Here is a 139,730-nt window from a genome sequence, read left to right as displayed (position 1 = left end):
GTGATGTGCTCCGGATAGAGATGCTCCCAGGCTGGCGGTAAGTCCAGATTGTGGGGCAGACACCCCTTTTCTTTTTTAAGTGTTGAGTGAGTCAAGTCTGCACGTGTAAATGTGTGTCTGGGAGCTGGAGTCGGGCCCCTACTGGCCTTCCCTAAGAAAGGGGTGAGTGTTAAAGGGTTTGTGCGGAATTATTTTTTTACATAACAATTAGTTGGACATTTCAGAATGCAAAAAAAAAAGTGATCAAAAGGGAAATCTATTTTCTCTTTTTTCAATAAAATATACAGCCAAAGGAGATGCAGCTGTCATCCAACTACTCAGGCTGCAGCCCAGACTCTGCGGGATGGGTTGGTTGGGGATGGGGGGGTGGGGATAGAGGGGAATTGGAGGGGGGCATTGGGGGGCTGAAGTTGGGGTGATAGCTGCAGAGGTTCCTATTCTACCAAAGACCATCTATCGTGGTCATAAATGTAAGTCCCTGGGGCATGACCCTTATATTTGCCTCCCAGGGATCTTGTGGAAAATTTATAAAATTATTTTGGTTTGATTCACAATGCTAAAGGACAACTTTCTTGTCTACTGAGGAAGTAAATGTATAAGCCAAGTGCAAGTAAAGGTACAAGCCGAATGTATACGCTAAGAGAGTATTGGCGGCTAACGCCTCTGTACAGACAAGTTTGTCGCTTTAGTGAAAGGAAGCCCTGACCCCAGTTCCTAGTTGTTTCTTTAGATCGTAGTTAGAATCCTTGTGCCTCTGCCCCTTTACCCTACAACGTAAATATCATCAAGTCACTTTGCCTGGAGGGTCACGTGGAGATTTTCTTGTGGAATCTAAGATGGAGGGAGGAAGATCTGGGAAATCAGAAGGGCCCAGTGAAGCTTGAAGATGTCAAGGGGAGGGAATGATCAAGTGGGGAGAGAGGGGATCCAGGGGAAGGCTGTGTCTGCTCCCCCCACCCCAGAGCCCCAGCCCCCAGTGTTTGTCATTGGAGATAATTTGTCAACTCCAGCTCCAGAAGCGCAACAGCCAGGTGTGCTTTATCTATGTTCTCCTTTCTTTTTATTTCTTTTAACTGACTTGATATCCACCTGTAGAAGGATCTTGGAAGTTACATTTTTAGAAAGACTGATGGGGAACAAAACAATTCCTCAGTCTCTGAATTATTTCTTGGAGAGGAGACTCCTGTCCAGCAGGGAACCCACTTAGGACTTTACATGAACAAGAAATAAGCGTCTACCAAGGCTGTGCCTTTGTGAAGCTTGGAGCTCGCTTGTTCCACCAGCTGACACTACCCTGCTCTGCTCTGCTTGTGTATGGAGAAAACAGAGATTGTTCCTGTGATGCAGGAGTCAAGCATCAGAGAAAGTGGTTAAATTGATACCCAACGCCGGCCTCAGTTTCCCTCAGCCAGTGAAAGGAAACAGAGTTTGAGGAAAAGGAAAGCGGTTTTATTTGTCGACAGATGAGGAGGGCAGCAGTCTCATGTCTGAAAGACCACCGTCCTGCTCTTTGGCAGAGGGCAGGGGTATTTATACAAAGGAAAAGAAAGGGTAGATGGGCGAGGGTCTGCAACGGGGAGGGGAGATGGGGCGGCAAGGAGATGGGTGGGCGCCATCTTGCTTTTTCAACAACTGCTGTTTAGCTCCCCTTTCCTTGGAATGCAGGAAGACAAAGCTATCAAACCAGAGGGGAATTGCAAGAGATGGTAGGGGACAAACTTGTTAATGGTTGTCTGAGAGACCGGTCATTTGTAATTGCAGCAATATGAGTTGCATGAAGAAGCCAGCAGTCTGAGCAGGGGCTTGCGTTTATAAATTGAAATTAACCATTGAAAGATGCCCCTCTCCCTGATCTCAACTTAAGGGTGCCAGTCAAAGTGCTGGACTGGCCTGGGGAAGAAGCTGCTTCAACAACAAAAAAACTGTCTCCCAGCAAATCAGTAGCTTCAAAGAAAGACAGATTTATGGATCTGCTAAAACTCCCAGTTCCCAGAAGATAAGGCTCTAAGTAGGGTACATTTTAACAACATCTTTGTTTTCTTCTATAGACAACATCAAATAGGTACATTAATGAGACACCTGCATGGACTTTCTCTGTAAAAATCCTAGAAAGTGTAAAATGTTTTCCTTGCAGATTGTGGAAAACTCTCATTGTGAGGCTCAGAATTCAGACAGCTTTCCCAGAACAAACTGTATCTGGACTCAAGTCCTCAGATTTGATTCTTTAATAACTTCACTTAATTTTTCTTGCCTCAATTTATTTAAGCCAATAAGCTGGGCCCACCGGAAACCTGAGAAGTTAGCCACAATTCCAGGGCTCCTCTGGTAAGCAGGGAGGGAAGAAAGCATGAGCTATCACAAAACATGGCTTCCATGCTTGCTGCTGCAGCCACTGCCTCCTTCTGCCACCTCCCATCCTGTAACCCCTCTGTCCTCCACCAGCCACTTAGCAGGACTGGGTCCTCTTTCAGCAGGGTGAATGCTACCTTTATTCTCAGAGGATCTGAGGTTATGGGGCCTTGGCTTTGTTGGGGGGCTGCAGTTTTCATTACCTAGGATTATAAGACATAGGGACGCTAAGGGATGCTCTGGGTTCCGAGTCATGTCCTGGGAGTTTGTCATCATTATGTCACCAAATTTCCCTTCGGTCATGGGGCTCATTCCCTCAAGCCAGTAGTAGCTGTTACTGACCTGCGGTTTCTTTCAGTGGTTTTAACCCTTTGTAAAAGAATTCAACGGGAAGGAAGAGAACACTGCCAGCTTGGCTCTCTGTAGTGGTTCAGAGGAGGGGGTCTTACAGTGTAAGTCTATCAGGGGAGAGGGAGCTGTGTCATGGTGTGTTCAGGCTTGGGCTACACTGGGGTACACACAGTGGGTTACATGCTTCTTCACACTTGTGTGTCTCTTTAGCATCTTAAATCTCCACCCTGGGGTGCTTCCTAGCATGCTAATAAAATTCATTCTCAGCCAGCATTTTACTAACTGTGCATGCAGAACCCTGTGCCTCCCCTCTCCAGGAAATTGTGAAACAATCACTATCAGGACAGAGCTCTTGTGTCTGGGCATGGCACCTCTGCCCAGTTTGGCAGGCCAGGCTGTTAGACAAATGTCAGTCAGTGACCCGGCAGCTCTGGGTCTCGTCCACCTGTTCACCCTACATGCTGGCCAGGGCTAGACCTTGGGCAGCTCTTCTCCTGCTGACTTGCAGTTTTACTCACTGAGGCTATTTTATGACCAACCTTGCTGCCTGGAGTTTTCGTAGCCAGAGGAAACTCGAGTGCCAGAGGGCAGTCTCAGCTCCCCATCTGACAGAATTATAGCTTTATTTCTGACTTGAATTCTTGGTGGAAACATTTCTCTGTTGGGTGAAATGAGTGTAAGATTGCACTTAAGTGGTCTTTAGGCTGTACAGTGAGAGGGATCATGTCCACCTCCCTCCCTCCACCTCCCACCTGTGCATTCTGGCTGTGAGGGATAAGCAGTGCATTCCTCCAACCTGATAGAGGAGTGTCCAGTTGGATCTGAACCTGACCCCCTGGTGGCCATGTCATCTTCCTATCACTACTTCTAGGGAGCAGAACTCTGCAGACATTTATCTATGTCTGCACTCTCAGCACCATAAAATACACTATTTGCTAAGAAATGCTAGCAAAATGGGACATCAAAACGATAAGCATTCTAAAAGACCAAGAATGATGGTTCTGATAAAACATTATGGACAAAGGAGACAAATCCTCCTTGGGAATCAATACATATTTCAGTGAAGTTTAATTTTATTTCTTATGATAGAAATGATCCAGAGCAATCAGGTAGTTGGGTCTCTTGAAACCCTGGGAAATGATGCCTAAGGGGGATTGATCCTTGGCTGTTGACAGGTAAGAATTTAGCAGTGTTAATAACCTCTGATCAGCCTTGGGGAAGAAAAGTGCCTATTGATGAGCCCTAGAAACTTCCACTGGGCCTGTGGGGTTCTTCACCTGCACACTCACCTAACCTGGGGCAGAGACCCACTCACCTTCCATAAAGAGCTTTCCTCCTCCTGAGCATGATATTTCTGACAAAAACTCCTTTTCTTCCTGAAGAGATTCTACTTGAGTGCTTTTATTTCTTGTTCTAATTTGAACTGCTGTTTTCTGGTTCTTCTGCAAAGCCACCATCCTGGTGTCCTGAGATTTCTTTTAATTGCATTTTGGGTTTTATTCCTACCGAATCTTAACTTTGCTGTCTTCATCATTTTGAAGATTACACTGTATTTTGCTAGAGTGTATCTTTTAGTACTTTCTATCCCGCTATATCTGAAATGGTTTCCTTTGTGCTTGATTGATATGTTAGTTAGGTACAGTGACTGAGGCGTAAAACATGCCCCTTAGAGCCTGACGGAAGACCTGATTCCATTGCATTCTCATATCCAGGATTGCTGGTGAGAAGTTGTTGCCAACGTAATTCACATTCTTGTGTAGATGACTTTGTTTTATTTATTTTCTATAGTTTTTAGGATTTTATTTTTATGTTTTTCTGGAAATTTTTGAGAACAGGTAAAAAAATATTTACCTGCTCTTCCTTAACTCCTCCATAGTTCCTGCTTTTTGGTGCATGTTTGTGGTTTTATATTTTTCCAGTTTTTCTCCTGGATTTTTTAAGCAATAGATTTTAACTTCTATGAGCTCTCATTCTTTGTTCGTTTGTTTTCAATTTATCCTTCATCAGTGAATACAATGTGTCCTAAGACGTTCCTGAAAAGAAAAAAGTACTTGTAATCCAACTAAGGTTCTTATCCCTGAATTATTTCTGTTTCTGTTAGCTTGTCTACTGAGGGGCACCCCAGGCCCCCAAATTTGCACGCTCTAAATGGGTTCTGCCATCCACCCATAAAGACAAAGCATGCTCGCAGTGTGAGAGGACGTTACTAGGATGGTGTGCCCACAGAGAGAAGGGTAATAGTTTCCCATTGAAACGTCCAAAGTTACCCACCCTTCGTGGGTAAATGTCCAGCCAAACAACCTTGGCCTGAAGCGGGGCTGCTGGGGCCCAAAAGCTTGGGGGAACCAACCACAGTAGGGGACAGAAGGGGCCAGGAAAGTCTGGAAGGAAAGGAGCGAAATCAAAGTACAAATCAAATTAAAAGCTGCCATTGTCAGCCTCCCCATGTGTCTGTCACCCACATATTTCTTCCATATCCCCCTAGTCCCTGGTACAAGGCCAAGGCCAAGAAGCTCTGTCACATTTCTGCTCCTGTTTCCTCTTCCAAGTCTTCTCTGTGTCTTCTCTGAGCTCCCCTCCCACTCAGCTCCTCCCTTCCTCAGGTGGGGCAGGGAACCTGGAACCTCCCCTTTCTATGGAGATTGCACTGTTACCTCCCTCTGGAGCCAACATTCTGTGTCATCACCTTGGTTTTCCCCTTAGATGCTGCTGCATCGAGAGCAACTAATGGCCTGTTAGAACACAACCCCCAAGTTTTTAGTTCTGAACTCAATAGAAGCTGTTTCGGCCTGTTTTTCCTCTCCCAAAGACCAGCATGCAAGCTCCCGCAGCAGCTCTCCTGTGAGTGGTGACTCAGAGACACAGAATGTAGCTACTCATCCTCCCCATTTTTGCTACAAAAGGTGTGAGAGGCCAATCAGGTGTGGAGATTGGGTGTTTTTGGCTGAGCCTGGAGATGACCTGGTTCTGCTCACATCCAACTCTTCACAGCTAGTGCTCTGGCCCCACCTCCATGCACAGGGGCTGCACCTCTCCTGTGCCCCACCTCCATGCACAGGGACTGCACAGCTCCTGTACCCTCCCCAGAGAACCAGTAAAAGGATTCACTAGTTCTACAGCGCTGCTGTTGCCCCAGCTGTTTATCTTGGACCAAGTATTTGCTCACTTGTCCCATCATGTTTATGAATGAATAAGCTATTGATGATTACCTGTAACTGACAGCCTTTCCTCTGATAGTCGTGCGTGGCCTCTTGCCATAGGAAAAGACTGCTCTCTCTCCAGCATACTCTCTCTGGGTGTGGGGGGGATGAACAGGTTTTACGCTAAGATAAGCAAACTGGCAGCCCCTTCTCTGGAAGTCACTGCCCTCTTAGGTTATCAGTTTAATTCACTTGGACAGCGTCTCTCCGACGTTGTGTTACAGGCATTTTTCTACATGTGCTGGTCACAAAGCGGCTGACTAGGCAGCCAAAGAACATGGAGTATTTTGTGCAATCATCTTAATTTCCTCCTCTCGCCAGCACATCCTGTGGACTTGAGGGCCTGTAAGAACGACCCTCCTCTCCCTGCTCTGAGCTGCCCTCACTCTGATTTGTACGTAGTGCAGAGCTTCAGAAACGTATCAAGACTTGGCTTCCTGATAATTCCCTCACAGGATCTGGCAATCATTAACTGCCACTCTTTTTATGTTTCTTTACCAAATTTATATTTCAATAATTCATTGCTTTTTTGGGGGGGGAGAGGGGAGCTAAGTGATTTCCTTTCATCTTGCGCTGAAAGCTGTTGTTTTACTTAGCAGTAAGTGATTTCCCATACCAGCACAACTATTTTCTAGATCATTAATAATCACCTAAAGCAAATGTTGCAATATAAAAAAAAATTCCATTTTATAGTCTATTGTAATTTACCAACTTTCTTGGTCGAATGTTTAGCTTATGTCAGTATTGGTTTTGACAATTATAACTAACTCTGCGATGCAGAGTCTTGTACCTGGCATGTTTGGTGTCTGATGATTTTCTTAGATCAAATTCCTTGAAGTGGAATTGCTGACTTGAAATTATTTGCAGTTTTATGACTTTATATGTGCATAGAAAAATACCATACTATCTTTGAATCCATCAGCAGTAAATATTATCATTAAAAACACGCCCTTAATACTAGATGCTCTGTCTCCTCAACTATAAAATAGGGTCTAGATATTGGTGTCTCAAAGTTGAAATACATACTTCATACATGCCAGTCACGAATTAGATATGTAGTAAATTTTGTCTTCAATTTGATAGATTATATATAAAGGAAAGTCAGCTTGCTGTCTCAGAGTTTTTGTGAGAATTAAATGAGAGAATATATGTCAAAATACACTGATGTGGGGTGTGTGTGGTATATAAGGCTTAAATATGATTGTTCTCGCTCCTAATTTGATACTCTGCAAGAGTAATGTAAATTCCAAAGCTGGGACACAGGGAGAGCAAGTAAATCATGAGGACAGCACGGCTTCTGAGCTCCAGGGCAGGTGATGCTTAGACTGACCTATTACTGAGGAAGATCAAAGGCCCCAACAAACGGTTGGCCTGGCCTCGGGGAATCTACTTCCCCTGTGCAGAGCATTCAGATTTCCTTTTGATTACAGATTCATCTGAGCATCTGTATATGAACAATTTATGCTCAAGACTGCGTCATCCCCTACTCGACACCATCCCTGCAGCTAAGTGATTTTCTGCTCCCCCCTCACTGAGTCTTCATGTGAACATGATCTTCAAGAACAGAGAGGACACATTTCTCATTCAGGCTGGAGCTCTGCGGGGGGTGGGGTGGGGCTTGAAAACTGGTTGGTGGCAAAGAAGGGATAGAATTTTGGAAAGAATAAAGAGGAAAGAACTAGGGTAGCAAATATTGTAGGTAGTTTAAGGGATCATCTTGGAAATGGAAAAGTCAATGTAAAAGGTAGGAAACATTAAGTCCAGAAATTATGGATGAGGAGAACCTGCGCTGAACAGGTGGGATGACACTTGAAAGACAGTGTTGTGGGTGAGAGCCCCGTGGGAGGCTGGCAATGGCAGCCTTAATCTTGACTTGGGTTTTGATTTTGCTCTTCCCTTCCAGACTTATCTGGCCCCTTCTGCCCCTTTCCTATGGTCCCCACCAGAAGGCGCCTTAGACATGTGGCAGGCTTTTGGGTCTCAGAGGCCCTGCTTTGGGCCAACCCTGTTTGGTTGGGCCTTCACCCACGAGGCGATGGGTAACTTGATTTGGAAACTGTTTTCTCTCTCTCTCTCTCTTCTAGCTATTGCACACTAATTGTATTAAAGTTATTTTCTATTGAAGTTATTTTCTATGCACTAGAGTATGTTTTGGCTTGATGCAGCAGATGGCAGAATCTATTTTGAGCAGGCAGCTTTGGGGGTTCTGGGGTGCCCCTCACCTTGCCCTGAAACAGTTTTAGCAAATGGGAATTTATTTCTTTCATATAAAAGTAGTTCAGGCCAGTCTAGAAGCTGTACAATTACCCACAGCCTGGGACAACTTTGCGCTCCCTGGCATACTTACATGCTGAGCTTCAGTGAAAGCAACCCGCTCATATTTGCAAGAACAGAACAGAGGGAAGAGGAAGAATGGATGCACCAACCACCTCTTAGGGCTTTTAGGGGAAGCTGCACACAGTCCTGGGGTATATGGCCAGACTAAGTCATGGGACCATGCTCCACAGAGGCACATCTGGATGCTGGGATTTTTTATAATTCAAAATTTCCCTCTACCCAACTCAACTTAATTTTGGCTTACTAGAGTTGAAGAAATGGAGAACAGATTTTGGGGGACAATTAGCAGTTCTGCCATAATAGAACATTTTACTTGGCAGAAAGCGTGGAAAAATAAATCGAGGCTCTGACAAAGTCCACTGCTTTAAGGAAAGGAGTTTCAACTCCAGGAAAATCAATAAACATTTACAAGAGAGTAACTTGAGTTATACCTGTATGACTTTCTAGTAAGCAATTATTTATGAAGCCATAACAACATAAATACACTTGACTATTTTAACCTTTACATTCCACTCATACATGGCACAAAACACTTGATTGTCCTACAGAATGGAATGTAAATGATGTTAGTCTTGGCAATGTGAAGTCAAATTACAGTTAACAAGCTTAATGCATGGAAAGTAGGGAAAGAAACAAAGGTGAAATTAGGATACCAGCGTCATCATATTGTGAATGAGGAGTCAAGAAATAGTGTGTGTGATAAGCTAACCAAGAAACTGAAATCTCCCTGAGCTGGAAAGGAAAAAAAGCATTTATTTGGGGTTCCCTTGGGTTTGAACCCCTGAAGGCAAAATGCTTGGAATCCTGCTCTTATTTGCCTAGGCCCAAGCAGGGCTTGTATACATAAAGAAAAGCTGGGATTGTCCTCACTCAGTATCCATGCAAATTAGATGCAAATGATGGTTGACATGTTGATATGCAAATGAGGCAATAAGTCAGTTGAATAGTGATGGGTTGAAGCTGGCGGTCTGTGGTCTGTGGTTGCCTTTGTTTCAGCTTCTTGTGGAGGTGAAGTGTCTGGGCCAGACTTTCAGCCTTCTCCCTACTCTGTGTTAGGTCTCCAGATTCGAATGACTCTACTTTGGTGTTTTTGTTTTGTTTTGTTTTTAAAGATTTATTTATTTATGCATACAAGAACTGGGGTACAGGCCAAAGTGTGGAGGGTGAGAGGATTCACCAGAGACAGAGTGGGGAGCAGAACAGGCAGGTCTACTGAAATGCACTGCTGAGTGGAGCAGCGGGAGAGGCAGGAGAGGTCTGCTGTGCCATGTGGGTCAGCTCCCTGGCCGGGGATCGAACTGCTTATACTGCAGTGGCTGCAGATTGATTCACAGTGCTGCGTCTTAACCCCTTGCGCCACCAGGGAGGCCCCTCGAAAGACTCTACTTTGTTTTTTTAATTTCCATCCAGTTCTAATAAACTATTTGTACCACTTGTACTCACCAAGCGACCTCCTGATTGTCATTGGCTTTTCAATGCACTGTCTCAAGGAAGTCTGTGCTGGCGAAAGAACGGTCCCCAGAGCTGAAACAGTTTTAGCAAATGGGAATTTATTTGCTAAAAATAAAAAAATGACAATATAAATTGGCGATGTAGCTTAAAGAACAGTCTTTTTTTAATTTTAGTTCGACTAGATTGTGAACGACTCATTCACATCTTCTGTGATGGTACAAATTTTTGAGTCTGGAAACCCAAGGACAGTAGCTTAGAGCATGATGCCCTGATTGAGGAATGTGGTGCCACACAGGAGATAATCTCTCGGGATGGCTTCACCTTATTACTCACCCTCCTTTCATCTCCATCCTGCTCTTAAGGAGGGAGAGTAAACCTTACTCTCCTAGAACCGGCAAAGTTGGGCTTCACTGACGTCTCCTGCCGGTGATCAGCTGGTCCCACTGGTATCTTGTGATGCCCTCGTGTTCCCCTTGGATCCAGATTCTTCTGGAAGTGAGTGTTTCCCTTTACAGTCACCCCTCCTGCTCCAGCTATTCTCATCTTAGTTTCTCGTACCCATTTTCATGGACACTTGGTTTTGAAGCTTGTGTCTTCCCCTCCCAGTGGGTGTCAAGTGAGCAAAATTACTCAACACCTTTAGAACTCATTATTTTCATCCATAAATGCAACAAACTACAAGAATCCTCCACTGGGAGGGTGAATGAGATTGGTCTGCTGGGTGGGTTGGACAGGTTTACCTAGACCACCAGTTCCCAATAGAAACAAAGAGATGCTTTTATTTTTTACATAAATTTATTTACTTATTTTTAAAGATTATTCATGCATACAAGAACTGGGGTACAGGCCAGAGGTACAGGGGATGAGAGGATTCACCAGAGACAGAGCGGGGAACAGAACAGGCAGACTGACTGAAATACACTGCTGAGGGGAGCAGCGGGGAGACAGGAGAGGTCTGCTGCGCTATGTGGGTAGCTCTCTTGCCAGGGATCAAACTCATGCTGCAGAGGCTGCAGATAGCTTCATAGGGTTGTGCTTAACACCTTGTGCCACCAGGGAGGCCCCACTTTGAAATTTTGAAGTTTAAACCAGTTGTCCTGTGCCGACCTCTTTCTTTAATCCTTGTATTCCCATCCTTTGCTTGCCTTGCACTTGGGACTTTGTTAGGAGAAAAATGGGAGTTCACCTGACCTCAACCAGCTTCTGTTATTAGTGAAAATGACACAACAGGGTCTTCTTGATGTTTTTTTCTTTCCTAATTATGGCTTCATTAAGCCTAGAGGTGATGGCCACACCTAGGGTTTAATGAAACTGCAGGAGCCACCTCTCTCTGTTGGGTGTGTGTGTTCCACATGGTGCCACAGTCTTGTACTGCACAGCATGCCTCAGCTACTTCCCCAAGAACCTGAGGGGTGGTTCAGAGAGCTAAAGGAGGGAGACTGTATCACTGATACCTGATGGATTACCTTACCCACCACGAGGGGGTGCTAATTCTGGCTGCCTTTTAAAATCCCAAGGAAAGGGTGGAGTATCACTCTTCAAGGACCACACCCTAGATATGCTGAAACTCCTAGGTTACTAGTTGTTCTTCCTTTGGCTTCCATTAAGCATTGGGTCATGTTAAATGTAATATTTATGTCTACATGGATAGACAGGTAGCATATTTAAATATGCTTCAGATTAAATATATCTTTAATGAGTGAAGCTTCACAGACATATTTAGACACTGCACTCATTGTTTTTGTAACCACTGTGATCAAATGAAGTAATGATATCTTTAGGATACATCTGGCTTAAGAAATCAAGGTGGAGGGAGGTTCTTTATCAAAGCACATTCCCTGTTACCTATTTGGGGCCCTAAGTATGTCTTTTATTGGCTTCTGGCTGCATCTTGTGCTTCATCAAACAGCTGTGTGCTTTGGACCATGTTCCTAGAAATCATCTTTTCTCTCCTTGGTATAAACCTGATGGGATGCTTTTTCCTAGCTCCTAGATTCCACATAAACACATCCCATATCTCTTTTATCTAGGTGTGTGTGTGTTTGTCTTTTATTATAATCAACTCTTTGATCAATATGTTTCTCTGGTTGGGTTCTTAGAATCTTGTTTTACTTCTAGAATTATAGGATCTCAGAGTTCAAGCAGTAAGTCCTAATTTTCTTTACAATATTTTTAAATGTATTGAATTTAAAGAGATCCTATTGGTCAATTAATCTAGTCTTTCGTCCACTGCTACTGAGTCCACTCTGGAGGTGGTTCTTGGTGCACTGATGAATCATTCCAGCCCAGGGAGCTCCGTCCATGCAGCACCTGCCCCCAGTAAACAATAAGCATTTATTACTATTATTAATAATATTGTTTTGCTCTTTGATTCAACTTCACTTGGCTCTTTTCTTTTTTTTTTAATATTTGCATAGAAGAACTGGGGTATAGGCCAGTCGTGGGGGGGTGAGAAGATTCACTAGAGACAGTCGTGGGGGGTGAGAAGATTCACTAGAGACAGAGTGGGGAGCAGAACAGGTGAATCTACTGAAATACACTGCTGAGGGGAGCAGCGGGGAGACAGGAAAGGTCTGCTGCACTATGTGGGTAGCTCCCTGGCCGGGGATGGAACTCAGGCCACAGTGGTGATAGCGTGAGACGTAACCCCTTAGGGAGTCTCTGCTTGGCTCTTCCTATCTCTTTATCACTCACCCTGATCTTCTCACAACTTTCCCCCTGAGCATTATTTGGTTTCATTAGAGACCTTCATGCATGCTCATTTCAGTATGCCGAAATTCTCAGTTTCTATGAAATTGCCATTGTTTTTCAACTATTTGAAATTCTTAAGCTGCAAATATAAACCTAACAGAGAATCCAATTTTGTTGTTATTTTGTCTGTTCAACACTTTTGTGAAGAGGAAATGAAAAAAATATTTCATCTCTTGCTGCTGATTTGAGCTTTTGCGTGTTTTTCTATCTGGAGGGGAAACGAACCAAGCATTTACCCTGATAAGCCACAGCTCCCACATTAAGAAAGGGGAGTCTGCCTGCCTGGCTGGGTCTCTCGACTCCACGATTCACTAATCTTGTGACCTTGGACAGAATGATCCCACCCATCCGTGCCTGCTCCCTGTGCTGTGGAGTGGGGGTGGTAACCAAAGCAGCTGCAAACTGGGTCTCTGTCAGGATAAAGTTGTTAAACATGTCAGCACTGAGAACAGCGCCTGGGGAAGAAGCAGCCCCGTGGGGCTTGGGGGAAAGGCAGGTTGTGCACAGCAGCCGGGGGACTCGCTGCTGCTGTCCCTCATCCATGAGACATGAAGTCATGTGGTAGGCCAAGCCCACGAGCTTCCTAGCGACAAACCCAGCGGGGGCCAGTGTGGTGTCGTCTTGAGTAAGTGACTCAGTCTTTCCAGTGCCCTCGCTGTGAAGTGGGGCAAATACCACCTCCCTGGGATTCTGGAGCTTGGCTTTAAGGGTGATAATACAAGGCTTTAAGCGACTGGATTGCTCAGGGACCCAGCAAATGCTCAAAAATACTTCCACTCACTTTTAAACTTATTCTGGGAATGTCTTTGCCATTAATTTTCAGTCTGCCTTAAAGTTTACCGGTCTTTCCTAAGACACTTTCTTGAGCCTCTCTCGACTTTCCTGAAGCTTTTTCAAACTGCTGTCTCAACGTCCCCGGCGCGAGGGAGCTCAATTATAATCAAGCGCCTACCTTCTAACACACAACTTTTCACACAGAGCACAGCAAGATTTTGAAAGGAGATATGCACCAAGCTTCTCACATTCTCAGTCTTAGTGACATAGCAAGAATAAACATACCTGACAGGTCTAATAATTATTGCTATTGATATGAGTCATGACAAGTGCTCCATTTGGAGTCCCTGGGCGTGTATATGAGAGAAAGTGCGTGTGTGTGAGTGTGTGAGTGTGTACATTGGCCTCTCCCCTCTTGAACTTGACCTCCCCACTTCCAGGCTTCTTGCCTCCGGCGTGAAAGCCACTGGATTGCTGGTCCTCATCCTGATTTTCCTCGGAAATGACTCCCCTTTCTGTTGTCTGCCCAGTGGGTCCATTATCCCAATTAACCACACCCAGAGCTCAGCACCCGCTCCACCCTTCCACCCAGACTGTTTTGATTGGCTTCTGATTAGCCAGGCCGCTGCTAGCGCCCAGGTCTCGCTTTCCTCACAGCGTCTGCTCTGTTGAACACGCGGTTTTGTCTTATCCTCCACATCCTTGCCCTGCCTACATGTCCCTTCAATGTCCTTCCTCTTACTTTCCTCTCCCTTTGAGAGCTCTCCAAAACCAGCACCGTAGGGAGGGCCGAGGTGGGCGGCCGCGGGACTGACCACCCTTTGGGTCCTTTCTGACAACCCCCCTCTGCGAGTCGTTGTTTAAAGACTTTGCCCTTTCTCTCCAGAGGAGATCTTGGAAAGTCTAATCTAGCTCAGCACCACCCATCTGCTGTCCCATTTCACCTCCAAAGATGACTCAGTCAACGACTCATGCATTGGTTGAGGAGCTCAGTCCATCGCGTGACCCTTCAAGGTCATGGACTATTCCCATTCAGTCAAATCCCAGTGCCTTCCTCTCTCACAGTGGTCCTTTCTCTAGGCCTTAGCTTTCCCTCATGGCTTCTGTCTCTTTTGCTGACTCATCCCTTGCTGGACATCCTGGCTTTCTGTTTGCTGCTGTTCTCAACACTGTTTACTCTGGGTGGGAGCGAGGAAGATGGAGTGGTGTCTCCTGGACACCTTGTCCACTTGGTTCCCTGCTCTAAGGAAGTGAGTGGGATGGGACTCGTCTCATCAGTGGTCCTCAATACACATTGTACAACTATGTCTACCACGGAACACAAACACTGAGATCCAAACTAAGGCCCTCTTGGAACTTTCTTCTGCTTTGTATTGCCCAGAAAATATCGTCAATTTTGTGTACATTTTTCTACTTTTCTACCTTTTACTCCCCCAACTCACTCTCTCTGTCTCTCTTTTTTTTAAAGATTTATTTTATTTATACAAGAGCCAGGGTACAGTCCAGATGCGCGGGAGGGTGAGAGGATTCACCAGAGCCAGAGCAGGGAACAGAACAGGCAGGCCGCTGAAATACACTGCTGAGGGGAGCAGCGGGCAAGACAGGAGAGGTCTGCGCGCCATGTGGGTTGCTCTGGGGCTGGCGGGGATCGAATCGGCACTGCAGAGGCTGCAGACAGCTTCACAGCGCTGCACTCAACCACCTGCACCACCAGAGAGGCCCCCTCTGTCTCTTTCTCTCTGTTCAATCACTGTTGGTTGAATGAATGAGTGCTTACATATATAAAATGAGTTGCATGTTTTTATGAGTATGCTTTGATATAAATCTTATTGTTTATACATATTATTTGGCAACTTGCTGTTTGTTTTAGTTAACAGTATATCTTGGGAATATTTCCATCATACCACTTATTGCTTATTTCATGCAGCAACACTGCTACATAGTATGAATATTTACTTAGCCATTTCTTTACCGATAGAGATTTACATATTTCTTCTATTTTGTCATCTATAAAGAATGCTATCACGCAAATCCTGGCAATGTTTTCTGTCTACATGTACTTTCCTGGAATTTTTCTTTGAAGTGAAATGTTGACTAAAATGGTGTATGCATTTTTTTTAAAAAAAGATTTATTTATTTATTTATGCAGGCACTGGGTACAGTCAGAAGCGCGGGAGGGTGAGAGAATTCACCAGAGCCAGAGCGGGGAGCAGAGCAGGCAGAAGGACCGAAGTACACTGCTGAGGGGAGCAGCGGGCGGCAGGAGAGATCTGCGCACCGTGTGGGGGACCCTCCCCCGGCGGGGAGCAGCCAGGGATGGAACCGGCGCTGCAGAGGCTGCGGGCAGCTTAGCAACCCAGGGCTCAACTGCTGCGCCACCAGGGAGGCCCGGTGTATGCATTTTTAATAAACATCGCCGATTGCCTTTCACAAACTGGTGCAGTCAGCATTCCTGCTGTGTGCCAGGGTATTTCCCCACATGCTCACAACATCAGATATTACTGATTTTTTAATTTTGCCAATCTGATGGCAAAAAGATCATTGCTGATCTTTCTATATGTTTATTGACCTTCTTCATTGCAAGTCTGTCCTTTCCTTACACATCATGTATTCTTTTTCCTCTATTTCAAAAGAAGAAATTTCTTGTGCCTAAGAATTTCTTTCCTCTTGCTTCCCTTGTTTCTCAATTATCTACTTCCTTAAGCATCTTCGATTTTCCTGTCTTCACAGATATAAGACAGGAAACATAGTCAGATTGTAATTATCTGGGGATAAAAGACTTTATCAAAACACTTTACCCTTTAATTCCTCCCTATTCTCTTTCCCCCATATTTGTCCAAATACTGCTGTGTTGGCTTCTCTCACCAACCCTAAGCTATGCTGGTGGCTTTACCCTGTCCTGGTTTTACTGGCCTTTTTATGTCCTTTCAAATACTGCCGCCATTCCTTTTAGTCAATGGCTTCACTAACTCCAAGGCGACATCCTCTTGCTCTTCTTACCTCTGGAATTACTTCTTAAACTCATTTTTCTCTTCCCTTGCCAAAAATGTGGATCAGTGATTCCTGTTTTGGAACCTTTGTTCTTTTCCTTTGCTTGTTACTTTGAAGATCTCATCCATCCCCAACATCGCAACTATTAGCTCGATGCAAATGACTCCCAAATCAGTGCTAGTCCTGGTGCCTTCTTAAAATTTCAGTCTTTAGTTTGTACTTTTTTCCCCCACTGAATTGGACCATTACAACATTAAGATCAGAACTCTAAATTGCACTTGGCTCCCTCTCTCCCTAACCAATCCTTGTCATGTTACCGATTTTTTGTGGGTAACAAGTGGGAGAAAATCTTGCTTAGTAGAAGAATTCTCCCTAGACAGAAGCTTATTTCTTCTGCTACATACTTAGATGAGACACTTTCACTGAAGGGGGGCTGGTGAGAGGTAACATCAGAAAGGATTCAACTTATATAAAAGGATGGCATCTGAATTGCTTCTGAAGTGGGTCTGACCCACTACTACATTTTAGTTTTGCTGGGTATATTCTTCAAGAGCTGATTTGTCACTGAAGTTTTCTCCCATGTTTTCTTCTGGAAGATTTATGGTTTTGGTATATCCAAATAGACCTATGAACCATTTTGAGTGACTTTTTATAGGAAGTCCAAGGTAAAATTTGATATTTATATATCTTTATTAATTGCTCTAGAACCACTTAATGCAAAACTATTATTTGTTCACTGAACTAGTGTTGCAGCTTTGGTGAAGTATAGTTATCTAAATATACATGGATCTATTTTTGAATTCTCTTTTCTATTCCAGCTTATTGGCATGAAATTGTTCATCATATTCCTTTAACATTCTTTTAAGATTTATTTTTATTTATACAAGAGCTGGGGTACAGGCCAGAGTCGTGGGAGGGTGAGAGGATTCACCAGAGACAGAGTGGGGAGCAGAACAGGCAGACAGACTGAAAGCACCGCTGAGAGGAGCAGTGGGCAAGACAGGAGAGGTCTACCGCGCCATGTGGGATTCTCCCTGGCTGGCCGGGAATCGAACCGGCGCTGCAGAGGCTGCTGACAGCTTCACAGCACTACACCCAACCCGCTGCGCCACTGGGGAGGTTCACACTCCTTTAACATTCTTTAATATTTGGAAAATTGCAGTAAAACCTTCACTTGCAATTTGTGTATTCTCTCTTATTTTCCTGATTAATCTGCCTAGAAGTTTTATTGACCTTCTCAATCTATCAGCTTTTGGTTTCATTAACTTTTATCTATTGGTTTTCTCTTTTCTCTTTTTTTTTTGTATTTTGGCCATGATATTTTTTACTTCCTTCAGTTTATTTTAGTTTCAATTTGTGTGTTTTTTTCCCAGTTTCTTGAGATAAAATCAGGGATCACTGATTTGTGACTTGTCTAGTTGCAAGTTCAGATCTCCCAAGACCAACCTCTTGTTCAGTGATCCACTGGAAGGACTTAAGGAATTTTAAAAGTGACTATATTCAGGGTTACAGTTAATTGCAGTGCAGTGATACCAATGGACATGAGCAGAAAGAAGACGCACAGGGCAGGATCCAGGAGAGCACAAGTGTAGGTTCCAGTTGTTCTTATTTCTTCCAGCAGTGAGTGGGATAATGTGCATGAAGTATTGACAACTAAGGAAGTTCACCTGAACCTGGTGTCCAGAGTTTTTACTGGGGATCAGACACATGTCTGGCCCCACTGTCGATTTTTGTTGGCAGAGTCCAAGGTCTCCATGTTAACAGGGTCACTATAACCGGATAAAACACTCCAAGGACTTACGGGTTACCTCCCTGGAATGTAGGGGGGAGAGAGAGCCAACACTTTCTTTAGCAAGCTCAGTATTTCACTATCTAGTAACATTGGCATTTTAGTGCTCCAAGTTTCCTTGTCACTACTGCCTTCACTACACCCCACATATTTTGATATAGCGTGCTTTCATGCTCATTTACTTCCACATAGTTTCTAATGTCTCCTTCGATTTATTTGTTGACCCGGGGTAATTCATATTGTGTATTTAGTTTCCAAATATTTGGAGATTTTCCAGATTTTTCTGTGACTGATTTTGAATTTAATTCCAGTATGGGGAAAGAACTTGTACTACTTGTACTACTGGAATCTTTTAAAATATATTGAGACTAGTTTTATGACTTAAATGTGGCCTATCCTTTGTTTAGGTGTATTTGGTTATTAAGTGAAATATTTTAATTGGGTCAAGGTCTTATAAATTTTCTATCTATTTTTTTAAAAGATTTATTTATTCATGCATACAAGAACCAGGATACAGGCCAGATGCATGGGAGGATGAAAGGATTCACCAGAGACAGAGTGGGGAGCAGAACAGGGAGATGTACTGAAATACACTGCTGAGGGGAGCAGTGGGCGAGACAGGAGAGGTCTGCCATGCCGTGTGGGATTCTCGCTGGCCAGCTGGGATCCAACCCATGCTGCAGAGGCTGCAGACAGCTTCACAGCACTGCGCTCAACCGCCTGCACCACCAGAGGAGGCCCCAATTTTCTATCTATTTATAAAGCAATTATTGAGAGAGAGAGCGAGGTATTGAAATTTCCTACCATGATTGTGGGGATGTCTATATTTCCTTGCAGTTCTATTGGTTTTCACCTCATTCATTTTGAAGGTCTGTTATTAGGTGCACCATCACGAATGCCCACTTTGCTTCTGCCTCTCTGTTAGGACACTTAGACTGTCTCTTTTCAGAAGGATTCACGTTAAACTCCACATGTCCAAACCAAACTGAATAATTGTCTTGAAAATGAACCATTTCTGGGGCCTCCCTGGTGGAGCAAGGGGTTAAGTCTCAGCACTATGAAGCTATCCGCAGCCACTGCAGCATGAGTTCAAATCTGGGCAGGGAGGTACCCACATGGTGCAGCAGACCTCTCCTCCTGACTCGCCTGCTGCTCCCCTTAGCAGTGTATTTCAGTCAATCTGTCTGTTCTGTTCTCCACTCTGTCTCTGCTAAATCCTGTCACTTCCCACACCTCTGGCCTGTGCCCCAGTTCTTGTATGCATAAATAAATACATCTTTAAAAAAAAAGAAGAAAATGAGCCATTTTTGATGACAGACCATGAAAGAAGCAGAGATAAGGGGAGATTCCCAAGGACAGGCTGGCTGTATTCCAGGCATCTTGGGGTCCGGTGACTCCTTTCAGAAGAATGAGGTTATACCAGCTGCCTGGCAGATTCTCCTCCTAAGCTGTCAGGGATTGATGGCTTGGCAATACTTCCCAAGTCTCTGCCATCCCCTCAGGCCCACCCTCCACCCCATGCCTCTGCAAAGCTTCCACTCTTCATTACAGGCACAAGCTTTGCCTGGAGCCCAAAAGCCAGCCAACACATGTGAGAATTTCAGCAATGCCCCAGGCAAAGTGCATCTAGCAACCATTTGTTGGTGTTACAGTCATTCATGGTTTAATTTTTTATTCTGATTTTAAAGTGTCAAATGAGAAAATCAAGGGGCTCATTTTCTGGGGCTTCCTATATTAGCAAGGAGTAGAGCTGCGGTGAGAACCCAGGTCTGTCTGTTTCAAGGCTGCATGATTTAGCATCCACCTCATGCTCCACCGAGAGGGAGGTCTGGCATCAGAGGCGCGTGGGACACAGAGGCCAGGGCTGGTCAGTTCAGTGGCCGGCTCTGCCTGTGCAGGTCGGGCATCCTGACTGCCAGGAATGAAGGGACTGTGATATCTGGCATGAGTGCCAGGCAGCTTCCTTCCCTCAGAACTGAGTTTCTTTGCAGTGAATCCTCTGAAGACTTAAATCTTTGAGCCTTGGTCAGCTTTTCTCTCCTTTCCAGCGACCCAGGTGACAAATGCTATGGTCAGTTTCCAGCATGGGAGAGACTAGACTCTTCATCACCCTGCCCTGATCACAGGGCCTGGGCTGGCTGCAGTCCCTCTCCATGGTCTCCAGGGGGAGCCAGAGAGCCACCCGGGGTGCCTGTGACTAGTGAGTCAGGAATCGCATTTCCATAGCAGGACTGAGCAGGGTTCAGTAAAGATAAGTAGCTCAGGGAACAGCTGGTTCCCAGGGAGGGTGGGGATGATTCATCTCTCACTTGAGAAGACCAGCCTCACTTCCTCCCCAGCTCAGGGAAGCGATAGGTCTCTTCTGCAGCAGCCTGTCCCTCTGAGGGTGGGGTCTGGCCACGTCTGGCCCAGATCTGGAGGTGCGGTCAGGCCAGGAGCGGGAGGCCTGGCTGCCTGGACCATGCTCCGCTGTCCTCTGGTCCTTCTGCTGGGCACGATCTTAGGTGGGTGCTCTCCTCTTAGATAGGTGGCGAGACTCTCCTCAAGTCCTCACCCTCGCCCAGCCCTGCCAATCCAGAGCCTCAGCTGTCTGCACGACTCTCTGGTACCTTCTGGCAATTGTCTGGGATGAATGTGGACTTTACCCTTAGTGGCGGGCTGCTGAGTGCTCCCTACCTCTTGGGAAGGAGTTTGCTCTCTTGGCCCCCCTCCCCAGGGACACCTGCATCCTGACCCTCCCGTCTGCTCCCCGTGATGATCCTCCAGGTCCGCGCCATGCAAGGCCTTGAGCCGCCCCCTGTCAGGATGGAGAGCAGGCCGGGCTGGTCTTCCTCTCTGAACAGCTCTTGACCCTCCCACAGGTGTCAGAGCCCAGACCATCCGTCAATGGCCGCCTAGCAAGGTGCAGCTGGTGGACAGGCCCATGTCCCTGGAGTGCACCGTGGAGGGGACCTCAAGCCCCTACCTGTACTGGTACCGCCAGACTGCAGGGGGGCCCCTCCAGCTGCTCTTCACCTCCATCAGGGTTAACAATGTTGAACCTGAAGCACTCGAGCACCTGACGGGCAAACGACCTGAAGATGGCAAGTTCACCCTGAGTTCTCAGAAGGTCCTCCTTAAAGACTCTGGCTTCTACCTCTGCGCCTGGAGTATCACACTGAGCCGGGCGGGACGGACAGCTGTGCAAAAACCCACCCTCCCCGCCCGCGGCCGGGTGGAGGGTGCCTGCCGCGGGGTTCTGACTGCCAGCTGGAGTGAGCCACGGCCCCGCCAGCTCCTCCCGAAGGCCTCCCTCAGTTCCCCAGACGGGCACGGGTGCCATGCGTGTGGGATGGTGACTGGCCTCCGCGTGGACAAATCCCTTGCGGGGTCTCTAAGTCCCGGCTGGCGCACCCCGGTGCCCGGCACCCAGTCTCCCAAAGGCTTGCGGGGCCACATGTCATGCCCCACATGTCATGCCTGGCCTTTGGCCCAGGGCTCGCACATGCACGCACCCTGTCTCGGGGCGTGGGGTGGAGGGTGTGCGCCCACGAGGGTGCCCCCTCAGGCTGCCTAGTGGGTTCATTATCATCACCTGAGAGTCTCCTTGGACTGGTTTTTCGGGGAGACTCGGTATCTCCGGGAGGCCCAGGCAGCCTCTGGGCAGGAAAGGGGCCAGGGGCTCCATCGTCGGCTGGGGTGGGCTGGAGGTGACGTTTTACTGGTAGCAGAAACAGGCACTTAGGAATTTTGATAATTATTTGGGGTTGTAGGTTGCTTGATTCCTTTTCGACGGTCTCTCCTCCCCTCCCTGGCGGCAAGAGAGGGAGAGAGAAGCAGACGGATGCAGAGGGAGACAAGAGGCAGGCGTGCGTCAGGGCAAACCCTAACAAGAGGGTGTACCTGGATGGGCGTGAAGGAGGGGACGAGGCTGACGGGGATGGCTGGTTAGAGATGCCACGGTTGCCTTGGCAACAGAGCTTCAGTCCTCACTCCCCCACCCCCCCAGTCCCTCATCCCTCCACCTCCAGGTTCTTATTGAAGGTTTCCTTGTCTAACGCTCCCTCTTCTCCACTTGGGGGCACAAGAAGCCTTAAGATGCTCTCCTGCCCGTCCCTTCAGCTCTTCAGGCGTGTTTATTTTCAGCCTTTTTTCACCTGCAGAGGGAAATCTGAGACCGAAAGTGATCAAGGGTCCCCACTGGACCTCCAGGACAAATATGTTGGTCTTCTGGACGCTCAGAGCTATTTTGGGACTAAAAAAGAAACACGAAATGCACTCAAGAGCCCGCTCGGGCCGACTGGCGGAAGTCCCGGGTGGGTGAATCCAATTGGGTTTTGCTTTTTGCTTTACGTGTGACATCTACGCCTGTGGAGTCGGTGTGCTAGGACCACGGAAGTTAAGAAGTACTTACAGCTCAGGTTTGGCTCACGTTTCCTAGCTAATGTTTGGCGGTGAGCTGACTGCTGGACATGAGTGGAAACAGCTCTCTCCCTGAAACAGATTATTTTTAATCAATAGACTTTTTTGCCTCAAATTTTAGTGATTTGTCAATTATTCCAATACCTACCTAATTTGGGGAGTTAGGTGCACAGGCTTCACTCACCCCCACCAGAGCTCTGTCCCCTCTGGTAACCAACATGTTTTTCCCAGACTCCAAGAATATTTTTGTTGTGCTTCGCCAGTTTGTTTTCTTTGGTTATTTATATTCTGCAATTGAGTGACACCATCTGGCGACTGTCTTTCACTTTCTGTCGTATTACACTGAGCACAACCACAGCTAGAGCCTCCGCTTTGTCCCCAAAGGCACTGTTTCATCTTTTTTAATAGCCGAGTAGTACTCCATTGGGCACAGATGCCACCATGTCTTCACCCAGCTGTCTGGCGAGGGGCAGTTAGGCTGGTTCCATGACTTGGTTTTCACATTGGCGTTTTCATGCCCTTTGAGTAAATTCCCAGCAGTAGGATCAGGATCACTGGGTCAAATGGGATTTCCTTTGTGATGGATTTTTTAAAGATTTATTTATGCATGCAGGAGCTGGGATGCAGGCAAGATGCAGGGGGGTGGTGCGTGAGAGGATTCACCAGAGACAGAGTGGGGAGCAGAAGAGGCAGATCTACTGAAATACACTGCTGAGGGGAGCAGCAGGCACAGCAGGAGAGGTCTGCTGCGCCATGTGTGGGTCACCTCCCTGGCCAGGGATTGAACCCAGGCCATAGAGGCGATAGCGCTGAGACTTAACCACTAGGTCACAAGGGAGACTTTCCATTTTGATGTTTTTGAGGACTCATATCTTTTTTCATAGAGCCTGCACCAAATTACATTCCCAATAGTTTAGTATTCAAAACAGTTTAGAGAAACATAAAACTGAGCAGTTAATAAAGTTCTCATAGTCTCTTTCCTTCCCCGATCTCCCCTGTTATCAGCGTCTTACATTGGTGTGGAACATTTGTTTCCAGGGACTGGGTAGTGAGCCAATGTGAGATGTTATTATTAACCAAAGGCCATGGTTTCCGAAGGTCTGTGATGGTTGATTTCCATGGTTTTGGCAAATACCTGATGTCTTGTATTTCCGTGACAGCATCATGCAGCCCTTTTCATGGCCCTACAAATCCCCTGTGTTTACTAATCCTGTTCATCCCTCTTCTCTTTGCTTGGAAAAGCTGGTGACCATGGATCTTATTGTCTCTATATTTTTAAGGTGCTGATTTTTTTTGCTCTAGACTTACTAGTTGTTATGACCTAAGGCTAGTTATCTCATCTTCCTCACCTCTAGAAGATTCTTTGCTAGGTTAGGGTGTTAAATGAGATGGGGTTTCTGTTATAAATCCTATCATAGGGTATAGCTCTCAACATAATTATTTTCTTCTCTTTATGTTGATATTTTAATTACAACTTGCCCAGGGAAGATTTATTTTTTAAATGAAATTTTTATCTAGTAAATACTTTAAAAAGCCAACACGGTGGAAGGTAAATAATGAAATTGTACCCTGTGTTGTCTCCATTCAGACTGACCATCAGTCTTTCTGCACCTACCAGTGCAGCTGGTAGGTGAATTAAAACAGTTTTTTCATTCCTGTAAGATATGCAGGAAAATTCTGAAAAGCTTCACGCAGAAGAGAATTTTAGCAAGGTCTGCCTCTTTAGGAGGCTGCTATGTAGATAAGCAAAGTGACATTCTCAGCACTGAGTGGAAATGAGGTCTCAGTGAATACTGAAAGTTCTAGAAACGCACCAGGGAAAGAGTGCTGGCCACTCATTGACAGGGTGGTGGCGAGGCAGGGAGGGGGTGATGGGAAGAGCGTGAAGGAGAGCCAGGAGGCATCGATAGTCAAGGTGCGTCTCCTTGGGGAGAGGCTTGAAAGTCAGCCAAAGCCACCAAAGCCGCTTTCCGCCCTCCATGTTGCCTGTTTATGAAGGGAGAGCTGTTCTCATCACTGTCCCCACGGCTTCCCACAATTCAGGGGACACAGGGCATCCTCTATTCAGGGGACAGAGGTAACCAGCTTGGGGTGGAGGTAACCTGCTCAGGTCTGCCACCACCTCCTGCCAGGAGCGCGCCAGCCCTCTGGGCCGAGGAGGCTGTCTTCCTGTTAGGAGGGCTTCCAGACTGCTCCTGCTCTGACTGGGGGGGCAACCCCTGTGTGTCATGCCTGGCCTTTGGCCCAGGGGAGATTCAGAGCCGCACGCCAGCAGCTTGGGTTTCAGCCACTTGTGGGATTTAGGGGCGAGTCTGAGACCCCCAAATTGCTCGAGGAAGACGGACTGCCCAGGCTTGGGGAGCCAGTGGCATTTAATCAGGCTACTTCATAGTCCTGCGGGGCTGGGGTCGAGGGCACCGCAGTCCTTGGAGCCGCAGCAGAGCAGGCCTGGCTCTGCACACATCTCCCACGCCCTCTTTGGGGGTGTTCTGCCTCCCTGATTTTCCACTTTCTCCTGCATATGCCTTCCCTCCTCCTACCCAGATGGGGGAGAAAGTACCCATGGCAGGCCTCCAGACCTTGGCCAGAGGGGAGGGCGCTTGCAGAACCCCAGTTAGTAAACAGACACCCGCTCAGACACCCCGGGGGGCTGTTTTTCAGTCTGTTGATTATCTAGGGCTCCCCGTCCTGTGACTCATCAGCACGCCCTCATTAGATGAGTGGAAGGAAATGGGAGGGGAAAGCAGAGGGAGGTGGGGGCAAATGGGGACAGGTGGAGGAGGGAGTCGCCTGAGTGATGTGGGGCCAGCGGGGACCCCAATTGGGTCAGAGCCGTTACTGCATGAGTTTTCACTCTGACTCCTTCTAGGGTGCCCGCGGCAGCCTCTGATCTCCGAGGAAACCTCCAGCAGGTGTTGGGTTATGTTGGAGAGGGGTGGCTGCGCCTGGAGCTGACTCCCCAAGACCCCCTTCTGGGGACCCTCTCCTCTCCCCTCTGTATTCCTGTTCCCCTGCAGGGGGCTCACTAGAGGCGCAGGTAGGCTGGGGGGCCAGTATAAGAAGGCAGGGCAGGATGTGGGGAGTGTGGTTCCAGGGTGCTCGGAAGGTGGGCGGGGAGGGGCATTCACAGGCGCCCCAGATGTGCGACCTGGTAAATGTCAAACCACATCCTGTTGTGAGGCCCGAGGTGGTGCTGGCAGGTGGAGGCTGTTGTTACTCATGCTGATGTTACTCAGAGATAAACGGCCCCAGCCCTGGGCTCACACGCCCGCCCCCCACCCCCACTGGCTCCTCCAGGACCCCAACCTGCCTGTCTCTTCTTCCGGGCCTTCTTTCCAGGCCACTCTTTCAACACCATCTCCTTCTTCTCATTCATGACCTGCATCTCTTTCCGGGAGGAGGGCCTGGAAGCAGGTGTCAGGGGCCAGGTGTGAACTGTGGGACTCCAGTCCCAGCACCACCCCCCTTAAGCCCGGGACACCCTCTGAGGCCGGGTCACAAGTGTGAGTGACTCTCGACTGGGGAGAGCTCAGACCCCCTGTTACTGCAGACCATGAACCCCTGAGCGTGAAGAGCAGAGTGTGAAGATTTCTTTAAAAAATAAAACAACAAAACACCCTCCGGCATCCATGACACCCCCTCCACCCTGACCCCACCCCTCAGGCGCTTCCCGTCTGGAGCCCTCATTTCAGTTTTCCCGAGCACTTGTCTGATTTTATTTTGTTTTGTTTGTTTATTTCCTTAGTTTCCTTATATTGCACACACAAGGAAGTCTTCCAAGATCTGTCTCTATCTTTCTGACTAACTCTGCTTTGCATGACCCCCGGGAGCGCCTTCCCTTTGCTCCAGAGGTAACACTGCATCTTCCCTGCGGCTGAGGAGTCTTCCCGTGTGCATAGATGCCATGTCTTCCCCAGCCCTCTGCAGGGGGCACGGACGCATCCCCGGAGATGACTTGCCCCAGTCTCCTCACTGCACAGAGGAGGGAGGAGAAAATGGGAAAGAGAAGGGCCAAGCAGCTGTGAGAGGAGAACCAGAGTGAATTCTCTGTGGAGCCGAGACGAGGTTTAGGGGAGCAGGGCCGTGACCTTGCTGTGAATCCGAGGACCTGCTTGTGTGAGAATAAAGGAGGCTTAATGGCAGACCCGAGTTGGCTGAGGACGGGGGTGCCAAGACAGTGGGCCCCAGAAGCTAGAGAGGCTGGAGAGATGAGCTGAAGAAATATGAGAAAACTAAACAAGCTCTCCCTGCACCCACTCACACCCCAAAAAAGAGAGAAAACCAAGACAGGAAGGGGAGTATGTGCCTCACCAGCAGAACATGTGGAAAAAGCCCCAGGTTTGAGTCAAAAGTGAGCTGTGTGAGTCAACGGGGCAGCGGGGTGCAGAGAGAAGTCATGGAGAATAAAGTCCCCGACGAGGGCCAGGACCCTGGTGCCGAGCACTGATGTCAGCCCTACGCTGTGGCACATAGAAGGATAAACACAAGCGTAAACGTTTCCAGGAGACAGTGGCTGGGCTGTGGAGGGCAGAAGGTGCTTACAACTGTGCCACTTGAGGAAAAAGTTGAGAACTCGAGCTGATTAGCTTTTAAACATCCTTCAGGGGCCTCCCTGGTGGCGAAAGGGGTTAAGTGTCAGCACTATGAAGCTGTCCGCAGCCTCTACAGCACGAGTTCCATCCCTGGCCAGGGAGATACCCACATGGCACGGCAGACCTCTCCTGTCACGCCCGCTGCTCCCCTCAGCAGGGTATTTTGTCAGTCTGCCTGTTCTGTTCCCTGCTCTATCTCTGGCGAATCCTCCCACGCCCTGCATCTCCAGCCTGTACCCCAGCTCTTGTATGCATAAATAAATCAATCTTAAAAAAAAATCCTTCAGGCTAATAATATTATTATAGCAGCTGATACTCATTGATGCTTTAGTGCCAGGCGGGGAGCATCTCGCAACGGGGACATGGCGGCTGAGCAGCTGGACGGGAAGGGAAGCTGAGTCTCGGAGGTGGGCGCTTGCCCCGGCTCTCATAGCTGGTGAGCGGCCCTGCTGTGGTTTGAACCGAGGTCTCTGGTTTTGAAGGCCATAGTCCTCATCCTCACCATCTGGTCATCTGTTCACTGCCTGCCTTTTCTAGTCTGCAAACTCAAGCTTTCAAACTCCGGTTTAGTCTGCCTCTGGTATCTTTGTGGATGCGTGGCTGAGGCAGGCATGGCTGTGTGGTGAAGGACACTCACAGGAGGATGAGGAGGCCGGGAGTGTGCACGATGAGGTGGACGGGGACTTATATAGGACAACATGCCATGTAGAGCCGCCCGTGATGGCCTGGCCTGCCCAGCCAGGCGAGAGATCTGCCCCAGGAGAGGTCAAGAGTAATGGATGAGGAGGGAGAGGTTCAAGACTTCACAAATTATGCTTCTTTATGAACGAGAATGTTTGTAAGTCCAAGATCTAGTCAAGGTTGAGTCCCAAGGTGGGAGAGAGAGCTCAGAGGCTGAGCTATAGTAGCTGGAGCGGCCTAGGCTGCTGGGATCATGCTCAGAATCACCACTGAGCTTCTATTTCAAAACCCACTTCATTCTGTCAGTGAGTCTGGTCGGGATGTGGGCTGGGGCTGGGGCCATGGAAAGTTCTGGAACACAGTCAAGACCTCCTCTCGGGCTCACAGAGGACAAGCTGAAATAAGTGAAAGAGCAGCCTGAGGAAATGTCTGTGGAAGTTGCAATTTTGGGCTCATTGTCAGGCCCTTCTCGCTGACACACTGGTCTGTTCACTCTTCCCTGGGATGCAGTCTTCCGCGGGGAGGCCTGCTAGAGGCCCAGTGCCTCTGAGGGGAAGACAATGGGTGGAGGTGGGGGCTGAGGGCACACAGGCAGCTGAGGAGGAGTGTGCGGCACAGCATCTATGCTGTGTGTAGTGGAGACGGGCCACAGCACCGTCGTAATCAGTCTTGAGGAGAGCAGAGAGGCAGGGCGGGCTCAGGAACCCGGGATTCCAGATCCACAAACAGCCCAAAATGGTCTCACTCATAGCAGGAGTTTAGAAAACCTGAATAAGGGACCAGGAAAAAGACTAATTATAATAAAGTAGAAGTCAAAATCAACAAGCAGCTATAAACCAGAGACACACTATTGGGTAGGGGGAAAAGGGAGTAGGATCAAAACAAGGGGGGTGGGAATTGTATGGGGGTGATAACCAAGATGAAAATGCATACATTGTGCAAAAATGAAAAATGATGTAAAAAAAAAATAAATAAAAAATAAAACAGTCCAAGACTTCAAGAATCAGGGGAGGCCACCCAGACTTCAGCTGTGCAGGGAAATCTCTGCATTGGGGTGCCAAGGCCCAAAGTCACCCTTCTGGAAACTAGGGGATCTGCTGTAAGTAACAGCGATGAACAATTGTTGCCCAGGCCTGAAGAAGTTCTGTAGGGCCCTCAGGGAATCCACAGAACTGGAAAAGGTGAGCTTGTGATGAATATTGCAGAGGCCAGAGTGGGCGCAGGAGACCGATGCCCCCGCAGGCCAGAGGCAACGCTGGAAGACTTGACTTGGGTGCTCTAGCTATAGCTGCCGTCTCCAGCAGCATCCGTGAGCCCCCCAAGGACACGCATCTGGGCAGGCGTGCTTTGTTGTCTGCAGAGGTCTCGAGTCCTAGTGGTTCATCCCCAAGCACAGCGACCCCATGAAGCCTCTAGAGGCCATTTAGGGCTGGGGGCCACTCAGACTGTCCGGGCCTCAGCTCGGCCAGGCTGCCCCTCCCTGTCACTATGGAAGAAGAAAAATGATGAAATGATTTGAGGCAGGAAACAGACACATGAGTGTTGCTCAGGACCCGTTGCTCTTTTCCTGGTCTCTCTTGCTCTAACACCCCTTGCCGTCCCTCTCGCCATACTCTCCCCCAAGCATTATTTAAGAGAGCAAACATCTCTGTCTCTTGGATGGTTCTGGACCCTGTGCCCCCCCACCTCCTCCACCCTCCCCCACGAGCCACAGCTGGCTGTGAGCTCTGCGCTAGAAGATGGCGACTCATGGGAAACTTCTCCTTCTGGGCAAATGACAGTGATGTGAGCAGCCCCTCCCCCACGTCCCCCCAACAAGAAGTTGCCATTATTGCATGGCCAGTGGGATGCTCTCCTCCCGCTGCCCCAATTTCCAAATAAATCTGTAAGGTCACAGGTTCTGGACCCTCTCCTGGAGCGCTACCCAAGGTGAGCCCCACGGTACCCCATGGATCAGTGAGAACTTGGGGTTCCAGCATTCTCTTGAGATGCCTGGCTTCTAAGTCTCCGTCACAAGCATGCTTCTCCTGCTCTGGTCTCGCTGAGGAATTTGCCCCTGCCCCCAGGACTCCCCCTCTCTAGGAGTAACTCTGGACCCAGACCCACCCTGAGGGATCCTTTCATTGGGGTGACCACATGTCCTGGCTGGCCAAGATAGTCCTGCTCCCAACCCAGCACCCCATTTTCTCACCCAATAGTATCCCCATTCATACAATCAACCACGTGATTGCCCGACATCCAACCCATCTTTGTTCAGCGTCACCGGAAGCGGAATGGGTGGGGTGCCCAGAAGTGGTCTAGAAGAATCCACTTGGATTCTAGGGAAAGAGGCAGCAGCAGAAGAAATGAAGGTCCAGGCCCTGTGAGCTGAGTGCTGGGGTGTGTTGCTTGAGGAAGACGAGGAAATGGCTATGATGTGGGGAGAGGAGCTCTCCCTGATGCAAGTGGGGTGTTGGGCGGGGACAGTTGGAAAGTGTAGCTCTCATCATCACTCTTCTGTCTCAGAGTTGAGAGGGTGAAATGCACTGAGTCTTCCTCCCCAGAGGACACCCCATGGTTTGATAGCTGGCTCACCCCAGATGCCACCAGCACCTCCTCCCACATCCTCCCACATGCTAATGCTCTGCTTTCAGCACCCCCAAGGCGACACTCACCAGCCCCCACTTCTTTTCTCTAAGGGTGACCCCCTTCTTCTGCCCCACCAGTGAGCTTTGCCCTTGAGATCTGCTCAGCTCCCGCTGCTGCATCATTTGCACAACCCCACCCCCAGCACCCCAGTCCTGTCCTAGTTACCTCCCTTGACCAGCACAACACCGTGTTCTCTTGGGGGTCCTTTTCTTGTCCCTTCAGCTGTTGTCTCCACACCCCACCCTGTGAGGACCACCCACTCATGTCCAGAGAAGGGGCAGTAGTGTTCTTGCGGGTGCTGGTCGGGCCTAAACACGGTCCCCTCTATTTCTGTGCTCTTTCAGCCGCGGCAGAAACACAGCGGCAGCAGCTAATGGAAAATGACTACACTTCGAGAAACCTAGAGCTCACTACAGTAGCAGGGCACAGCCTGTGATGTTTCCTTGGCCAGCCCTGGCCTCGCCACCCCCTGCCCAGCCTGTGTGAGCTGGGCTCTCTACCCCTCTTCTTCAGCTCCCGGACACTCAGGACAGTGAAATGACTTGTGTCCCCCAAATTCATGTCCACCAGGCCCTCAGAATGTGACCTAACTTGGAAAGCAGTTATTTGCAGATGAATTTATTAAGGATCCTGGGAGGAAATCCCAAGTGCTGGTTGGGGGGGGGGGTGTCTCTTTTCTTTATCTGTTCTCATCATGCTCCTGGCCCTTCAGATGAACCCTACACATGGGGGACCCCAAATGCCTGGGTGTGGACCATGGTGTGCATCCTCCATTGGATGGAGAGGAGGAAGCAGCATTGGCCGAGAAAGAGGAGTGATTCCCTGAGCCAGAGGTGGGGGGTAGAGGGGTGGAGGTGGGGGTGGACATCCCCCCAATCAGAAGGGAGGTCGGCAAGGGAGAGAACACCACAGACACAACCACACCAGGACGACCATTTTTATTGCTTTTGTCTATTTCAGATTCAGGGTTGAGGTGCTCGGCCCGCAGGAAGGCAGAGGCAGGGACAGACTCCTTGTAGGGGGAGAGAGGAGGTGAAGGGAAGGAGTCTCCAGGGAGAGAGACTGGAAGCAGGTTCAGGGGAATCCAGGGCGAGGATGGAGAACGACTCAGCAGGCCCTACTGGGGCTGGCATCAGGAATCCTTTCTCTTGACCTGAGGAAGAGAGGACACGGTCAGGACCGCAGGGAGGGCGGGTTAGTAGGAGGGGTCAGCACAGACTGACTGTGGCCCGAATAGGGGAGGGCTGGCTGATCCCCCCGACTCCGAGGCTGCTTTCTGCAGTGATCCCTGCCCTGTCTCCCCAGTCCAGCTGGGCCTCTGTGTTTCACTGAGAAGACAAGCAACGTCAGGGCTGAGGTCAGGCTCCAGCACCCTCCATCCCATGGGGGGCATTTCACATTCTCCCTCTGACCACTGCCCTGCCCCTCCTTACCGTGGTCATCAGCACCAGGACGCCAACCAGCAGGGCGTACACGGCGGCCTTCCCCAGCAGGATCTCATAGAGGAGGGTGGCAGACAGGAGCCCCTGCCGGTAGGATGCTGGGGGGGAGCGCAGGTAGGTACCTCGAGCAAATACCTGTGCCCCCGCCCCACCCCCAGGGCCCACGGTTGTCAGGCCTCTGCTTCCAGAGACATGGGGGAAGGACAGAAGGAGGGCCACTTACCTGAGTTGAGGCCACAGTCTGAAAGAAAAAAGGGGCACACGGGTGAGGAGGAACACGCCACAGCGCAAGGGCCTGAGCCTCACCCAGAGCCTCGAAGTCAGAGGCTGAGCGGCCCGGACACGTGCAGGCCACGTGCGGGCAGCCTCCACACAGCCCTGTCTGGCCTCCTGCCCGGCGTCTGGCTTCACATTAGGACCTTAGGAACTGGGGCCAGTGCGGGGGCACCCCATCAGGTGCTGAGCCTGCAGGCCAGTCTAGGGAGACCCAGCTGCCAGGCTCTGGGGGTGGAGGCTCTGGGAGGACATGGCCCCAGGGCACCGCTCCCTGTCATGGTCCCCAAGCCCCCGGGGCCAGTCCTTGTGGGCTCTGCCTGGGCCTCCAGGTCTCTGGTCCACTCCCTGGGTGCCTCCCCCTGCAGCCCGCTCACCTGCTCTGCCCAAGACATGGACGCTGATGTTCTGGGAGAGGGCTTGGGTTTTGTTCACTAATGTCATGTTCTTAACTAACTCGTCCGCGTCTTCCTCTGTGAGGCCATGGAACTGGACTTGGCAGGTGAATTGGTTGCGTGGGTTGTGCCAGAAGCTGGCAGAGACCCTGAGCCGGCTGCTCAGGTAGTAGGTGGAGTTTTTGTTGTTAGGCTGATTCTGGTAGGGCTCGGGGTCCGTGCTGACCCCACTGCTGACCTCCTTCCCGTTCACCAGCCAGCTCAGCTCCACGTGGTTGGGGAAGAATTCGGTGGCCAGGCACACGAGCGTGGCCTTCTGGGTGCGACTGATCTCTGCTTCAGATGGCTCGAACAAGGTGACCTTGGGGGGACTGATCAGGTTCGGGTACTCTGGAGGGAAGAGGGGAGGGGAGCGGGGCTGGTGTGAGGGCGGCGGGGTTTAGGGGTGTGTGTGTGTGTGTGTGTCTGCTGGAAGGGTGATTATAAGACAATATCATGGAGTAGTACAGCCTGGTGCTTGGAGGTCACCCCTGTTCCTATGCTTGGTCTCCCCACAGGCAGCTCCAGCCACTGTCTCTCCACCCCTCAGACGTCTCTATGAGTGGAGTGCCCGCCATTCGGTGCCTCTTCCTGGCCCACTTGGTTTCTCCCCCACCAGTGCAGCCTGCTGCAGCTTCTCCCCGGGCTGCCCAGAGTGATTTGCAGGGAGCCCTGGGTTGAACAGGATCCAAACCTTAGACGGACTTTGTCCAAACGTGCTGTTAGTCTCTTCATTTCTCTGCCTGTGGAGGGAGAATTGCAGACTTCCCAGAGTGGCTGTGCAGCTTAGGGTTCAGACAGAACGCCCCGTCCTAGGGTGTGCCTTGCTATCTGAACCTAAGGGGCTGAGGTGTGAGGGGAGTCGGGGAAAGTGGCCCTTTGGGAGCTGGGGTTCTGCCGGTGACAGAAGTCAGTGGTGTATTGGGGCACTCAGGTGAGAACACCTTTTGGTGCCACGTCTGCCCCTGCAGATGTGAACTTTCTGAGTTTCTGGGGTCACCTGAGCCATCCCTCCACCTCCGGATGCCCCCTGAGTTTCCTCAGCTCAGCCGACTAACAATCTCTCCCTTTTGTCCAGTTTAGGGACTCTTCCACCTGCTCGGTCCCTTTGCTTCCGGAGAGCAAGCTTTCTGCTCCCACTGAGCTTCCGAACCAAGCACCCCAGCTCACCAGAGCCACTGTCTGTGCAATTTCTGCCCAGAGCCTCTGCTTCCTAGAGGGTCTGAGGGGAAGCTGTTCAAGGCCCGGGGCCTGTTTGCCCGCAGCACTTTCTGCTGCTCTCTGCTTTCCCTTGATGTTTTGGTTTCTTTCTGAGCAATTCTGTTACCAGAAAGAAATCTCCTTCTTATGAGAATCTAGTTGGCCTGGAAGATGGAGAGAATGTTCTTCTAGCTGACACCTCACATGTCTCTGGGGGAGCCTGACCTCAGGGCTGTCTGCATGGCTGGCCCTGCTGTCTTCATGGGGGATCAGTGGACCCCTGCTGAGAAGCACCCCACCCTGTACCCTAGGTTTGTTTAATGCTGCTGTCACCATTTTGAAATTCTGAATGATTTTTAAAACAAGAATCCCTACATTTTCACCCTAAGCTGGCCCTGACTGGCACCAGGCCAGTCCCTCCCAGCCCATCTTCCCGTCTACCCTGCTCAAGGCCATCGCTGCTGAGCCAGCCTGAAGTGGTGATATCTGGACTCGCGTCTGCACCGCTGGCCCCGCTGTCTCTGCTCTGACTAGTTCACTCTCCCCTAAAGACCCTGCCTCTCGGATTCCGGATTCCGCCAGCTCTCCGGGGCCACAGAGTGTTCTCCGCTGCCCCTCCCCAGTCCTTATTGTAAAGACCAGAGATGTCCTTTGACCATTGAGTCCACTGCTCCCCAAGATGGTCCCTGACGCGCTGGGCAGGACTAGCAGCAGCAGGACTGCACGCTGGACCACCCCACAGCGCGTGGCGAGGACAGTCCTTCTCCCTGAGTGTGAGAGTCTCTGTGGGTGCGGGTGGACTTGCTTTTGGGGTGTAAATGAGCTTCTGTTTGTATTCGCTCTGCTTGTGGGTTGGACGAGGCTCAGGCGGAATGGTGAACTTCATCTTCCTGGTCCCGACCCTCCACTAGCCACTACCCAGCCTTTCACTCCCATATCCTCATGCCAAGGCCTGACCCCCCATTGGCACAGGCCTCCCCTCCCCCCATCTCAGTGGCAAAAGGAAACACAGATTACAAGAACCTGCCCTTTACTGGGCTACAAGCAGTCCTCTGGCAGCCTCTCAGCAAATCAAGCGGTAGGTAGAGCTGATGGTATTCTGCAGTAGAGGGAACTGCGGGTCACCCTGATTCATTGCCAAGGCCACCAGGCCATTCTGGAGCCAGGGGCTGGGACAGGTTGACCTGGTTCTAGAATCTCACCTTTCTCCATCCCAGCTGGTCCCAGAAGTCCTGGGCAAAGCTTAGCCGAGCCCACAGTCTCCAGCTCCAAGTCAGTCTAACAACAGAGGGTGCTTGTTACAAAGCCCCAGGTAGGACACCTGCCTGGAGAGTTACTTCCCTTCTCTGGCCTCCATGTGCTCATCCCCTGGGGACCTTTAACAACCCCTTCCAGCTCCCAGAGCCTCAGACCCTCCAGGGAATTTTCTTCACCTCAGCGTAGCTGCATTTTAAGGTATATGTGTGACCACGAACTTCCTGCGCCCCCTCACCTACAATACTTAGTGGGAGAAGGGCGATTCCCTGGGGAGGCTGGGGGAGGGGCACACATCTGGGGCGAATGCACCTCAAGGGGCTCAGGCTACTGCTCCCAGCCCAGGGGCAGGAGTGGCTGCTGGACCCTCAGCCCTGGTGTCTGAGACTCAGGACAGGCCGGCAGGGGGTCCACGTCTAATTTTAAACCCACACAGCAAATCCACCAGCCCGCTTGGTTCCGACTCTTTCCCCTGGCTTGTTTGTACCTGCCTCTCTTTCTGGTCTCTGGATTCCCCTCCCGCAGGTCGTCTCTGCTCCTTCTCTGCTCAGCGGCACCCCCACCCCATCTAGCACCTTCCAGGAGCCAACCCTGCAGGTGCCCCGACCCCTGCGCCTTCCAGTCCCTCCAGCCGGGATTCTCCCCTGAGGCAGCGTCCAGCCCCCCTCCCCGGCCCAGCCCAGCTTCCCCCTTCTCGGTGCCGTCCAGGACCTCGCGAATCTCTCCTTTCCTGCTCGCCCAGCCCCCAAACGCTTCGGATAAAAGAACAAAAGCCCCCTAGCCGCACCCCCAACCCCACTCACGGTCCGGAGCCAGAGCACCCTGCCCTGCCGCCCCCTCGCAGAGCAGACCCCAGGGCCGGACTGTCTGCGCGCCGGCCCCCCCGCCCCCCCCCCGAGGGTGCGGGGCGCAGGGTCTCTCACCTATGACCGTGAGGCTGGTGCCGGGCCCGAAGTGCTGCTCATAGGAGCACAGAGGCCCAGCCCCGCGCGCAAACCCCCGCCCCGGCCGCCCCAGGGCGCGGCGGCTCCCAGCCCGGTTCCCGGGGGTCGTGGGCTCCCCGCAGAGCACCCGAGCGGCCCTGGACCCCACCACGGCCGCCGGCCCCCACCGCGGGCCCCGGATCACTCACCCACCACCGCGAGCCGGCTGCCCGCCCCGAAAGTGAGCGCCGAGGCCGTCAGGCACAGCCCCCGGCGCCCCCTCAAGAACCGGACCCCCCGCTCCGCGCGCGCCCCGGACCCGGCCGCCAGCCCCGCCGCCCGCCCGCGCGCTCACCTAGCACGGCCAGCCGCGTGCCGGCGCCGAAGTACTGGGTGTCCGAGGTCACGGCCCCCCAGCCCCGCACAAAAACCAGCCGCGCGCCCCCGGCTGCCCCCCGCTTACCCAGCACGGTCAGGCGGGTGCCGGCGCCGAAGTACTGGGTGTTTTGGCCCACAGCCCCGGGGCGCAGCACAAAAACGGCCCCGCCGCCCCGCAGGCGCCCCGGGTCCCTCCCTGGGGCTCCCTCCCGGCCCCCCAGCCCCCCGCTGCTTACCCAGCACGGTCAGCCAGGTGCCGGGGCCGAAATACTGGGTTTCTCCGCTCACAGCCCCGAGACCCAGGACAAAAACCCGGCGCTGCTGGCTCCTGCTGCCGGGGCTCAGCCCTGGTCCCCACGAACCCGGCGCTCGGCGCAGCACCCAGCACCCCGAGTCCCAGTCCCTGGCCCAGCCCCGCACGGAGCCGCGCAGCTGCCAGTGCCTCCCCGGAGACCCCCGGGAGCGCACCCCATCAGCCTTCCTTACCCAGCACGGTCAGCCAGGAGCCGGCCCCGAAGTGCAGCTGCCCGGTGTTGGCACAGCCCTGGGCACCCAGGCGCAAACTAGCCTCCCCCACCGGGGTCGGGAAGATCCGGCCCCCACTGCTCCAGGGTAGGGGTTCAGGGGGTCGCGCACACTGGGCAGCCCATCCTCCCTCTCCCCCACGGGGGGCGCCTTACCTAACACGGTGAGCTGGGTCCCCTGCCCGAAGTACTGCTCAGCATAGGAGCACAGTGGGACGGGGCTGCCAAGAACTGCCCTCCCGGCCCACCTCCCTGGGCACCGCTGAGCGCACAGCCCCTCTCCTTCCCAGGCATGGAGTCCCACCCCTACAATTAGCTGGACATAGTAAGTACTCTAGGCAATGCATGAGGTCACCCCAGTTTGCAGACAACAACCAACTTGGCATGGGGGCTGCACAGGGGACTCGGGGTCTGAAGGGGTGTTGGCCACGGCATTTGGGCTGGAATTGGGGAGCGTCCCCTGCTAGCCTTGCCTTGCTCTGTGTTTGTGACTTGCACCCTCCGTGACCTTGGAGTTTTCTTCTGCAGAGCTGGGAGGTGACCTCCCAACCGTCATGTGTGCAATGGACAGCACAGATGCAAGAACTTTGTCAAAGGCGGGTTTTCCGAAAAGTGCTGCTACTGATCCCACTTTAGCGCCAGGGTGCTTCAGGGAGCTGGGTGCAGGGCCAGGAGGTGCAGGGGGCTTTGCAGGGTCCAGTTCCCTGCTCCCGCATGCCAGGGCCTGCTCCAGAGACCGCCCCCAGCCGCGGTCCCCGTCGGAGCTGCCTTCCCAGCGCTGGGGGGCCGTGTTCGGAGGCAGGGCTTTTTGTAAAGGCATCTCCTTTGCCTGAATCATTGTGCCCCCCCCCAGTCCCCACAATGTTACACCACGATACAAAAATATTTGCTCCTTTTTTGCCCCCTCCCCCAACCACTGGGCAGCGGCAGGAAGCACAGGTGGCAGAGGTTGGTCTGATTGAGTGGGGCTGGGAAATGCCAACTCAGACTGCACTGGAAGTGGGGAGGGGCTTGGGAAGGTCTCAGTGCTTGTGCTGGGGGCAGGGGTGGGGAGGTGGATGACACTCCGCCCTGGAACATCCACCTCCCTGAGGAGGTCTGTCATCAGGCTCCCTCAGGACTCACTGTACCCACCTGCACACACTGGCATTTATAGAGGCAGGTGGGAGGAGCATGGGCGATGAAGCAGCAGGTTACGGCACCTTGCAAGGCGGGGAGGGGCGTTGTGAGGGGTGCGGGGGGAGGGGTTGAGGACAAACAACTCAAACCACTGTGATTCCCCATCACCCCCTGAACAAAATCCAAGCTCCCTACCCTTCTCTTATCCACACACATTTCATGAACACCTCCCCGGTGCCCACCCCACACTGGTCCACGGACGCCTGCCCTTCCTGGGGGTGGCACCCGCTGACCGGCCTCTCCGCTTCACCTTGGTCACGCCTGTCTCTGCGCTTGGCACCTGGAGGCACTGGGGCCTGTTGCTCAGACTTCTGTTCATGCCCCCCCATGACGACCTCTTGCCCACATGGACATTGGGACCACACCTCCTGCCAAGGGGTTGCCTCCTCCTCAGATTTCTTCCTGGGGACCCCACTCGGAGATGGAGGGCTGGCCTCTGACTGCATCTCCAGACACGCCGCCACTTCAGCCTTTCTGGATAGTTCAGCTGTGTCTATTTGTGAACTTTCCCTCATGAGCCATCATTTGCGTGGGGACGTGGAGCGCTTTACTTTCTTGAAGGTTAACAAAGCATTGCAAGGCTCTGGGCTCAACGAGCGGGTGACTAGACATGCTTTATGCCCCCACGCAGACATGCATGTGTGTGTGTGTGTGCGCGCACATGCATATTTGAGTTCACTCTTGTGCTGCAGTCGGACAAGTAAGCAGGAGGGCAGGTGGTGCTTTCAGGCAGATCTGAGATCAAATCTGCCCCTGAATCGGGTCACTTTGGGTTCATTCATTCCTTCAAAGAAAATGTGTGCTGTGCCTACACTGAACCAAGGGCTGTGCCGTGTCCTGGGAACCTGTAATGAGCACATCCTGTCATCTAGGTGCTGACCGTCAGATGGGGAGCTGGGCAGGTCGGAGGTGGTCTCCATCAAGTGTGATGGAGGTGGGCATGAGTCCCAGGAGAGCAAAATAGCGGGTGTGTTTAATGCAGCCAGGGCAGTCAGGGACAAGGGAAACGTCATAGAGGGGAAGAGAGTTGTGCTGACTCTTTAAGGGTGAGTGGGTGTTGGGAGCTATGCCATTCCAGGAAGAGGGGTGCAGAGGGCTGGGGGAGCAAGGAGCTGAGGGTTAGGGGAGAGAGGATCCAGGTAGTGTGGAATAAGGAGGTGGAGGAGGGTCTTAGGTGACGTCTGAAGGACTTTGGGCTCCATCATTGTGGTTACAATGAGACCATGAAGCGCTTTGGAAGGAGTTCTAGAAAGAGCACGAGGGTGCACCTTGATCTTAAAGAACATGGCTTCTGTCCTTCCAGGAGTGATCAAGTCTCATTTACACACCCATTTCATTCACTAGCGAAAAATTTATAAGCAGTTTTGTAACTGCAACAGGAAGACTCATCTGCTACTAAGAGTAAAATCGAGTCTGTGCGTTCTCACCTCAGCTGGGAAACCTATTTGGTGAATGGCGGGAAACAAGCGGTGTGCCGGGGAGACACAGGACAGGGTGAGATATATGAGACCAAGCTTGTTAATCAGGGGCAGGGTCAAAGGTCAGGTGGACACACCCACGGGTTGGTTCTTGCTGAGAGCGCTGCTGTTGTCCAAGCAGAGCAGATAATTCCAGCGCTCAGCACCTCCGTTTCTCGGGGGGGCTGTTCTGCAGGAAGCCTCTTCACATCCTATCACCACCTTCCACATTTATTTAAGCCTCCCTGGCAAGGAGCAATGTCCGCCTCAGGCAGTGTCCCCCATTCCGGAGGGGACAGCATGTTCTTGTTCTAGTCTGATGGGACAGGGAGCCACACGGATGTCAGAGACCAACAGGAGCGACACGTAGACACTCGCAAGGCAGAGTCAAGCCAGAACAAGTGACCTTTATTGGTTCAGTTGACCAGGCACGCTAGGGTCCCCAGGGTGGGAGTGTCGGCCATGCGTGTCCAGGCATGCACGCACAGAGGAAGCGGGCGATGGGGTGGGGAGGCAGGAGAACAGCTCTCCGAAAGCGCTGGCGGGAGGGTGAAGGGCACCCATGTCAGCAGTACCAGTGGGGACGCTCTGAGCGGCTCAGGAGTCCTTTCTCTTGACCTGAAGAAGAGGAAGTTTGGGAGTTACGAGGAGCCAGGAGCAGTGGGATTGAGAAGCAGCAGGAAGCACCCTGATGAGGACAGCAGGGCTCCTCATGAGGTCACGTCAGGGCCTTGCAGCGCCTCAGCTTCTCTGCTGGGGCCCGAGTGTCTCCTGAGGCGCGTGGGTGAACCCCTCTCCCTGAGCTGCCCACTCTGGTCCTGCCTTGTCTCTAAACGCCTGGCTGAACCCCTGTTTCGAGGGTCACCTCCAGTCACTGCCCTGCCTCTCCTTACCGTGGTCATCAGCACCAGGGCGCTGACCAGCAGGGCGTACACGGCGGCCTTCCCCAGCAGGATCTCATAGAGGAGGGTGGCAGACAGGAGCCCCTGCCGGTAGGATGCTGGGGGGGAGCGCAGGTAGGTACCTCGAGCAAATACCTGTGCCCCCGCCCCACCCCCAGGGCCCACGGTTGTCAGGCCTCTGCTTCCAGAGACCAGGGGGATGGACAGAAGGAGGGTCACTTACCTGAGTTGAGGCCACAGTCTGAAAGAAAAAAGGGGCACACGGGTGAGGAGGAACACGCCACAGCGCAAGGGCCTGAGCCTCACCCAGAGCCTCGAAGTCAGAGGCTGAGCGGCCCGGACACGTGCAGGCCACGTGCAGCAGCCTCCACACGGCCCTGTCTGGCCTCCTGCCCGGCGTCTGGCTTCACATTAGGACCTTAGGAACTGGGGCCAGTGCGGGGGCACCCCATCAGGTGCTGAGCCTGCAGGCCAGTCTAGGGAGACCCAGCTGCCAGGCTCTGGGGGTGGAGGCTCTGGGAGGACATGGCCCCAGGGGGCCGCTCCCTGTCATGGTCCCCAAGCCCCTGGGCCCAGTCCTTGTGGGCTCCACCTGGGCCTCCAGGTCTCTGGTCCACTCCCTGGGCTCCTCCCCCTGCAGCCTGCTCACCTGCTCTGCCCCAGACTTGGGCGCTGACTTTCTGGGTGAGGGCTCGGGTTTTGTTCTCTAACCCCTTCGCGTCTTCCTCCGTGAAGCCATGGAACTGGACTTGGCAGACGAATTGGTTGCGTGGGTTGTGCCAGAAGCTGGCAGAGACCCTGAGCCGGCTGCTCAGGTAGTAGGTGGTGTTGTCAGTCGGATCCTCGTAGGGCTCGGGGTCCGTGCTGACCCCACTGCTGACCTCCTTCTCGTTCACCAGCCAGATCAGCTCCACGTGGTTGGGGTAGAAGTCAGTGGCCAGGCACACGAGCGTGGCCTTCTGGGTGCGATTGACCTCTGCCTCAGATGGCTCGAACACGGTGACCGTGGGCGCCCTGACCTTGTTTGGGTCCACTGGAGGGAAGAGGGGAGGGGAGCGGCGGGGTTTGTGTGTGTGTGAGTGAGTGTGTGAGTGAGTGAGTGTGTGTGTGAGTGAGTGTGTGTGTGTGAGTGTGTGTGCTGGCAAAGGTGATAACGACACAACAGAACGGAGTAGTAGAGCCCTTTTGGACTCAGTATCTCACTCCTTAGATGTTGTCTCCAACTTGGCTGCTGCCGTCTTGGCTTCCCACGGACGCCCGCTGCCCACTAGCCCCCACTTTCCCACAGTGACGTTACGTCCTCATTTCTGGGTGTTTTTGGAAATGTCTCCTCTCAGATCCTTGTTTGACTATGTACCAAAAGAGCATTTTTCTCCCTCATCCAGAGTCCCCTGGTGCGGGGCTCTCTCCTCTTGCACACTCAGATATGACTGCAATAGACTTGAACAAGCCTGGATGTGGAGACAGGACATTCTCACTAACAGGATCCCGGGACCTAGATTGATTTTTCCTGGTTGGAGGTTCCTGTTTCGGCAAAGTGCACAGCACCAGCCAGTCAGGCACAGAGAGGCACTTTTCTGACGGCTCCTTCTACCTGCCATGCTCAGCTCACATCCTTTCTTCCTCCCATGTCACCTCCTTGGAGCAGCCCTGGCACCCTGGCTATGGTCATCTCAGATGTTCCTCCAGCTTTGGGGGTGCCCAGCCTGGGCTGTGTGTACCATCACGCCACATCCCCAGAATCCCATGAAAGGCTCCGCCTGTGCATCGAGCTTTCTTCCTTGCGTGCCCAGCTCTTCCCTGCAGCTCTGCAGCCCTCATGGATGGCCGAGCTTTGCATTCTTAAAAGCAGCACAAGGTTGGTTAGTGAGTGTGATGAAACCCCAAATCCAGCGCCATTTCCTCAGAGAGCTCACATGTGAGCTCCTGGAGCCTGTCACCTGCCTGGCAGAGGGGAGGGTGTCCGGGAGTGTCGGAGCATGCGGGTGGGAGGGAGCCATGGCCATCTTTCAAGGTTACTGCTTTTTGCTAGATTTTCCTGATCTATTTGCTTCTGTTTTAACCAGGGGAGTGAATGTTTGGCGTGGAGATGTGGCAAGCCCAGGTCTCCACTTTGTCTAAATCCAGGAAAGGTTTTGGATGGAAAAATCGAGCCACAGTTTTGGGTGAAGGTCAGCTGTGACCCGGCCACGACAAAGGCATTGCTCTCCCTGAGTCCAAATTGCATCAGCCCCTTCCCCCCCAACCCAGCCATTTTGAATCCCAGGGACTAGAAATTTCCAATTTTTCACTCCCAACAGGGGCTCCCTCTGCAGCACCGAGCCCCCAGTCAGCAGGACCTGGGCCTGCCATGGCCCTGGAAGTCCTCAGCCCAGACCCCACCCCCCTTGCCCCACTCCTCAGCCAGCCCTGCCCTTCCCTGCTGACCCAGCACAGGTCTGGCTTTGAGAAAACGGAGCCTCCGACTGTTCATCTCCTGTACACCTCCTCTGTGGCTGAGGCGGTTCAAGTTTACAGTTGTAACGGTTCCTTCAGACTTTCTCCTCTGACCCCCCTAAGCAGTGTCCCCCAGGGGCCTCCTACAGCTCCGTGGAGGTGTAACAGGGCTCTGCCCTCGGGGCTCAGCAGCACCCCTCAAACCACCCCCTTACTAGCCTCACTCTGGAGCCCTCAAACCACCTCAGGAAGGCACACCTGGATCTCTGCGGGCAGTTGAGACAGAGGAAGGGGTGATGGGGGCGAGAGCTGAGAGCCACGCTGGAGGGAGACGTGGGGAAGGATTTTAGCAGAGAAGGCACAGCGGCTCCCCCAAACAGGGGAGGGAAACAACCCTGAAAGCACACAGCCCTGTACGGCGGGGATGAGAGATGGAGTTCGGAGAGCAGAATAGACCAGGAGCGCACCAAGGCGGGGCAGGAGGGGGTGAGGCGGATGAACCCCAGGAGGGAGGATGGCTCCCACCGCCTCCTTGTCCCTGCTGCCCCCCAGGAACTGGCCACTGGCCAAGCACAGCCCCAACAGTCAGGAGGAGCCCCGGTACCTGTCACGGTGAGCCTGGTGCCCGAGCCGAAGGAGAGCGGTGAATTGTAGGAACACAGCCGCAGAGGGCTGTGGCGAAACCGCCCCGAGCCCCGCCAGGGCTGAGGTCCTAGTGCACCCCCACCGGGAGAGCCAGCTCCCTCTCCCAGCCCACTCCGGCTCTGCACCCAAGGGTTCCATCACCAGCGCGGGCCAGGGTACACCGGAGAGAGACAGGGTGCGCTGGGGGCCAGGCCCCCTCTGAGGAGGCAGGATGAACATGGAGACAAGCGGGAGGAGATGGGGTGGCCTGGAGACATGCGGGATGCAGGGGTCAGCCAGGGCCCTGGAAGTCCCGCGAGGCCAGGCTTGGCAGGAGAGAGAGAGCCTCTGTGTCCGGGGGACGGGCCCTCCACGGGCCCTGCGCTTACCTGGGACAGTGAGGCGAGTCCCGTCCCCAAAGTGCAGCGGCTGGTTGGTCCACAGTGTGGCAACGGCGCGCAAACCCCAGGGCGCCCAGCGGCCCTTCCAGAAGCAGCTTCCACCCCAGCCCCGCTCTGGCACCTGCCGCCTCACCCACACGCCTCTCAAGGAGTCCTCCCCAAACTGGTCTTGGTGATAACACAGCGTCCCCGGGGCGCCCTTCGCTTACCCGAGACAGTGAGCTTGGTGCCGGTGCCGAAAACCAGGGGATCGTAGTTACACACCATGAAAGCCTGGTAGAAAATGGCCGCAGCCCGCGCCCCTACCCACAGCCCACCCGCCAGCGCTCCCTTCCCTGTCTTAGCGGGTTTTAGCTCCAAGTAGTGGAGGGGTGGGTGACCCCATCCCCGCCGTGTCCCTCGCCTTTCTGTGCCAGGAAGGGCCTTCCGGGACAGCGCCCCGAGGCCAGAGGCCCGGCCATCTCAATGGCCGCCCTGGAGGCTCCTCCACGGGGGGATGGACCCTGGCTGAGCTGGCCGCCCCTGGACTCAGGGCTCTGCACCAAGGGGATTCCATCATGAACGAGGTTTAGGGTACAGCAGAGAGAGAACCAGGCAGCTGCTGGTGGCGGAGGCTGTCCCGGCGGTCTGTACCCAGACAAGAGTTCAGACCACCCTGAGAAACAATGGAGTGTGTCAGCACCCAAGTCAGAGGCTCTGTCTGGATCCTGGCCTCTCCCGGTGGGCTCCCAGACCCCCACCCACTCACTGGCCTGCAGCCAGCCAGCGCCCCTCCCCCAGATTGGAGGCTGTCTCCAAGCACAGCCTCCAGGCGCCACTCCAAAATCTCCCCTGTCCCCTGAGAACAGCTGGGAATCTGGGAGAGGTTGGGGGGTCCCTCACCGAGCCACCAACCCCACCTCAAGCACCCCACAACACAGAGCTGGCCCAGGCCCCCAGCCGGGGAGCACACACAGTGTTGCCAGCTATGAAATCCAGAGCAAGGAAGATTGGAAGCTCCAGGCAGAGAGAATGTCAGGGCCTGAGAGTTACCTTGACTCCTCTTTCTCGGTCACCACCCTGGGGGGTCACCTCATCTCTGTTCCCTTCCTACCCTACCCAGCGGAGCTCCAGGCTGACATCTCAGAGGACCGGGGTCTGGGTGGATCTGCCCTCACAGGGACCCTCCTCAGATAAGGAGGCGACGTTTCCAAAGCCAGTACCTGAGCTGGACCATCCCACCCTCCCCAGTTTCCCAAGGTTGAGTCCTCCCATGTGGACCCCCAAGGAGACCCCAGGCCTCACCTACGACCGTCAGCTTGGTCCCTGAGCCGAAGGTGTAGTCATAGGAAGCACATCAGGAACGAGCCTCTCCAAAAGGGACCCTGCTCGCCTGCCCCCCTCCGCGCCCCGGAGGCCTGAGAGTGATTACCTACGACGGTGAGCCTGGTGCCTTCTCCAAAGAAGACTTGGGTGTTCGCACAGTGGCCTGGGGTGGGAGGAAAAGAGCGGGGTGTGTGCAGAGGGGCCCCGGCTGGTGTCCGGGGCCTGCAGATAAGCAAGCCGTCCTGGGCGACACGGATACTGTGCAGACAAGCCCGACTCCTGTCTCTTGAGGGTCAAATCCAGATCCTTCCAGAGGGCACCATGCCCCTTCTCGAGTCCTTCTGAAGGTCCATCAGAATGTCGTGGGCTGGGGAGGAGAGCAGCACCCCGGAACCTGTGGCTGCGTCCATGGAGGGGAGAGCTGGGCCTTCTTCCTTCTAGAAGGGGTCGCCCCACACGCCTGCTGCTGGGCTCGTCTTGGGCTTGGTGGGGTTGACGTGAAGGGGGCCCCCTGCGTCCTTCTCCCTGGAGGCCACACATTCCTCTGGCAGCTGGTGCTCTCCTCGAAGCTCCGTTGCCTTCAGGGCCTGCCCTTGTCCAGGCCTGGCTTGGCTGGGGGCCTGGGAGGGAGCAGAGGTCCTGGCCCAGTCCACCCTCCGGCCTGTGGCTGGGGAGAGGCGGCGGGCCCGTGGCCTGGGCAGGTGGGAAGGTTTTTGTAAAGGCGCCCCGTGAAGTTGTATCACCGTGGCCCCCTGTCCCCACAATGTTACAGCTTTCTACAAAAACGGCCCCTCCCATGGGCCCGCCCCTCAGGTCTGGGAAAAACCACGGGAACAGCTGCTCCTTCAGGGGTATCAGACTAGGGGGATGGTGACATCACTCCCACGGTAGGAGGTGGTGGCAGGGCTGGGGGGCCCTCTCTGCGAGGGACCACGGGGTCCTCTCTTTGGGAGGTCTGTCCCACTCAAGGCCATGTGTGCGTGTGAGGCTGTCTCCCTCGGGGGCTGGTTTTCTCCTATCCACCCCCCTGCACTGTGTCGTCACTGTGGGGGCCGGTGTCACCCTGTCAGAAAGCAGCACCCCTTCACACTGGCCCCGCCCCAGGCTATGTCACTCGAGGTCACACCTGTCATCCTCAAGTGAGACCCCGACTTCCCTGCCCTCTATCCCTCTGCTCCAACTCTGGGCTCTGGGTGGGTGGAGGCTCTGGGATTGGCCGGGAAGGTCTTCCAGACAGTGATGGCCGAACTGCTTCTGAATGGGGTGGGTGAGACTCCCCACAGCTTCTCACTATGGACCCCAGAAACCTGAGCTATCTAGGGAGGGGGGGCAGAGCTGGGTAAACACTGTCCAGAACCCCCAAAGACAGTTCTACAGTCACCTCACCAGGCCCCCACCTCTTTGCCTGAAGGGTAGAACTGCGTTAAGCTGTTGGTAGATGCTTTATTTTCCCTGCACAAGATGACCTTGAGATTTGACCTCCAGCTGAGTGGCCTAGATCCCATTTCACTAGATGATGCTTTCTTTCTTTTTGCCTTTCAAACTATGACTTGAAATCTAGAAGGAAAAGGGGCAACTTTGAGGACATAAGGAGACACACTAGCAGCGGAAAATCAAGATACACAAGACGGTGGGAAGACATTTGCTGGACTCAGCTGGCCATTATCTGAAAATTGATTTCATATTGTAGACAGCATATATAGTATATATGTGTATAGATAGGAAAATGATTTCATATAGTAGACGGTAAATATGGCAAAGAAAATGGGCTAGAGCAAAAAAAAAAAAAAAAAAATCCAAATGGTGTTTAGCTACAGGGAGAAACCTGACAAGGATAAATGTACAGTAGACTCCATGGAAGTGCTGCTTCCCACCCATTTGACTGACAAACGTCGAATTATAAAGACCATTCTGTTGGTTAGTCTGTTGTGAAATGCACACTTTTACCCACAATTGCTGTTAGAAGTACAGGATGATACAATCTTTTGGGAGCAATTTAGAAACATTAAATTTACGAATACATTTATTTTTTCACCCAGAAATCCCACCTCTGGGAATTTATTCTGTGCTTATTCTTGCATGCAAATAAAAACTGCATATAAAATATTTGCATTACTTAGGATAGCAAAAAGATTGGGGAACTAAAGTGCATTTCAGTCAGAGGCTGGATAAATAAGCTGATTTGCACACTGAAGAGTGTATCATACCATGCTGAGAAAGACAGAATGGAAATGTTTCATATTGCTATGAAAATTTCCCTAAGGTATATTGTGACTTGGAAGAAGCAAGCTGTGGAATAGTTTCCCTATATACTCTCTTTTGTTTAACAAAGGAGAAAATGGGGATTGTGCTTTTTTTGCTTGAGTAGACAGAAACAGTGGAAGCGAACTTAACATTTTTTTTTTTAAGATTTATTTATTTATACATACAAGCACTGGGTACAGTCAGAAGCACGGAAGGGTGAGAGAATTCACCAGAGCCAGAGCGGGGAGCAGAGCAGGCAGAAGGACCGAAGGACACTGCTGAGGGGAGCAGCGGGCGGCAGGAGAGGTCTGCGCGCCATGGGGGACCCTCCTCCTGTGGCCGGGGAGCAGCCGGGGATCGAACCCACGCTGCAGAGGCTGTGGGCAGCTTCGCAACCCAGCTCTCAACCGCTGCGCCACCAGGAAGGCCCCCGAACTTAACATTTTTTAGGGTCAATTTTATTGTCTTGTTTCAAATCGTGAAGCACGTGGCCACATGCTTTATGCTACATGTGGCCACATGCTATTATGTATTTACAATAAAAACAATACAATTTAAAAGAAAAGGAAAAGAACAAAATACTCTTTAAATATTTTGAACACTGTTATTTTAAAAAAGCTACGTGTTCCACTGATGAAGCCATTCTTCTTAAGAAGATCACTTGTGTAAGAAGCTGTTTTATGAGCCTGAATTTGCTCAAACCTCCAACCACGTGGGAAACTTGGGAAAAAATGCATGTTTCAGGAATGTTTCCATGATCTCTTGAGTTAAAATTTCCAGAAGTGGGTTTATTAATTCCCACTTAGATGAACAATCAAACACATTACCTGGGTATTTCCATTTCTGTGCCAGGCCCGGACCCTCTACGCGTTCTGGGACGAGGAAAAGGGCAGAAGTCTGCCCTGGAGAACGTCGGAGTGCTATCTGGCGGTGCCATGGCTCAGCTCTTAGAATTTAGGGGCAAAAGAAAAGCAAAAAAAGACAGTTGGATCCACTCATCAAAAGTTACCAGCGGTGCTGAAGCGGCCATTCATCCACCGGAGCAGCAGGTGGCAGCCTTGCCTTATTTTTCAGCTCTGAGTCACCGCAATGCCAGCGTGGCCGCTGGAGGGGGCAAGAGGACTGTGGATGGTGCCCTGTGACCTAGCAGGGCACCAGCTCACCGCGCTTTCCTCAAGGTGTGTTTTGGGGTGGGGTTGGGGGAAGAGATGAAAATTTAAAAATAGCATCTTATGACTGTATAATCTTTGAGCCCTTTGAAGCACGTGGATAGAGTATTTTTAAAGATTAATTTGTGCATAGAAGAACTGGGGTACCGACCAGAGGTGGGGGGCAGTGAGAGGATTCACCAGAGACAGAGTGGGGAGAAGAACAGGCAGATCCACTGAAATCCACTGCTGAGGGGAGCATTGGGGAGACAGGAGAGGTCTGCTGCGCCATGTGGGTAGCTCCCTGGCTGGGGATCGAACTCGTGCTGCAGTGGCTACTGATAGCTTCATAGTGCTGAGACTTAACCCCTTGCACCACCAGGGAGGCCCAATATGCTTATTTTAACATAAAAGTGACCATGTCCGGATATCAGGAGCGAGGGCGGGCTGACATGGACAACTCTGCTGTACCTGTGTCCTTCAGAGCAGGGCGGGGTGTTGGGAAGTGACCCCAGTGGGCTGCAGGGGGTGGGGGATGGGACCAATGGTTTAGGAAGCTCAGGGAGGAGGGGAATCAAGAGGCCAGGATGTTCATGGTCTTCCCGGAGCAGCTGGCCCTGGGGCGAGAGGCTCTCATGGTCCTGAAAAGAGGTACAAGGGCCCAGACCCCCAATATGCACTGACCCTGCCTCACCTATTTGAGGGGATTTTTATGACCCTTGTTTTCATTACAAAACAGCCTCTCAGCCCTCTGCTTCCTATTCCTTGGATTCCACCCGCCCCCTCAAACTGTGAGTCCATATCTGGGGCATCCCCTTTGGGAGCTGGGCTCCCTGCTTATCCCTGAGGTACAGCCAGGCTGAGGCAGAAGCAGGGACGCAGGAAGGCACAGACACGGGCACTGAAGTAGGGTCAGTTTATTTCGGGGGGTGGGGAGGGGGTGTCTAGTAGGCAGCCATGGTCTGCTCGATCCAGTCCACGTAGTTGCAGACCTTGGTGTAGACGCCGGGCTTGCCCTTCTGGGCGCAGCCGTAGCCCCAGGAGACGATGCCCTGTAGTTCTCCGTTGCAGACCACGGGGCCACCGGAGTCACCCTGGGGGAGGGAGGCGGGATGGGTTATCCAGGAGAAGCCAGGTGGGACTGAGCCCCCCTCAGTCAGCCCTGAGACACCCTGGCTGTGGGCATCTCCGTACCCACATCCTGCAGCTGGGGCCGCCTGGAGCCTGTGCCCAGGAGATACCTGCCAGACAAGCTGGCCTGGTGCCGACTTTGGGCACCGACTCAGGGGTGCCATCCGCTCCCCAGGTGAGTGTGTGAGTGGGTGTGCACGCGTGTGCGCAGGGTGTCCGCGCCCACGCCCTCACCTGGCAGGAGTCCTTGCCGCCCTCCAGGAAGCCAGCGCACACCATGTTGGCGGTGATCTGGCCGGGATAGGAGGCCTCGCACTGGGCCTGGCTCAGCAGAGGGGCGTCCAGGCACTGCAGCAGCTCGGGGTAGTTGACTTGGGGGCAGGAAGAGAGATGAGGGGACATGTGGGCGAGGCCGGCACGGGGAGGGTGATCGAGGGCTGAGCCCAGGGCAGTCAGGAGCAACCCCTCCATGCGAGCCCCAGCAGGAGGCGGGAGCTACAGTTCCCCCAGGAGTCCAGGAGGCTCCCCGCCCAGGAGGTGAGAGCAGAGGGTCCTCCCCATGCTCTCTCCCCACCCCAGGGGTCAGCCCTGGAGACCCTCCTCCCTGCCTCACTGCACCCAGCCCAGCAGGGCCCCGGGCTGTGCACGTGGGGGACACGCAGGAAGCAAAGGGGTTCAAGCCCAGGACACACTTGGGTCTGGGAAATGTGGGGACTGAGGGAGGGGGGGTGAGCAGGGGACCCCACTTACCGCCAGAGCTCAGGGTGTTGCCCCAGCCAGAGATGAGGCACTGGGTGCCAGCGGGGGCGCAGCTGGTGGGCAGGGACACGGAGGCCACGCGGGCGCTGAGGACGGCGGGCTGGGCCAGGCGGATGAGCATGATGTCGTTGTCCAGGTCCCAGCCGTTGTACCTGGGGTGGCGGATGACCTTGGCGGAGTCGATGAACTGCTCGCCGCCCTCCAGGACGTCGATGTTGTGCTCTCCCAGGCGGACCTGGATGCGGCTGTGGGAGGGAGGGCAGGGCTTGTCTCCAGGCCAGTCCCCAGGGCTCTGGGCTCCCTGCTGGGCTTAGGGGGAACTTGGGGGGCAGGGCAGTGGGGAGGGTGGGTCCTCCTCTGCCTCAGAGGAGGGTGGTGGTGAGAGGAGCAGGGAGAGGGGAAGGTCAGGGAGGGGGCTGCTCCTCAGCCTGCTTGTCCAGCCCCCTGGTGCCCCCTTGCAGCCAGCGCAGTGGGCACTGAAGGGCTCCTGGTACTCTAACTGCGCACAGGGCCTCCCCTCCCTCCTGCTCAGTGGTGAGCCCCACATTTTGTAGGAGCCCTTCCTGGGTTCTGACTGCAGCCCCACACCTGCAGCACCCCCCTCCCTGGGAGTTAGTTGGAAACACCCAATCCCAGGCCCAGGCAGACCCTCTGAGTCAGTCCTGAGCAGCCCCTGGGGTGGGGGTGCTGATGACTCAGGTCTGGAAGCTGATTCTCTGGATATTGGGAAAGGCAGAGACTGTCAAAGCCCAAATTATTACTCTCTCTGCAGATTCAGAGCCCAGGGCTGGGCTGGTGATTTACTCAGGGGGTTCTGAGGTGCAGCCCCAGGTAAAGCAGGGAGGTGCTCCCTGGCTCCTGCCGGGCCCTTCTGCCAAGTCACTGCTCCCTGCTCCTTGGGCCCATCGCCCTGGCTGTCTGAAAGATTTCTCTGCGGTGTTAGATGCTGTCAGTCCTGTGGCCTCTCTTCACCCCAGCTCCTGCCAGTCTATTGCCACTGGTACCTTTTTCTCCCGTCCCTGCAGGGCACACCTGAGCCCACCACAGCACCCTTGGGCTCCCAGCTCTGGGGCCAGCACGGGCGGGGCTGCACTTACGACTTGTAGCAGTGAGCAGCGGACACCACCCACTGGTCGCTGATGAGGGAGCCCCCGCAGAAGTGGTAGCCGGCGTTCAGGGACACCTGGTAGGGGATGGAGTTCTGGGCGCAGGTGTAGCCCCCGACGATCTTGTCATCGTCGTCAGCGGGGAAAGCCACTGCAGGGCAGACGGGGAGAGGGCGTTTTAGCTGCATGTTGGTGGGGAGCCCTCCCCGCGCTGGACCCTGCTCCTCAGGGTGGGTTAGCCAGCAAGGCGAGGAGCCAGGCAGTCAATGAGCACCTGCTCCACAGGAGGGGGACATCCCCAGGAACCTCCCCAGGGCCCCATGTGTGCAGGGCACAGAGCCAGGAGCCTGCAGGGCTCAGCTGGGGGCCTGGGACCTAGACACGGGATGCTGCTCTTGCTGTTTCATTACAGTCTGCTCCCATGGCTGTCTGTGCTCCGATGACAGGATGAGTTGTCCTAATTGGAGCAATCCTGGCCACGTAGCCCGGCTGCGTCCAGCTGCACCCAGCTCTCCCATAGGTCAGGTCTGCACTAGGAGTTCCGGGATATCTGCTCCAGCCCCATGAGACGGGACACAGGTAGGTTCATTTAATGGACCGTAGTTAAGGGGGTTCGGCCTGGGCTGAGAATATGGGAAGCTTAAAGATTCATGGAACAGCACACCCTGAGACAATGAATTCAGAAGCACTGGGGGTGGGACCCGAGTAGCTGTTCACCAGCCCAATGCAGCAGGGGACGACGCTGTCCTGGAGACACCCCAGGCCGCAGCACTGAGCTCCCCACTGTGGGTTGTTCCATGGACCCCGCCACCTGCTCTTCCTTTGCATTCTCTCTGACCACAGCCCTGAAATGGGGGAGGGATGGGCCCAGAGTCCCGCAGGAGGGGAGGGCCTTAAAGAGAGCCCAGAGGGAAGAGGTGACCCAGCGCAGAGAGCACAGGGGAGGCCGGGAGGCCGTGGGAGCAGCAGCGCGGTGTCCGGCGGGAGGGCGCGGGGCTCACCAGCGGCTCCCACGAAGGCGAGGATCAGCAGAGGATGCATGGCTGCCGAGTGTGCCCGAGGCGGCGCAGGGCGGCCTTTATACCTCCCGGGTGGGCGCAGGAGAGGGCGGCGGGTCTGGACACCTCCCAGGGCAAACACACCTGCGGCTTTCCCATGCCGGGCCCGCGTCAGCTCTGCGATGTTTGGCCGCCCTGTGGGCTCGTGACCCCGGGTGATAAGGGAACTGCGCTTCTGAGCGCAGAGAGGAGGGTCAGCTACTTCTTGGAAGGGATTCCACCTGCCACGGCTGGGCCTTCTTATGCGAGGAGACGAGGGGCAGGAAGGGGAGGAAGGACGTGGGCCCTGGAAGCTCTGGCCTGGTGGAGACGGACGACACCGCTGTGGAAGGGCTGGGAGGGCGCCCACTGCGCTGCCCGCTGTCCCAGGGCCCCTGGAGAGCAAGGAGGTCATGTCTAAATCTTAAATCTCTGAGCATGAAGACTCTTCCCTTGAGTCTAAGCAATGGGTAGGGTATCAAGCCTAGAGGTTCGTGAACGAGATCCGGGGAGACGAGTAGGAGGCGGGAGGAGCTGCCCCTCTACAAGGCTTGTGGGGGAAGGTGTCCAGGGCGGGAAAAGGTTAACTCGTGACCTTAATCTGCTTCATTGTGCGTGGGGTGAGAAGACCCACTCCGCCTCATCCTCACCCTCCGGCCACTGGTGGTCTCATCCCTCTGCTGTGCGGGGAGGGTCACTCTCAGAAGTCTTGTCTGAGGGCATGGAAAACAGACCCGGCCAGCTAGGGGCTCTCAGCCTCAGCAGGAATCTAGGTCAGATCTGCTGGACAGCTCGGGTACTGGTCAGAGAGCAGCAGGGGGTAGAGACATTTGCAGAAGGGACAGGCACTGGGCATTGGGCATGCTGAGGCCTGGGGTGTCTCTTTAAAGTTAGGGGCTTTCTCCTAGAGCTGCAGTGGGACTGTTTTCCCCGGCAAGTCAAGAGTAACCTTCCCAGCAAGGTCTCAGGGGGTGACCTGCGGGCGTGTGATGTGACGAGCCGGGAACCGGGGCAGGTGTGTGGAGGAAGGAAGAGCACCTACAGGACAGCAGGTCGAAAGGGGTTTATTTAGAGAAACAGGCCAGGAGCTGCCAGCAGCAAGAAGCCAGAGGAGACTTAGGAGAGGACAGATGAGAAGCAGAGGTGGGGTCCCAGAAAGGGTTGCCACTGGGTGAATCCAGGGTCAGGGTTCTCTAGCGGTGCCCGTGATCTGGGTCCTGGGGTGGGCAGTAGTGGTTGCAGTTCCATTCTTGGCCAATGTCCTAATGTGTTAACCAGTGATAGTGTGTTGAGCTTTATTTTTTTCCTGTTAATGTGATGTTGTGATGTTTCCTCCAGTTAGGTCTCCAGAGCCCCGGTCCCTATCTTCCTGTCTAGGTCAAACTGCTCACTGCCAAGGACACCAGACACAAGCCTGTCATTTTTTGAGGCACAACCAGCCAGAGGGGTGTGGAGATGAAGGGAGCATCTGAGTGGGCCTGACTTTGAGAGCGGCTGGGGAGCCTGCTTAGGAAGAGGCCTCTCCTTGGCCCCTCTGGCTCAGGGTGGGTAAGGAGTGGGCTGCGTTTGCATCTGATTTCTCTGAAAGGTAGACACGAGGGAATGTTCTGTGTGTGCACCTGGTTCAGGGTCTAGTGTGGGAGTAAGACAGGAGCAGGTTGGAGGGCTGGGGTCCAGGGTTGCTGGTGTGAATTGGGGGATGTGTCTGCTCCAGCGCCTGGGTGGCTGCCCCGTGGCTCGGAGACGCCCTCCTACTCAGCCCCCAGTTCTAATGGGCCCCTGACTGTGTGGGACTGTGACTGTCTGTGCCTCACTCAGGCTGCTCAACAGCTCCACACACACACTCCACTGGCCCGCTGGCTCCTAGGCATTGAATTTCAAGTGTGAGTCTTCATAAATGTTTTCACTGTGAATTGTACAGAATGAAATTATTTTCATTGACAAGGAGGAACCCATCCTTACATAGGAGGCACCTTGTCTGGGAATGCGGAGCTGGGATGGGAATGTGGAGCTGGGCTCAAGGCTGGGAAGATCTGGTTGTGCTGCCAGGCTGGGATTTGCAACAGGAGGCCAGTGAAGGCTTCCTGAGGTCAAGTCAAGTTTCCTTGAGGACAAACATACATTCTGATCCCTGGGAACCTTGTCTTTCTGGCAGAAATAGAAACTGAATTAATCTTTCACCTGGCTCCTGGTCTTGACATTTACCTTGCCGTGACCCCTGGCACTTCTGAGCCACAGCTGAGACATGGAAGTTCACCCTCTCTGAGCTGGGAGGGGCTGACTCATCCTGTGGAGCCTCAATATGTGGGATCCCCAGGCATTGTTATTCTCAGGGCTATTGTTTGGTACCCAGAGATCTTGGGCCTGCTAGGCAGACAGCCAGGCAGGAGGCCTCTCACCAAGGACAAAAGTCCTGGCGTTAGGAATATACTGGGAAGTCAGTATCTGCTGAAAAGAGCAGGCAGATGTGGCCAGATTAGCAAGGTCCGGTAAAATACTTTACTTGAAATTATTAGCAGAAAGTTAGGTCAGAGTAGAAAATATGCTTTGGCTACTGGGAACAATGGAGCCCCTCAGGCATAGCCCGTGGTCACGTCACCCTATCCGTCTGCCAAGGATGTGCATTTCCTACCTACTTGCCCTACCTTTGATCTTGACTCTAGTAAGTTCGAGACTGCCCCTGGATGGCTGCCTGGTGAGGTATAGTCCCTCTGTGCTTCTGAGTGCTCCACATGGGCAGTGGGAATCTCTCTCCTGCGGCGCCTCCAATGCTGCTGCTCCTGGGGGTGACATCAACAAGAGGGGCTGTTCCTATGTCACCCAACAAGCTGTCTTGCCTGTCCGCTCGTTGTGGGGTCTCCATGGTAAGTCTTGGTTAGATACTCAGGACAGACCCTGCGATGGGTCCTGAGGACACAGGTGTACCCCTGATAGGTGTGCTGTGGCGGAAAATAGAAAACTGGAAAAAGGGACAGAAACTTTTGGATTGGTGCCGCTTGCATTTCAATTCGTTCCCAGGAGACTCCCGGGCTGCTGGTCCAGGGACACGCTTGAGAACCACTGCTTTGGAAAGTCTGTGTCCTCAGTACACACCCCTCTCAGCTTATAGGCTGTTCCTGCATCTCTGGTGCCTGTTTCATCGGGTCATCCCTGGAGGTGCCAGGAGGACTGACAAGGCTGCTCCCTAAGGAGCTGGCAGCCAGGTGCCGATGCCCAGGCAGGAGCAGGGCTGTGCTGGGCCTGCAGATGGGGCAGGAGGGCAACCTCACTGAGGCCAGGGCCAGCCTGGGGGAGAGGAAGGGGAGGGGCTGGGAGCCTGGGAGCAGGCTTTGTGAAGACGGTGATGGGCAGTGGGAAGCACGACCCCGGCTGGTGGCCAGCAGGGCCCAGAGCTGTGCGAGGTTCCTGGCCTGGAGCACAGCAGGGAGGGGAGGAGGCAGAGGTGGAGCTGGAGACCCAGGCGGACAGTGCAGGGAGAGCCTCCTCTACTGTCCTCTGGTCTGCGACCGTGAGGGAAGTGCCTTCCGGAAATGGAGGTCACAGAATGTGACTGTGTCTGGCATTCTGGGTGCAAGGGGTAGCTGACCTGGGGACTGCTCTGCTTTGCCTGTTTCCTCTGAGGGAAGCAATGTTGGCAAGTGGCGAGTGGCTGCACTGGTGGGGGTGGAGGTTCAGTGGGTTAGGATGTGCTCAGGGAGGAGGGGGATCAGGAGGCCAGGGTACTCATGAGCTTCCCTGGAGGAGCTGGCTCTGGGGACAGAAGGACTCCCACAGTCCAAAGGAGAGGTTTCAGGGGCCCCCAGTCTGCCCCAATGTGCAGACCCGGCATGGCATTGACTTTTTAAAATTTATATATATACATTTTTTACATGATTGATAATTTTTTAAAAGATTTATTTATTTATGCATACAAGAAGTGGGGTGCAGGCCAGAGTATGGGGTTGAGAAGATTCACCAGAGACAGAATGGGGAGCAGAACAGGCAGATGTACCGAATCCACGCCCTTGCACTTCGCCTGCACCCCAGCTCCTGCATGCATAAATAAATCTGAAAAAAAAAAAATCATCACAAAGGAAATCCCATTTGACCCAGTGATCCTGATCCTACTGCTGGGAATTTACTCAAAGGGCATGAAAACGCCAATGTGAAAACCTGGGTGAAGACATGGTGGCATCTGTGCCCAATGGAGTACTACTCGGCTATTAAAAAAGATGAAACAGTGCCTTTGGGGACAAAGCGGAGGCTCTAGCTGTGGTTGTGCTCAGTGTAATACGACAGAAAGTGAAAGACAGTCGCCAGATGGTGTCACTCAATTGCAGAATATAAATAACCAAAGAAAACAAACTGGCGAAGCACAACAAAAATAATTCTTGGAGTCTGGGAAAAACATGTTGGTTACCAGAGGGGACAGAGCTCTGGTGGGGGGTGAGTGAAGCCTGTGCACCTAACTCCCCAAATTAGGTAGGTATTGGAATAATTGACAAATCACTAAAATTTGAGGCAAAAAAGTCTATTGATTAAAAATAATCTGTTTCAGGGAGAGAGCTGTTTCCACTCATGTCCAGCAGTCAGCTCACCGCCAAACATTAGCTAGGAAACGTGAGCCAAACCTGAGCTGTAAGTACTTCTTAACTTCTGTGGTCCTAGCACACCGACTCCACAGGCGTAGATGTCACACGTAAAGCAAAAAGCAAAACCCAATTGGATTCACCCACCCGGGACTTCCGCCAGTCGGCCCGAGCAGGCTCTTGAGTGCATTTCGTGTTTCTTTTTTAGTCCCAAAATAGCTCTGAGCGTCCAGAAGACCAACATATTTGTCCTGGAGGTCCAGTGGGGACCCTTGATCACTTTCGGTCTCAGATTTCCCTCTGCAGGTGAAAAAAGGCTGAAAATAAACACACCTGAAGAGCTGAAGGGACGGGCAGGAGAGCATCTTAAGGCTTCTGTGCCCCCAAGTGGAGAAGAGGGAGCGTTAGACAAGGAAACCTTCAATAAGAACCTGGAGGTGGAGGGATGAGGGACTGGGGGGGTGGGGGAGTGAGGACTGAAGCTCTGTTGCCAAGGCAACCGTGGCATCTCTAACCAGCCATCCCCGTCAGCCTCGTCCTCTCCTTCACGCCCATCCAGGTACACCCTCTTGTTAGGGTTTGCCCTGACGCACGCCTGCCTCTTGTCTCCCTCTGCATCCGTCTGCTTCTCTCTCCCTCTCTTGCCGCCAGGGAGGGGAGGAGAGACCGTCGAAAAGGAATCAAGCAACCTACAACCCCAAATAATTATCAAAATTCCTAAGTGCGTGTTTCTGCTACCAGTAAAACGTCACCCCCAGCCCACCCCAGCCGACGACGGAGCCCCTGGCCCCTTTCCTGCCCAGAGGCTGCCTGGGCCTCCCGGAGATACTGAGTCTCCCCGAAAAACCAGTCCAAGGAGACTCTCAGGTGATGATAATGAACCCACTAGGCAGCCTGAGGGGGCACCCTCGTGGGCACACACCCTCCACCCCACGCCCCAAGACAGGGTGCGTGCATGTGCGAGCCCTGGGCCAAAGGCCAGGCATGACATGTGTGGGGCATGACATGTGGCCCCGCAAGCCTTTGGGAGACTGGGTGCCGGGCACCGGGGTGCGCCAGCTGGGACCGCGCAAGGGATTTGTCCACGCGGAGGCCAGTCACCATCCCACACACATGGCACCCGTGCCCGCCTGGGGAACTGAGGGAGGCCTTCAGGAGGAGCTGGCGGGGCCGTGGCTCACTCCAGCTGGCAGTCAGAACCCCGCGGCAGGCACCCTCCACCCGGCCGCGGGCGGGGAGGGTGGGGTTTTTGCACAGCTGTCCGTCCCGCCCGGCTCAGTGTGATACTCCAGGCGCAGAGGTAGAAGCCAGAGTCTTTAAGGAGGACCTTCTGAGAACTCAGGATGAACTTGCCGTCTTTGGGTCGTTTGCCCGTCAGGTGCTGGAGTGCTTCAGGATCAACATTGTTAACCCTGATGGAGGTGAAGAGCAGCTGGAGGGGCCCCCCTGCAGTCTGGCGGTACCAGTACAGGTTGGGGTCTGAGGGCCCCGTCACGGTGCACTCCAGGGACATGGGCCTGTCCACCAGCTGCACCCTGCTAGGCGGCCATTGACGGATGGTCTGGGCTCTGACACCTGTGGGAGGGTCAAGAGCTGTTCAGAGAGGAGGACCAGCCCGGCCTGCTCTCCATCCTGACAGGGGGCGGCTCAAGGCCTTGCATGGCGCGGACCTGGAGGATCATCATGGGGAGCAGACGGGAGGGTCAGGATGCAGGTGTCCCTGGGGAGGGGGGCCAAGAGAGCAAACTCCTTCCCAGGAGGTTGGGAGCACTCAGCAGCCCGCCACTAAGGGTAAAGTCCACATTCATCCCAGACAATTGGCAGAAGGTGCCAGAGAGTCGTGCAGACAGCTGAGGCTCTGGATTGGCAGGGCTGGGCGAGGGTGAGGACTTGAGGAGAGTCTCGCCACCTATCTAAGAGGAGAGCACCCACCTAAGATCGTGCCCAGCAGAAGGACCAGAGGACAGCAGAGCATGGTCCAGGCAGCCAGGCCTCCCGCTCCTGGCCTGACCGCGCCTCCAGATCTGGGCCAGACGTGGCCAGACCCCACCCTCAGAGGGACAGGCTGCTGCAGAAGAGACCTATCGCTTCCCTGAGCTGGGGAGGAAGTGAGGCTGGTCTTCTCAAGTGAGAGATGAATCATCCCCACCCTCCCTGGGAACCAGCTGTTCCCTGAGCTACTTATCTTTACTGAACCCTGCTCAGTCCTGCTATGGAAATGCGATTCCTGACTCACCAGTCACAGGCACCCCGGGTGGCTCTCTGGCTCCCCCTGGAGACCATGGAGAGGGACTGCAGCCAGCCCAGGCCCTGTGATCAGGGCAGGGTGATGAAGAGTCTAGTCTCTCCCATGCTGGAAACTGACCATAGCATTTGTCACCTGGGTCGCTGGAAAGGAGAGAAAAGCAGACCAAGGCTCAAAGATTTAAGTCTTCAGAGGATTCACTGCAAAGAAACTCAGTTCTGAGGGAAGGAAGCTGCCTGGCACTCATGCCAGATATCTCAGTCCCTTCATTCCTGGCAGTCAGGATTCCCGACCTGCACAGGCAGAGCCGGCCACTGAACTGACCAGCCCTGGCCTCTGTGTCCCACGCGCCTCTGATGCCAGACCTCCCTCTCGGTGCAGCATGAGGTGGATGCTAAATCATGCAGCCTTGAAACAGACAGACCTGGGTTCTTACCACAGCTCTACTCCTTGCTAATATAGGAAGCCCCAGAAAATGAGCCCCTTGATTTTCTCATTTGACACTTTAAAATCAGAATAAAAATTAAACCATGAATGACTGTAACACCAACAAATGGTTGCTAGATGCACTTTGCCTGGGGCATTGCTGAAATTCTCACATGTGTTGGCTGGCTTTTGGGCTCCAGGCAAAGCTTGTGCCTGTAATGAAGAGTGGAAGCTTTGCAGAGGCATGGGGTGGAGGGTGGGCCTGAGGGGATGGCAGAGACTTGGGAAGTATTGCCAAGCCATCAATCCCTGACAGCTAAGGAGGAGAATCTGCCAGGCAGCTGATATAACCTCATTCTCCTGAAAGGAGTCACCGGACCCCAAGATGCCTGGAATACAGCCAGCCTGTCCCTGGGAATCTCCCCTTATCTCTGCTTCTTCCATGGTCTGTCATCAGAAATGGCTCATTTTCTTCTTTTTTTTTTTTTAAAGATGTATTTATTTATGCATACAAGAACTGGGGCACAGGCCAGAGGTGTGGGAAGTGACAGGATTTAGCAGAGACAGAGTGGAGAACAGAACAGACAGATTGACTGAAATACACTGCTAAGGGGAGCAGTGGGAGAGTCAGGAGAGGTCTGCTGCACCATGTGGGTCACCTCCCTGGCTGGGGATGGAACTCGTGCTGCAGTGGCTGCAGATTGCCCCATATTGTTGCATCTTAACCCCTTTCGCCACAAGGGAGGCCCCCATCATTGATAATTTTTAAACAATGTTTGCTTTTTTTTTTCCCTCAGGTGTAGTCACCATAGAATTTCCCCCATCCATGCACGATCACCACAGTCCCCTGTGCTCCTCCCTCCCTCCCTGCAGATGTCTTTAGTTTATACATGTTTTGTGGTTTTGTCTGTTTTGTGTTGGTGTTATATTTTTTCCCTGATGTCTCATTTGGTTCCCCTATATTCATCCTATAAGTGAAACCATCCAATATTTTTCTTTTTCCTTCTGGCCTATTTCACTGAGCATAATTCCTTCCACCTCCATCCACGTTGCTGTGAATGGCATGTGTTTATCTTTTTTGAATGCTGAGTAATATTCCATGGTGTATATGTACCACATCCTCTTGATCCAGTCATCTGTTTTTGGGCATTTGGGTTGTTTCCAGGTTTTACCTATTGTAAATAGTGCTGCAATAAACATAGGGGTGCAGGTGCTCTTTTGAATCATTTTTGAGGAGGCTTTTCTGACACCTATTTCATCTGTCATGCAGCACCTCCTATCCACTGATTCTTGTTCCTTGGATCCCACTCAAAGCCCTCAGGTTGTGAGTCCATCTCTGGGGTACCCCCTTTGGGAGCTGGGCTCCCTGCTCATCCCTGAGGTACAGCCAGGCTGAGGCAGAAGGACCCGCCCAGAGCAGGGACGCAGGAAGGCACAGACACGGGCACTGAAGTAGGGTCAGTTTATTTCGGAGGTGGGGAGGGGGTGTCTAGTAGGTAGCCATGGTCTGCTCGATCCAGTCCACGTAGTTGCAGACCTTGGTGTAGACGCCGGGCTTGCCCTTCTGGGCGCAGCCGTAGCCCCAGGAGACGATGCCCTGCAGTTCTCCGTTGCAGACCACGGGGCCACCGGAGTCACCCTGGGGGAAGGAGGCGGGATGGGTTATCCAGGAGAAGCCAGGTGGGACTGAGCCCCCCTCAGTCAGCCCTGAGACACCCTGGCTGTGGGCATCTCCGTACCCCACATCCTGCAGCTGGGGCGGCCTGGAGTCTGTGCCCAGGAGATACCTGCCAGACAAGCTGGCCTGGTGCCAGCCCTGGGCACAGCGTCAGGGTGCCATCCGCTCCCCAGGTGAGTGTGTGAGTGGGTGTGCACGCGTGTGCGCAGGGTGTCCGCGCCCACGCCCTCACCTGGCAGGAGTCCTTGCCGCCCTCCAGGAAGCCAGCGCACACCATGTTGGCGGTGATCTGGCCGGGATAGGAGGCCTCGCACTGGGCCTGGCTCAGCAGAGGGGCGTCCAGGCACTGCAGCAGCTCGGGGTAGTTGACTTGGGGGCAGGAAGAGAGATGAGGGGACATGTGGGCGAGGCCGGCACGGGGAGGGTGATGGAGGGCTGAGCCCAGGGCAGTCAGGAGCAACCCCTCCATGCGAGCCCCAGCAGGAGGCGGGAGCTACAGTTCCCCCAGGAGTCCAGGAGGCTCCCCGCCCAGGAGATGAGAGCAGAGGGTCCTCCCCATGCTCTCTCCCCACCCCAAGGGTCAGCCCTGGAGACCCTCCTCCCTGCCTCACTGTACCCAGCCCAGCAGGGCCCCGGGCTGTGCACGTGGGGGACACGCAGGAAGCAAAGGGGTTCAAGCCCAGGACACACTTGGGTCTGGGAAATGTGGGGACTGAGGGAGTGGGGGTGAGCAGGGGGTCCCACTTACCGCCAGAGCTCAGGGTGTTGCCCCAGCCTGAGATGAGGCACTGGGTGCCAGCGGGGGCGCAGCTGGTGGGCAGGGACACGGAGGCCACGCGGGCGCTGAGGACGGCGGGCTGGGCCAGGCGGATGAGCATGATGTCGTTGTCCAGGTCCCAGCCGTTGTACCTGGGGTGGCGGATGACCTTGGCGGAGTCGATGAACTGCTCGCCGCCCTCCAGGACGTCGATGTTGTGCTCTCCCAGGCGGACCTGGATGCGGCTGTGGGAGGGAGGGCAGGGCTTGTCTCCAGGCCAGTCCCCAGGGCTCTGGGCTCCCTGCTGGGCTTAGGGGGAACTTGGGGGGCAGGGCAGTGGGGAGGGTGGGTCCTCCTCTGCCTCAGAGGAGGGTGGTGGTGAGAGGAGCAGGGAGAGGGGAAGGTCAGGGAGGGGGCTGCTCCTCAGCCTGCTTGTCCAGCCCCCTGGTGCCCTTGGCAGCCAGCGCTGTGGGCACAGAAGTGCGCTTGGTACTCTAACTGCACTCACTGGCCTCCCCTCCCTCTTGCTTAGGGGTGAGCCCCACATTTTGTAGGAGCCCATTCCGGGTTCTGAGTGTAGCCCCTGTACCTGCAGTGCCCCCCTCCCAATCCCAGCCACACTCCCCCAGACTCTCTGAGTTGGAAACTAATAGCCCAAGAACTCCGGTGCTGAAGCACTTAGATCTGGACATTGATTCTCGGGGGAATGGCCAGAGGCAGAGTGTGAAAGCCAGTATATTGCACCCTCTCCTGCAGATGCCAGTCAGTTTCCCGTACTCCTCAGGTGGTTCCAAGGTGCAGCTGCAGGTAAACCAAGGAGGTGCTTCCTGGTTTCCTGCTGGGCCCTCCAGGCCAAATCACCTCTTCCTTATGTTAGCACCTATTGTACTGGCAGTTTGATGGGTTTTTTTTTGAGGTGTTAGATGCTGTCTTCCCTGTGCCCTCTCTTCACCCCAGCTCCTGCCAGTCTATTGCCACTGGTACCTTTTTCTCCCGTCCCTGCAGGGCACACCTGAGCCCACCACAGCACCCTTGGGCTCCCAGCTCTGGGGCCAGCACGGGCGGGGCTGCACTTACGACTTGTAGCAGTGAGCAGCGGACACCACCCACTGGTCGTTGATGAGGGAGCCCCCGCAGAAGTGGTAGCCGGCGTTCAGGGACACCTGGTAGGGGATGGAGTTCTGGGCGCAGGTGTAGCCCCCGACGATCTTGTCATCGTCGTCAGCGGGGAAAGCCACTGCAGGGCAGACCGGGAGAGGGCGTTTCAGCTGCGTGTTGGTGGGGAGCCCTCCCCGCGCTGGACCCTGCTCTTTAGGGTGGGTTAGCCAGCAAGGCGAGGAGCCAGGCAGCCAGTGAGCTGCCCCTCCCTAGTGGCCTCCCCAGGTGTCTTCCCAGGGCTCCATGTGCCTGCCAGGCACAGAGCCAGGAGCCTGCAGGCCTCAGCTGGGGCCCTGGGTCTTCCCACACCAAATGCTGCTCTTGCTCATTCATTACAGTCTGCTCCTATGGCTGTCTGAGTCCCTAATGGACAGGATGGGTTGTCCCAACTGGAGCAATCATGGCTATGTAGCCAGCTGCACCCAGCTGCACCCAGTTCTCCCATAGGTCAAATCTGCACCAGTAGGCCAGGGAGAGCTGCCCCAGCCCCATGAGGCAGGACAAAGGTAGGCATTGTTACTGGCTGGTAGGTGAGGGGATTCAACTTGGGCTGTGAGCCTGGGAATCTTAAACCACCTGGGAAGATTAAAGATCAATGCAGAGGCCATGGCCTGTCAATTAAGTCAGAACCTCAGGGGCGACTGGAGAAGCTGTTCAATAGTCCAATGTAGCAGGGGAAGACGCTGTCCTGAAGCCACCCCAGCTTTCAGCACTGAGCTCCCCACTGTGGTTTCTTCCACAGTCCCTGCCACCTGCTCTTCCTTTGCATTTTCTCTGACCACAGCCCTGAAATGGGTGAGGAATGGACCGAGAGTCCCGCAGGAGGGGAGGGCCTTAAAGAGAGCCCAGAGGGAAGAGGTGACCCAGCGCAGAGAGCACAGGGGAGGCCGGGAGGCCGTGGGAGCAGCAGCGCGGTGTCCGGCGGGAGGGCGCGGGGCTCACCAGCGGCTCCCACGAAGGCGAGGATCAGCAGAGGATGCATGGCTGCCGAGTGTGCCCGAGGCGGCGCAGGGCGGCCTTTATACCTCCCGGGTGGGCGCAGGAGAGGGCGGCGGGTCTGGACACCTCCCAGGGCAAACACACCTGCGGCTTTCCCATGCCAGGCCCGCGTCAGCTCTGCAATGTTTGGCCGCCCTGTGGGCTCGTGACCCCGGGTGATAAGGGAACCTCACTTCTGAGCGCAGAGAGGAAGGTCAGCTACTTCTTGGAAGGGATTCCACCTGCCACGGCTGGGCCTTCTTATGCAAGGAGACGAGGGGCAGGAAGGGGTTGAAGGACGTGGGCCCTGGAAGCTCTGGCCTGGTGGAGACGGACGACACCGCTGTGGAAGGGCTGGGAGGGGCGCACACCCCGCTGTCCGCTGTCCCAGGGCCCCTGGAGAGCTGAGAGGTCGTGTTTGTATCATATGTCTCTAAGCATTTGTGTCTAAACAATGCGTAGGAAGGTCTAATGTAGTACTTTGGGGAACAATAACTCCAGTTTCTGGATGGGATAAGAAGGGAGGCTGGAAGGAGCTGACTCCGCTACAAACGTTGGTGGGCAGCATTTCAAGGCAGAGGAAAAGGTTCAATCTTCACCTTAAGGGGTGCACTAGGTGTGAAGACCCGTCCTCACTCCTCACCCTCTCCCTCAGGCCACTGGTCTGTCTCATCACTCACACTGTCATGGGGACACTCTCAGAAGTCTTGTGTCTTAGGGTGTGGAAAACAGACCCGGCAGCTAGGGGCTCTCAGCCTCAGCAGGAATCTAGGGTCAGATAGGCTGAGCAATGTGGGTTCTGATCAGAGAACAGCAGCAGATTTGCAGGAGGAAAAGTTATTGAACACTGCGTGATCAATAACTAAGTAGGGGTCAGGGCATTCTGGAACGTGCTGCTCTAGAAGTGGTCCACTATTTTGTGGAGCTCATTACAGAGCGAATCTTCCCAGTAACAATCTCAGTGGGCGACCTGCCATGGCCACCAGACAGCCCTCCCATACATTGCGGCACAACCAGCCAGAGGGGTGCAGAGATGGAGGCAGCATTTGTGTGTGGGTCTGACTTTGTGAGTATTTGGGGAGCCTGCTAAGGCGGAGGCCTCTCCTTGATGCCTCTGAGCTCAGGTGGGTGAGGAGTGGGCTGCGTTTACATCCGGTTTCTCTGAAAGGTAGACACGAGGAAATAGTCTGTGTGCGTGCACCCAGTTCAGAGTCTGGTGTGGAAGTAAGACAGGAGCAGGCTGGCGGGCAGGAGTCCAGGGAAGCTCGTGTGAATTGGGGGATGTGTCTGCTCCAGTGCCCGGGTGGCTGCCCCGTGGCTCAGTGCCCCCCTCCTACTGCAGCCCCCAGTTTCAGTGGGCCCCTGCTGTGTGGGACAGTGACTGTCTGCACCTCACCCACAGAGGCTGAAGAGCTCCACACACTCACACACCATTGGCCCGCTGTCTCACAGGCGTTGAGTTTCAAGTGTGAGTCTTTACTTGTTCACATTGGTAGTTCAGTGGATGAAATAATCTTCATTGATTCAGAAAGGACCTCATCCTTAAGTAGGTGCCATCTTGCCTGGGAATGCAGAACTGGGATGGCAGAGCTGGGCTCAAGGCTGGGAAGACCTGGCTGTGCTGCCAGGCTGGGATTTGCCCCAGGAGGCCCCAGGAGGCTTCCTGAGGTCAAGTCAGAGGTTCCTTGAGGACAAATGTACATCCTGATCCCTTGGGATGTTTGTCTCCCTGGCAGAAATAGAAATTGAATTGATCTTACATCTGGCTCCTGGTCTTGACCTTTATCTTGCTATGACCTCTGGCACTGTGGGCCGTAGCTGTGACATAGAGGACTCCCCTATGTGCTGGGAGTGAGTTGGTGACTCAGGTTGTGCAGTTCAATAAGGTGGACTTTCCCTCTAATGTCACCCAACATGCTGTTTTGTTTTGTCCCCTCATTGTGGGGTCTCCACGGGAAGTCTTGCTTAGACACTAAGGACAGACGCTGCTACGGGTCCTGAGGACACAGGTGTACCCCAGATGGTTTTGCTGGGGCAGAAGATAGGAAACTGGGAAAAGGGACCGAAAATTTTTAGACTGTTGCTCGTGGCTCTGACACTGTCTACATGCAAAGGCCCACGAGCCTTAGGATTTTCTCTGTCTAAAGTCTTAAGTCCAGCCACCACCTCGTATTTTGCTTTCTCCTTAGAAGAAACTGTTAACACACACAACAGTTTCTTTGCAATAGTAGGAGTACCTTATTTTATGACCACATAAAGTTTAAAATTTTTTTAATAGATACACAAGGCAGAAGACTCTAAGAATTAGAGAAATAAGTAGAATTTTCAACATCCAAATAATAGGCATTCTAACAAAAAACAAAACAAAGAGGAAAAATGAAAATAACCCGTGACATCTGTTCCCTTCCCAGCCTCGGGGAGGCAGCTGAGGTTGCTGGCTTGCATTGCGGGGGCCCCTTTCTATTCAAATATGAAGGTCAAGACATCTGTTCCAGGCCTCGCCAGTGGCGCAGGTGGTAGAGTGCAGCGCTGTGAAGCTGTCCGCAGCCTCTGGAGCGCAGGTTCGATTCGCGGCCGACCAGGGAGTTACCCTCCTGTCGCACCCGCTGCTCCCCTCAGCAGTGCTTTCGGTCCGTCTGCCTGTTCTGCTCCCTGCTCTGTCTCTGGTGAATTCTCTCACCCTCCCGCGCCTCTGGCCTGTACCCAGTGCTTGTATAAATAATTAAAAAAAAAACTTAAAAAAAAAAAAAAGACGTCTGTTCCCCTCCCGTGAGGACAACTTAGTTCATTTCTTTATGGACTTACAGGATCCAAGCTTGAATGCCTTTGTAGAGTTTTTCTCCAGGAAAGTCCATACTACCTGGCAAATTTTCCCCTAAATCACATTTATTTACTCAGTAATAGTTTGCTGCAGCTCTCACAACAGAACACCACAGACTGCGAGTCTTAAACAACAGAAATCCACTTCCTCACAGTTCTGGGAACTTGCAGCCCACGACCAGGGTGTGGACAGGGCTGGTTTCTTCCGGGGCCTCGCTCTTGGGTCCAGATGGCCCTGTTCTCCCTGGGCCCTGATGCACCTTTTCTCCGTGAGCGCGCTTCAGGTGCCTCTCCGTGCCCGTGTTAACCTCTTCTGATAGTGACACCAATCCAGCTTGGATCAGGACCCACCCTCTTGGCCTCCTTAACTTAATTTGCTCTTTAAAGACTCTGTCTCCAAATACAGTCACAGCCAAAGGTCCTGGGGGTAGCTGTCCATCACAGAAATGTTCTGGCATGTCCCACATCTTTGGACCAATCAAGACCTCAGGAACTCAGCCACATGGCAGCTACCTGAGTTTTTGCAGATTTCACATTATCTGGCATGCATATGCTGTACGAGGCGTCAGTTGGATTTATTTATCTGCTCGCAAAGCTCAGCCCGCGTAACGCCATCAGTGTAATGGGCCAGCCTGATACCCAGATGACTGAGGACCTTCGCAACTGTGATGATGGAGACCTGCCTGAAGGCAGCCTTGGGGTAAAGCAGCTCAAGGTTTATTTCTGCCCCTGCTACTCGAACTGTATCCGACAGTCTTTACTGAGTATTTCTAAACACCCTTTGGGAAGAATCTTACCCGCAGCCTCCTAGCAACCACTCATCCTATCTGGATGGATTCCTCCAGTTGGTCCTAAATTCTCTCTCCAGGCTGTCACCCCATTCACTCCCACCACCACCCGCAGATGCAGACACAGGAGCTGCTGTCTCTACCCACAGCTGTGGCTTCCTCCCTGCAGCCTGCCTTGCAAGGTCCTGGGCCCAGCTGGATGGGAGCTGGGTGGGAGGGAGCTGGGTTCTTGCTCGGGTCTCCAATCTGTGTCCATTGCTGTGTTACCATGCTGCAGTAATAAACGCTGCTGTCATTGGAGCTCATGTTGTTCACAGTCAGAAATGAGAAGAATTGGTTTGGGCGGCTGATGGGAAACTTCTCCTTGGTGAACCCACTTTCATAAGTGGCTTCAGAGTCCTGATTTGCTGCGGCCATCAGGACCAAGCCCTGTCCTGGGAGCTGCTGGTACCAGTACATGAAGGTCGTCGCTCCGTGGACCTGACACTGGATTGTCACCGAGGTCCCACGCTGGCAGATGACTCTGCTTGCATTTTGAGATACAAGAACAGCCAACACAGAGCCTAGTTCCAGAGAGACAGAGGAGTCCATCAGGGATGGACAAGCTTGTCTCCAGATGGACATCTTTGTGCTATTTGTTCCACTATCGCTGAGGTTCCCGAAGAACCCTGCAGGTAGCTCTGCCTCCATTTGTTCTGCCAATTGTTATTCCAACAAAAGTCTCTTGTCCAACACCCTCTCTTGACCTCTGACTCAGACCCTCTACTTCTCTGCTCAGCATTAGTATTAACCCAAACTCCCCAGGGGAGAGACCTCCTACCTTGTCCCAGGAGAAGCAGCAGGCAAGTCAGCATCTTCATGGACAGAAGTTTCTAGCCGCTCACCTGCCTCGAGGAAAGGCACTAAGAAGTCAAACTCAAGGGTGTCTTTCCTCCCAAGGTAGTTCCTACCCTGCTGGGCCTCTTTTCTCCTGTGGCAGGAGGTAGCGTTTCTGGAGGAGAAGGCAGCGAGGAGCCTCCCCCTGGTGGAGCTGTGTGGCTCTTTCCTTAGGATGGACTCTCCTGGCTGCCCTGCAAGGAGCCACCATCATGTGCCTCAGACCTGCCGCCCCTCACGTCATCACCTGCGCCGCGAGTCTGCTACTTGCACCGCTGCTAGAGACCACACGTGAGCTTGCAACCTGGATTCTGCCTCCACAGAGTCTTTCTATATACATTTCAGAATGAACTTTCCAGTTTCTAAAAGAAAAATATCCAGTTGGGATGATAATTCACATTTTATTAAATCTATAGATCAGTTTGGGCTGGATACTCATTTTAACATTTGCTCTTCCAATTCACAAACATGATATATTGATAACACACATATACATACATATACACACATACATACATATATGTATGTACATCCACACTTACCTACTTTTAAAGTCATCTTTCATTTCTGTTAGCAATATTTTTTAGTTAGTTTACAGTTCTTGCATATCTCCAATGTTTTCTCTATCTCTAAAGATGATCATATGGAATTTTTAATATGTTATTAAGGCAAATGACAAGTATTGATTGTTGAATTTCAGACCAAATTTTGTGGGTCTGCTAATCCTATGCAGCCTGTTCGGCCACCATTTTGTTAGCTACAGTTCTAAATCCTAAGCAAGATCAGAATAGCCTGGTCAGTTAGGTCCAGGAGCCCAACCCTGCAAGGTGTCTTTCAAATCCATCAAGAGCACAAAGCTGGATCACGCTGGGAAGGGCTATGCATCACGGGGTATGACCGGAACGTGGGGTGGGGTCGGTGGAGGCTGAAGATAGATGCATAAACGTACTCCTGACTTATACATCATGGAGGTATGACCGAATGCCCAGGGAGGGGTGGAGGGCGAGGACCAAGGGACCCCAAAAGCTCATCAGTGGAATGCCTTGTTGATAAGATTGAAATGTGGCTGGGGGACTAGGTCTTGATCTCAATGACAAGTAGATGAGAAGTGCCTGGAGAGCAGACTCACAATCCTGACAATATGCCGCGGACCAGCACAGCAGTAGACGATGAGGCCGTCTCAGGGTTGAGAGAAGCGCGCAGGGTGGTCAGGGAGTCGGCGAAAGAAATGACAAACAGACACACTTCAAGAGAGTGAAAACCTGAGTGTAATTTTCTTTGAGTTGGTGACCAGTATATATATGTTTTTCTAAAGGCATAGGATCGGTTATCAGTGAACTAAACCAGTTGGCTCATAGGTTTAACTTATCATTGACAAGGCAGTGATTTATGTCCAGAGTTACATTTGGATCTAGGCACATTCCTAAGCAGTCAGACCATTACTTTTATCTTTTGTTTTATATAATTACATTTTCTCTGAGCTAACCACTAAATTCCTTAATCATTATTAATTATAACAGGTGCACTTATTTTTTTTATGTAATAACACTTTTTCATTAAGGATCAAAGCTAAGGAATTTTAACATATAACAGAGCAATTATTGAACTAACAATTTTGTTGTTACACAAGGTTTAGTGGTGTTTCATTTGAGTCATCCTTGTTACTAGATTTCATGTTTCTTTAATTTAGCAATCAATGACCTTTATAGAAGAGAAGGAAGAAGTTTTAGAAAGAGAGTGAAGGGATAAAGTTTGTAGGTCTGAGGAGACGAGATAAGGCTCCTTTTGGTCAGCGTTCTTGTGGTGGCTCCTGGTGGTCCTTATCTTTTGATAGGCGTCTGTCTTATCTCTGTCTTCAGGGAACTTTGCTGTACTCCCCTGCGCGCTGGTTCCTTGCCCAGCCGGACCTAGTGACCTTGGCGAAAGCCATTAGCCCTAAAGGTCACTGCAGGGGGAGGTGCAGCAACAATATAGATGTCAGCACATTTTCTAGTTACTTTCTTCCCTTTCCCTTTTTTCCTCCTTCCCCTTGCAACCGATGCTATGATTCTTCTATCAATAAAAAGGCCAGGATCTTGCTCTTCAGCAGCATCCTGCATTATGTAGCTTGCTCCCCGACTCCCGTGTCTTCATCAATGTGGTGTTGCCCGACACAACAAAATTTGCTTCTGTGTTAGACCCTGTTTGTTATTCATTACGAGAATATTTTCTTTGATGTCCGCTAACTCTGCCATCCAGGTAAGCTTAGAGCCTGTCTCCATCCTGTCATCCAGCCCTGAGCGGCCAGGCCTCAGCAGCACCCTGGATCTTCTGACGGTAGTTCATGTCATTCATGCTGTGTCCGCTTGGGGGTCGCTAGGATAATACAGGTTCCTCTCTCAAGATGGCGGCAGTGGAAGCTATGCTGAGTCATGAAGAATGTCGTCAGCATGGGCTATGATGCTGGCCCAGAGGCAGAATGCCACGGCTTTGGCTTTGTGGATTATGGTTTTATGCTGATGTTTGGGTTTGAGACCCATTCGGTGGACAGTGGAATGAGGCGCCTGCTTTCTGGGATGTTCAGCATATGTTTTTTCCCTCTGTGAGTTCTTCAGTGTCCTGATGCGATGTATCTTTATTCCAGTAATGGGTCACATTTTCTGAATGTGTCCTTGGACCCTTCCAGTGAACTTCAGTGAGGTGTTAGGTGCTTTACAGAGTCTCTTCTGTGAACTTTCTCAGAGCATTTTGATTTTCAATTTATTTCTAAACTCAAACCTCTTATCTCAATCTGCAATCCTTTCAACTTCATTTATGCTGTTGGCTTTGATATCTGCTATTTGAACCTTGCACATTTTCCCTGCAATTGTGCTCTACATCTCTCCTTGGGCAGCATTTCCATAGAGAGGTGGGGTGTTGGGGGCCAGGCGGCACTGTGCTTGGACAGGAGCTGGGTCCTCTGTGTGCCCCTCCTTCTAGGGGCTCCATGGAGGTGATGCCTGCAGTGATGGACGAGGTGGCACTGGAAGGGGAACCACAGCACTCCCGCACTGCTTATGTGAGAAATCAGTCATTTATGGGACATTGCAGGACCCCCAAACTCCCTGGAGGCCCACAGCAGCTTGCAGCTGCGTGTTCTGGTATCTCATGTTGCTCTGCGAGGGAGTGTATTCTCTGTTCTGGATGTCAAGCTCAGCCAAGAGGCCGCGGTTCCTGTTTTTTCTCAGAGACAGAATTTATCCTTCGATGCAGTAGGCTAGCTCTCAAAAACAGTGCAGGAATTTTCTTTTTAATTTGCTTGTTTCTCTTGCCTTTATTTTCATAAAACCAGCTCAAGTCCCTTCTCTCCTTTGAATGTAACCCTGAATAATGTCATACACATCGATTTACTCTTTGCTTTGAGTTTTACATATAAATCTAGCACCAAATAGCTTTACATTTGCCAGTTTTTTTCTCATTCAGAGTCTTGCAAATTCCCTCAGTTTGGGATTTCTAATACCCTTTATAATTTTTTCCTATCCCCAAAGCAGGACAGGCTCAATGAACATTTACTGACCAGAGAGTATGTTTCATTCTTAAAAGTAAGCAAACAGCTGCTTTCTCCAGATTGAGTGAGTGGACGTGCAGGCGAATTCTTACCACCTCTGCATCATGGTGTGTTCCAAGCCTGGCCAGGACTTCCCAATGAAACTCTATTGGTCATTCAGAGAAACTGGAGATTTATTTTCATCATTTTTTTCCTTTTTAAATGGAATGAACAGAATTCAAATATCATAAAACGTTCTCTTGAATCACCACGTACACAGCACAATTTACCCGAAGGAAGCCTGTAGGGTGTGGGAGGGACCTCTAGTGAAATGTCAGTCAAGAACCAGCCAAGGAGCAAGTGTAAGGGCCTGGGGCAAAGAAGGCAAGGAAGCTGACACAGGAGGGTAGAATAGGGCTTTTCCTGTGAGGCTGGCTATGCGGGAGGTCCTCTCTGGGCCATGAGAGTCTCCGGAATTTAGGTTGCAGACACCATCTGAGCATTAACTTTGGGGTGGCCCTCACTTGGAAAGGGTGTGGGGGGGTGGAGAGAGTTGGGGCTCTCCAGGATGTGGACCTTCAGGGCCACCTGCATCCTGTAGCCTCAGCCCCACCTGGTGGCATTTCCCCTGCCCTGGCCCTTTTTGTGCAGGGAGGATGTGTCTGTGCCCCGCTGTGGCTAAACTGCTGGCACAGAGGTACACGGATGTCTGATTGGGCCTGGCGGACTTCACATTCAGGGGGAATTGTTCCTTCTCCTTCCTGGACACGCTGTACCCATCAGGGAAATCGCCGTCCTGTGTATCGTCGACACGGAAGGAGTAGTGGAGCAGCTGCAGCCCCAGCGCTGGGTCCTGTCGATACCAGAACATTCTATCATGGCCCATGTTCTGTGAGCATTCCAACAAGACAGGGTCTCCCACTTTTTTGGCCAGGTATCTTGGGCTCTGGGTGACGCCTGCATCGGTGAGGACTGTGAGAAAAGGGCAGGGGAGGTGAAAGACCGTCTCCAGGAAGCCTGAGGAGGGAAATCTCATACCCAGGATCTGGGGTGGTAGCTCAGGGGTTCAGCTGCCATTGGACTCACCTGCTCCCAGGACAGAAAAGGCCACAGCGCAGAGGAGCCTGAGAACCATGGCCGGTTCAAGACCAGAGTGGGTCTCCCCCAGCGAGGCCGCGGCAGGTGGCTGTGATGTCACTGTCCCGCTCACCTCAAGAGCTGGCCTCCCTCCAGTTGCTGGGGAGTGTAGAGCACAAGCTGAGCACCCTTGCTTTTCAGTGTGTGGGTGCACATGTAAGTGCATACATGCCTGTGCGTGTATGTACATGCCTGTGCATGTGTGCATGTGTGAGAGTACTCCATGTGTGTGCATGTGTGAGTTAACATCACGGACCTAACAGCTGTCTTTAGAAGGACCTGGTAGCGAGGCAGGCCCACCTCTGCTGCCGCCTCCAGTCCTCGGAATACTGTTCTCAAGTGACGCTCAGCTCTGATTAGGAAAACATTATGTGTGCTGTCTGTCTGTCTGTCTCTCTCCTATTTCTGTGATAGTTATAAACATATACACAAATATAAGCAGATAAAATACATATATTTCCTTCATGGAAATTCTAGCTTTACTTAACAATTTTTAAATAACATTATCAGTGAATTGGTTGAGGGCAGGCTCTAGAGTTAGGCCACCTGGGGTTGAAACTTGGTCCTCACCTCTTGGCTGGGACTGCAGGCATAGCTGGCTCCAGGTGTGAGAACGGGTGCACTGTCAGCAGAGAGGGGGCAGGGGGAGGAGGGAGAAGTGGGAGGAGGAACTCGACCTGGGCTAAGTTAGGAGAAAAAGACATCTCTGTGCTTGAACTGAGTTAAGGAAGGCGAAGAGAGAACAAGGGCTGTGCAGAGGGTGGGCTGAGCAGGGTGTGTGCCAGAGACAGGAGAGCAGGGGTGAGGCTAGGGAGGAGTTGTGAGGCTAGGGAACAGGGGTGATGCTAGGGAGCAGGGTGGAGGCAGGGAACAGGGGAGGGGCTAGGGAGCAGGGGTGGGCCTAGGGAGGAGTCCCTCTGAGACTGGGAGTCACAGTCACTTCCCTTCTGTGTCCTCCAGGGCAGTGTGATGCAGCTGTAGACTGAGAGGACACAACACTCTCAGGCCAGGAGAAGGGAAGCGTAGACAGCCCCTCACTCATGAGACCCTCAAAGATGGAAATTGGGGTAGAAAGACAGTCAGCTGGTAGAATGAATGCAAATTTGAAGATTTGGGTAAATCAGTAAAAAAGTTTTGAGGGAGACACTAGAGCAATGATGAAGGTTCTTTCTCAAGCAACCAGATAATTCAGCACCACAACTGACAAGGACCCGTGATGCTGAAGTAACAATGGCTGCAGAGCTGGAAGGAGCTTAAAAGGAGGAAACAAAAGCATCAGTAGATTATCCTCCCCTGGGCCGCATGCGCAGAGCACAGCTATTGTTCATCCCGTGTGGACCAGTTATCCAGAAAGATCCCAAAAGATCCCATGGAGAACGTGGGCCTGGACCAGGTGGCTCATGGGCTCGGGGAAGATATCCTTGACCGAGGCCTCCCTGACCCCGCCTGCTGTCTTCCTCTGACCATGACACACTGGAGACCCTTCTAAGCTCCTGCTCGAGTTTCCCTCCCTTTATCCTCAGCGTCGTGAGGCTGATGCTGTCCAGATGCAGCTTGTCAGGCCTCAGGGGCAGAAAGCAAGGTGACTGCGTGACATGATCACAGGTCATGCTCTTACCTGCATGTGCAGATCCGGGCGCGAGCCAGGAGTGGGGCTATGATTAATTCATTTCTCACTTGGCATCACTCGTACCCACAAAGAGGACGTCCAGGAGATGGGGCGTCTTGTAAAAAGAGACCGAAAAAGACTCCCGGCCTCAGGCGTTCTGAGCTGCAGACACTTCTGCCAGCAGTTCGCCCACAGCCTACTAGGACGCTTCCTGTCTGCGCAGACGGGGTGGACACTCTGTGTGTGTTACCCAGTGGTCCTGAGCCCGGCCCCATTAGGGGAAGCAGCTTCCCTGGAGAGAGGAGGCCACCATAACATCAGCACAGTGGACAGCACCCAGGGCTGTGGTGTCAGGTCCTCTGTCCCTTAGTTCCCTTCCGCCATGTCAGCAGGCTCCCTCAGCCCAGACCCTTCATAGACTTGCCTGAGGGCAATCGAGCCAGATTCCTGGGCCCCACCTACTGGAGGAGCTTCTTCCGGCCTCAGACACATGTGGTCTCAGGGACCAGCTCCAGGGCCTGGAAGACCTGTCCAGCCCAGCAGGGCATGTCCCGCTGCCCACCGCCCGCTCGTGCAGCAGCATGTGCTTGTCCAGGGCAGATCCTTCTCCAGCGACGGCCTCATTAATTTCAGGTCTTGGTCCTGGATTCATCGCCTCATGCAGAGTTGTTTTAGGATTGCATTTCCGTGGGCAGGGCCTTCTTTTCCAGGATAACTCCAACTGTTCTATTGTCTCCTCTGCCAGGCCCACCTGGCAAGCTCACCCCTGTCCTCTGAGCTCCTGACAGCTTCCCAGGACCCCCGGCGGCCCAGGCTGTTTCCTGAATGCACAGCCCACCTTAGACACATCTCAGCTGGGCATAGTTGTCACGGTGTTAGGTTTGGGGTGGTGCAAGCGCCCCATTGTGCATGGTGACCCGGGTGATGGACTGAAGGGGTGCTCCATGAGGCCTTCTCCCTCTCTCTCCCCCCTGCATCCCTGGCTTCCTTCCTTCCCTCCCTTCAGCTCCTTTAAGGCAAGACACTGAAGGGGTTTAAGTCCAATAGAGGGGATTGTGAGTGACTCCTTGGAAGCTGGTTAAGGAATCTGGGTGAGGGAGGACATTTGCTGACCATAGAGGTTACCTGTGAAGTTAGAAAAATTAGTAAAACTGCCAGGAACTCTGCTTAGAAACACGCAGGGGCGGTGATGGATGAGGCGAGGAGGTGACCGAGACACGGCGGGGGTGACTCCCCAGCTCTGGCTTGGGCGTTTGGGTGGATGGCAGGGCTGTTAGCTGAGCTGAAGAAAATGGGAGAAAGCAGATTTAGTAAAACACCGTCCCCCGAGGGAGGAGAAAGTGCCGGCATAGGGCAGAACTCTGTTGAGTGATGGCACTGACAACGGGAGATTCAGTTTGGGTGAAGCAACTCTCGCCGGCCACGGGGCCCTACACAGTCGCTTGTCCTGCTCACTGGACATGAACGGAAGGCTCCAGCACCGGGGAGGGACTTTGGTGGGTGCTGAGGGTGGATGCTGCTCCCGGGGTGGGGAGCTCCTCCCTTGTGGCTGCCTTTTGTGTGAGAGAAGCCAGCTGTGCCACGCTGTGTCTCCCTGCTGGCACAGAGGTACAGAGAGGTCTGCTCCAGGGCGGTTGACTTCAGGGTCAGGGGGAAACTCTTCTTGTATATTTGGGAGACCTCGTATCCCTCAGAACCATCTCCCTTCTCAGTTATGTCAACATTACGGGAGTAGTAGATCAGCTTCAGGCCCAGCCCCGGGTCTTGCCGATACCAGTACATGGCGTCGTGGCTTGTGCTCTGAGAACACTCCAACACCTGCTCCCTCCCGGCAACGTTATGTGGTATCTGGGGTACTGGGTCACTTCTGCTGCTCCATGGCCTGGAGGGGAGAAGGTGAGTCACAGAGAGCTCAGGAGGGCATCTGATGGTCGTGCCGCAGGGAAGGGTTTGAGCCAAGACCGGCAAGCAAGGCCAAGGGCTGCCCTTGGGTCCTGAGCCTCACCTGCCCCCAGGAGGAAAAGCATTTCATGCCCAGGAGCCGGGCACCCATGGTGGCCTCCGACAACAGGGCCCAGCTGATTCCTGTCATGCCTCCACCTTGGCTGCTGCTTGGCCTCGTGTTCAGGGAGAAGCCACACCCCTGTGCAGAGGGATGTGTGACACAGACGTGGCTGGGCCGTGGGTAAGGCGAGGGGGCTGCCCTGTTCTCGTTCCCCTTTGAACTGCTTCTTCCAGTGCCCATCTGGTTTGTCTTATTCGTATGTGTTTGGGAGAGTTGGCCAAGGTCAGCTTTATGCTGAAAATTGGTGCATTTCCTTATCCCTCAGGAAAGTACAGGGTGAAACTTAATCTATCATCAACATCACATGTTTGTATCACAGATGTGCTCATTTCTACTCTGCCACAAAAATAATTCCTAGTATATTCCTGTCTTGGTCTATTCACAGACATATTTTTTGAACACTGACCTTTTCAAGCACCTGTGGGTAAAAAATAACTCAGTACAATCCATGTTGTGGTTTTGGGTGTGTGTCCAGTTCAAAAGCCTGGACTGGGGCTCATTCCTGGTGAGCAGATCAGACGTGGTGGGGTTGCTAGCGGCTGCTTCCCACACGGGTTGGGCTCATCTGTCTTCCTCATCCTCTGCTCTCTCTGTCCACTAAAGGGTTGTGAAAGGCCATTTCAGTTCTGAGGAGTCCCTCTATCCCTCGTCTTTTATCATTATGTGAAGGCGACGCTGTGTGAGGCGATGCTGTGTGAGGGTTGTGTTGTGGAGGACTACACCACGGTGGCACTCTTAGTGCTCTTCCCCTGGCATTTTAAACCCTGGCTTAAAAGAGCAGGGCTGGTCTTCACCCATGGTAGAAAGTGCCAGTAGGTCTGTGACCACGAGGACTAGCTCATCCTCGCCATGAGAAAAGGAGAAAAAGAGAAAGGCCGAAAACAGAGAGAAGACATGAAGCCTGCAGAAGAAGCAAAGACAGCCGTGAGTTGGGAGGCGGCCGTTCCAGAACTGTCTTTCCGTCGCTCCTTATCTGGTCCTAATCCCACAGTGGCTGAAGCATTTCTTTGCTTCCTTCCTGCCAAACGTGACACCTGCTTCCTGAGCTGGGGCCTTCATTTTGTGCACACAGGAGCTGACATTTCACTACCGTGTACTGACTGCTGGCGCAGAAATACAGCGCTGAGTCTGCCGTTTCGGAGGATGGGATTTGCAGGCTGCAGGGTGAGTTCTCGGGACATTTAGCTGAGAAGTTCCGCGTCTTGAACAAATCAGTTTCATCCCTAATTTTATCCTCATCAAAATAAACCAAATATGTAAGCTCCTTTCCCAGGATCTGTTGATACCAGTAAACATAAGGATGTCCTTTTGCAGGACTACAGTTCATCTCAGCCTTCTGGCCTCTGCCTTTGACCAGATGTCCTGGGGTCTGGGTGACTTGGACATCAAGAGAGTCTGTGAAGAAAGGAAACAGAAGCTGTGGACAGAGCCAGGAGGGACCTTGTGCAGGGAAGGACCTGGGGCTGGAGACAGGCAAAGCCACGACTGAATTTTTCTTTTTATTTAGGACTCACCAGCTCCCAGGAGACAGAGGGCTAAACAGCAGAGGAGCCTCGTGTTCATGGCAGCAACCAAGGCGAGAAAGGGGGGTGTTTGCCTGCCCCCTCAGCGTCCTTCTCCTGTGGTGGCTTTGCAGACTCAGCCTCCTGGTGCCTTCATGTTCCTGAGCACAACCCCGCCCTCCTGTCAGAAGGGAGCGCCCTTCCCTGCTGTGGAAATGTGACTGGTTTCTATTTTATTCATTGAAAATGATCCAATTTTCAATTTTCATTGAAAGACATATCACACCTATTTTTACCAAGAGAAATTATTCATGTAGATTTTAGAATGTTAGAAAAGAAAGATAAAGAACACACGTCACCACTGTCTGCGATGCTTGCTGCAATACCTCAGTGGTACATTGTCCAGATCTCTGTCCTGTCTCTCTCTTACTTATGTACATGTGTAGATAGATGCATAGTAGGTAAGAGACAGACAAGAGGATGGATACACCTGCTTATATGTGTGTCAGCACATGAACGTCTCCCCCTGTTGGTAATGCCCTTTCATATATCTCTGACCCAGAATTCATCCAGAGATTTGCAATTATCTGAGGTTTTCCTGTATCATTAATTTGAACACCAGTTTCTCACTCAGGGCTGAGCATTGCTTTTGATGATTAATTGCTTAATTCCCTTTTCACATAATACAGATCCCTGTTGTTTTTATGATTCTGAGACCTGCCACTGCTTTGCAGAGTATTTTACCTTTTCAATATTTCTGGTGTGTTTTAGCTTGTTTATTTATTAGTGTTTATTCTCCGTAAAGAACCAGAATAACATAATCTTATTTTCCAAACATGTTATCTCTGTTCTCTAAATCTATATTTTGAGTAGCGTTTTCTGGCCTCATAGTTAATTCCTTTATAGGCTGAGTTCTGCAGAATGTAAATATTTCTATTGCATCCCAATTGCCTGGCTGTGTATACTGACACCTTTTCTAATTTCCATGTGGTTTTCCCACAGACAATTCAGCTTCCTCTATTCAAGCAGGAATGACTAATGATAATGAGATCACACATTATTTAATGTGATGACCTTTGTGAGGAACCAAGGACATGGACAACCACTGAAACTTTGGACTAACCAATCACCTGCCTGCTGATGACATCAGCTGTTACTTCAGATCAGCCTGAGCAACAGCCTACAAGGAATTTTCATACTTATGTTCATTAAACAAGACACTCAGCTTGTTCATAAACTCCATTCTGTCCAATTTCTTCAGTTCGATTCAATTCTGAGCAGTTGATGGTCTTCCTTCTCTTCATTAATTCCCCTTAGGTGTGAACAATCTTTGCAGAACTTGTTCTCTTTGTCCAAATGTCCCACCCACAATCAAGGTGAAGTTCAAATCGAATCTCCTTTGAGCTTTCTGGATACAGACAGAATGGCATGTTCTCTGCAGAGTTCCCAAATTACATCTAAGTGCAGGATCCTATCATGCTGCTATCTTCTGGTATGCTGTACATGATACATGACACTGTAGTTTATTACATTCCATTTCATCCTACAGATAAGTAGGGTATGTGAATGGCCTCTAGTGAAACATCAGTCAAGAACCAGCCAAAGAGCAAGTATAAGGGCCTGGGGCAAAGAAGTCAAGGAAGCTGGCACAGGAGGGTAGAATAGGGTTTTTTTGTGAAGCTGGCTACGCAGGAGGACGTCTCTGGGCCACAAGAGACTCCTGAATCGGGATGCAGACACCACCTGGGCATTAACTTTGGGGTGGCCCTGACTTGGAAGGGGTGTGGGGGGATGAGGAGGGTCAGGGCTCTCCAGGATGTGGCTCTTTAGGGTCACCTGCATCCTGTAGCCTCAGCCCCAGCTGGTGGCACCTCCCCTGCCCTGGCCCTTTTTGTTTAGGGAGGAGGTGTCTGTGCCCTGCTGTGGCTTAACTGCTGGCACAGAGGTACACAGATGTCTGATTGGGCCTGGCGGATGTCACATTCAAGGGGAATCGTTCCTTCTCCTTCCTGGACACGCTGTACCCATCAGGGAAATCGCCTTTCTGCGTATCCTTGACATTGATGGAGTAGTAGAGCAGTTGCAGCCCCAGGGCTGGGTCCTGTCGATACCAGAACATGTTATCATGGCCCATGTCCTGTAAGCATTCCAACAAGACAGGGTCTTCCTCTTTTTTGACCAGGTATCTTGGGCTCTGGGTGACGCCTGCATAGGTGAGGACTGTGAGTAAAGGGCAGAGGAGTTGAAAGACCATCTCCAGGAAGCCTGAGGAGGGAAATCTCATACCCAGGATCTGGGGTGGTAGCTCACGGGTTCAGCAGGGACTCACCTGCTCCCAGGAAAGAAAAGGCCACACCGCAGAGGATCCTGAGAACCATGGCCAGTTCAAGACCAGAGTGGGTCTTCCACCAGCGAGGCCGCAGCAGGTGGCTGTGATGTCACTGTCCCGCCAACTTGGGAGCCGCCTCCCTCCAGCTGCTGGGAAGTGTCGAGCACAGGCTGAGTGCCCTTGCTTTTCAGTGTGTGGGTGTACATGAGCATACATGCCTCTGTGTGTGTTTACATGCCTGTGCGTGTGTGCACGTGCCTGTGCGTGTGTGCGTGTGTGTGAGTACTCCATGTGTGTGCATGTGTGAGTTAACATCCCAGACCTAACATCTGTCTTTAGAAGGACCTGGTAGCCAGACAGGCCCGCACTCAGATGCCGCCCCCAATCCTGGGAATACTGTTCTCAAGTGACGCTCAGCTCTGATTAGGAAACATTATGTGAGTTGTCTGTCTGTCTGTCTCTCTCCTATTCATGTGATAGTTATAAATATATGTAAATGTATAGAGATAGAATATATGTATTTCCTTCATGGAAATTCTAGCTTTCCATAACAGTTTTTAAATGACATTATCAATGAATTGGTTGAGGCAGGCTGTAGAGGTGGCCACCTGGTGTTGAAACTTGGTCCTCACCTATTGGCTGAGATGCAGGCATGGCTGGCTCCAGTGTGAGAACAGGGTGCACTGTCAGCAGACAGGGGGGAGGGTGAGGAGGGAGAGGCATGAGGAGGAGCTTGAGCTGGGCTAAGTTAGGAGAAAAAGACATCTCTGTGCTTGAACTGAATTAAGGAAGGTAAAGAGAACACAAGGGCTGTGCAGAGGGTGGGCAGAGCAGGGTGTGTGCCGGAGATTGGGAAGAGGGTTTAGGCTAGGGGGCAGGGGTGGGGCTAGGGCAGAGTCTTTCTGAGACTGGCAGTCAATGCATTCACTTCCCTTCTGTGTCCTCCAGGGCAGTGTGATGCAGCTGTAGACTGAGAGGAGACAGCACGCTCAGGCCAGGAGAAGGGAAGCATAGACTGCCCCTCACTAATGAGACCCTCAAAGATGGAAACTGGGGTAGAAAGACAGTCAGCTGGTAGAGTGAATGCAAATTCGGAGATTTGGGTAAATCAGCAAAAAGTTTTTGAGGGAGACACTAGAGAAATGATGAATGTTCTTTCTAAAGCAACCAGATAATTCAGCACCACACACTGACAAGGCCGCGTGATGCTGAGGTAATAATGGCTGCAGAGCTGGAAGCAGTTTATTTTTTTTATTTTATTTATTTATTTTTTAAAGAGGCACGTATTTTATTTATTTATTTGTTTGTTTGTTTATACATGCACTGGGTACAGTCAGAAGCGCGGGAGGGTGAGAGAATTCACCAGAGCCAGAGCGGGGAGCAGAGCAGGCAGAAGGACCGAAGGACACTGCTGAGGGGAGCAGCGGGCGGCAGGAGAGGTCTGCGCGCCATGTGGGACCCTCCTCCGGTGGCTGGGGAGCAGCTGGGGATTGAACCGGCGCCGCAGAGGCCGCAGGGAGCTTCACAACCCAGTGCTCAACCGCTGCGCCACTGGGGAGGCCCAGAGCTGGAAGCTGTGTAAGAGGAGGAAATAAAAGCATCAGTAGACTATCCTCCCCTGGGCCGCATGCGCAGAGCACAGCGACTTTTCATCCCGCGTGGACCAGTTAACCAGAAAGATCCCAAAAGGGCCCGTGGAGAACGTGGGCCTGGACCAGGTGGCTCATGGGCTCAGGGAAGACATCCTTGACCGAGGCTTCCCTGACCCCGCCTGCCGTCTTCCTCTGACCATGACACACTGGAGACCCTTCTAAGCTCCTGCTCGAGTTTCCCTCCCTATATCCTCAGCGTCGTGAGGCTGATGCTGTCCAGATGCAGCTTGTCAGGACTCAGGGCCAGAAGGAAGGTGACTGGGTGACATGATCACAGGTCATGCTCTTACCTGCATGTGCAGATCCGGGCGCGAGCCAGGAGTGCGGCTACAATTAATTCATTTCTCCCTTGGCATCGCTCGTACCCACAAATAGGACGTCCAGGAGATGGGTTGTCTTGTAAAAAGAGACTGAAAATGACTCCCGACCTCAGGCATCTCCCACTGCAGACACTTCAGCCAGCAGTTTGCCCACAGCATACAGGGCCGCTTCCTCTCTGCGCAGAAGGGGTTGGCACTGGGCGCGCAGTGCCCTGTGGTCCTGAGCCCTGCCCCATTCGGGGAAGCAGCTTCCCTGGAGACAGGAGGCCGCCCCCACGTCAGCACAGTGGACAGCACCCAGGGCTGTGGTGTCAGGTCCTCTGTCCCTTAGTTCCCTTCTGCCATGTCAGCAGGTTTCCTCAGCCCAGACCCTTCATAGACTTGCCTGATGGCAATCGAGCCAGATTCCCGGGGCCTCAACTACTGGAGGGAGCTTCTTCCGGCCTCAGACACACATGGACTCGGGGACCAGCTCCAGAACACCAAAGACCTGTCCAGCCCAGCAGGGCATGTCCCGCTGCCCACCGCCCGCTCGTGCAGCAGCATGTGCTTGTCCAGGGCTGCTCCTTCTCCAGCCACTGCCTCACTAATTTCAGGTCTAGGTCCTGGGTTCATCGCCTCGTGCAGAGTTGTTTTAGGATTGCATTTCAGTGGGCAGGGCCTTCTTTTCCAGGATAACTCCAACTGTCCCATTGTCTCCTCTGCCAGGCCCACCTGGCAGGCTCACCCCTGTCCTCTGAGCTCCTGACAGCTTCCCAGGACCCCCGGGGGCCCAGGCTGTTTACTGAATGCACAGCCCACCTTGGCCACATCCAGCTGGGCAATGTTGTCACGGTGTTAGGTTTGGGTTGGTGGAAGGGCCCCATTGTGCTTGGTAAAGCTCCATGAGTCCTTCTCCCTCCCCCTTGCCCTTTCATCCCTGGCCTCCTCCCTTCCCTCCCTTCAGCTCCCTTAAGGAAAGACACTGAAGGGTTTAAGCCCAAGAGAGGGGATTGTGGGTCACTCCTTGGAAGCTGGTAAAGGAATCTGGGAAAGAGAGACATTTGCTGACCATAGAGGTTATCTGTGAAGTTAGAAAAATTAGTAAAACAACCAGGAACTCTGCTTAGAAACACGCAGGCGCGGTGATGGATGAGGCGAGGAGGTGTCCGAGACACGGCGGGGGTGACTCCCCAGCTCTGGCTTGGGCCTTTGGGTGGATGGCAGGGCTGTTAGCTGAGCTGAAGAAAATGGGAGAAAGCAGATTTCCTAAAACACCGTCCTCCAAGGGAGAAGAAGGCGCTGGCATAGGGCAGAACTCCACTCAGTGATGGCACTGACACGGGAGATTCAGTTTGGGTGAAGCAACTCTCTCCCACTACGGGCCCCAACACAGTCGCTTGTCCTGCTCACTGGGCGTGAACGGAAGGCTCAGCACCGGGGAGGGACTTTGGTGGGTGCTGAGGGTGGGATGCTGCTCCCGGGGTGGGGAGCTCCTCCCTTGTGGCTGCCCTTGTGTGAGAGAAGCCAGCTGTGCCACGCTGTGTCCTCCCTGCTGGCACAGAGGTACAGAGAGGTCTGCTCCAGGGCGGTTGACTTCAGGGTCAGGGGGAAACTCTCCTTGTTTTTCGGGGGACCTCGTATCCCTCAGAACCATCTCCCTTCTCAGTTATGTTAATATTAATGGAGTAGTAGATCAGCTTCAGGCCCAGACCCTGGTCTTGCCGATACCAGTACATGGCGTAGCGGCTTGTGCTCTGAGAACACTCCAACTCCAGCTCCCTCCCGGGTAACATGATGTGGTATCTGGGGCACTGGGTCACTTCTGCTGCTCCATGGCCTGGAGGGGAGAAGGTGAGTCACAGAGAGCTCAGGAGGGCATCTGATGGTCGTGCCGCAGGGAAGGGTTTGAGCCAAGACCGGCAAGCAAGGCCAAGGGCTGCCCTTGGGTCATGGGACTCACCTGCCCCCAGGAGAAAAAGCATCACACAGCCCAGGATCCGGGCACCCATGTTGGCCTCTGACAACAGGGCCCAGCTGATTCCTGTCATGCCTCCACCTTGGCTGCTGCTTGGCCCCATATTCAGGGAGAAGCCACACCCCTGTGCAGAGGGACGTGTGACACAGACGTGCCTGGGCCGTGGGTAAGGCGAGGGGGCTGCCCTGTTCCGTTCCCCTTTGAGGCTGCTTCTTCCAGTGCCCATCTGGTCTGTCTTCTTCGTATGTGCTTGGGAGAGTTGGCCAAGGTCAGCTTTATGCTGAAAATTGGTGCATTTCCTTATCCCTCAGGAAAGTATAGCGTGAAACTTAAACTATCATCAACATTGCACTTTTATCCTTCACATGTGCTCATTTCTACTCTGCCACAAAAATAATTCCAAGTATATTCCTCTCTTGGTCTATTCATGGACACATTTTTTGAACACTGACCTTTTCAAGCACGTTTGGGTAAAAAATAACTCAGTCCAATCCGGGTTGTGGGTTTTGGGTGTGTGTCCAGTTCCAAAACCTGGACGGGGGCTCATTCCTGGTGAGCAGATCAGACGTGGTGGGGGTTGCTAGCGGCTGCTTCCCCACACGGGTTGGGCTCATCTGTCTTCCTCATCCTCTGCTCTCTCTGTCTACTGAAGGGTTGTGAAAGGCCATTTCAGTTCTGAGGAGTCCCTCTATCCCTCGTCTTTTATCATCATGAGAAGGTGATGCTGTGTGAGGCGATGCTGTGTGAAGGGGTGTGTTGTGCCCTCTAGAGGACTACACCACTGTGCCGGTCGTGGTGCTCTTCCCCGGGCATTTTACCCGTGCTTAAAGAGCAGGGCTGGTCTTCTCCCATTTGGTAGAAGGTGCCAGTAGTTGTTTGACCCTACGTTCTAGCTCATCCTCGCCATGAGAAAGAAGAAAAAGAGAGAGGTAGAAAACAGAGAGAAGACATGAAGCCGGCCGAGGAAGAAACGAAAATTCTAGGGGACTCAATCTGAGGTGGTGGGGGAAGCAAATATTGTCTAAAAACATGTAAAAAATGATAAATGTTAAAAAAAAAAGAAGCAAAGACAGCCGTGAGTTGGGAGGCGGCCATTCCAGAACTGTCTGTCCATCGCTCCTTCTCTTGTCCTAACCCCACAGTGGCTTAAGCAATTCTTTGCTTCCTTCCTGCCGAACGTGACACCTGCTTCCTGAGCTGGGGCCTTCATTTTGTGCACACAGGAGCTGACATTTCACTACCGTGCACTGACTGCTGGCGCAGAAATACAGCGCTGAGTCTGCTGGTTCGGAGGATGGGATTTCCAGGCTACAGTGTTGTTTCTGGGGACATTTAGCTGAGAAGTTTCGCGTCTTGTACAACTCAGTTTCTTCCTCAGGTTCACCATCCTGTAAGTAAACCATAAATGTAAGCTCCTTTCCCGGGATCTGTTGATACCAGTAAACGTAACGATGTCCTTGTGGATGAGTACAGCTCATCTCAGCCTTCTGGCCTCTGCCTTTGACCAGATGTCCTGGGGTCTGGGTGACTTGGACATCAAGAGAATCTGTGAAGAAAGGAAACAGAAGCTGTGGACAGAGCCAGGAGGGACCTTGTGCAGGGAAGGACCTGGGATGGAGACAGGAGAAGCCAGGATAGAATTTTTCTCTTTATTTAGGACTCACCAGCTCCCAAGAGACAGAGGGCTAAACAGCAGAGGAGCCTGTTCATGGCAGCAACCAAGGCAAGAAGGGGGGTGTTTGCCTGCCCCCTCAGCGTCCTTCTCCTGTGGTGGCTTTGCAGACTCAGCCTCCTGGTGCCTTCACATTCCTGAGCACACCCCGCCCTCCTGTCAGAAGGGAGCACTGTTCCCTGCTGTGGAAATGTGACTGGTTTCTATTTTATTCATTGAAAACATCCAATTTTCAATTTTCATTGAAGAACATTTCACACCTATTTTTACCAAGAAAATCTATTCATGTAGATTTTAGAATGTTAGAAAAGAAAGATAAATAACACACGTCACCACTGTCTGCTAATACCTCAGTGGTACTTTGTGCAGATCTCTGTCCTGTCTCTCTCTTACTTCATGTACATGTGTAGATAGAGGCTTAGTAGGTAAGAGACAGACATGAGGATGGATCACATGCTTATATGTGTGTCAGCACCTGGACACATTCTTTTTGATAAAAAGTCTATCACCCTGTAAAAGTTGTCAAATAACCCTTTGCACTTAACCATGAACGTCTCCCCCTGTTGGTAATGTACTTTCATTTATCTCTGACCCAGAATTCATCCAGAGATTTGCAATTATCTGAGGTTTTCCTGTATCATTCATTTGAACACCAGTTTCTCACTCAGGGCTGAGCATTGCTTTTGATGATTCATTGCTTAATTCCCTTTTCACATAATACAGATCCCTGTTGTTTTTATGATTCTGAGACCTGTCACTGCTCTGCAGAGTATTTTACCTTTTCGATATTTCTGGTGTGTTTTAGCTTGTTTATTTACTAGTGTTCATTCTCCGTAAAGAACCAGAATCTATAATCTTTATTTCCAAACATGTTATGTCTGTTCTCTAAATCCATATTTTGAGTAGCACTTTCTGGCCTCATAGTTAATTCCTTTATATGTTGAATTCTGCGGAATGTACTTATTCCTATTGCATCCCAATTGCCTGGCTGTGTATACTGCCACCTTCTAATTTCCTTGGTATTTTCCCACAGACAATTCAATTCCCTCTATTCCAAGTGGGAATGTCTAATGGTAACAAGATCACAAGTTATTTGAAGTTATGACCTTTGTGAGGAACCAAGGACATGGACGACCACTGAAACTTTGGACTAAACAATCACCTGCCTGCTCCTGACATCAGCTGTTACTTCAGATCAGCCTGAGCAACAGCCTACAAGGAATTTTCATACTTATGTTCATGAAACCAGACACTTAGCTTGTTCAAAAACTCCATTCTGTCCAATTTCTCCTGTTGAATTTAATTCTTAGTAGTTGATGGTCTTCCTTCTCGTCATTATTTCCCTCCAGGTGTGAATAATCTTTGCAGAACTTGTTCTCTTTGTCCAGAATGGCCCCACAGTCAAGGTGAAGTTCAAATGGACACTCCTCTGAGCTTTCTGGGGTCCAGACAGAACTGGCACGTTCTCCCCGGAGTTCCCAAAAATTCCATCTAAGTGCAGGATCCTATCATGCTGCTATCTTCTGATATGATATATATATATGACCTGTAGTATATTCCATTCCTTTTCATTATATAGTTAATTAGGGTGTGTGAGGGCCCTCTAATGAAAAGTCAGCCAAGAAACAGCCAAGGAGCAAGTGTAAGGGGCTGGGGCAAAGAAGGCAAGGAAGCTGACACAGGAGGGTAGAATAGGGCTTTTCCTGTGAGGCTGGCTATGCAGGAGGACGTCTCTGGGCCATGAGAGTCTCCTGAATCGGGTTGCAGACACCATCTAAGCATTAACTTTGGGGTGGCCCTGACTTGGAATGGTTGTGGGGGGGGTGGAGAGTGTCGGGGCTCTCCAGGATGTGGACCTTCACTGCCACCTGCATCCTTTAGCCTCAGCCCCACCTGGTGACACTTCCCCTGCCCTGGCCCTTTTTGTGCAGGGAGGATGTGTCTGTGCCCCGCTGTGGCTAAACTGCTGGCCCAGAGGTACACAGATGTCTGACTAGGCCTGGCCGACTTCACATTCAGGGGGAATTTATCCTTCTCCGTCCTGGACACCTTGTACCCCTGATGGAAATCGCCTTTCTGCGTATCTGTGACAGTGAGGGAGTAGTAGAGCAGCTGCAGCCCCAGGGCTGGGTCCAGTCGATACCAGAACATTCTTTCATGACCCATGTCCTGTGAGCATTCCAACAAGACAGGGTCTCCCACTTTTTTGACCAGGTATCTTGGGCTCTGGGTGACGCCTGCATCGGTGAGGACTGTGAGAAAAGGGCAGAGGAGGTGAAAGTCCGTCTCCAGGAAGTGAGGAGGGAAATCCCGAACCCAGCATCTGGGGCGGTAGCTCAGGGTTCAGCTGCCATTGGACTCACCTGCTCCCAGGAAAGAAAAGGCCACAGCGCAGAGGAGCCTGAGAACCATGGCAGGTTCAAGACCAGAGTGGGTCTCCCCCAGCGAGGCCATGGCAAGTGGCTGTGATGTCACTGTCCCACCCACCTCGGGAGCCAGGCCTCCCTCCAGCCGCTGGGGAGTGTAGAGCACAGGCTGAGCGCCCTTGCTTTTCAGTGTGTGTGTGTACATGCCTGAGCGTGTGTGTACTTGCCTGTGTGTGTGTGCACGTGTGAGAGTGCTCCATATGTGTGCATGTGTGAGTTCACATCGTGGACCTAACAGCTGTCTTTAGAAGGACCTGGCAGCGAGGCAGGCCCGAGCTCTGCTGCCCCCCCCAGTCCTCGGAATACTGTTCTCAAGTGAGGCTCAGCTCTGATTAGGAAACATTATATGTGCTGTCTGTCTGTCTGTCTGTCTCTCTCCCATTTATGTGATAGTTATAAATATATACATAAACGTATACAGATAGAATACATATATTTCCTTGTGGAAATTCTAGCTTTCCATAACAATTTTTAAATAACATTATCAGTGAATTGGTTGAGGGCAGGCTCTAGAGGGAGGCCACCTGGGGTTGAAACTTGGTCCTCACCTCTTGGCTGGACTGCTGCATGGCTGGCACCAGGTGTGAGGCCTGAGTGCACTGTCAGCAGAAAGGGGGGAGAGGCAGGTGGTAGAGGCAGGAGGAGGAGCTTCCAAGGGCTAAGATAGGAGAAAAAGACATCTCTATGCTTGAGCTGAGTTAAGGAAGGTAAAGAGAACACAAGGCTTGTGCAATGGCTGACTGAGCAGGGTGTGTGCCAGAGACTGGGAGCAGGGGTGGGGCTAGGGAGGAGTCCCTCTGAGACTGGGAGACAGTCACACTCACTTCCCTCTGTGTCCTCCAGGGCAGTGTGATGCAGCTGTAGACTGAGACGAGACAGCATGCTCAGGCCAGGAGAAGGGAAGCATAGACAGTCCCTCACTAATGAGACCCTCAAAGATGGAAATTGGGGTAGAAAGACAGTCAGCTGGTAGAGTGAATGCAATTTCAGAGATTTGGGTAAATCAGTAAAAAAATTTTGAGGGAGACTCTAGAGAAATGATGAAGTTTCTTTCTAAAGCAACCAGATAATTCAGCACCACACACTGACAAGGACACGTGATGCTGAGGTAATAATGGCTGCAGAGCTGAAAGCATTTTAAGAGGAGGAAATAAAAGCATCAGTAGACTATCCTCCCCTGGGCCTCATGCACAGAGCACAGCTACTTTTCATCCCCCGTGGACCAGTAATCTATAAAGATCGCAAAAGTTCCCGTGGAGAATGTGGGCCTGGACCAGGTGGCTCATGGGCACACGGAAGATATCCTTGACCGAGGCTTCCCTGACCCCGCCTGCCATCTTCCTCTGACCATGACACACTGGAGACCCTTCTAAGCTCCTGCTCGAGTTTCCCTCCCTTTACCCTCAGCGTCGTGAGGCTGATGCTGTCCAGATGCAGCTTGTCAGGCCTCAGGGGCAGAAAGGAAGGTGACTGCGTGACATGATCACAGGTCGTGCTCTTACCTGCATGTGCAGATCCGGGCACAAGCCAGGAGTGCGGTTACAATTAATTCATTTCTCACTTGGCATCGCTCGTACCCATAAACAGGACATCCCAGAGATGGGGCGTCTTGTAAAAAGAGACCGAAAATGACTCCTAGCCTCAGGAGTTCTGAGCTGCAGACACTTCTGCCAGCAGTTTGCCCACAGCCTACAGGGCCGCTTCCTGTGCTGATAGGGGTTGACACTCGGTGTGGGGTGCCCTGTCATCCTGAGCCTGGCCCCATTAGGGGAAGCAGCTTCCCTGGAGACAGGAGGGAGGCCGCCCTCACGTCAGCACAGTAGACAGCACCCAAGGGCTGTACTGTCAGGTCCTCTGTCCCTCAGTTCTCTTCCGCATTTCTGCAGGCTTCCTCAGCCCAGACACTTCATAGAATTGCCTGATGGCAATCGAGCCAGATTCCTGGGCCCCACCTACTGGTGGGAGCTTCTTTCGGCCTCAGACACACGTGATCTCGGGGACCAGCTCCTGAGCCTGGAAGACCTGTCCAGCCAGCAGGGCATGTGCCGCTGCCCACCGCCCGCTCCTGCAGCAGCATGTGCTTGTCCAGGGCTGCTCCTTCTCCAGCCACTGCCTCGCTAATTTCAGGTCTTGGTCCTCGGTTCATCGCCTCATGCAGAGTTGTTTTAGGATTGCATTTCAGTGGGCAGGGCCTTCTTTTCCAGGATAACTCCAACTGTCCTATTGTCTCTTTGCCAGGCCCACCTGGCAGGCTCACCCCTGTCTTCGGAGCTCGTGACTGCTCCCCAGGACCCCTGGGGGCCCAGGCGGTTTCCTGAATGCACAGGCCATGTTGGCCACAGCTGGGCAATGTCAGGTGTTAGGTTTGGGGTGGTGCAAGCGCCCCATTGTGCACGGTGACCCGGGTGATGGACTGAAGGGGTGCTCCATGAGGCCTTCTCCCTCCCTCTCCACCCTGCATCCCTGGCCTCCTCCCTCCCTCCCTTCAGCTCCATTAAGGCAAGACACTGAAGGATTTAAGCCCAAGAGAGGGGTTTGTGGGTGACTCCTTGGAAGCTTGTTAAGGAATCTGGGTGAGGGAGGACATTTGCTGACCATAGAGGTTACCTGTGAAGTTAGAAAAATTAGTAAAACTGCCAGGAACTCTGCTTAGAAACACGCAGGCGCGGTGATGGATGAGGCGAGGAGGTGTCTGAGACACGGCGGGGGTGACTCCCCAGCTCTGGCTTGGGCGTTTGGGTGGAAGGCAGGGCTGTTTGCTGAGCATAAAAAAATGGGAGAAAGCAGATTTAGTAAAACACCATCCCCCGAAGAGGAGGAGAAGGTGCCAGCATATGGCAGAACTCAGTTGAGTGGTGACACTGACAATGGAAGATTCATTTTTGGTGAAGCAACTCTCGCCCGCCACGGGTCCCAACACATTCGCTTGTCCTGCTCACTGGGCGTGAACGGAAGGCTCCAGCACCGGGGAGGGACTTTGGTGGGTGCTGAGGGTGGGATGCTGCTCCCAGGGTGGGGAGCTCCTCCCTTGTGGCTGCCCTTGTGTGAGAGAAGCCAGCTGTGCCACGCTGTGTCCTCCCTGCTGGCACAGAGGTACAGAGAGGTCTGCTCCAGGGCGGTTGACTTCAGGGTCGGGGGAAACGCTTCTTGTATTTTCGGGAGACCTCGTATCCCTCAGAACCATCTCCCTTCTCAGTTAAGCCAACATTAATGGAGTAGTAGATCAGCTTCAGGCCCAGGCCCGGGTCTTGCCGATACCAGTACATGGCGTCGTGGCTTGTGCTCTGAAAACACTCCAACTCTAGCTCTAGCTCCCTCCCAGGCAACATGATGCGGTGTCTGGGGGACTCGGTCACTCCTGCTGCTCCGTGGCCTGGCAGGGGAGAAGGTGAGACACAGAGAGCTCAGGAGGGCATCTGATGGTCATGCCACAGGCAAGGTTTGAGCCAAGTCCGGGAAGCAAGGCCAAGGGCTGCCCTTGGATCCCAGGACTCGCCTGCTCCCAGGAGGAAAAACATCACATGGCCCAGGAGCTGGGCACCCATGGTGGCCTCCGACAACAGGGCCCAGCTGATTCCTGTCATGCCTCCACCTTGGCTGCTGCTTGGCCTCGTGTTCAGGGAGAAGCCACACCCCTGTGCAGAGGGACATGTGACACAGACGTGGCTGGGCCGTGGGTAAGGCGAGGGGGCTGCCCTATTCCGTCCCCCTTTGAGGCTGCTTCTTCCAGTGCCCATCTGATCTGTCTTATTCGTATGTGCTTGGGAGAGTTGGCCAAGGTCAGCTTTATGCTGAAAATTGGTGCATTTCCTTATCCCTCAGGAAAGTATAGCGTGAAACTTAAACTATCATCAACATTGCACTTTTATCCTTCACATGTGCTCATTTCTACTCTGCCACAAAGTAATTCCTAGTATATTCCTGTCTTGGTCTATTCACAGATATATTTTTTGAACACTGACCTTTCAAAACACGTGTGGGTAAAAAAAAAATAAATAAACTCAGTCCATCCACATTGTGGGTTTAGGTTGTGTGTCTAGTTCAAAAGCCTGGACTGGGGGGGCCTCCCCTGGTGGCGCAGGGGTTGAGCGCTGGGTGCGAAGCTGCCCGCAGCGTCTGAAGTGCCAGTTCGATCCCCGGCCACTGGAGAGGGTCCCACATGGCGCTACAGACCTCTCTTGCCTTGCCTGCTGCTCCCCTCAGCAGTGTATTTCGTCAGTCTGCCTGTTCTGTTCCCTGCTCTGGCTCTGGTGAATCCTCTCACCCTCCGCACTTCTGACTGTACCCAGTGGTTATATAAATAAATAAATAAGTCTTTAAAAAAAAAAAAGGCTGGACCTGGGCTCATTCCTGGTGAGCAGATCAGACGTGGTGGGGTTGCTAACGGCTGCTTCCCCACACGGTTGGGGCACATCTGTCTTCCTCATCCTCTGCTCTCTGTCCACTAAAGGGTTGTGAAAGGCCATTTCAGTTCTGAGGAGTCTCTCTATCCCTCGTCTTTTATCACTATGAGAAGGCGATGCTGTGTGAGGGTGTTGCTGTGTGAAGGGGTGTGTGTGTCCTCTAGAGGACGATACCTCTATGGGGGTAGTGGTGCTTCTTTCCCCTGGTATTTTTTGTATTACATTTTTTATTTATTTTATTTATTTTTATTTTTTTATTTAAATTTAATTTTTATATTCCCCATACAATTGCAACCCCCTTATTTTGACCCCAATCCCTCCCCTCCCGCCCCCACCCCCCTAAAAGTGTCTCTGGTACATAGTTTTTTGTTGATTTTGATTTTCACTTTCTTATAGTTATTCATTTTCCTGGTCCCTTATTTAGGTTTTCTAGGTTCCTGCTATGAGTGAGACCATCCGGTATTTTTCTTTTTCTTTCTGGCTTATTTCGCTGAGCATGATCCCTTCCAGTGCCATCCATGTTGCTGCAAATTGCATGTGTTCATCTTTTTTGAATGCTGAGTAACATTCCATGGTATTTTAAACCCGGGCTTAACAGAGCAGGGTTGGTCTTCACCTGCGTGGTAGAAGGTGCCAGCAGGTTTGTGACCATGAGAACCAGCTCATCCTTGCCATGAGGCAAGGAGAAAAAGAGAAAGGCAGAAAACAGAGAGAAGACATGCAGCCCGCAGAAGAGGCAAAGACAGTTGTGAGTTGGGAGGCGGCCGTTCCACAACTGTCTGTCCGTCGCTCCGTGACAGCTGCTAACCCCGGTCTTGTCCTCATCCCACAGTGGCTTAAGAATTTCTTTGCTTCCTTCCTGCCGAACGTGGCACCTGCTTCCTGAGCTGGGGCCTTCAATTTGTGCACACAGGAGCTGACATTTCACTACCGTGTACTGACTGCTGGCGCAGAAATACAGCGCTGAGTCTGCCGTTTCGGACGATCGGATTTCCAGGCTGCAGGGTGAGTTCTCGGGACATTTAGCTGAGAATCGCTGCTTCTTGATCAACTCAGTTTGATCCAGAGGATTTTCACTCTGGAAGTATGCCAAAAACGTAAACGCCTTTCCCGGGATCTGTTGATACCAGTAAACGTAACGATGTCCTCGTGCAGGGAGACAGTTCATCTCAGCCTTCTGGCCTCTACCTTTGACCAGATGTCCTGGGTCTGGGTGACTTGGACCTCAAGAGAGTCTGTGAAGAAAGGAAACAGAAGCTGTGGACAGAGCCAGGAGGGACCTTGTGCAGAGAAGGACCTGGGATGGAGACAGGCGAAGCCAGGACAGAATGTTTCTCTTTATTTAGGACTCACCAGCTCCCAGGAGACAGAGGGCTAAACAGCAGAGGAGCCTCGTGTTCATGGCAACAACCAAGGCGAGAAAGGGGGGTGTTCGCCTGCCCCCTCAGCGTCCTTCTCCTGTGATGGCTTTGCAGACTCAGCCTCTGGTGCCTTCACGTTCCTGAGCAAGACCCGCCCTCCTGTCAGAAGGGAGCGCTGTTCCCTGCTGTGGAAATGTGACTGGTTTCTATTTTATTCATTGAAAATATCCAATTTTCATTGAAAAACATTTCACACCTATTTTTACCAAGAGAAACTATTCATGTAGATTTTAGAATGTTAGAAAAGAAAGATAAAGAACACACGTCACCACTGTCTGCGATGCTTGCTGCAATACCTCAGTGGTACTTTGTGCAGATCTCTGTCCTGTCTCTCTCTTACTTCATGTACATGTATAGATAGAGGCTTAGTAGGTAAGAGACAGACATGAGGATGGATACACCTGCTTACATGTGTGTCAGCACATGAACGTCTGCCCTGTTGGTAATGCACTTTCATTTATCTCTGACCCAGAATTCATCCAGAGATTTGCAATATCTGAGGTTTTCCTGTATCATTAATTTGAACACCAGTTTCTATCTCAGGGCTGAGCATTGCTTTTGATGATTAATTGCTTAATTCTCTTTTCACATAGTACAAATCCCTGTTGTTTTTATGATTCTGAGACCTGTCACTGCTCTGCAGAGTATTTTACCTTTTAGATATTTCCGGTGTGTTTTAGCTTGTTTATTTATTAGTGTTTATTCTCCGTAAAGAACCAGAATCCATAATCTTTATTTCCAAACATGTTACCTCTGTTCTCTAAATCTTTATGTTGAGTAGCATTTTCTGACCTCATAGTTAATTTCTTTGTATGCTGAGTTCTGCAGAATATAAATATTTCTATTGCATCCCAATTGCCTGGCTGTGTATACTGCCACCTTTTCTAATTTCCATGTGGTTTTCCCACAGACAATTCAGCTTCCTCTATTCAAGCTGGAATGACTAATGATAATGAGATCACACATTATTTAATGTGATGATCTTTGTGAGGAACCAAGGACACGATGACTGTTGAAACTTTGGACTAACCAATCACCTGCCTGCTGATGACATCAGCTGTCACTTCAGATCAGCCTGAGCAACAGCCTACAAGGATTTTTCATACTTATGTTCATGAAACCAGATACTCAGCTTCTTCAAAAACTCCATTCTGTCCAATTTCTTCAGTTGGATTTAATTCTGAGCAGTTGATGGTCTTCCTTCTCGTAATTAATTCCCCTCCAGGTGTGAACAAACTTGCAGAACTTGTCCTCTTTGTCCAAATGTCCCACCCACAATCAAGGTGAAGTTCAAATGGAATTTCCTCTTAGTTTTCCGGGATCCAGACAGAACTGGCACGTTCTCTGCAGAATTCTCAAAGTACATCTAAGTGCAGGATCCTATCATACTGCTATCTTCTGGTATGCTGTACATGATACATGACACTGATTATATTACATTCCTTTTCATTATATTGATAATTAGGGTGTGTGAGGGCCCTCTAGTGAAACATCAGTCAAAAACCAGCCAAAGAGCAAGTATAGGGCCTGGGGCAAAGAAGACAAGGAAGCTGGCACAGGAGGGTAGAATAGGGTTTTTTTTGTGAGGCTGGCTATGTAGGAGGACGTCTCTGGGCCATGAGAGACTCTTGAATCGGGTTGTAGACACCACCTGGGCATTAACTTTGGGGTTGCCCTGACTTGAAAGAGGTGTGGGAGGGTGGAGAGGGTCAGGGTTCTCCAGGACGTGGCTCTTCAGGGCCACCTGCATCCTGTACCTCAGCCCCAGCTGGTGGCACTTACCCTGCCCTGGCCCTTTTTATGTAGGGAGGATGTGTCTATGCCCTGCTGTGGCTAAACTGCTGGCACAGAGGTACACGGATGTCTGATTGGACCTGGTGAACGTCACATTCAAGGGGAATCGTTCCTTCTCCTTCCTGGAAACGCTGTACCCATCAGGGAAATCGCCTTTCTGAGTATCCTTGACATAGAAGGAGTAGTGGAGCAGCTGCAGCCCCAGCGCTGGGTCTTGTCGATACCAGAACATTCTATCATGGTCCCTGTCCTGTGAACATTCCAACAAGGCGTGGTCTCCCTCTTTTTTGACCAGGTATCTTGGGCTCTGGGTAATGCCTGCATCGGTGAGGACTGTGAGAAAAGGGCAGAGGAGGTGAAAGACCGTCTCTAGTATGTGAGGAGGGAAATCTCGTACCCAGGATCTGGGGCGGAACCTCAGGGGTTCAGCTGCCATTGGACTCACCTGCTCCCAGGAAAGAAAAGGCCACAGCGCAGAGGAGCCTGAGAAGCATGGCCGGTTCAAGACCAGAGTGGGTCTTCCCCCAGCGAGGCTGCGGCGGTGGCTGTGATGTCACTGTCCCGCCACCTCAGGAGCCTCCTCCCTCCAGCTGCTGGGGAGTGTAGAGCACAGGCTGAGCGCCCTTGCTTTTCAGTGTGTGGGTGTACATGAGCATACATGCCTGTGCGTGTGTGCACATGCCTGTGTGTGTGTGCACATGTGAGAGTGCTCCATGTGTGTGCATGTGTGAGTTAACATCATGGACCTAACAGCTGTCTTTAGAAGGACCTGGTAGCCAGGCAGGCCTGCACTCAGCTGCCGCCCCCAGTCCTGGGAATACTGTTCTCAAGTGACGCTCAGCTCTGATTAGGAAACATTATGTGAGCTGTCTGTCTGTCTGTCTGTCTGTCTCTCTCCTATTCATGTGATAGTTATAAATATATGTAAATGTATAGAGATAGAATATATGTATTTCCTTCATGGAAATTCTAGCTTTCCATAACAATTTTTAAATAACAATTATCAGTGAATTGGTTGATGCAGGCTCTAGAGGGAGGCCACCTGGGGTTGAAACTTGGTCCTCACCCCTTGGCTGAGATGCAGGCATGGCTGGCTCCGAGTGTAGGAACGGGGTGCACTGTCAGCAGGGAGGGGGAGGGGGAGGAGGGAGAGGTGGGAGGAGGAGCTTGACCTGGGCTAAGTCAGGAGAAAAAGACATCTCTGTGCTTGAACTGAGTTAAGGAAGGTAGAGAGAGCACAAGGGCTGTGCACAGGGTGGGCAGAGCAGGGTGTGTGCCAGAGACTGGGGAGGAGGGCTGAGGCTAGGGAGAAAGGGTGGGGCTAGGGAACATGGTTGTGGCTAGGGAGGAGGGATGGTAATTGGGAGCAGGATTGGGGCTTGGGAGGAGGTTAGGGCAAGGGTGGAGGGGCGGGGCTAGGGACCAGGAACAGGGCTAGGGAGGATGGGTGGTCTAGAGAGGAGGGGTGGGGCTAGGAATCAGGGGTGTGGCTAGGGAACATGGGTGAGACAAGGGAGCAGGGGTGGGGCTAGGGAGAGGGATGGGGTTAGGGAGCAGGGGTGAGGTTAGGGAGGAGTCCTTCTGAGACTGGCAGTCAACACAGTCACTTCCCTTCTGTGTCCTCCAGGGCAGTGTGATGCAGCTGTAGAGTGAGACCAGACAGCACTCTTAGGCCTGGAGAAGAGAAGCATAGACAGCCCCTCACTAATGAGACCCTCAAAGATGGAAATTGGGGTAGAAAGACAGTCAGCTGGTAGAGTGAATGCAAATTCGGAGATGTGGGTAAATCAGCAAAAAATTTTGAGGGAGACACTAGAGAAATGATGAAGGTTCTATCTAAATCAACCAGAGAATTCAGCACCACACACTGACAAGGACACGTGATGCTGAGGCAATAATGGCTGCAGAGCTGGAAGCAGTGTAAGAGGAGGAAATAAAAGCATCGGTAGACTATCCTCCCCTGGGCCTCATGCGCAGAGCACAGCGACTTTTCACCTGCGTGGACCAGTTATCCAGAAAGATCCCAAAAGGTCCCATGGAGAATGTGGGCCGGACCAGGTGGCTCATGGGCACAGGGAAGATATCCTTGACCGAGGCTTCCCTGACCCCGCCTGCCGTTTTCCTCTGACCGTGACACACTGGAGACCCTTCTAAGATCCTAATCGAGTTTCCCTCCCTTTGTCCTCAGCATGGTGAGGCTGATGCTGTCCAGATGCCTCTTCTCAGGCCTCAGGAGTAGAAAGGAAGGTGTCTGCGTGACATGATCACAGTTCATGCTCTTACCTGCATGTGCAGATCTGGGCGAAGCTAGGAATGGGGCTACGATTAATTCATTTCTCACTTGGCATCGCTCGTACCCAGAAATCGGACCTCCCCAGGGGATGGGGCGTCTTGTAAAAAGAGACGGAAAATGACTCCCGGCCTCAGGCGTCTCCTGAATTCAGGTTGCAGACACCACCTGGGCATTAACTTTGGGTGGCCCTGACTTGGAAGGGGTGTGGGGGGGATGGAGAGGGTCAGGGTTCTCCAGGATGTGGACCTTCAGGGCCACCTGCATCCTGTAGCCTCAGCCCCACCTGGTGGCAGTTCCCCCGCCCTGGCCCTTTTTTTGTGCAGGGAGGATGTGTCTGTGCCCCGCTGTGGCTAAACTGCTGGCACAGAGGTACACAGATGTCTGATTGGGCCTGGCTGACTTCACATTCAGGGGGAATCGATCCTTCTTCTCCCTGGACACACTGTACCCATCAGGGAAATCGCCGTCCTGTGTATCCTCGACAACGATGGAGTAGTGGAGCAGCTGCAGCCCCAACGCTGGGTCCTGTCGATACCAGAACATTCTATCATGGTTCATGTCCTGTGAACATTCCAACAAGGCGTGGTCTCCCCCTTTTTTGACCAGGTATCTTGGGCTCTGGGTGATGCCTGCATCTGTGAGGACTGTGAGAAAGGGGCAGAGGAGGTGAAAGACCGTCTCTAGGATGTGAGGAGGGAAATCTCGTACCCAGGATCTGGGGCAGTACCTCAGGGGTTCAGCTGCCATTGGACTCACCTGCTCCCAGGACAGAAAAGGCCACAGCGCAGAGGAGCCTGAGAACCATGGCTGCTTCCAGACCAGAGTGGATCTTCCCCCAAGGAGGCCACGGCAGGTGGCTGTGATGTCACTGTCCCGCCACCTCTGGAGCTGCCTCCCTCTAGCTGCTGGGGAGTGTAGAGCACAGGCTGAGCGCCCTTGCTTTTCAGTGTGTGGGTGTACATGACCGTACATGCCTCTCTGTGTGTGTGCACATGCGAGAGTGCTCCATGTGTGTGCATGTGTGAGTTAACATCGCGGACCTAACATCTGTCTTTAGAAGGACCTGGCAGCGAGGCAGGCCCGAGGTCTGCTGCTGCACCCAGTCCTCTGAATACTGTGATGCTCAGCCTGATTAGGAAAACATTATGTGTGCTGTCTGTCTGTCTGTCTCTCTCCTATTTATGTGATAGTTGTAAATATATACATAAATGTATACAGATAGAATACATGTATTTCCTTCATGGAAACTGTAGCTTTTCATAAAATTTTTTAAATAACAATTAGGTGAATTGGTTGAGGGCAGGCTCTAGAGGTGGCCACCTGGGTTGAAACTTGGTCCTCACCTCTTGTCTGAGATGCAGGCATGGCTGGCTCCAGTGTGAGAACGGGGTGCACTGTCAGCAGGGGTGGGGGAGGGTGAGGAGGGAGAGAAGGAGGAGAAGCTTGACCTGGGCTAAGTCAGGAGAAAAAGACATCTCTGTGCTTGAACTGAGGTAAGGAAGGTACAGAGAGCACAAGGGCTGTGCAGAGGGTGGGCCGAGCAGGGTGTGTGCCAGAGACTGGGGAGGAGGGGTGAGGGTAGGGAGCAGGGGTGGCCTTGGGAGCAGGGGTGAAGATAGGGAGCAGGGCTGATGCTAGGAAGGAGCGCAGAGGCTAGGGAGTAGGGGTGAGGCTAAGGATAGGGGTGAGGCTAGGGAGCAGGGGTGGGGCTAGGGAGCAGGGGTGAGGCTAGGGAGGAGTCCTTCTGAGACTGACAGTCAACACAGTCACTTCCCTCTGTGTCCTCCAGGGCAGTGTGATGTAGTCGTAGACTGAGAGGAGACAGCACTCTCAGGCCAGGAGAAGGGAGCGTAGACAGCCCCTCACTAATGAGACCCTCAAAGATGGAAATTGGGGTAGAAAGACAGTCAGCTGGTAGAGTGAATGCAATTTCGGAGATTTGCGTAAATCAGTAAAAAAATTTTGAGGGAGACACTAGAGAAATGATGAAGTTTCTTTCTAAAGCAACCAGATAATTCAGCACCACACACTGACAAGGCCGCGTGATGCTGAGGTAATAATGGCTGCAGAGCTGGAAGCAGTTTAAGAGGAGAAAAAGAAAGCATCAGTAGACTATCCTCCCCTGGGCCTCATGCATAGAGCACAGAGACTTTTCATCCCGCGTGGACCAGTTATCCAGAAAGATCCCAAAAGGTGGCATGGAGAACGTGGGCCTGGACCAGGTGGCTCATGGGCTCGGGGAAGATGCACTTGACCGAGGCCTCCCTGACCCCGCCTGCCGTCTTCCTCTGACCATGACACACTGGAGACCCTTCTAAGCTCCTGCTCGAGTTTCCCTCCCTTTATCTTCAGCCTTGTGAGGCTGATGCTGTCCAGATGCTGCTTGTCAGGCCTCAGGGGCAGAAGGAAGGTGACTGGGTGACATGATCACAGATCACAGTACGTGCTCTTACCTGCAGGTGCAGATCTGGGTGCGAGCCAGGAATGGGCTACTATTAATTCGTTTCTCACTTGGCATCGCTTGTACCCACAAAGAGGACGTCCAGGAGATGGGGCGTCTTGTAAAAAGAGACTGAAAATGACTCCTGGCCTCAGGCGTCCTGCACTGCAGACACTTCTGCCAGCAGTTCACCCACATCCTACACAGCCACTTCCTGTCTGCGTAGAAAAGGTTGGCACTGGGCATGTGGTGCCCTGTGGTCCTGAGCCCTGCCCAATTAGGGGAAGCAGCTTCCCTGGAGACAGGAGGCCGCCCCCAAGGCATGACAGTGGACAACACCCAGGTCTGTGGTGTCAGGTCCTCTGTCCCTTAGTTCTCTTCCTCCATGTCAGCAGGCTCCCTCAACCCAGACCCTTCATAGACTTGCCTGATGGCAGTGGAGCCAGATTTCCGGGCCCCACCTACTGGAGGAGCTTCCTCAGGCCTCAGACACACGTGGTCTCGGGGACCAGCTCCAGGGCCCCGAAGACCTGTCCAGCACAGCAGGGGCATATCCGCTGCCCACCGCCCGCTCGTGCAGCAGCATGTGCTTGTCCAGGGCTGCTCCTTCTCCAGCCACTGCCTCGCTAATTTCAGGTCTTGGTCCTGGATTCATTGCCTCATGCAGAGTTGTTTTAGGATTGCATTTCCGTGGGCAGGGCCTTCTTTTCCAGGATAACTCCAACTGTCCCATTGTCTCCTCTGCCAGGCCCACCTGGCAGGCTCACCCCTGTCCCCTGAGCTCATGACTGCTCCCCAGGACCCCGGGGACCCAGGCTGCTTCCTGAATGCACAGCCCACCTTGGCCACATCTCAGCTGGGCAATGTTGTCACGGTGTTAGGTTTGGGTTGGTGGAAGGGCCCCATTGTGCACGGTGACCTGGGTGATGGACTCAATGGGCGCTCCATGAGGCCTTCTCCTAACCCCTGACTTCATACTGGCCCCCTCCCTTGCCTCCCTTCAGCTCCCGTAAGGAAAGACACTGAAGGGTTTAAGCCCAAGTTAGGGGTTTGTGGGTGACTCCTTGGAAGCTGGTAAAGGAATCTGGGAAAGAGAGGACACTTGCTGACCATAGAGGTTATCTGTGAAGTTAGAAAAATTAGCAAAACAGCTGGGAACTCTGCTTAGAAACACACCGGGGCAATGGTGGATAAGGCTAGGGGTTGACCAAGACACGGCGGGGGTAACTACACAGCTCTGGCTTGGGCCTTTGGGTGGAAGGCAGGGCTGTTAGCTGAGCTGAAGAAAATGGGAGAAAGCAGATTTAGTAAAACACCGTACCCCAAGGGGGATGAAGGCGCTGGCATAGGGCAGAAATATGTTGAGGGATCCCACTGACAACTAAGATTCAGTTTGGTGAAGCAACTCTCGGCCACCACGGGCCCCAACACAGTCGCTTGTCCTGCTCACTGGGCGTGAACGGAAGGCTCAGACCCGGGGAGGGACTTTGGTGGGTGCTGAGGGTGGGATGCTGCTCCCTGGGTGGGGAGCTCCTCCCTTGTGGCTGCCCTTTTTGTGTGAGAGAAGCCAGCTGTGCCACGCTGTGTCCTCCCTGCTGGCACAGAGGTACAGAGAGGTCTGCTCCAGGGCGGTTGACTTCAGGGTCAGGGGGAAACTCTCCTTGTCTTTTCGGGAGACCTCGTATCCCTCAGAACCATCTCCCTTCTCAGTTATGCCAACATTACGGGAGTAGTAGATCAGCTTTAGGCCCAGGCCTGGGTCTTGCCGATACCAGTACATGGCGTCGTGGCTTGTGCTCTGAAAATACTCCAACACCTGCTCCCTCTTGGGCAACGTGATGCGGTGTCTGGGGGACTGGGTCACTCCTGCTGCTCCATGGCCTGGCAGGGGAGAAGGTGAGTCACAGAGAGCTCAGGAGGGCATCTGATGGTCGTGCTGCAGGAAAGGGTTTGAGCCAAGACCGGCAAGCAAGGCCAAGGGCTGCCCTTGGGTCCTGAGACTCACCTGCCCCCAGGAGGAAAAGCATCACACGCCCAGGAGCCGGGCACCCATGTTGGCCTCCGACTACAGGGCCCAGCTGATTCCTGTCATGCCTCCACCTTGGCTGCTGCTTGGCCTCGTGTTCAGGGAGAAGCCACACCCCTGTGCAGAGGGACGTGTGACACAGACGTGGCTGGGCCGTGGGTAAGGCGAGGGGGCTCGACTGTTCTCGTCCCCCTTTGAGGCTGCCTCTTCCAGTGCCCATCTGGTCTGTCTTATTCGTCTGTGCTTGGGAGAGTTGGCCAATGTTCTGCTTTATGCTGAAAATTGTTGTATTTCTTATCACTCAGGAAAGTATAGCGTGAAACTTAAGCTATCATCAACATTGCACTTTTATCCTTCAGATGTGCTCATTTCTACTCTGCCACAATAATAATTCCAAGTATATGCCTGTCTTGGTCTATTCACGGATGTATTTTTTCGAACACTGACATATCAAGCACCTGTGGGTGGAAAAAAAACTCAGTCCAATCCATGTTGTGGGTTTTGGGTGTGTGTCCTGTTCAAAAGCCTGGACTGGGGCTCATTCCTGGTGAGCAGATCAGACATGTTGGGGGTTGCTAGCAGCTGCTTCCCCACACGGGTTGGGCTCATCTGTCTTCCTCATCCTCTGCTCTCTCTGTCCACCAAAGGGTTGTGAAAGGCCATTTCAGTTCCTCTATCCCTCGTCTTTTATCATTATGTGAAGGCGAGGCTGTGTGAGGCGATGCTGTGTGAAGGGGTGTGTTGTGCCCTCTAGAGGACTACACCACCGTGGTGGTCGTGGTGCTCTTTCCCTGGCATTTTAAATCCGGGCTTAAAAGAGAAGGCCTGGTCTTCACCTGCGTGGTAGAAGGTGCCAGTAGGTCTGTGACCATGAGGACTAGCTCATGGTGAGGGCCATGAGAAAAGGAGAAAAAGAGAAAGACGGAAAACAGAGAGAAGACATGAAACCCGCAGTAGAAGCAAAGAACATTCTAGGGAACTCAATCTGAGGGAGTGGGGGAAGCAAATATTGTCTAAAAAAAGGTAAAAAATGATAAAGGTTTAAAAAAAAAAGAAGCAAAGAAAGTCGTGAGTTGGGAGATGGTTGTTCCAGAACTGTCTTTCCGTCGCTCCGTGACAGCTGCTAACCCCCGGTCTTGTCCTCATCCCACAGTGGCTTAAGCATTTTTTTGCTTCCTTCCTGCCTAAGGAGACACCTGCTTCCTGAGCTGGGCCTTCAATTTGTGCACACAGGAGCTGACATTTCACTACCGTGCACTGACTGCTGGCGCAGAAATACAGCGCTGAGTCTGCCGTTTCGGAGGATGGGATTTGCAGGCTGCAGTGTGGGTTCTGGGGACATTCAGCTGAGAAGTTCCGCATCTTGAACAAATCAGTTTTCTCCATAATTTTATTCTTGTAGAGGTAAACCAAAAACGTAAGCTCCTTTCCCGGGATCTGTTGATACCAGTAAATGTAAAGATGTCCTTTTGCAGGAAGACAGTTCATCTCAGCCTTCTGGCCTGGGCCTTTGACCAGATGTCCTGGGGTCTGGGTGACTTGGACATCAAGCGAGTCTGTGAAGAAAGGAAACAGAAGCTGTGGACAGAGCCAGGAGGGACCTTGTGCAGAGAAGGACCAGGGGCTGGAGGTAGGCAAAGCCAGGACTGAATTTTTCTCTTTGTTTAGGACTCACCAGCTCCCAGGAGACAGAGGGCTAAACTGCAGAGGAGCCTCGTGTTCATGGCAGCAGCCAAGGCGAGAAAGGGGGGGTGTTTGCCTGCCCCCTCAGTGTCCTTCTCCTGTGGTGGCTTTGCAGACTCAGCCTCCTGGTGCCTTCACCTTCCTGAGCACAACCCCGCCCTCCTGTCAGAAGGGAGCACTGTTCCCTGCTGTGGAAATGTGACTGGTTTCTATTTCATTCATTGAAAACATCCAATTTTCAATTTTCCTTGAAAAACATTTCACACCTATTTTTACCAAGAGAAACTATTCATGTAGATTTTAGAATGTTAGAAAAGAAAGATAAATAACACACGTCACCACTGTCTGCGATGCTTGCTGCTAATACCTCAGTGGTACTTTGTCCAGATCTCTGTCCTGTCTCTCTCTTACTTATGTACATGTGTAGATACATGCATAGTAGGTAAGAGACAGACATGAGGATGGATACACATGCTTATATGTGTGTCAGCACCTGGACACATTCTTTTTGATAAACAGTCTATCACCCTGTAAAAGTTGTCAAATAACCCTTTGCACTTAACCATGAACGTCTCCCCCTGTTGGTAATGCCCTTTCATTTATCTCTGACCCAGAATTCATCCAGAGATTTGCAATTATCTGAGGTTTTCCTGTATCATTCATTTGAACACCAGTTTCTCACTCAGGGCTGAGCATTGCTTTTGATGATTCATTGCTTAATTCCCTTTTCACATAATACAGATCCCTGTTGTTTTTATGATTCTGAGACCTGTCACTGCTCTGCAGAGTATTTTGCCTTTTAGATATTTCTGCTGTGTTTTAGCTTGTTTGTTTATTAGTGTTTATTCCCCGTAAAGAACCAGAATACCATCATCTTTATTTCCAAACATGTTATCTCTGTTCTCTAAATCCATATTTTGAGTAGCGTTTTCTGGCCTCTATATGCTGAGTTCTGTAGAATGTCCATATTTCTATTGCATCTCAATTGCCTGGCTGTGTATACTGCCACCTTTTCTAATTCAATTCCCTCTATTCCAAGCAGGAATGACAAATCTATATTTGTCATATCTCTTCTCTAAATCTGTATTTTAAGTAGCATTTTCTGGCCTCATAGTTAATTCCTTTATATGCTGAGTTCTGCAGAATGTCCATATTTCTATTGCATCCCAATTGCCTGGCTATGTATAGTACCACCTTTTCTAATTTCCATGTGGTCTTCCCACAGACAATTCAATCCTCTCTGTTCCAGGCAGGAATGTCTGGTAGTAACAAGATCACACATTATTTGAAGTTATGAACTTTGTGAGGAACCAAGGACATGGACGACCACTGAAACTTTGGACTAACCAATCACCTGCCTGCTGATGACATCAGCTGTTACTTCAGATCAGCCTGAGCAACAGCCTACAAGGAATTTTCATACTTACGTTCATGAAACCAGACACTCAGCTTGTTAAAAAACTCCATTCTGTCCAATTTCTTCAGTTGGATTTAATTCTGAGCACTTTATGGTCTTTCTCATCTTAATTAAATCCCCTCCAGGCGTGAACAATCTTTGCAGAACTTGTTCTCTTTCTCCAGAATGTCCCACCCACAATCAAGGTGAAGTTCACATGGAATCTCCTCTGAGCTTTCTGGGATCCAGACAGAACTGGCACGTTCTCTGCAGAGTTCCCAAATTACACCTAAGTGCAGGATCCCATCATGCTGCTATCTTCTGATATGCTGTACATGATACATGACACTGCAGTATATTCCATTCCGTTTCATTATATAGATAATTAGGGTGAGTGAGGGCCCTCTAGTGAAACATCAGTCAAGAACCAGCCAAGGAGCAAGTGTAAGGGCCTGGGGCAAAGAAGGCAAAAAGTTGGCACAGGAGGGTAGAATAGGGCTTTTTTGTGAGGCTGGCTTTGCAGAAGGAAGTCTCTCGGCCACGAGAGACTCCTGAATCGGGTTGAGGACACCACCTGGGCATTAACTTTGGGGTGGCCTGACTTGGAAGGGGTGTGGGAGGATGTAGAGGGTCAGGGTTCTCCAGGATGTGGCTCTTCAGGGCCACCTGCTTCCTGGAGCCTCAGCCCCAGCTGGTGGCACTTCCCCCGCCCTGGTCCTTTTGTGCAGGGAGGATGTGTCTGTGCCCCGCTGATGCTAAACTGCTGGCACAGAGGTACACAGATGTCTGATTGGGCCTGGCAGACGTCACATTCAAAGAAATCGTTCCTTTTCCTTCCTGGACACGCTGTGCCCATGAGGGAAATCGCCTTTCTGTGTACCGTCGACACGGAAGGAGTAGTGGAGCAGCTGCAGCCCCAGCGCTGGGTCTTGTCAATACCAGAACATGCTCTCATGGCCCATGTCCTTGAGCATTCCAACAAGACAGGGTCTCCCACTTTTTTGACCAGGTATCTTGGGCTCTGGGTGACGCCTGCATCGGTGAGGACTGTGAGAAAAGGGCAGAGGAGGTGAAAGACCGTCTCCAGGAAGCCTGAGCAGGGAAATCTCGTACCCAGGATCTGGGGCGGTAGCTCAGGGTTCAGCTGCCATTGGACTCACCTGCTCCCTGGACAGAAAAGGCCACAGCGTAGAGGAGCCTGAGAACCATGGCCGCTTCCAGACCAGAGCGGGTCTCCCCCAGCGAGGCCGCAGCAGGTGGCTGTGAAGTCACTGTCCCGCCACCTCGGGAGCCGCCTCCCTCCAGCCGCTGGGGAGTGTAGAGCACAGGCTGAGCGCCCTTGCTTTTCAGTGTGGGTGTACATGAGCGTACATGCCTGAGTGTGTGTGTACATGCCTGAGTGTGTGTGTACATACCTGTGCGTGTGTGTACATGCCTGTGCATGTGTGCACGTTTGAGAGTGCTCCATGAGTGTGCATGTGTGAGTTCACATCACGGACCTAACAGCTGTCTTTAGCAGGACCTGGTAGCAAGGCAGGCACGAGCTCTGCTGCTGCCCCCAGTCCTCAGAATACTGTTCTCAAGTGATGCTCAGCTGATTAGGAAATTATTATGTGTGCTGTCTGTCTGTCCATCTGTCTCTTTCCTATTTATGTGATAGTTATAAATATATACATAAATGTATACAGATGGAATATATATATATGTATTTCCTTCATGGAAATTCTAGCTTTTCATAACAATTTTTAAATAACAATTATTAGTGAATTGGTTGAGGGCAGGCTCTAGAGGGAGGCCACCTGGGGTTGAAACTTGGTGCTCACCTCTTGGCTGAGATGCAGGCATGGCTGGCTCCGGGTGTGAGAACGGGGGTAAGCAGGAAGGGGGTAAGGGGAGGAGGGAGAGGCGGGAGGAGGAGCTTGACCTGGGCTAAGTCAGGAGAAAAAGACATCTCTGTGCTTGAACTGAGTTAAGGAAGGTACAGAGAGCACAAGGGCTGTGCAGAGGGTGGGCAGAGCAGGGTGTGTGCCAGAGACTGGGGAGGAGGGGTGAAGCTAGGGAGCAGGGGTAGGACTTGGGAGCAGGGGTGAGGCTAGGGAGGAGGGGTGAGGCTAGGAGGAGGCCTGGGCCTAGGGAGGAGGGGTGAGGGTAGGGAGGAGGGGTGAGGGTAGGGAGCGGGGTGATGTTAGGGAGGAGTGGTGAGGATACGAAGCAGAGTTGGGGCTAGGGAAGAGTCCCTCTGAGACTACGAGTAAGTCACAGCCACTTCCCTTCTGTGTCCTCCAGGGCAGTGTGATGCAGCTGTAGACTGAGAGGAGACAGCACTCTCAGGCCTGGAGAAGAGAAGCATAGACAGCCCCTCACTGATGAGACCCTCAAAGATGGAAATTGGGGTAGAAAGACAGTCAGCTGGTAGAGTGAATGCAACTTCGGAGATGTGGGTAAATCAGTAAAAAATTTTTGAGGGAGACACTAGAGAAATGATGAAGGTTCTTTCTAAAGCAACCAGATAATTCAGCACCACACACTGACAAGGCCGCGTGATACTGAGGTAATAATGGCTGCAGAGCTGGAAGCAGTTTAAGAGGAGAAAAATAAAGCATCAGTAGACTATCCTCCCCTGGGCCGCATGCGCAGATCACAGCGACTTTTCATCCCGCGTGGACCAGTTATCCAGAAAGATCCCAAAAGGTTCCGTGGAGAACGTGGGCCTGGACCAGGTGGCTCATGGGCTCCGGGAAGATATCCTTGACCGAGGCTTCCCTGACCCCGCCTGCCGTCTTCCTCTGACCATGACACACTGGAGATCCTTCTAAGCTCCTGCTCGAATTTCCCTCCCTTTATCCTCAGCGTCGTGAGGCTGATGCTGTCCAGATGCAGCTTGTCAGGCCTCAGGGGCAAAAAGGAAGGTGACTGGGTGACATGATCACAGGTCGTGCTCTTACCTGCATGTGCAGACCCGGGCGCGAGCCAGGAGTGCGGCTACAATTACTTCGTTTTTCACTTGGCATAGCTCATACCACAAACGGGACGCCCAGGAGATGGGGCGTCTTGTAAAAAGAGACCAAAAAAGACTCCGGCCTCAGGCATCCTGCACTGCAGACACTTCTGGCAGCAGTTTGCCCACAGCCTACATAGCCACTCCCTGTCTGTGCAGAAAGGGTTGGCATTGGGCATGCGGTGCTCTGTGGTCCTGAGCTCTGCCCAATTAGGGGAAGCAGCTTGCCAGGAGACAGGAGGCCGCCCCCACGTCAGCACAGTGGACAGCACCCAGGGCTGTGGTGTCAGGTCCTCTGTCCCTTAGTTCCCTTCCGCCATGTCAGCAGGCTCCCTCAGCCCAGACCCTTCATAGACTTGCCTGATGGCAATCGAGCCAGATTCCCGGGCCCCACCTACTGGAGGAGCTTCCTCAGGCCTCAGACACACGTGGTCTCGGGGACCAGCTCCAGTGCCCAGAAGAACTGTCCAGCCCAGCAAGGACATGTCCCCCTGCCCACCCCCCGCTCCTGCAGCAGCATGTGCTTGTCCAGGGCTGCTCCTTCTCCAGCCACTGCCTCGCTAAATTTAGGTCTTGGTCCTGGGTTCATCGCCTCATGCAGAGTTGTTTTAGGATTGCATTTCCGTGGGCAGGGCCTTCTTTTCCAGGATAACTGCAACTGTCCCATTGTCTCCCCTGCCAGGCCCACCTGGTGAGCTCATCCCTGTCCTCCGATCTTGTGACTGCTCCCCAGGACCCCCGGAGGTAGGGGGTTTCCTGAATGCACAGCCCACCTTGGCCACATCTCAGCTGGGCAATGTCATGGTGTTAGGTTTGGGTTGTTGCAAACACCCCATTGTGCCAGTGAACCAGGTGATGGACTCATGGACGTTCTGAGGTCTTCTCCCTTCCCCTGTCCCCTACATCCCTTAAGGAAGGACACTGAAGGGGTTTAAGCCCAAGAAAGGGGTTTGTGGGTGACTCCTTGGAAGCTGGTTAAGGAATCTGGGTGAGGGAGGACATTTGCTGACCATAGAGGTTATCTGTGAAGTTAGAAAAATTAGTAAAACAGCCAGGAACTCTGCTTAGAAACACACAGGGGCGGTGATGGATGAGGTGAGGAGGTGTCCGAGACACGGCGGGGGTGACTCCCCAGCTCTGGCTTGGGCCTTTGGGTGGATGGCAGGGCTGTTAGCTGAGCTGAAGAAAATGGGAGAAAGCAGATTTAGTAAAACACCCTCCCCAGAGGGAGAAGGAGAAGGCTCTTGCATAAGAAGAACTCTGTTGTTGAGTGATGGCACTGACACGGAGATTCAGTTTGGGTGAAGCAAATCTCGCCTTCCACTGGCCCCAACACAGTCGCTTGTCCTGCTCACTGGGCGTGAACGGAAGGCTCAGCACCGGGGAGGGACTTTGGTGGGTGCTGAGGGTGGGATGCTGCTCCCGGGGTGGGGAGCTCCTCCCTTGTGGCTGCCCTTTGTGTGAGAGAAGCCAGCTGTGCCACGCTGTGTCCTCCCTGCTGGCACAGAGGTACAGAGAGGTCTGCTCCAGGGCGGTTGACTTCAGGGTCAGTGGAAAACTCTCCTTGTCTTTTCGGGAGACCTCGTATCCCTCAGAACCATCTCCCTTCTCAGTTATGCCAACATTAATGGAGTAGTAAATCAGCTTCAGGCCCAGCCCCGGGTCTTGTCGATACCAACACATGGCGTCGTGGCTTGTGCTCTGAAAATACTCCAACACCTGCTCCCTCCCGGACAACGTGATGCGGTGTCTGGGGGACTGGGTCTCTTCTGCTGCTCCATGGCCTGGCAGGGAAGAAGGTGAGTCACAGAGAGCTCAGGAGGGCATCTGATGGTCGTGCCACAGGGAAGGGTTTGAGCCAAGACCGGCAAGCAAGGCCAAGGGCTGCCACTGGGTCCTGAGACTCACCTGCCCCCAGGAGGAAAAGCATCACACGGCCCAGGAGCTGGGCACACATGTTGGCCTCCAACAACAGGGCCCAGCTGATTTCTGTCATGCCTCTACCTTGGCTGCTGCTTGGCCTCGTGTTCAGGGAGAAACCACACCCCTGTGCAGAGGGACGTGTGACACAGACGTGGCTGGGCCGTGGGTAAGGCGAGGGCGCTGCCCTATTCCGTCCCCCTTTGAGGCTGCTTCTTCCAGTGCCCATCTGGTCTGTCTTATTCATATGTGCTTGGGAGAGTTGGCCAAGGTCAGCTTTATGCTGACAATTGTTGCATTTCCTTATCCCTCAGGAAAGTATAGTGTGAAACTTAAACTATCATCAACATTGCACTTTTATCCTTCACATGTGCTCATTTCTACTCTGCCACAAAGTAATTCCTAGTATATTCCTGTCTTGGTCTATTCACGGATATATTTTTTCGAACACTGACCTGACCTTTTCAAGCACCTGTGGGTAAAAAATAAAAAACTCAGTCCAATCCGGGTTGTGGGTTTTAGGTGTGTGTCTAGTTAAAAAATCTGGCCTGGGGCTCATTCCTGGTGAGCAGATCAGACGTGGTTGGGGTTGGTAATGGCTGCTTTCCCGGGTTGGGGCTCATCTGTCTTCCTCATCGTCTGTTCTCTCTGTCCACTAAAGGGCTTTTGAAGGCCATTTCCTTCTGATGAGTCACTCTATCCCTCATCTTTTATCATTATGTGAAGGCGATGCTGTGTGAGGCGATGCTGTTTGAAGGGGTGTCTTGTGCCCTCTAGAGGACTGCACCATGTGGTGGTCGTGGTCTCTTTGCCCTGGCATTTTAAACCCAGGCTTAAAAGAGCAGAGGTGGTCTTCACCGTGTGGTAGAAGTTGCCAGTAGGTCTGTGACCATGAGTACTAGCTCATCCTCGCCAAGAGAAAAGGAGAAAAAGATAAGGGCAGAAAACAGAGAGAAGACATGCAGCCCGCAGAAGCAAAGACAATCGTGAGTTGGGAGAAGACCGTTCCAGAACTGTCTGGTCCGTCGCTCCGTGACAGCTGCTAACCCCGGTCTTGTCCTCATCCCACAGTGGCTTAAACATTTCTTTGCTTCCTTCCCGCCGACCATGACACCTGCTTCCTGAGCTGGGCCTTCAATTTGTGCACACAGGAGCTGACATTTCACTACCGTGTACTGACTGCTGGCGCAGAAATACAGCGCTGAGTCTGCCGTTTCGGAGGATGGGATTTGCAGGCTGCAGGGTGAGTTCTTGGGACATTCAGCTGAGAATTTCCGCTTTTGAACAACTCAATTTTGTCTCTAACGTTATCCTCATAGAGGTAAACCAAAAACGTAAGCTCCTTTCCCGGGATCTGTTGATACCAGTAAACGTAAGGATGTCCTCGTGCAGGAAGACAGTTCATCTCAGCCTTCTGGCCTCTGCCTTTGACCAGATGTCCTGGGGTCTGGTTGACTTGGACATCAAGCGAGTCTGTGAAGAAAGGAAACAGAAGCTGTGGACAGAGCCAGGAGGGACCTTGTGCAGGGAAGGACCTGGGATGGAGACAGGCGAAGCCAGGACAGAATGTTTCTCTTTATTTAGGACTCACCAGCTCCCAGGAGACAGAGGGCTAAACAGCAGAGGAGCCTCGTGTTCATGGCAGCAGCCAAGGCGAGAAAGGGGGGTGTTTGCCTGCCCCCTCAGCTTCCTTCTCCTGTGGTGGCTTTGCGGACTCAGCCTCCTGGTGCCTTCAAGTTCCTGAGCACAACCCCGCCCTCCTGTCAGAAGGGAGCGCCCTTCCCTGCTGTGGGAATGTGACTGGTTTCTATTTTATTCATTGAAAATGATCTAATTTTCAATTTTCATTGAAAAACATTTCACATCTATTTTTACCAAGAGAAAATAATCAAGTAGATTTTCGAATGTTCGAAAAGAAAGATAAATAACACACGTCACCACTGTCTGCGATGCTTGCTGCAATACCTCAGTGGTACATTGTCCAGATCTCTGTCCTGTCTCTCTCTTACTTCATGTACATGTGTAGATAGATGCATAGTAGGTAAGAGACAGACATGAGGATGGATACACATGCTTACATGTGTGTCAGCACATGAACGTCTCCCCCTGTTGGTAATGCCCTTTCATTTATCTCTGACCCAGAATTCATCCAGAGATTTGCAATTATCTGAGGTTTTCCTGTATCATTCATTTGAACACCAGTTTCTATCTCAGGGCTGAGCATTGCTTTTGATGATTAATTGCTCAATTCCCTTTTCACATAATACAGATCCCTGTTGTTTTTATGATTCTGAGACCTGTCACTGCTTTGCAGAGTATTTTACCTTTTAGATATTTCTGGTGTGTTTTAGCTTGTTTATTTATTAGTGTTTATTCTCCGTAAAGAAACAGAATCCATAATCTTTATTTCCAAACATGTTATCTCTGTTCTCTAAATCCATATTTTGAGTAGCGTTTTCTGGCCTCATAGTTAATTACTTTATAGGTTGAGTTCTGCGGAATGTCCATATTTCTATTGCATCATAATTGCCTGGCTGTGTATACTGCCACCTATTCTAATTTCCATGTGGTTTTCCCACAGACAATTCAATTCCCTCTATTCCAAGTGGGAATGTCTAATGGTAACAAGATCACAAGTTATTTGAAGTTATGACCTTTGTGAGGAACCAAGGACATGGACGACCACTGAAACTTTGGACTAACCAATCACCTGCCTGCTGATGCCATCAGCTGTTACTTCAGATCAGCCTGAGCAACAGCCTACAAGGAATTTTCATACTTATGTTCATGAAACCAGACACTCAGCTTGTTCAAAAACTCCATTCTGTCCAATTTCTTCAGTTGAATTTAATTCTTAGCAGTTGATGGTCTTCCTTCTCGTCATTATTTCCCTCCAGGTGTGAACAATCTTTGCAGAACTCGTTCTCTTAGTCCAGAATGTCCCACCCACAATCAAGGTGAAGTTCACATGGAATCTCCTCTGAGCTTTCTGGGATCCAGACAGAATTGCACGTTCTCCACGGAGTTCCCAAAAATTACATCTAAGTGCAGGATCCTATCATGCTGCTATCTTCTGATATGATATATATATGGCACTGTAGTAGATTCCATTCCTTTTCATTATATAGATAATTAGGGTGTGTGAGGGCCCTCTAGTGAAATGTCAGTCACGAACCAGCCAAGGAGAAGTGTAAGGGCCTGGGGCAAAGAAGGCAAGGAAGCTGACACAGGAGGGTAGAATAGGGCTTTTCCTGTGAGGCTGGCTATGCAGGAGGACGTCTCTGGGCCATGAGAGTCTCCTGAATCGGGTTGCAGACACCATCTGAGCATTAACTTTGGGGTGGCCCTGACTTGGAATGGTTGTGGTGAGGGTGGAGAGTGTCGGGGCTCTCCAGGATGTGGACCTTCAGGGCCACCTGCATCCTTTAGCCTCAGCCCCACCTGGTGACACAACCCCTGCCCTGGCCCTTTTTGTGCAGGGAGGATGTGTCTGTGCCCCACTGTGGCTAAACTGCTGGCACAGAGGTACACGGATGTCTGATTGGGACTTGCGGACTTCACATTCAGGGGGAATTTATCCTTCTCCGTCCTGGACACCTTGTACCCCTGATGGATATCGCCTTCCTGGGTATCCTTGACTATGAGGGAGTAGTAGAGCAGTTGCAGCCCCAGGGCTGAATCCAGTCGATACCAGAACATTCTTTCATGGCCCATGTCCTGTGAGCATTCCAAAAAGACAGGGTCTCCCACTTTTTTGACCAGGTATCTTGGGCTCTGGGTGACGCCTCCTTCAGTGAGGACTGTGAGAAAAGGGCAGAGGAGGTGAAAGACCTTCTCCAGGAAGCCTAAGGAGGGAAATCTCGTACCCAGGATCTGGGGCAGTAGCTCAGGGGTTCACCTGCCATTGGACTCACCTGCTCCCAAGAAAGAAAAGGCCACAGCGTAGAGGAGCCTGAGAACCAAGGCCGGTTCAAGACCAGAGTGGGTCTCCCCCAGCGAGGCCGTGGCAAGTGGCTGTGATGTCACTGTCCCGCCACCTCGGGGGCCGCCTCCCTCTAGCTGCTGGGGAGTGTAGAGCACAGGCTGAGCGCCCTTGCTTTTCAGTGTGTGGGTGTACATACGTGTACATACTTCTACATGTGTGTACATGCCTGTGTGTGTGTGCACGTGTGAGAGTGCTCCATGTGTGTGCATGTGTGAGTTCACATTGCGGACCTAACAGCTGTCTTTAGAAGGACCTGGCAGCGAGACAGGCCCGAGCTCTGCTGCCGTCCACAGGCCTCGGAATACTGTTCTCAAGTGACGCTCAGCTCTGATTAGGAAACATTATGTGTGCTGTCTGTCAGTCTGTCTGTCTGCCTCTCTCCCATTTATGTGATAGTTATAAATATATGCATAAATGTATACAGATAGAATATATATATATTTCCTTGTGGAAATTCTAGCTTTACTTAACAATTTTTAAATAACATTATCAGTGAATTGGTTGAGGCAGGCTCTAGAGGTAGGCCACCTGGGTTTGAAACTTGGTCCTCACCTCTTGGCTGGACAGCTGCCTGGCTGGCTCCGGGTGTGAGAACGGGGTGCACTGTCAGCAGAGTGGGGGGAGAGGCAGGTGGTAGAGGCGGGAGGAGGAGCTTCCAAGGGCTAAGATAGGAGAAAAAGACATCTCTATGCTTGAGCTGGGCTAAGGAAGGTAAAGAGAACACAAGGCTTGTGCAATGGCTGACTGAGCAGGGTGTGTGCCAGAGACTGGGAGGAGGGGTGGGGTTAGGGAGGAGTCCCTCTGAGACTGGGAGTCAGTCACAGTCACTTCCCATCTGAGTCCTCCAGGGCAGTGTGATGCAGTCGTAGACTGAGACGACACAGCATGCTCAGGCCAGGAGAAGGGAAGCATAGACAGCCCCTCACTAATGAGACCCTCAAAGACGGAAATTGGGGTGGAAAGATAGTCTAGAGAAATGATGAAGGTTCTTTCTAAAGCAACCAGATAATTCAGCACCACACATTGACAAGGACGCGTGATGCTGAGGTAATAATGGCTTCAGAGCTGGAAGAAGTTTAAGAGGAGGAAATAAAAGCATCAGTAGACTATCCTCCCCTGGGCCTCATGTGCAGAGCCCAGCTACTTTTCATCCCTAGTGGACCAGTTATCCAGAAGATCCCTAAAGGTCCCTTGGAGAACTTGAAGCTGGACCAGGTGGCTCATGGGCTCGGGGAAGACATCCTTGACCGAGGCTTCCCTGACCCCGCCTGCCGTCTTCCTCTGACCGTGACACACCGGAGACACTTGTAAGCTCCTAATCGAGTTTCCCTCCCTTTGTCCTCAGCATGGTGAGGCTGATGCTCTCCAGATTCCTCTTCTCAGGCCTCAGGGGGAGGGAGAAAGGAAGGTGGCTGCGTGACATGATCACAGTACGTGCTCTTACCTGCATGTGCAGATCCGGGCACAAGCCAGGAGTGGGGCTACAATTAATTCATTTCTCACTTGGCATCACTCGTACCCATAAACAGGACGTCCAGGAGATGGGGCGCCTTGTAAAAAGAGACCGAAAAAGACTCATGGCCTCAGGAGTCCCGCGCTGCAGACACTTCTGCCAGCAGTTCGCCCACAGCCTACAGGGCCGCTTCCTGTCTGCTCAGAAGGGGTTGACACTCGGTGTTGACACTCATCCTGAGCCCTGCCCCATTAGGGGAAGCAGCTCCCCTCAACAGGAGGCTGCCCCCAAGGCAGCACAGTGGACAGCATCCAGGGCTGTGGTGTCAGGTCCTCTGTCCCTAGTTCTCTTCCGCCATGTCAGCAGGCTCCCTCAGCCCAGATGCTTCATAGACTTGCCTGAGGGCAATGGAGCCAGATTCCCGGGCCCCACCTACTGGAGGAGCTTCCTCAGGCTTCAGACACACGTGGTCTCGGGGACCAGCTCCAGGGCCCAGAAGACCTGTCCAGCACAGCAGGGCATGTCCCGCTGCCCACCGCCCGCTCGTGCAGCAGCATGTGCTTGTCCAGGGCTGCTCCTTCTCCAGCCACTGCCTCGCTAATTTCAGGTCTTGGTCCTGGGTTCATTGCCTCATGCAGAGTTGTTTTAGGATTGCATTTCCATGGGCAGGGCCATCTTTTCCAGGATAACTCCAACTGTCCTATTGTCTCCTCTGCCAGGCCCACCTGGCAGGCTCACCCCTGTCCTCTGATCTCGTGACTGCTCCCCAGGACCCCCTGGGGCCGAGGCGGTATCCTGAATGCACAGCCCACCTTGGCACATCTCAGCTGGGCAATGTAGTCACGGTGTTAGGTTTGGGTTGGTGGAAGGGCCCCATTGTGCACGGTGACCCGGGTGATGGACTGAAGGGGCGCTCTGTGAGGCCTTCTCCCTCCCCCGGCCCCCTGCATTCCTGGCCTCCTCCCTTCCCTCCCTTCAGCTCCCTTAAGGAAAGACACTGAAGGGTTTAAGCCCAAGAGAGGGGTTTGTGGGTGACTCCTTGGAAGCTGGTTAAGGAATCTGGGTGAGGGAGGACATTTGCTGACCATAGAGGCTACCTGTGAGGTTAGAAAAATTAGTAAAACAGCCAGGATCTCTGCTTAGAAACACGCAGGCGCGGTGATGGATGAGGCGAGGAGGTGACCGAGACACGGCGGGGGTGACTCCCCAGCTCTGGCTTGGGCCTTTGGGTGGATGGCAGGGCTGTTAGCTGAGCTGAAGAAAAAGGAAGAAAGCAGATTTAGTAAAACACCATCCCCCAAGGGGGATGAAGGCGCTGGCATTAGGCAGAACTCAGTTGAGTGATGGCACTGACACGGGAGATTCAGTTTGGGTGAAGCAACTCTCGGCGGCCACGGGCCCAACACAGTCGCTTGTCCTGCTCACTGGGCGTGAACGGAAGGCTCAGCACCGGGGAGGGACTGTGGTGGGTGCTGAGGGTGGGGAGCTCCTCCCTTGTGGCTGCCCTTTTTGTGTGAGAGAAGCCAGCTGTGCCACGCTGTGTCTCACTGCTGGCACAGAGGTACAGAGAGGTCTGCTCCAGGGCGGTTGACTTCAGGGTCAGGGGGAAACTCTTCTTGTCTATTCGGGAGACCTCGTATCCCTCAGAACCATCTCCCTTCTCAGTTATGTTAATATTAATGGAGTAGTAGATCAGCTTCAGGCCCAGGCCTGGGTCTTGCCGATACCAGTACATGGCGTCGTGATTTGTGCTCTGAGAACACTCCAACACCTGCTTCCTCTTGGGCAACGTGATGCGGTATCTGGGGAACTGGGTCACTTCTGCTGCTCCATGGCCTGGCAGGGGAGAAGGTGAGTCACAGAGAGCTCAGGAGGGCACCTGATGGTCGTGCCGCAGGGAAGGATTTGAGCCAAGACCGGCAAGGAAGGCCAAGGGCTGCTCTTGGGTCCCGGGACTCACCTGCCCCCAGGAGGAAAAGCATCACACTGCCCAGGAGCCGGGCACCCATGGTGGCCTCCGACTACAGGGCCCAGCTGATTTCTGTCATGCCTCCACCTTGGCTGCTGCTTGGCCTCGTGTTCAGGGAGAAGCCACACCCCTGTGCAGAGGGACGTGTGACGTAGATGTGCTGGGCCGTGGGTAAGGCGAGGGGGCTGCCCTGTTCTCGTCCCCCTTTGAGGCTGCTTCTTCCAGTGCCCATCTGATCTATCTTATTCGTATGTGCTTGGGAGAGTTGGCCAATGTTCATCTTTATGCTGAAAATTGGTGCATTTCCTTATCCCTCAGGAAAGTACAGGGTGAAACTTAAGCTATCATCAACATTGCACGTTTGTATCACAGATGTGCTCATTTCTACTCTGCCACAAAAATAATTCCAAGTACATTACTCTCTTGGTCTATTCACAGATATATTTTTTGAACACTGAGCTTTTCAAGCACCTGTGGGTAAAATAACTCAGTCCTATCCGGTTGTGGGTTTTGGGTGTGTGTCCAGTTCAAAAGCCTGGACGGGGGCTCATTCCTGGTGAGCAGATCAGACATGGTGGGGGTTGCTAGCGGCTGCTTCCCCACAAGGGTTGGGTCTCCGCTGTCTTCCTCATCCTCTGCTCTCTCTGTCCACTAAAGGGTTGTCAAAGGCCATTTCAGTTCCGAGGAAGTCACTCTATCCCTGGTCTATATCATTATGTGAAGGCGATGCTGTGTGAGGGGGTGTGTTGTGCCTCTACAGGACTGTACCCTGTGGCTGTAGTGGTCTCTTTCCCCTGGCATCTTAAACCCTGGCTTCAAAGAGCAGGCCTAGTCTTCACCGCGTGGTAGAAGGTGCCAGCAGGTCTGTGACCATGAGGACCAGCTCATCCTCGCCATGAGAAAAGCAGAAAAAGAGATGGGCAGAAAACAGAGAGAAGACATGAATCCCGCAGAAGGAGCAAAGAAAATACTAGGGGACTCAATCTGAGGAGGTGGGGGAAGCAAATACTGTCTTAAAAAATGTAAAAAATTATAAATGTTAATAAATAAAAGACGCAAAGACAGCCGTGAGTTGGGAGGCGGCCGTTCAGAACTGTCTGTCCGTCGCTCCATGACAGCTGCTAACCCCCGGTCTTGTCCTCATCCCACAGTGGTTGAAGCATTTCTTTGCTTCCTTCCTACCGAACATGACACCTGCTTCCTGGGCTGGGGCCTTCAATTTGTGCACACAGGAGCTGACATTTCACTACCGTGTACTGACTGCTGGCGCAGAAATACAGCGCTGAGTCTGCCGTTTCAGAGGATGGGATTTCCAGGCTGCAGAGTCTTTGTTCGGGACAGTTAGCTGAGAAGTTCCGCGTCTTGAACAAATCAGTTTTTTCCTCAGGTTCACCATCCTGTAAGTAAACCAAAAATGTAAACTCCTTTCCCGGGATCTGTTGATACCAGTAAACGTAAGGATGTCCTTGTGGATGACTACAGTTCATCTCAGCCTTCTGGCCTCTGCCTTTGACCAGATGTCTTGGGGTCTGCGTGACTTGGACATCAAGAGAGTCTGTGAAGAAAGGAAACAGAAGCTGTGGATAGAGCCAGGAGGGACCTTGTGCAGAGAAGGACCTGGGGCTGGAGACAGGCGAAGCCAGGACAGAATTTTTTCTTTATATTTAGGACTCACCAGCTCCCAGGAGACAGAGGGCTAAACAGCAGAGGAGCCTCGTGTTCATGGCAGCAGCCAAGGCGAGAAAGGGGGGTGTTCGCCTGCCCCCTCAGCCTCCTTCTCCTGTGATGGCTTTGCAGACTCAGCCTCCTGGTGCCTTCACGTTCCTGAGCACACCCCGCCCTCCTGTCAGAAGGGAGCGCTGTTCCCTGCTGTGGAAATGTGACTGGTTTCTGTTTCATTCATTGAAAACATCCAATTTTCAATTTTCATTGAAAAACATTTCACATCTATTTTTACCCAGAGAAACTATTCATGTAGATTTTAGAATGTTCGAAAAGAAAGATAAATAACACACGTCACCACTGTCTGCGATGCTTGCTGCTAATACCTCAGTGGTACATTGTCCAGATCTCTGTCCTGTCTCTCTCTTACTTCATGTACATGTGTAGATAGAGGCTTAGTAGGTAAGAGACAGACATGAGGATGGATACACCTGCTTATATGTGTGTCAGCACATGAACACGTTCTTTTTGATAAAAAGTCTATCACCCTGTAAATGCTGTCAAATAACCCTTTGCACTTAACCATGAACGTCTCCCCCTGTTGGTAATGCCCTTTCATTTATCTCTGACCCAGAATTCATCCAGAGATTTGCAATTATCTGAGGTTTTCCTGTATCATTCATTTGAACACCAGTTTCTCACTCAGGGCTGAGCATTGCTTTTGATGGTTAATTGCTTAATTCCCTTCTCACATAATACAGATCCCTGTTGTTTTTATGATTCTGAGACCTGTCATTGCTTTGCAGAGTATTTTACCTTTTCGATATTTCTGGTGTGTTTTAGCTTGTTTATTTATTAGTGTTTATTCTCCGTAAAGAACCAGAAAACCATCATCTTTATTTCCAAACATGTTATCTCTGTTCTCTAAATCTATATTTTGAGTAGCGTTTTCTGGCCCCATAGTTAATTCCTTTATAGGTTGAGTTCTGCAGAATGTGCATATTTTTATTGCATCCCAATTGCCTGGCTGTGTATACTGCCACCTTTTCTAATTTCCATGTGGTTTTCCCACAGACAATTCAATTCCCTCTATTCCAAGCGGGAATGTCTAATGGTAACAAGATCACAAGTTATTTGAATTTATGATCTTTGTGAGGAACCAAGGACATGGACAACCACTGAAACTTTGGACTGACCAATCACCTGCCTGCTGATGCCATCAGCTGTTACTTCAGATCAGCCTGAGCAACAGCCTACAAGGAATTTTCATACTTATGTTCATGAAACCAGACACTCAGCTTGTTCAAAAACTCCATTCTGTCCAATTTCTTCAGTTGAATTTAATTCTTAGCAGTTGATGGTCTTCCTTCTCGTCATTATTCCCCTCCGGGTATGAACAATCTTTGCAGAACTTGTTCTCTTTGTCCAGAATGTCCCACCCACAATCAAGGTGAAGTTCAAATGGAATCTCCTCTGAGCTTTCTGGGATCCAGACAGAACTGGCACATTCTCCACAGAGTTCCCAAAAATTACATCTAAGTGCTGGATCCTATCATGCTGCTATCTTCTGATATGACATGTATATGACACTGTAGTATGTTACATTCCATTTCATTATATAGATAATTAGGGTGTGTGAGGGCCCTCTAGTGAAATGTCAGTCAAGAACCAGCCAAGGAGCAAGTGGAAGGGCCCGGGGCAAAGAAGGCAAGGAAGCTGGCACAGGAGGGTAGAATAGGGCTTTTCCTATGAGGCTGGCTATGCGGGAGGACGTCTCTGGGCCATGAGAGTCTCCTGAACCGGGTTGCAGACACCTTCTGGGCGTTAACTTTGGAGTGACCCTGCTTGGAATGGTTGTGGGGGGGTGGAGAGTGTCGGGGCTCTCCAGAATGTGGACCTTCAGGGCCACCTGCATCCTGTAGCCTCAGCCCCACCTGGTGGCACTTCCCCTGCCCTGGCCCTTTTTTGTGCAGGGAGGATGTGTCTGTGCCCCGCTGTGGCTAAACTGCTGGCACAGAGGTACACAGATGTCTGATTGGGCCTGGCAGACTTCACATTCAGGGGGAATTTATCCTTCTCCATCCTGGATGCACTGTACCCCTGATGAAAATCGCCTTTCTGCATATCCCTGACAATGAGGGAGTAGTAGACCAGTTGCAGCCCCAGGGCTGGGTCCAGTCGATACCAGAACATTCTATCATGTTCCATGTTCTGTGAGCATTCCAACAAGACAGGGTCTCCCTCTTTTTTGACCAGGTATCTTGGGCTCTGGGTGACGCCTGCATCGGTGAGGACTGTGAGAAAAGGGCAGAGGAGGTGAAAGACCATCTCCAGGAAGCCTGAGCAGGGAAATCTTGCACCCAGGATCTGGGGCGGAACCTCAGGGGTTCAGCGGCCATTGGACTCACCTGCTCCCAGGAAAGAAAAGACCACAGTGCAGAGGAGCCTGAGAACCATGGCCGGTTCAAGACCAGAGTGGGTCTCCCCCCGAGAGGCCGCAGCAGGTGGCTGTGATGTCACTGTCCCGCCACCTCGGGAGCCGCCTCCCTCTAGCTGCTGGGGAGTGTAGAGCAGGCTGAGCGCCCTTGCTTTTCAGTGTGTGGGTGTACATATGTGTACATGCTTCTATGTGTGTGTACATGCCTGTGTGTGTGTGCATGTGAGAGTACTCCATGTGTGTGCATGTGTGAGTTAACATCGCGGGCATAACATCTGTCTTTAGAAGGACCTGGCAGCAAGGCAGGCCAGAGCTCTGCTGCTGCCCCCAGTCCTCAGAATACTGTTCTCAAGTTATGCTCAGCTCTGATTAGGAAATCATTATGTGAGCTGTCTGTCTGTCTGTCTGTCTCCTATTTATGTGACAGTTATAAATATATGTAAATGTATACAGATAGAATATATTCATTTCCTTCATGGAAATTCTAGCTTTCCATAACAATTTTTAAATAACAATTATTAGTGAATTGGTTGAGGGCAGGCTCTAGAGTTAGGCCACCTGGGGTTGAAACTTGGTGCTCACCTCTTGTCTGAGATGCAGGCATGACTGGCTCCAGTGTGAGAACGGGGTGCACTGTCAGCAGGGACGGGGGAGGGTGAGGAGGGAGAGGTGGAGGAGGAGCTTGACCTGGGCTAAGTGAGGAGAAAAAGACATCTCTGTGCTTGAACTGAGTTAAGGAAGGTAGAGAGAGCACAAGGGCTGTGCAGAGGGAGGGCTGAGCAGGGTGTGTGCCAGAGACTGGGAAGAGGGGTGAGGCTTGGGAGAAAGGGTGGGGCTCGGGAGCAGGGCTAGGGCTAGGGAGGAGGTTAGGGCTAGGGAGGGGGGCGGGGCTAGGGAGCAGGAGCAGGGCTAGGGAGGAGGGATGAAGCTAGGGAGGAGTGCTGAGTCTTGGGAGGATGCGTGGTTTAGAGAGGAGGGTTGGGGCTAGGGAGTACTACTGGGGCCAGTGATCAGTGGTGTAGCTAGGGAGCAGGCGTGATCTAGGGAGCAGTAGTGGGGATAGGGAACAGGGGTGAGGCTAGGGAGCAGGGGTGAGACTAGGGAGCAGGGTGGAGGCTAGGGAACAGGGGTGAGGCTAGGAACCAGGGTTGGGTCGAGGGAACAGGGGTGAGGCTAGGGAGAGGGATGGGGCTAGGGAGCAGGGGTGAGGCTAGGGAGCAGGGTGGAGGCAGGGAACAGGGGTGGGGCTAAGGAGCAGGGGTGGGGCTAGGGAGGAGTCCCTCTGAGACTGACAGTCAACACAGTCACTTCCCTCTGTGTCCTCCAGGGCAGTGTGATGCAGCTGTAGACTGAGAGGAGACAGCACTCTCAGGCCAGGAGAAGGGAAGCATAGACAGTCCCTCACTCATGAGACCCTCAAACATGGAAATTGGGGTAGAAAGACAGTCAGCTGGTAGAGTGAATGCAAATTCAGAGATTTGGGTAAATCAGTAAAAAATTTTTGAGGGAAACACTAGAGAAATGATGAATGTTCTTTCTAAAGCAACCAGATAATTCAGCACCACACACTGACAAGGATGCGTGATGCTGAGGTAATAATGGCTGCAGAGCTGGATCAGTTTAAGAGGAGGAAAAAAAAAAAGCATCAGTAGACTATCCTCCCCTGGGCCTCATGCATAGAGCACAGCGACTTTTCATCCCGTGTGGACCAGTTATCCAGAAAGATCCCAAAAGTTCCCGTGGAGAACGTGGGCCTGGACCAGGTGGCTCATGGGCTCGGGGAAGATGTACTTGAACGAGGCTTCCCTGACCCCGCCTGCCGTCTTCCTCTGACCATGACACACTGGGGACCCTTCTAAGCTCCTGCTCGAGTTTCCCTCCCTTTATCCTCAGCATCGTGAGGCTGATGCTGTCCAGACGCAGCTTGTCAGGACTCAGGGCCAGAATGGAAGGTGACTGCATGACATGATCACAGTGCGTGCTCTTACCTGCATGTGCAGATCTGGGCGAAGCTAGGAGTGCGGCTAAAATTAATTCATTTCTCACTTGGCATCGCTCATACCAACAAATGGACCTCCCCAGGGGATGGAGCGTCTTGTAAAAAGAGACGGAAAATGACTCCCGGCCTCAGGAGTCTCCTGAATCGGGTTGCAGACACCACCTGGGCATTAACTTTGGGGTGGCCCTGACCTGGAAGGGGTGTGGGGGAGGGGTGAAGAGTGTCGGGGCTCTCCAGGATGTGGACCTTCAGGGACATCTGCATCCTGTATCTTAAGCCCCAGCTGGTGGCACCTCCCCTGCCCTGGCCCTTTTTTGTGCAGGGAGGATGTGTCTGTGCCCCGCTGTGTCTAAACTGCTAGCACAGAGGTACACAGATGTTTGATCAGGGCTGGCGGATGTCACATTCAGGGGGAATCATTTTATCTCTTCCCTGGACACGCTGTACCCATCAGGGAAATCGCCGTCCTGTGTATCCTCGACACCGATGGAGTAGTGGAGCAGCTGCAGCCCCAGCGCTGGGTCTTGTCGATACCAGAACATGCTATTATGGCCCATGTCCTGCGAACATTCCAACAAGGCGTGTTCTCCCTCTTTTTTAACCAGGTATCTTGGGCTCTGGGTGAGGCCTGCATCGGTGAGGACTGTGAGAAAAGGGCAGAGGAGGTGAAAGACCGTCTCCAGGAAGCCTGAGGAGGGAAATCTCGTACCCAGCATCTGGGACGGTAGCTCAGGATTCAGCTGCCATTGGACTCACCTCCTTCCAGAACAGAAAAGGCCACAGCACAGAGGAGCCTGAGAACCATGGCCGGTTCAAGACCAGTGTGGGTCTCCCCCGGCGAGGCCGCGGCAGGTGGCTGTGATGTCACTGTCCCGCCCACCTGGGGAGCCAGGCCTCCCTCCAGCCACTGGGGAGTGTGGAGCACAGGCTGAGTGCCCTTGCTTTTCAGTGTGTGGGTGTACAGGAGCGTACATGCCTGCGTGTGTGTGTACATGCCTGAGTGTGTGTGCACGTGTGAAAGTGCTCCAAGTGTGTGCCTGTGTGAGTTCACATCGCGGACCTAACAGCTGCCTTTAGAAGGACCTCGTAGCGAGGCAGGCCCGAACTCTGCTGCCCGCCCCCACCCCCAGTCCTGGGAATATTGTTCTCAAGTGACCCTCAGCTCTGATTAGGAAACATTATGTGTGCTGTCTGTCTGTCTGTCTGTCTCCTATTTATGTGACAGTTATAAATATATGTAAATGTATACAGATAGAATATATTCATTTCCTTCATGGAAATTCTAGCTTTCCATAACAATTTTTAAATAACAATTATCAGTGAATTGGTTGAGGGCAGGCTCTAGAGGGAGGCCACCTGGTGTTGAAACTTGGTGCTCACCTCTTGGCTGAGATGCAGGCATGGCTGGCTCTGGGTTTGAGAACGGGGTGCGCTGTCAGCAGGGAGGGGGGAGGGTGAGGAGGGAGAGGTGGAGGAGGAGCTTGAGCTGGGCTAAGTTAGGAGAAAAAGACATCTCTGTGCTTGAACTGAGTTAAGGAAGGTACAGAGAGCACAAGGGCTGTGCAGAGGGTGGGCCGAGCAGGGTGTGTGCCAGAGACTGGGGAGGAGGGGTGAGGGTAGGAAGCAGGGGTGGCCTTGGGAGCAGGAGTGAGGCTAGGGAGGAGCGCTGAGTCTAGGGAGCAGGGTTGGTGCTAGGGAGGAGGGGTGGGGCTAGGGAGCAGGGGTGAGGCTTGGGAGCAGGGATGGGGCTAAGGAGGAGTCCTCTGAGACTGGCAGTCAGTCACAGTCACTTCCCTTCTGTGTCCTCCAGGGCAGTGTGATGCAGCTGTAGACTGAGAGGAGACAGCACTCTCAGGCCTGGAGAAGAGAAGCATAGACAGCCCCTCACTGATGAGACCCTCAAAGATGGAAATTGGGGTAGAAAGACAGTCAGCTGGTAGAGTGAATGCAATTTCGGAGATGTGAGTAAATGAGCAAAAAAAATTTTGAGGGAGACTCTAGAGAAATGATGAAGGTTCTTTCTAAAGCCACCAGATAATTCAGCCACACACACTGACAAGGACGCGTGATACTGAGGTAATAATGGCTGCACAGCAAGAAGGAGCTTAAGAGGAGAAAATAAAAGCATCAGTAGATTATCCTCCCCTGGGCCTCATGCAGCTACTTTTCATCCCGCGTGGACCAGTTATCCAGAAAGATCCCAAAAGGTGGCGTGGAGAACGTGGGCCTGGACCAGGTGGCTCATGGGCTCAGGGAAGATGTACTTGAACGAGGCTTCCCTGACCCCGCCTGCCGTCTTCCTCTGACCATGACACACTGGAGACCCTTCTAAGCTCCTAATCGAGTTTCCCTCCCTTTATCCTCAGCATCGAGAGGCTGATGCTGTCCAGATGCAGCTTTTCAGGACTCAGGGGCAGAAAGGAAGGTGACTGCATGACATGATCACAGGTCGTGCTCTTACCTGCATGTGCAGACCCGGGCGCGAGCCAGGAGTGGGGCTACGATTAATTCATTTCTCACTTGGCATCACTCGTACCAGAAACAGGACGTCCAGGAGATGGGGTGTCTTGTAAAAAGAGACCAAAAAAGACTCACGGCCTCAGGCGTTCTGCGCTGCAGACACTTCTGCCAGCAGTTCGCCCACAGCCTACAGGGCCACTTCCTCTCTGCTCAGAAGGGGTTGGCAAGTGGCGTGCGGTGCCCTGTGGTCCTGAGCCCTGCCCCATTAGGGGAAGCAGCTTCCCTGGAGACAGGAGGCCGCCCCACGTCAGCACAGTGGACAGCACCCAGGGCTGTTTTGTCAGGTCCTCTGTCCCTTAGTTCCCTTCTGCCATGTCAGCAGGCTCCCTCAGCCCAGACCCTTCATAGACTTGCCTGATGGTAATCAAGCCAGATTCCCGGGCCCACCTACAGAGGGAGGTTTTTCCAGCCTCAGACACACGTTGTCTAGGCGACCGGCTCCAGGGCCCAGAACACCTGTCCAGCACAGCAGGGCATGTCCCGCTGCCCACCGCCCGCTCCTGCAGCAGCACGTGCTTGTCCAGGGCTGCTCTTTCCCCCAGCAATGGTGTCGCTAATTTCAGGTCTTGGTCCTGGGTTCATCGCCTCATGCAGAGTTGTTTTAGGATTGCATTTCAGTGGGCAGGGCCTTCTTTTCCAGGATAACTCCAACTGTCCTATTGTCTCCTCTGCCAGGCCCACCTGGCAAGCTCAACCCTGTCCTCTGAGCTCGTGACTGCTCCCCAGGACCCCCGGGGGCCCAGGTGTTTTCCTGAATCCACAGCCAACCTTGGCCACATCCAGCTGGGTAATGTTGTCACGGTGTTAGGTTTGGGGTGGGGGAAGCGCCCCATTGTGCACGGTGTCCCGGGTGATGGACTGAAAGGTGCTCCACGAGGCCTTCTCCCTCCCCCGGCCGCCTGCATCCCTGGCCTCCTCCCTCCCTCCCTTCAGCTCCTTTAAGGAAAGACATCGAAGGAGTTTAAGCCCAAGAGAGGGGTTTATGTGTGACTTTGGAAGCGGGTTAAGGAATCTGGGTGAGGGAGGACATTTGCTGACCATAGAGGTTATCTGTGAAGTTAGAAAAATTAGTAAAACAGCCGGGATCTCAGCTTAGAAAAACCCAGGGGTGGTGATGGATGAGGCGGGGGGGTGTCTGGACAGGATGGGGGTGACTCCCCAGCTGTGGCTTGGGCGTTTGGGTGGATGGCAGGGCTGTTAGCTGAGCTGAAGAAAATGGGAGAAAGCAGATTTAGTAAAACACCGTTCCCCAAGGGAGAAGAAGGCGCTGGCATAGGGCAGAACTCTGTTGAGTGATGGCACTGACACGGGAGATTCAGTTTGGGTGAAGCAACTCTCGCCGGCCACGGGCCCAACACAGTCGCTTGTCCTGCTCACTGGGCGTGAACGGAAGGCTCAGCACCGGGGAGGGACTGTGGTGGGTGTTGAGGGTGGGATGCTGCTCCCCGGGTGGGGAGCTCCTCCCTTGGGCTGCCCTTTGTGTGAGAGAAGCCATCTGTGCCACGCTGTGTCCTCCCTGCTGGCACAGAGGTACAGAGAGGTCTGCTCCAGGGCGGTTGACTTCAGGGTCAGGGGGAAACTCCTTTTATTTTCGGGAGAACTGGTATCCCTCAGAACCATCTCCCTTCTCAGTTATGTTAACATTAATGGAGTAGTTGATCAGCTTCAGGCCCAGCTCTGGGTCTTGCCGATACCAGTACATGGCGTCGTGGCTTGTGCTCTGAGAACACTCCAACACCTGCTCCCTCTTGGGCAACGTGATGCGGTGTCTGGGGGACTGGGTCACTTCTGCTGCTCCATGGCCTGGCAGGGGAGAAGGTGAGTCACAGAGAGCTCAGGAGGGCACCTGATGGTCGTGCCGCAGGGAAGGATTTGAGCCAAGACCGGCAAGCAAGGCCAAGGGCTGCCCTTGGGTCCCGGGACTCACCTGCCCCCAGGAGGAAAAGCATCACATGGCCCAGGAGCCGGGTACCCATGGTGGCCTCCGACAACAGGGCCCAGCTGATTCCTGTCTCGCCTCCACCTTGGCTGCTGCTTGGTCTCGTGTTCAGGGAGAAGCCACACCCCTGTGCAGAGGGACGTGTGACTCAGACGTGGCTGGGCCGTGGGTAAGGTGAGGGGGCTGCCCTGTTCTCGTCACCCTTTGAGGCTGCTTCTTCCAGTGCCCATCTGGTCTGTCTTATTCGTATTTGTTTGGGAGAGTTGGCCAACGTTCAGCTTTATGCTGAAAATTGGTGTATTTCCTTATTCCTCTGGAAAGTATAGGGTGAAACTTAAGTTATCATCAACATCGCATGTTTGTACCACAGATGTGCTCATTTCTACTCTGCCACAAAAATAATTCCAACTATATTCTTGTCTTGGTCTATTCATGGATATGTTTTTTGAACACTGACCTTTTCAAGCACCTGTGGGTAAAAAATGACTCAGTCCAATCCATGTTGTGGGTTTTGGGTGTGTGTCCAGTTCAAAATACTGGCCGGGGGCTCATTCCTGGTGAGCAGATCAGACATGGTGGGGGTTGCTAGCGGCTGCCTCCCCACACGGGTTGGGGCTCATCTGTCTTCCTCATCATCTGCTCTCTCTGTCCACTAAAGGGCTTGAAGGACATTTCAGTTCTGAAACATCACTCTACCCTAGCCTTTTATCATTATGTGAAGGCGATGCTGTGTGAAGGGGTGTGTTGTGCCCCCTAGAGGACTACACCACTGTGGCGGTTGTAGTGCTCTTCCCCCTGGTATTTTAAACCTGGGCTTACAAGAGCAGGGCTGATCTTCACCCTTGTGGTAGAAGTTGACAGTAAGTTTGTGACCATGAGGACTTGCTCATCCTCGCCATGAGAAAAGCAGAAAAAGAGAAAGGCAGAAAACAGAAGCTGGCAGAAGAAACAAAGACAGCCGTGAGTTGGAGGAGGCCGTTCCAGAACTCTGTTTGTCGCTCTATGACAGCTGCTGACCCTGGTCTTGTCCTCATCCCACAGCGGCTTCACCATTTCTTTGCTTCCTTCCTGCCAAACGTGGCACCTGCTTCCTGAGCTGGGTCTTCAATTTGTGCACACAGGAGCTGACATTTCACTACCGTGTACTGACTGCTGGCGCAGAAATACACTGCTGAGTCTCCCGTTTCGGAGGATGGGATTTGCAGGCTGCAGGGTGAGTTCTGGGGACATTCAGCTGAGAATTTCTGCATCTTGAACAAATCAGTTTTCTCTATAATTTTATTCTGGTAGAGGTAAACCAAAAACGTAAGCTCCTTTCCCGGGATCTGTTGATACCAGTAAACGTAAAGATGTCCTTGTGGATGAGTACAGCTCATCTCAGCCTTCTGGCCTCTGCCTTTGACCAGATGTCCTGGGGTCTGGGTGACTTGGACATCAAGAGAGTCTGTGAAGAAAGGAAACAGAAGCTGTGGACAGAGCCAGGAGGGACCTTGTGCAGAGAAGGACCTGGGGCTGGAGGTAGGCAAAGCCAGGACAGAATTTTTCTCTTTATTTAGGACTCACCAGCTCCCAGGAGACAGAGGGCTAAACAGCAGAGGAGCCTCGTGTTCATGGCAGCAACCAAGGCGAGAAAGGGGGGTGTTCGCCTGCCCTTCAGCTTCCTTCTCCTGTGATGGCTTTGCAGACTCAGCCTCCTGGTGCCTTCATGTTCCTGAGCACAACCCCGCCCTCCTGTCAGAAGGGAGCGCTGTTCCCTGCTGTGGAAATGTGACTGGTTTACATTTTATTCATTGAAAACATCCAATTTTCAATTTTCATTGAAAAACATTTCACACCTATTTTTACCAAGAAAATCTATTCATGAATGTTAGAAAAGAAAGGTAAAGAACACACTTCACCACTGTCTGCGATGCTTGCTGCTAATACCTCAGTGGTACATTGTCCAGATCTCCGTCCTGTCTCTCTCTTACTTCATGTACAGGTGTTGATACATGCATAGTAAGTAAGAGACAGACAAGAGGATGGATACACATGCATATATGTGTGTCAGCACATGGACACGTTCTTTTTGATAAAACTACTATTCACCCTGTAAATGCTGTCAATAACCGTTTGTACTTAATGATGAACGTCTCCCCCTGTTGGTAATGCACATTCATTTACCTCTGACCCAGATTTCATCCTAAGATTTGCAGTTATCTGAGGTTATCCTGTATCATTAATTTGAACACCAGTTTCTAACTCAGGGCTGAGCATTGCTTTTGCTGATTAATTGCTTAATTCCTTTTTCACATAATACAGATTCCTGTTGTTTTTATGATTCTGAGACCTGTCACTGCTCTGCAGAGTATGTTACCTTTTAGATATTTCTGGTGTGTTTTAGCTTGTTTGTTTATTAGTGTTTATTCCCCCTAAAGAACCAGAATCCATAATCTTTATTTCCAAACATGTTATCTCTGTTCTCTAAATCCATATTTTGAGTAGCAGTTTCTGGCCTCTATATGCTGAGTTCTATAGAATGTACATATTTCTATTGCAACCCAATTGCCTGGCTGTGTATACTGACACCTTTTCTAATTCAATTCCCTCTATTCCAAGCAGGAATGACTAATGGTAACAAGATCACACATTATTTAAAGTTATGACCATGTGAGGAACCAAGGACATGGACGACCACTAGAAACTTTGGACTAACCAATCACCTGCCTGCTGATGACATCAGCTGTTACTTCAGATCAGCCTGAGCAACAACTTACAAGGAATTTTCATACTTATGCTCAGGAAACCAGACACTCAAGTTGTTCAAAAACTCCATTTTGTCCAATTTCTTCAGTTGGATTTAATTCTGAGCAGTTGATGGTCTTCCTTGTCTTCATGAATTCAACTCCAGGTGTGAACAATCTTTGCAGAACTTGTTCTCTTTGTTCAGAATGCCCCTCCCACAATCAAGGTGAAGTTCAAATGGAATCTCCTCTAAGCTTTCTGGGATCCAGACAGAACTGGCACGTTATCCACAGAGTTCCCAAATAACATCTAAGTGCTGGATCCTATCATGCTGCTATCTTCTGATATGCTGTACATGATATATGACACTATAGTATATTACATTCCAATCCATTATATAGATAATTAGGGTGTGTGAAGTCCCTCTAGTGAAATTTCAGTCAAGAAACAGCCAAGGAGCAAGTGTAAGGGCCTGGGGAAAAGAAGGCAAGGAAGCTGACACAGGAGGGTAGATTAGGGCTTTTCCGGTGAGGTTGGGTGTGCGGGAGGATGTCTCTGGGCCACGAGAGTCTCCTGAATCGGGTTGCAGACACCACCGGGGCATTAACTTTGGGGTGGCCCTGACTTGGAAGGGGTGTGGTGGGGTGGAGAGAGTCGGGCCCCTCCAGGATGTGGACCTTCAGGGCCACCTGCATCCTGTAGCCTCAGCCCCACCTGGTGGCACTTCCCCCGCCCTGGCCCTTTTTGTGCAGGGAGGATGTGTCTGTGCCCCGCTGTCGCTAAACTGCTGGCACAGAGGTACACGGATGTCTTATTGGGCCTGGCCGACTTCACATTCAGGGGGAATTTATCCTTCTCCTCCCTGGACACACTGTACCCATGAGGGAAATCACCTTCCTGCATATTCTTGAGACCGAAGGAGTAGTGGAGCAGCTGCAGCCCCAGCGCTGTGTCCTGTCAAACATGTTATTTTGGTCCATGTCCTGTGAGCATTCCAACAAGGCGTGGTCTTCCTCTTTTTTGACCAAATATCTTGGGCTCTGGGTGATGCCTGCATCGGTGAGGACTGTGAGAAAAGGGCAGAGGAGGTGAAAGACCGTCTCCAGGAAGCCTGGGGAGGGAAATCTGGTACCCAGCATCTGGGACGGTAGCTCAGTATTCAGCTGCCATTGGACTCACCTGCTCCCAGGACAGAAAAGGCCACAGCGCAGAGGAGCCTGAGAACCATGGCCGCTTCCAGACCAGAGTGGGTCTCCCCCAGCGAGGCCGTGGCAGGTGGCTGTGATGTCACTGTCCCCACCCACCTTTGGCGCCCAGCCTCCCTCCAGCTGCTGGGGAGTGTAGAGCACAGGCTGAGCACCCTTGCTTTTCAGTGTGTGGGTGTGCATGTATGTGTGTACATGCCTGTGCGTGTGTGCACGTGTGAGAGTGCTCCATGTGTGTGCATGTGCGAGTTAACATCACTGACCTAGCAGCTGTCTTTAGAAGGACCTGGCAGCGAGGCAGGCCTGCGCTCTGCTTCCACCCCCAGTCCTTGGAATACTGTTCTCAAGTGACGCTCAGCTCTGATTAGGAAACATTATGTGTGCTGTCTGTCTGTCTGTCTGTCTCTCTCCTATTTATGTGATAGTTATAAATATATACATAAATGTATACAGATAGAATATATGTATTTCCTTCATGGAAACTGTAGCTTTCCAGAACAATTTTTAAATAACATTATCAGTGAATTGGTTGAGGGCAGGCTCTAGAGGGAGGCCACCTGGCGTTGAAACTTGGTGCTCGCCTCTTGGCTGGAACTGCAGGCATGGCTGGCTCTGGGTTTGAGAACGGGGTGCACTGTCAGCAGGGAGGGGGGAGGGGACGGAGGGAGAGGCAGGAAGAGGAGCTTGACCTGGGCTAAGTTAGGAGAAAAAGACATCTCTGTGCTTGAACTGAGTTAAGGAAGGTAAAGAGAGCACAAGGACTGTGCAGAGGGTGGGCTGAGCAGGGTGTGTGCCAGAGAGTGGGGAGCCGGGGTGCGGCTAGGGAGGAGTTGTGAGGCTAGGGAGCAGGGCTGAGTCTGGGAGGAGGGATGGGGCTAGGGAGTAGGGGTGGGGCTAGGGAAGAGTCCCTCTGAGACTGGGAGTAAGTCACAGTCACTTCCCTTCTGTGTCCTCCAGGGCAGTGTGATGCAGCTGTAGACTGAGAGGACACAACACTCTCAGGCCAGGAGAAGGGAAGCATAGACAGCCCCTCACTCATGAGACCTTAAAGATGGAAATTGGGGTAGAAAGACAGTCAGCTGGTAGAGTGAATGCAATACAGAGATTTTGGGTAAATCAGTAAAACAATTTTGAGGGAGACACTAGAGAACTGATGTAGTTTCTTTCTAAAGCAACCAGATAATTCAGCCACACACACTGACAAGGATTCGTGATGCTGAGGTAATAATGGCTGCAGAGCTGGATCAGTTTAAGAGGACAAAATAAAAGCATCAGTAGATTATCTACCCCTGGGCCTCATGCGCAGAGCACAGCTACTTTTCATCCGGTGTGGACCAGTTATCCAGAAAGATCACAAAAGGTGGCGTGGAGACAGTGGCCTGGACCAGGTGGCTCATGGGCTCGGGGAAGATGTACTTGACCGAGGCTTCCCTGACCCCGCCTGCCGTCTTCCTCTGACCATGACACACTGGAGACCCTTCTAAGCTCCTGTTCAAGTTTCCCTCCCTTTATCCTCAGCATCATGAGGCAAGCTCACCCCTGTCCTCTGAGCTCATGACTGCTCCCCAGGACCCCCAGGAGCCCAGGCGGTTTCCTGAATGCACAGCCCACCTTGGCCACATCTCACCTGGGCAATGCCATGGTGTTAGGTTTGGGTGGTACAAGTGCCCCGTTGTGCCCGGTGACCCGGGTGATGGACTGAATCGTGCTCCATGAGGCCTTCTCCCTCCCCTGGCCCCCTGCACCCCTGGCCTCCTCCCTCCCTCCCTTCAGCTCCCTTAAGGCAAGACACTGAGGGGTTTAAGCCCAAGATAGGGGTTTGTGGGTGACTGCTTGGAAGCGGGTTAAGGAATCTGGGAGAGAGAGGACATTTGCTGACCATAGAGGTTACCTGTGAGGTTAGAAAAATTAGTAAAACAACCAGGAACTCTGCTTAGAAACACGCAGGGGCGGTGATGGATGAGGCGCGGAGGTGTCCGAGACACGGCGGGGGTGACTCCCCAGCTCTGGCTTGGGCGTTTGGGTGGATGGCAGGGCTGTTAGCTGAGCTGAAGAAAATGGGAGAAAGCAGATTTAGTAAAACACCATCCCCCAAGGGGGTGAAGGCGCTGGCATTAGGCAGAACTCAGTTGAGTGATGGCACTGACACGGGAGATTCAGTTTGGGTGAAGTAACTCTCGCTGGCCACGGGCCCAACACAGTCGCTTGTCCGGCTCACTGGGCGTGAACGGAAGGCTCAGCACCGGGGAGGGACTTTGGTGGGTGCTGAGGGTGGGATGCTGGTCCCGGGGTGGGGAGCTCCTCCCTTGTGGCTGCCCTTTTTGTGTGAGAGACGCCAGCTGTGCCACGCTGTGTCCTCCCTGCTGGCACAGAGGTACAGAGAGGTCTGCTCCAGGGCGGTTGACTTCAGGGTCAGGGGGAAACTCTTCTTGTATATTCGGGAGACCTCGTATCCCTCAGAACCATCTCCCTTCTCAGTTAAGCCAACATTAAGGGAGTAGTAGATCAGCTTCAGGCCCAGCCCCGGGTCTTGCCGATACCAGTACATGACGTCGTGGCTTGTGCTCTGAGAACACTCCAACTCCAGCTCCCTCTTGGGCAACGTGATGTGGTATCTGGGGGACTGGGTCACTTCTGCTGCTCCATGGCCTGGCAGGGGAGAAGGTGAGTCACAGAGAGCTCAGGAGGGCATCTGATGGTCGTGCCGCAGGGAAGGGTTTGAGCCAAGACCGGCAAGCAAGGCCAAGGGCTGCCCTTGGGTCCCAGGACTCACCTACCCCGAGGAGGAAAAACATCACATTGCCCAGGAGCCGGGCACCCATAGTGGCCTCTGACAACAGGGCCCAGCTGATTCCTGTCATGCCTCCACCTTGGCTGCTGCTTGGCCTCGTGTTCAGGGAGAAGCCACACCCCTGTGCAGAGGGACGTGTGACTCAGACGTGACTGGGCCGTGGGTAAGGCGAGGGGGCTGGGCTATTCTTATCCCCCTTTGAGGCTGCTTTTTCCAGTGCCCATTTCGTTTGTCTTATTCTTTTTTGCTTGGAAGAGTTGGCCAATGTTCAGCTTTATGCTTTTAATTGGTATATTTCCTTATCACTTAGAAAAGTATGAAGGTAAAACTTAAGCTATCATCAACATTGCACTTTTATCCTTCAGATGTCCTCATTTCTACTTTGCCACAAAAATAATTCTAAGTATAATCCTGTCTTGGTCTATTCTTGGTCTTGGTCTATATATTAAGATTTATTTATTTATTTTTTACAAGCACTCGGTACAGGCAGAAGCACAGGCGGGTGAAAGAATCCACCTAAGCCAGAGCAGGGAGCAGAACAGGCAGACTGACGAAATACACTGCTGAGGGGAGCAGCGGGCATGGCAGGAGAGGTCTGCGTACCCGTGGGACTCTTTCTGTCTGCCCGGGGATCGAACCGGTGTTGCAGATGCTGCAGACAGCTTCACAGCCCAGCGCTCAACTGCTGCTCCACCAGTGAGGGCCTTCACAGATATATTTTTTGAACAGAGACCTTTTAAAGCACCTGTCGGTAAAAATAAACTCAGTCCAATCCACATTGTGGGCTTTGGGTGTGTGTCCAGTTCAAAAGCCTGGACTGGGGCTCATTCCTGGTGAGCAGATCAGACGTGGTGGGGGTTGCTAGCGGCTGCTTCCCCACACGGGTTGGGCTCATCTGTCTTCCTCATCCTCTGCTCTCTCTGTCTACTGAAGGGTTGTGAAAGGCCATTTCAGTTCTGAGGAGTCCCTCTATCCCTCGTCTTTTATCATCTTGAGAAGGCGATGCTGTGTGAGGCGATGCTGTGTGAGGGCGTGTGTTGTGCCCTCTAGAGGACTACACCACGGTGGCAGTCGTGATGCTCTTTCTTCCCCTGGCATTTTAAATCCGGTCTTAAAAGAGCAGGCCTGGTCTTCACCATGTGGTAGAAGGTGCCAGAAGATTTGTGACCACGAGGACTAGCTCATCCTCGCCATGAGAAAAGGAGAAAAAGAGAAAGTCAGAAAATAGAGAGAAGACAGGAAGCCCGCAAAAGAAGCAAAGAAAATTCTACGGGGACTCAATCTGAGGGGGTGGGGGAAGCAAATATTGTCTAAAAAAATGTAAAAAATGATAAATGTTTTAAAAAAAAAAAAAAGAAGCAAAAACAACCGTGAGTTGGGAGGCGGCCGTTCCAGAACTGTCTGTCTGTCACTCCTTGCCTGGTACTAATCCCACAGCGGCTTAAGCATTTCTTTACTTCCTTTCTGCTGAACGAGACACCTGCTTCCTGAGCTGGGGCCTTCAATTTGTGCACACAGGAGCTGACATTTCACTACTGTGTGCTGACTGCTGGTGCAGAAATACAGCGCTGAGTCTGCCGTTTCGGAGGATGGGATTTGCAGGCTGCAGTGTGGGTTCTGGGAACATTCAGCTGAGAAGTTCCGCGTCTTGAACAAATTAGTTTCTTCCACAGGTTCACCATTCTGTAAGTAAACCAAAAACGTAAGCTCCTTTCCCGGGATCTGTTGATACCAGTAAACGTAAAGATGTCCTTTTGCAGGAGTACAGTTCATCTCAGCCTTCTGGCCTCTGCCTTTGACCAGATGTCCTGGGGTCTGGGTGACTTGGACCTCAAGCGAGTCTGTGAAGAAAGGAAACAGAAGCTGTGGACAGAGCCAGGAGGGACCTTGTGCAGAGAAGGACCTGGGGCTGGAGACAGGCGAAGCCAGGACAGAATTTTTCTCTTTATTTAGGACTCACCAGCTCCCAGGAGACAGAGGGCTAAACTGCAGAGGAGCCTCGTGTTCATGGCAGCAGCCAAGGCGAGAAAGGAGGGTGTTCGCCTGCCCCCTCAGTGTCCTTCTCCTGTGATGGCTTTGCAGACTCAGCCTCCTGGTGCCTTCACCTTCCTGAGCACAGCCCCGCCCTCCTGTCAGAAGGGAGCGCTGTTCCCTGCTGTGGGAATGTGACTGGTTTCTATTTTATTCATTGAAAACATCCAATTTTCAATTTTCATTGAAAAAAAATTTCACACCTATTTTTACCAAGAAAATCTATTCGTGTAGATTTTAGATGTTAGAAAAGAAAGATAAATAACACACGTCACCACTGTCTGCGATGCTTGCTGCTAATACCTCAGTGGTACCTTGTCCAGATCTCTGTCCTGTCTCTCTCTTACTTCATGTACATGTGTAGATAGAGCCTTAGTAGGTAAGAGACAGACATGAAGTTGGATACACATGCTTATAAGCGTGTCAGCACATGAACGTTCTTTTTTTTTTTATTGTTGGTGGAGAGAAGTACCCATAAGCTGTGACTCACGGCAGGATCTGCATGGTGAATCTCAGAGTTGTACTCCCTCTTTTTATTTTTATTTTTACTTTTTAAAATTTTTTTTATATTCCCCATACAATTGCAACCCCCTTATTTTGACCTCAATCCCTCCCCTCCCCACACCCCACCCCCCATAGAGTGTCTCTGGTTCATAGTTGTTTGTTGATTTTGATTTTCACTTTCTTATAGTTATTCATTTTCCTGGTCCCTTATTTAGGTTTTCTAGATTCCTGCTATGAGTGAGACCATCCGGTATTTTTCTTTTTCTTTTTGGCTTATTTCGCTGAGCATGATCCCTTCCAGTGCCATCCATGTTGCTGCACATTGCATGTGTTTATCTTTTTTGAATGCTGAGTAATATTCCATGGTGTATATGGACCCCATCTTCTTGATCCAGTCATCTATTTTTGGGCCTTTGGGCTGTTTCCAAAGCTTAGCTATTGTAAACAGTGCTGCTATAAACATAGGGGTGCAGGTGCTCTTTGGAATGGATGTTTCTGTGTCCTTTGGGTAAATACCTAGGAGTGGAATTGCTGGATCTTATGGAAGCTCTATGTTTAGTAGGTCCAGAAATCTCCACACAGCTCTCCATAGTGGTTGGACCAGTTTGCACTCCCACCAGCAGTGCAGGAGAGTTCCTTTTTCTCCACATCCTCGCCAACATTAGTTGTTGCTAGTTTTTTTAATATGTGCCATTCTCACTGGTGTGAGATCATATTCTTTTTGATAAAACTTCTATCACCCTGTAAATGCTGTCAAATAACCCTTTGCACTTAATGAAGAACGTCTCCCCCTGTTGGTAATGCACTTTCATTTATCTCTGACCCAGAATTCATCCAGAGATTTGCAGTTATCTGAGGTTATCCTGTATCATTAATTTGAACACCAGTTTCTCACTCAGGGCTGAGCATTGCTTTTGATGATTAATTGCTCAATTCCCTTTTCACATAATACAGATCCCTGTTGTTTTTATGATTCTGAGACCTGTCACTGCTTTGCAGAGTATTTTACCTTTTCGATATTTCTGGTGTGTTTTAGCTTGTTTATTTATTAGTGTTTATTCTCCCATGAACCAGAATACCATAATCTTTATTTCCAAACATGTTATCTCTGTTCTCTAAATCCATATTTTAGGTAGCGTTTTCTGGTCTCATAGTTAATTCCTTTATATGCTGAGTTCTGCAGAATGTCCATATTTCTATTGCATCTCAATTGCCA

At 52.1% G+C, this 139,730-nt stretch overlaps 3 protein-coding genes, 2 long non-coding RNA genes and 6 gene segments (V, D, J or C); 3 read left to right on the top strand and 8 right to left on the bottom strand.

The window, feature by feature from the left end:
• Positions 1-20,455: 20,455 nt before the first annotated feature.
• On the top strand, positions 20,456-25,829 carry LOC119251184 (T cell receptor beta variable 30-like). The segment is given in 3 exon segments: positions 20,456-20,498; positions 20,856-21,248; positions 25,735-25,829. Coding segments are annotated over 3 exon segments (531 nt in total).
• Positions 25,830-31,224: 5,395 nt separating this feature from the next.
• LOC119247928 (T-cell receptor beta chain C region-like) lies at positions 31,225-36,058 on the bottom strand. The segment is given in 6 exon segments: positions 31,225-31,449; positions 31,730-31,836; positions 31,962-31,979; positions 32,389-32,796; positions 34,848-34,923; positions 36,032-36,058. Coding segments are annotated over 5 exon segments (564 nt in total).
• Positions 36,059-39,759: 3,701 nt separating this feature from the next.
• Positions 39,760-118,745, bottom strand: LOC119247944 (T-cell receptor beta chain C region-like). The segment is given in 7 exon segments: positions 39,760-39,978; positions 40,254-40,360; positions 40,486-40,503; positions 40,912-41,295; positions 45,135-45,191; positions 118,282-118,569; positions 118,694-118,745. Coding segments are annotated over 7 exon segments (924 nt in total).
• On the bottom strand, positions 49,329-52,471 carry PRSS2 (serine protease 2). Its single transcript, XM_037514748.1, has 5 exons — positions 52,418-52,471; positions 51,408-51,567; positions 50,302-50,555; positions 49,786-49,922; positions 49,329-49,514 (listed from the first exon to the last, which is right to left on the bottom strand). Exons 1-5 carry the CDS (start codon positions 52,455-52,457, stop codon positions 49,365-49,367), a joined length of 741 nt encoding a protein of 246 aa, XP_037370645.1. The 5' UTR covers positions 52,458-52,471; the 3' UTR covers positions 49,329-49,364.
• On the top strand, positions 51,200-55,723 carry LOC119247975 (uncharacterized). Its single transcript, XR_005125847.2, has 3 exons — positions 51,200-51,496; positions 51,829-51,995; positions 53,792-55,723. It is a non-coding gene; the product is annotated as an uncharacterized LOC119247975 (long non-coding RNA).
• On the bottom strand, positions 61,155-64,267 carry LOC119247916 (anionic trypsin-like). Its single transcript, XM_037514735.2, has 5 exons — positions 64,228-64,267; positions 63,205-63,364; positions 62,119-62,372; positions 61,603-61,739; positions 61,155-61,331 (listed from the first exon to the last, which is right to left on the bottom strand). Exons 1-5 carry the CDS (start codon positions 64,265-64,267, stop codon positions 61,182-61,184), a joined length of 741 nt encoding a protein of 246 aa, XP_037370632.1. The 3' UTR covers positions 61,155-61,181.
• LOC129145366 (uncharacterized) lies at positions 78,139-79,784 on the top strand. Its single transcript, XR_008550893.1, has 3 exons — positions 78,139-78,227; positions 78,571-78,782; positions 79,568-79,784. It is a non-coding gene; the product is annotated as an uncharacterized LOC129145366 (long non-coding RNA).
• LOC119247954 (T cell receptor beta variable 27-like) lies at positions 92,047-92,466 on the bottom strand. The segment is given in 2 exon segments: positions 92,047-92,294; positions 92,418-92,466. Coding segments are annotated over 2 exon segments (297 nt in total).
• A 6,471-nt stretch (positions 118,746-125,216) lies between the features above and the next one.
• Positions 125,217-129,296, bottom strand: LOC119251173 (M1-specific T cell receptor beta chain-like). Its single transcript, XM_037518615.1, is given in 5 exon segments — positions 125,217-125,443; positions 125,557-125,707; positions 128,827-128,908; positions 128,910-129,123; positions 129,248-129,296. Coding segments are annotated over 5 exon segments (723 nt in total).
• Positions 129,297-135,424: 6,128 nt separating this feature from the next.
• On the bottom strand, positions 135,425-136,010 carry LOC119251162 (T cell receptor beta variable 27-like). The segment is given in 2 exon segments: positions 135,425-135,837; positions 135,962-136,010. Coding segments are annotated over 2 exon segments (462 nt in total).
• Positions 136,011-137,810: 1,800 nt separating this feature from the next.
• The window catches only part of LOC119251151 (T cell receptor beta variable 28-like), a 3,353-nt gene continuing 1,433 nt past the window's right edge, over positions 137,811-139,730 (bottom strand). Inside the window, 1 exon segment of the V gene segment in view lies at positions 137,811-137,820. Coding sequence covers positions 137,811-137,820 — 10 coding nt within the window.

The sequence above is a fragment of the Talpa occidentalis genome, unplaced genomic scaffold (genome assembly GCF_014898055.3).
Source record: "Talpa occidentalis isolate TD23 unplaced genomic scaffold, MPIMG_talOcc4v2.1, whole genome shotgun sequence".
Taxonomy (NCBI): domain Eukaryota; kingdom Metazoa; phylum Chordata; class Mammalia; order Eulipotyphla; family Talpidae; genus Talpa; species Talpa occidentalis.
This window is presented reverse-complemented; position numbering and strand designations above follow the sequence as displayed.

Excerpts from the sequence above, each read along its gene's own strand:
- PRSS2 (XM_037514748.1), bottom strand. The coding sequence starts at position 52,457 with ATGCATCCTCTGCTGATCCTCGCCTTCGTGGGAGCCGCTG. Across the intron at positions 50,556-51,407 it reads GCTGCTCACTGCTACAAGTC|CCGCATCCAGGTCCGCCTGG; the intron begins GTAAGTGCAGCC and ends TCCCTCCCACAG. Across the intron at positions 49,515-49,785 it reads GCGGCAAGGACTCCTGCCAG|GGTGACTCCGGTGGCCCCGT; the intron begins GTGAGGGCGTGG and ends TCCCTCCCCCAG.
- LOC119247916 (XM_037514735.2), bottom strand. The coding sequence starts at position 64,267 with ATGCATCCTCTGCTGATCCTCGCCTTCGTGGGAGCCGCTG. Across the intron at positions 63,365-64,227 it reads CGCCTTCGTGGGAGCCGCTG|TGGCTTTCCCCGCTGACGAC; the intron begins GTGAGCCCCGCG and ends TCTGCCCTGCAG. Across the intron at positions 62,373-63,204 it reads GCTGCTCACTGCTACAAGTC|CCGCATCCAGGTCCGCCTGG; the intron begins GTAAGTGCAGCC and ends TCCCTCCCACAG.